Source organism: Cherax quadricarinatus, chromosome 51, assembly GCF_038502225.1.
Source record: "Cherax quadricarinatus isolate ZL_2023a chromosome 51, ASM3850222v1, whole genome shotgun sequence".
Taxonomy (NCBI): Eukaryota; Metazoa; Arthropoda; class Malacostraca; order Decapoda; family Parastacidae; genus Cherax; species Cherax quadricarinatus.
The window spans coordinates 1,982,162-2,121,432 of NC_091342.1; the positions used below are offsets into that span (position 1 = coordinate 1,982,162).

Below are 139,271 nucleotides of genomic sequence, written 5' to 3' on the forward strand. Positions count from 1 at the left end.
CAGGTGAAGAATGCTGCATCTGATGATGTATCGAGTGGGGTTATAGAGTCTAAAAACTTATCCAATCTCCTTTTCAAGCTACCCAAGTTTTTAGACTCTATAACCCCACTCGGTACATCATCAGATGCAGCATTCTTCACCTGACCTCAGCATTCTGAACCGGACTATAAATACTCGCGTTCCTTCCACCCCAGGTAGTTCTGTTTGTGACTTGAAAAAGCCCACTGTGTGGGTGAAACGTAGTCAATAAAGGATCACATTATACTGCATTTGTGTTTATATTTCCACTATTTTCAATGAATTCAAATATATAAATAGGCATTCCAGCCACTACAGGAACCTTTCCTCTGTTCACTAATTACATCCCCAGATCTCTCCTATAAAACACACCAAAAAATAGTTTTTGGATATTTCTCAGTTAATAAACCATAACCAAGAATGCTTGGTTATGGTTTATTTGGCTCACAGTAACCGAAGCAGACCTAATGAAAACCCATCAAACAGACTGGGGCAAAGTGTTCCCTATTCTTCTCTAGGAAAATCTTCAAAAGTTGATTGCTTCCTCCATATTAATGGCTATTTCAGGTCCCTTGCAGTCCTAAACCAACCAACACCTTTTCAGTTTCACTAACATGTCTTTTGTTCTATCTACTGGCACCAAGAAGCAGCCAACAAAGTCACAAAAATCGCCCTAAAAATTGCCTCAAATTCCTGTTTTAATATAAATACAGAGTTAGAGGTTAGCTGTTTCCATAATGCACTGCATAGGTCAGGATTTTTTAATGCAGCACACCCCCATTGCACACACTGATTCACTCATTTCAAGGCCAAAATTTGCTTCTCAGAAAATTCAAGGATATTATTATAAATTATGCATACTACTACCTCATAGACGGTATACATTTGTATACTCTTGCTTCACAGGCGATATGTGGGAAATAAAACTCTTTTCAATGAGATTTTGGCAGCAGCTGAAGCCGTACCTGGATCATACTCTGCCCTGGGGGGCAATGCTCCAGTGATGGCTTCAAGATTTGCTTTGGAAGGGGCCAAAGTGCTTCTTGCAGCCAAGCGTAGCTCTTATATAATGAATAAAGTTCATCCTAGTATAATTGGTGAGTTATTTTCATTGTTCATAATTAATAATACTGTAGTGTAAATTTCTTTACTACTTTTAATAACCTGCTACCTATTACATATACATGTATTTGCCACATTGCTCTTGTATACATCCTATCATATGTCTTATAAATCCATTAATGTGACAGAGTAGGTAGTAGGTTGGTAGACAGCAACCGCCCAGGGAGGTACTACCGTCCTGCCAAGTGAGTGTAAAACGGAAGCCTGGAATTTTTACATGATAGTAGGATTGCTGGTGTCTTTTCTCTGTCTCATAAACATGCAAGATTTCAGGTACGTCTTGCTATTTCTACTTACACTTAGGTCACACTACACATACATGTCTTCTTCTTCTCTCAACAAACCGGCTGTATCACACCGAGGCGGGGTGGCCCAAAAGGAAAAATGAAAGTTTCTCCTTTTAAATTTAGTAATATGTCCAGGAGAAGGGGTTACTAGCCTCTTGCTCCTGGCATTTTACTCGCCTCTTACGACACGCATGGCTTACAGAGGAAGAATTCTGTTCCACTTCCCCATGGAGGTAAGAGGAAATAAACAAGAACAAGAACTAGTAAGAAAAATAGAAGAAAATCCAGAGGGGTGTGTATATATATGCTTGTACATGTATGTGTAGTGTGACCTAAGTGTAAGTAGAAGTAGCAAAATGTACCTGAAACCTTGCATATTTATGAGACAGAAAAATGGACACCAGTAATCCTACCATCATGTAAAACAATTACAGGTTTTCGTTTTACACTCACTTGGCAAGATGGTAGTACTTCCCTGGGCGGTTGCTGTCTACCAACCTACTACGTAGGACACATACATGTACAAGCATATATATATACACACCCCTCTGTGTTTTCTTCAATTTTCTTACTAGTTCTTGTTCTTGTTTATTTCCTGTTATTTCCATGGGGAAGTAGAACAGAATTCTTCCTCCGTAAGCCATACTTGTTGTAAGAGGTGACTAAAATGCCGAGAGCAAGGGGCTAGTAACCCCTTCTTCTGTATAAATTACTAAATTTAAAAAGAGAAACTTTTGTCTTTCTTTTTGGACCACTCTACCTTGGTGGGATATGGCTGATTTGTTTAAAGAAGAAGGATTGCTAGTGTCATTTTTCTGTCTCACAAGCATGCAAGATTTCAGGTGCATCTTGCTACTTCTACTTACACTTAGGTCACACTACACATGCACGTACAAGCATGTACACACACACACACACACACACACACACACACACACACACACACACACACACACACACACACACACACACACACACACACACACACACACACACACTCACACTCTCTCTCACACTCTCTCTCTCTCTCTCTCACACACTCTCTCTCTCTCTCTCTCACACTCTCTCTCACACTCTCTCTCTCTCACACTCTCTCTCTCTCACACTCTCTCTCTCTCACACTCTCTCTCTCTCTCTCTCTCTCTCTCTCTCTCTCTCACTCTCTCTCTCTCACACTCTCTCTCTCTCTCTCACACTCTCTCTCTCTCTCTCTCTCTCTCACACTCTCACACTCTCTCTCTCTCTCTCACACTCTCACACTCTCTCTCTCTCTCTCACACTCTCTCTCACTCACTCTCTCTCTCTCTCTCTCTCTCTCTCTCTCTCTCTCTCTCTCTCTCTCTCTGTGTGTGTGTGTGTGTGTGTGTGTGTGTGTGTGTTTTCATCTATTTTCTTACTAGGTCTTGTTCTGGTTTATTTCCTCTTATCTCCATGGGGAAGTGGAATAAAATTTTTCCTCCGTAAGCCATGTGTATCATAAGAAGCGGCTAAAATGCTGGGAGCAAAGGGCTAGTAACCCCTTCTGTATATATTACTAAATTTAAAAGGGTAAACTTTTGTTTTTCCTCTTGGGCCACCCCGCCTCGGTAGGATACAGCCGGTGCGTTGAAAGAAAGAAAGAAAGAAATGTGACAGATTTCCTTATTTTCTTACCAGAATGAGATATCCAGATTTCTGTCATTCCAGAAATTGCTTGGAATTTCTAGAGGAAATCTCTCTGATCCTCAATAATACCCCTAGGGGATAACTTAGGTAAATATTGTAATTTGTTCTTTTTTTACATCAGTTAGAGGTGATGAAACAGAAAGTGATGAAGATATCCACCTCATCATAGAGTACAAGGCCGGGGAAAGCTGGGGCACCTACCAGGCTCCTCGAGCTAACAGGTTTGTTTGTTTAACATACACATGGATGCACTTTTATAACACTAGCCACTTTTTGCGAAGGCAAGGTAAGCCATAGAAGAAAAATATTCACAGTGACTTTGTTTAGTTGTCTGTCAATAAGTGTGTACTAACTATTTCAGAAAGAGAGATGCGAGTATAGTAATGCAAATAATACAACTTTAAGCTTTAGAACTAGAAAAAAATTTTGATTTTCACTGAAAAAGTTAAAAATTTGTATTTGTCTTACAGGTTAATCATACTCAGTGACAATTACAAATTACATTTTTATTGCAGGTTTATCATACATAGTGACGATAACAACCCCGTTTTAAGCACAGTGGAAGATTTTGGTGGGCAACTGGAAGCTTTTAAGCCAAACCTTTTTGTGGTTGGTGGACTACAAATGATGGATAATTTTCCTTTTCCTCCTGGTAGTTATGCCATTTATTGTAGTTTTATTTGTGTATTTTGTATTATCTTAATACTGTACTATACTACTTTGTGTATATGCTACATTTGAAGAATGATGATTACTTGGTATCTACAACCAACTTTGCATGTTAGTTATAGATACTGTACATTCCATTCTGGTCTGGACATTTATCAAGGAACAATTGAGACTTGATATTGATCCAAGACTGCCCTAAACTTTCGGTTTCCACTTATAATTGTGGGTTGTGAAATGTTCCATTCACAATATTATGATTGTATTTAATACCATACATACTCAAGTATATGTCAAGGTTTTAAGATCAAGTTTTTGAGCAAGCAAGTAGGAGGGGTTCAACCTATTCATGACTAATACTTTTGAGAAGTTGAAATCCTTATATATAGATATATATATATATAGATTCCTATTTCTTTTGTACATGAAAGGCAGAATACCTCAGTAAGCATGTTCCACCTTAAATACACAAATAAATTTGATATTATTAAGTACACAAAAAACCCACACATAGAGAGAAGCTTATGACAATGTTTTGGTCCAACTTGGACTGAGTGTGACTGTAAATGGTCTAAGACAGACTGAAACATCTTCTAAAGCTTGTCTCTCTCATGTGCAGGTTATTTATGTATTGTTCCAGTCATGATATTGTGCCTTTTTTGTTCATAATATTAAGTAGTTTCATTTGTGCTGGTCAGACATCAGAGATACTGGTCAGGCTCAAGGGATCCCTTGTCAGGCTCCAGGTAGCCCTAGATGGGCTTGAGGTATACCTGGTCAGACTCCATTGAGACCTGGTCAGACCAGCTAAAGTTCTAATCCTCCCTCATTTGGTTAAGTTGTTTTATGTTAGGTTCACTTAGGTTAAAGTTAGTTATCCTCAATATATGTAATATACTGCAGATAAATAAAAGAATAACAGATTTATGAATGTTGTGAAAAATGGCTTCTTCCTTCTACTTGTATTATAACCTGGGATATCTGTAGTGATTCTTTATTTTGATGTTTATCAAGTGTTCAGGCTAATGATTTTTTTGTTTTTGTTAAAAATGTTGTGAAGTTTTTGGGATTGGCACTATTTTCTTTGTTTTCAGTACTTTTGTACTTGTTTGGGCTAGAATATATTTTGTATTAGAGCCCTTTGAAGCCTTTAAAAGTCCCTCAAAACTAAGATAGTCTTATACATGAGATATGTGAAAAAGAAATAAAAGATTTTTTTGGCAAGAAAGCAAGAGTGGACACATGTACGCTATGAGGTTATACTTGGGTATATGTATAAGATGTGTAATTTACGTATATATATTAGTAGTGACTTTTAGTTTTTTAAATATTTTCATTCTAGGAAATATTAACTATGGTACTGTTTTAATAAATTCAAAGGTTACATGTCATGTAGCAAAGTTCATAAATGAAAGGAGTAAATATATTTAATTTCTCATTAAGTTTTTCAAATTTTTTTTTTTTTTTATTAACACATCGGTTGTTTCCCACCTAGGCAGGGTGGCCCAAAAAAGAAAATCTTCCATCATCATCCACTCCATCCTGTCTTGCCAGAGGCATGCTTACACTATAGTTATAAAACTGCAACATTAACACCCCCTCCTTAAGAGTACTGGCACTGTACTTCCCATCTCCAGGAATCATTGATAACTGAATATTTCCTTGATAGGGAAGCTGTGATTTCGTGTATAGGGCAAGGAGGAATAACATCTTGTAGGAGTGAGGAAGAGCCAGTTGTGAGTGTGGGGGAAGTTCGTGAGGCAGTAGGTAAAATGAAAGGGGGTAAGGCAGCCGGGATTGATGGGATAAAGATAGAAATGTTAAAAGCAGGTGGGGATATAGTTTTGGAGTGGTTGGTGCAATTATTTAATAAATGTATGGAAGAAGGTAAGGTACCTAGGGATTGGCAGAGAGCATGCATAGTTCCTTTGTATAAAGGCAAAGGGGATAAAAGAGAGTGCAAAAATTATAGGGGGATAAGTCTGTTGAGTGTACCTGGTAAAGTGTATGGTAGAGTTATAATTGAAAGAATTAAGAGTAAGACGGAGAATAGGATAGCAGATGAACAAGGAGGCTTTAGGAAAGGTAGGGGGTGTGTGGACCAGGTGTTTACAGTGAAACATATAAGTGAACAGTATTTAGATAAGGCTAAAGAGGTCTTTGTGGCATTTATGGATTTGGAAAAGGCGTATGACAGGGTGGATAGGGGGGCAATGTGGCAGATGTTGCAAGTGTATGGTGTAGGAGGTAGGTTACTGAAAGCAGTGAAGAGTTTTTACGAGGATAGTGAGGCTCAAGTTAGAGTATGTAGGAAAGAGGGAAATTTTTTCCCAGTAAAAGTAGGCCTTAGACAAGGATGTGTGATGTCACCGTGGTTGTTTAATATATTTATAGATGGGGTTGTAAGAGAAGTAAATGCGAGGGTCTTGGCAAGAGGCGTGGAGTTAAAAGATAAAGAATCACACACAAAGTGGGAGTTGTCACAGCTGCTCTTTGCTGATGACACTGTGCTCTTGGGAGATTCTGAAGAGAAGTTGCAGAGATTGGTGGATGAATTTGGTAGGGTGTGCAAAAGAAGAAAATTAAAGGTGAATACAGGAAAGAGTAAGGTTATGAGGATAACAAAAAGATTAGGTGATGAAAGATTGAATATCAGATTGGAGGGAGAGAGTATGGAGGAGGTGAACGTATTCAGATATTTGGGAGTGGACGTGTCAGCAGATGGGTCTATGAAAGATGAGGTGAATCATAGAATTGATGAGGGAAAAAGAGTGAGTGGTGCACTTAGGAGTCTGTGGAGACAAAGAACTTTGTCCTTGGAGGCAAAGAGGGGAATGTATGAGAGTATAGTTTTACCAACGCTCTTATATGGGTGTGAAGCGTGGGTGATGAATGTTGCAGCGAGGAGAAGGCTGGAGGCAGTGGAGATGTCATGTCTGAGGGCAATGTGTGGTGTGAATATAATGCAGAGAATTCGTAGTTTGGAAGTTAGGAGGAGGTGCGGGATTACCAAAACTGTTGTCCAGAGGGCTGAGGAAGGGTTGTTGAGGTGGTTCGGACATGTAGAGAGAATGGAGCGAAACAGAATGACTTCAAGAGTGTATCAGTCTGTAGTGGAAGGAAGGCGGGGTAGGGGTCGGCCTAGGAAGGGTTGGAGGGAGGGGGTAAAGGAGGTTTTGTGTGCGAGGGGCTTGGACTTCCAGCAGGCATGCGTGAGCGTGTTTGATAGGAGTGAATGGAGACAAATGGTTTTTAATACTTGACGTGCTGTTGGAGTGTGAGCAAAGTAACATTTATGAAGGGATTCAGGGAAACCGGCAGGCCGGACTTGAGTCCTGGAGATGGGAAGTACAGTGCCTGCACTCTGAAGGAGGGGTGTTAATGTTGCAGTTTAAAAACTGTAGTGTAAAGCACCCTTCTGGCAAGACAGTGATGGAGTGAATGATGGTGAAAGTTTTTCTTTTTCGGGCCACCCTGCCTTGGTGGGAATCGGCCGGTGTGATAATAATAATAAAAAAATGTATATTATTATTTTACAGTTCACTATATTGTACCTTTTGCAGTTGCTTATTACCCATTTTTTTTTCTTAAAAATTCTCATATATAAATGATGTAATACATACTTGAAACTATATTATTTCTCATCTCTCAGGCGTGCAGGAGGAACGTCTGCAAGCTGTAAGAGACCAAATGACATCACTTTCTACTAGTTCGCGAATCCATTTTGAAATGGCCTCATTTACAGACACAGATCTTCTGACTGGTCTCATCCAGCATGTTATTCCATATGCTGATTCTCTTGGAATGAATGAGCAGGTAAATGTTAATTTTGTTTACCAGTATTATTATATAGTGCCTTTCTATTTAGTAATTAATATTAGTTATCCTTGGAAATACTGTAATAGAAATATTAGAAGTACACCTACCATCTGACTTACGACCTGCTCGACTTACGACCACTCGACTTACGACCGTGTTTTTTATGCCAAATTTCTGGGAAATAAACAGCTATTTGTGTTGTACACAGTGTTTATCCTAAACCTTACAGTATAAAATACAATACTAACAACATAAAAAGTAAAGTAAAACATGAAATACCAAAATAAAACAATAAAATAGTCATTACAAAAATGTTTTGTTGATATTCAGTAGTAAAGTTCGACTTACGACCATTTCGACTTATGACCGGTTTCTCGGAACCGAACTCGGTCGTAAGTCAGATGGTAGGTGTATTTCTTTTGGCTTTCGTGAATTTTGAGGGAAAAGTCTTGTGCATTTGATTTTTTTTTTTTTTTTTTTTTCAACAAGTCGGCCGTCTCCCACCGAGGCAGGGTGACCCAAAAAAGAAAGAAAATCCCCAAAAAGAAAATACTTTCATCATCATTCAACACTTTCACCACACTCGCACATTATCACTGTTTTTGCAGAGGTGCTCAGAATACAACAGTCTAGAAGCATACACATATAAAGATACACAACATATCCCTCCAAACTGCCAATATCCCAAACCCCTCCTTTAAAGTGCAGGCATTGTACTTCCCATTTCCAGGACTCAAGTCCGACTATATGAAAATAACCGGTTTCCCTGAATCCCTTCACTAAATATTACCCTGCTCACACTCCAACAGATCGTCAGGTCCCAAGTACCATTCGTCTCCACTCACTCCTATCTAACACGCTCACGCACGCTTGCTGGAAGTCCAAGCCCCTTACCCACAAAACCTCCTTTACCCCCTCTCTCCAACCCTTTCGAGGACGACCCCTACCCCGCCTTCCTTCCCCTATAGATTTATATGCTTTCCATGTCATTCTACTTTGATCCATTCTCTCTAAATGACCAAACCACCTCAACAACCCCTCTTCTGCCCTCTGACTAATACTTTTATTAACTCCACACCTTCTCCTAATTTCCACACTCCGAATTTTCTGCATAATATTTACACCACACATTGCCCTTAAACAGGACATCTCCACTGCCTCCAACCGTCTCCTCGCTGCTGCATTTACCACCCAAGCTTCACACCCATATAAGAGTGTTGGTACTACTATACTTTCATACATTCCCTTCTTTGCCTCCATAGATAACGTTTTTTGACTCCACATATACCTCAACGCACCACTCACCTTTTTTCCCTCATCAATTCTATGATTAACCTCATCCTTCATAAATCCATCCGCCGACACGTCAACTCCCAAGTATCTGAAAACATTCACTTCTTCCATACTCCTCCTCCCCAATTTGATATCCAATTTTTCTTTATCTAAATCATTTGACACCCTCATCACCTTACTCTTTTCTATGTTCACTTTCAACTTTCTACCTTTACACACATTCCCAAACTCATCCACTAATCTTTGCAATTTTTCTTTAGAATCTCCCATAAGCACAGTATCATCAGCAAAAAGTAACTGTGTCAATTCCCATTTTGAATTTGATACCCCATAATTTAATCCCACCCCTCTCCCAAACACCCTAGCATTTACTTCCTTTACAACCCCATCTATAAATATATTAAACAACCATGGTGACATTACACATCCCTGTCTAAGACCTACTTTTACCGGGAAGTAGTCTCCCTCTCTTCTACACACCCTAACCTGAGCCTCACTATCCTCATAAAAACTCTTTACAGCATTTAATAACTTACCACCTATTCCATGTACTTGCAACATCTGCCACATTGCTCCTCTATCCACTCTATCATATGCCTTTTCTAAATCCATAAATGCAATAAAAACTTCCCTATCTTTATCTAAATACTGTTCACATATATGCTTCATTGTAAACACCTGATCTACACATCCCCTACCCACTCTAAAACCTCCTTGCTCATCCGCAATCCTACATTCTGTCTTACCTCTAATTCTTTCAATTATAACCCTACCGTACACTTTTCCTGGTATACTCAGTAAGCTTATTCCTCTATAATTTTTACAGTCTCTTTTGTCCCCTTTCCCTTTATATAAAGGGACTATACATGCTCTCTGCCAATCCCTAGGTACCTTCCCCTCTTTCATACATTTATTAAACAAAAGTACCAACCACTCCAACACTATATCCCCCCCTGCTTTTAACATTTCTGTCATGATCCCATCAGTTCCAGCTGCTTTACCCCCTTTCATTTTACGTAATGCCTCACGTACCTCACCCACACTTACATTCTGCTCTTCTCCACTCCTAAAAGATGGTATACCTCCCTGACCAGTGCATGAAATTACTGCCTCTGTTTCTTCCTTAACATTTAAAAGTTCCTCAAAATATTCTCGCCATCTACCCAATACCTCCATCTCCCCATCTACTAACTCCCCTACTCTGTTTTTAACTGACAAATCCATATTTTCCCTAGGCTTTCTTAACTTGTTTAGCTCACTCCAAAAATTTTTCTTATTTTCTTATTTTCATGTGCATTTGATGTCCCCTTTAAATTCCCAGCCTGAGGCCACCCTGATAGAATCTTTTTTTTTTTTTTTTCAACAAACCAGCCGTATCCCACCAAGGCAGGGTGGCCCAAAAAGAAAAACAAAGTTTCTCTTTTTAAATTTAGTAATTTATACGGGAGAAGGGGTTACTAGCCCCTTGCTCCCGGCATTTTAGTCGCCTCTTACAACACGCATGGCTTACGGAGGAAGAATTCTGTTCCACTTCCCCATGTCTTCAAAATGGTGCATAACATTGAATTTCATGGCTAAGATCTTCCTTTTTGCCTTTGTACCACTCCAGTCCTTGTCTCTCAGATAGGATTTAAAAAACTAGGCAGAAAAGAGCAAGATTGATTTATGTGACCAGCTCATGAATAATATTAATATTTCTTAACTAAGGGTTATTCAGTGTCTTCCAGATGCCAAGCACAGGACTCATATCTGAGCCCCTGGGTGAATTGGTGGAGGTAATGTTACCATATGGTAAATTGAAGTAGAGGAGGGCCCCATTTGTAAGGCTCTTAGGTTCTTAACCCATGTGATGAGTGAAAATTGCTGGAGGGTGGAAGAGAAAGTTTTTTCAGCACTGAATGTGTCTAAAATACCTGATAATGTGTTTACACTATCATATATTAAAGGCTCCATACAGCTAGGCATAGAAAACATAAAAAAAAGTAAAATAAATGCACAGTACATACAATACCTACCTTAAAATACGGCACCAGTCGTGCTTCCCTTATGCAACTGTTGTTCAAAAACGGAAAAAACAGTAAAAGCACCGAACATAATGAACAGTGACTCGGTTAAAAGCCAACGAAAAGTTGGAACACCAACAAGAGAGTGGCGAATAAGTGGGGTCCTCCTATACTGTATTGTCCTACAATGAATGATTTGAGCCCTAATGTATTGTCTATAGTAATTCTAATCTTTGCTTATCAATCTCTCCTCTCTTGTTATATATTTCTATGACTATGATGTTTGAAAGAACATCTACAGGAAATTAAGTAAAAGGATTTTTAACATAATTTGTTTATGGAAATCTCAGTAACTTTATTTATGGTGTTTTACATTTTTACTTTTGTAATAATTCCAGGAATTGCCAAACCTCTACAATATGATGAAATATGGAAATGTGAGCTTAGTGTCGGACTTCAATCCTCGAGTAGCTGTGGTGCTTGACCAGATGCGTGAAATTTTCCAGTAAGAGTTCCTGTTTTGTACATGGCACTAAAGCTATAGCAAGCAGATATTTCCATCTCATATTTTAATTTGACTTACTTGTAGACACTTTTGAACCTTATTCAACTTTTATTCTAAGAGTCTTAAAGTTGGATGAGTTACTCAGAAAGTGAACATCCACTATATATATTCTAAAAGGTGTAAAAAAAATGCTTATCATGTATATGGTATTGGGTATTGAGCTAGTGTCAGGGACCATATTCTATAATGCATTAATGGGTATTGAGATAGTACCATACATACTGGTGATTACTAGGTAACATTGCATGCATCCTGGAGCTGTCACTGATGAACCACATTGCACATTGTTAAAGTTTTTAATGGTTAGGATTTACAGTAAATCCTCTTAAAAGTGACACTACATAAATTGATTTTGTGGGAAGGGAGGTGCCTGAAATGTGGAAGGGTCGGTATGTTGCAGTCGGCTGATAATCTGAGTGTGATGTCAATACTTCAGGAAAAACAGTGTTTGAATGAAAGATGGTGAATGCATTTTCTTTTTTGGGTCACACTGCCTTGGCTGGAGATGGCCATTGAGTTTGAAACAAAAATTCTTAAGTGTAGTGTAAAATCTGTTTCCTTCTTTGACTGGTTTCTTGTTGGGAACCAGCCAGTGTGGCAAGAAAAATAAATTATACATTCCAACTAAGAAGTCACAGAAAAAATATTATACAAATACCGTAATATGAATGTGAAGCTTTAAAATAAAATATACAATATTAAATGGTTTCCAGATTTTTTTTTCTTATTTTTGAAGGGATAAAAATGGCTTAAGATGAGTGTAGGAATTCATTATATCCTGCCTAAGAAGTGAAATAGGCAATATGATTGTCCTCTTTTCTATAAATTCAGGGTAGGGATCATCCTAGGAAAGGTTGGAGGGAGGGGGTAAAGGAGGTTTTGTGTGTGAGGTGCTTAGACTTCCAGCAAGTGTGCGTAAGTATATTAGATAGGAGCGAGTGGAGGTAAATGATTTTTATGACAACATGCTGTTGGAGTGTAAGTAACGTAACATTTATGAAGGGATTCAGAGAAACAGGTTAGCCAAACTTGAGTCCTGGAGGTACAGTGCCTGCACTCTGAAGGAGGGGTAGGGACATTTGCAGTTTTGAACTGTTGTATCAATATCCCTCTGGCAAAATAGTGATGGAGTGAGTGATGATGAAAATGTTTCTCCTTTTTGGGTCACCCTGTCTCAGTAGGAGACAGTCAGTTTATTTAAAAAAAAAATAATCAAAGTGAATAATTGCAGGCAATTAAGAGCAGCACCAGAGGAGGGAGGACGGCGTCGGTTGACAAGGTTGCACCTGCACACATTAGCCTACCAAGTTATCATGGTGTGGAAGGACTCAGCCTGGACCAACACACTTGCTGCTGCTACTAAAGCTGCTCTCACAGCTAATCGACATGTTTGTGGTAAACCTGAGGTAAAGAAAATTATTTCCTGTCTATGATCAAATAACATTCTATATAGCACATATTTTTGGTAGATGAGATTGAAAAGTGCATCCAAAATTGAATAGTGCACAATAGTAAGGCTTTATGTATTTTCATTCGTATTTACAAAAAATTGCACCATATAGAGGAGTCTTTTTGATAAAATGGTCTTTTAGATAAAATATAGTCTTTTACATAAAATATGGTAAATATATAACTGTGATTACTGACACCTTCAAGGAAAAGTACGTGTGGGAGTGAGTTATATTGGCTATAAAAAAAAATTAGCAGTGTAAAGTAATAAAAAAATACTTTACAATAATTACTGTATGGGAATTTTTTAAATTAAAATTTCAAAGTACAAGAGCAGTATATAAATCATCTTTATTGGTATTACAGATAAATCTGGACAATGCTCGTATGCTGATGGATGAAGGTTTCACTTTATCAAAAGCTAATGGTGCTGGCAGAGTCATATTTAACACTCAACAGCCTGTGTCATGCTGGATTGAAGATGATGGGAAAGTTGAGGTATGTTTTAGTGACGGTATTATTATTATAATCAAAAAGAAGCGCTAAGCCACAAGGGCTATACAGCTTAGTGGCAGTAGAAGGTTGTATGTAGGTAGTAGGTTGGGAGACAGCAACCGCCCAGGGAGGTACTACTGTCCTGCCAAGTGAGTGTAAAACGAAAGCCTGTAATTGTTTTACATGATGGTAGGATTGCTGGTGTCTTTTGTCTGTCTCATAAATATGCAAGATTACAGGTACGTCTTGCTACTTCTACTTACACTTAGGTCACACTACACATACGTGTACAAGCATATATATACACACTCCTCTGGGTTTTCTTCTATTTTCTTTATAATTCTTGTTCTTGTTTATTTCCTCTCATTTCCATGGGGAAGTGGAACAGAATTTTTCCTCCATAAGCCATGCGTGCTGTAAGAGGCGACTAAAATGCCAGGAGCAAAGTGCTAGTAACCCCTTCTCCTGTATATATTACTAAATGTAAAAGGAGAAACTTTGGTTTTTCCTTTTGGGCCACCCCGCCTCGGTGGGATACAGCCGGTGTGTTGAAAGAAAGAAAGATTATTATTATAATCAAAAAGAAGCGCTAAGCCACAAGGGCTATACAGCTTAGTGGCAGTAGAAGGTTGTATGTAGGTAGTAGGTTGGGAGACAGCAACCGCCCAGGGAGGTACTACCGTCCTGCCAAGTGAGTGTAAAACGAAAGCCTGTAATTGTTTTACATGATGGTAGGATTGCTGGTGTCTTTTGTCTGTCTCATAAATATGCAAGATTACAGGTACATCTTGCTACTTCTACTTACACTTAGGTCACACTACACATACGTGTACAAGCATATATATACACACCCCTCTGGGTTTTCTTCTATTTTCTTTCTAATTCTTGTTCTTGTTTGTTTCCTCTTATCTCCATGGGGAAGTGGAACAGAATTCTTCCTCTATAAGCCATGTGTGTCGTAAGAGGCGACTAAAATGCCAGGAGCAAGGGGCTAGTAACCCCTTCTCCTGTATATATTACTAAATGTAAAAGGAGAAACTTTCGTTTTTCCTTTTGGGCCACCCCGCCTCGGTGGGATATGGCCAGTGTGTTGAAAGAAAGAAAGAAAAGGAGAAACTTGAGTTTTTTCTTTTGGGCCACCCCACCTCAGTGGGATACAGCTGGTACGTTGAAAGAAGAAGAAGAAGGTTGTATGAAAGATGAGGTGCCATTCCCAATACCATTCATCCTCTCTTCCCTATATAGTGAAACATTAGTTACTTCATCTTTATTTTCTTTTTTCAGTCGTCCTACTTCTACTTACACTTAGGTCACTCTACACATGTGTACATATATACACACCCATCTGAGTTGTCTTTTATTTCCTTAGTAGCTCTTGTTCTACTTTACTTTCTCTCATCTCCATGGGGAAATGGAAAAGAATCCTTCCTCCATAAGCCATGAGTGTTGCAAGATACGACTAAAATGCTGGGAGCAAGGGGCTAGTAACCCCTTCTTCTGCATAAATTACTACATGTACAGTGGACCCCCGCCTTATGATATTAATCCATTCCTGAGAGCTCATCGTAAGCCGAAATTATCGTTAGCCGAATTAATTTTCACCATAAGAAATAATGGAAATCAAATTAATCCGTTCCTGACACCCCAAAGTATGAAAAAATTTTTTTTTACCACATTAAATATTAATTTTAATACTCACAAACTGAAGAAGACATGCACAATTACTACTCTACTAAGAATAGAGTACATGACACTTACCTTTATTGAAGATCTGGTGATGATTGATGGGATGGGAGGAGGGGAGAGTGTGGAAGTTATTGTTTAGAAGGGGAATCCCCTTCCATTAGGACTTTAGGTAGCAAGTCTTTTTCTGGGGTTACTTCCCTTCTTAACAGAATTCTTCCTTCATAAGCCAAGCGTGTCGTAAGAGGCGACTAAAATGCCGGGAGCAAGGGGCTAGTAACCCCTTCTCCTGTATATACACCTTACCATCCGACTTACGACCTGCTCGACTTACGACCACTCGACTTACGACCGGGTTTTTTATGCCAAATTTCTGGGGAATAAACAACTATTTGTGTTGTACACAGTGTTTATCCTAAACCTTACAGTATAAAATACAGTACTAACAACATAAAAAGTAAAGAAAAACATGAAATACCAAAATAAAACAATAAAATAAAGTCTTTACAAAAATGTTTTGTTGATATTCAGTAGTAAAGTTCGACTTACGACCATTTCGACTTACGACCGGTTTCTCGGAACCGAACTCGGTCGTAAGTCAGATGGTAGGTGTATTACTAAATGTAAAAGGAGAAACTTTTCGTTTTTCCTTTTGGGCCACCCCGCCTTGGTGGGATACGGCCGGTGTGTTGAAAGAAAGAAGACTTTCCTTCTTTTAATGCCACTAGGACCAGCTTTAGAGTCATTGGACCTCTGTTGCACAAGAAATCTGTCCATAGAGCTCTGTACCTCCCATTCCTTTAAGACTTTCCTAAAATGGGCCATAACATTGTCATTGAACAGGTTGCCAACACGGCTTGCAGTAGCTGTGTCAGGGTGATTTTCATCCGTAAAGGTTTGCAGTTCAACCCACTTTCCACGCATTTCCTCACTCTCTTTTTTCAATTCCATACTAATTCTCGCCCTTTTTACCACAGGGATAGCACTAGAAGCTTTCTTGGGGTCCATGGTGACTTATTTTGCAGTTACAAAGACTAAAAACACTGGGATAATATATAATGTACCGAATGTATGCGTAGATGCGACCGCACTGGCTGGCTTGTAAACACTGGCGCTGAGGCCACACGTAGGACGCGTCCTGGATGAATCATGTAAGGCGAGTTTTTTTATCGTGATGCAAGGCAAAATTTTTGCTTTCAAATGCTTCATATGGCAGATTTAACGTAACCCAATGCGTTCGTAAGGCGGGGGTCCACTGTAAAAAGAAAAACTTTTGGTTCTCATTTTGGGTCACCTTGCCTTTGTGGGAGAGAGCTGGTGTGTTGAAATTTTCTTTATAGTGATCAGAATCAAGTTCAGTTGCTTTTTAAATGTAATTTTACACTAAGATTTGCTTGACCGTGACTTCCTCCACAGGTGTGCATTGCTCCCGTTCTGGTGTGTACATCAGTTCGTCACACAGCCGGTGGAGGTGACAATATATCTGCTGCTGGGTTAGTTCTTCAGGTATAAAATATTTTAATCATTATGGTGTGGAACAAGATATAGGAATTATAAATTCTCAGTTTAAAGGTATTTACCAGTATGTAAAATATTTTAAAAGATTAAAAATAAGTGGTTATAAAATATTTTATATATATTCTTTCTTTCAACACACCGGCCGTATCCCACCGAGGCGGGGTGGCCCAAAAGGAAAAACGAAAGTTTCTCCTTTTACATTTAGTAATATATACAGGAGAAGAGGTTACTAGCCCCTTGCTCCCGGCATTTTAGTTGCCTCTTACAACACGCATGGCTTACGGAGGAAGAATTCTGTTCCACTTCCCCATGGAGATAAGAGGAAATAAACAAGAATAAGAACTAGAAAGAAAATAGAAGAAAACCCAGAGGGGTGTGTATATATGTGCTTGTACATGTATGTGTAGTGTGACCTAAGTGTAAGTAGAAGTAGCAAGACGTACCTGAAATCTTGCATGTTCATGAGACAGAAAAAAGGACACCAGCAATCCTACCATCATGTAAAACAATTACAGGCTTTCGTTTTACAGTCACTTGGCAGGACGGTAGTACCTCCCTGGGCGGTTGCTGTCTACCAACCTACTACCATAATTTTATATATATATCATGTCATAATTTTATTTGGTTCAATTTATACTGCCAGTTTAATAACAACATATTTGTGACAGTTATACAGTACATATAAGTTACATCATACACAAAGCAATTAACCCTATCACAGTTGTGACTCCAAAATTAGGTGTAGACAGTGTCACGATTTAAAAAAAATTCTTTCAAAAAAAAAAAGACCACAGTTTTGCAATTGTAATAGATTAAAAAAAAGAAATTCCCATCTGTAATTGCCAAGATATGAAGGCGTGAAGTTGAAGGTCATTGACCCACTAACAGCAAGACTGGCCATTGCTACACGCTCCGTATTATTTTATTTATTTTCTACTTTTTTTTTTGGGGGGGGAGGGTCTAAATTTTTTACATTTTCCAGTAACTGTTGTGACCTAGGAGACCCAAATCATGTTCAATGTATGCATGGTTACCCCTCTGTATACAGTGCAATACCCACACTTGTATTTACAAACCATTTATACACAGCAACTTAAATACAATACACGTCCAAATGCCTCACGTTACTTACTGTCTCCAAAACACGGCACCATACACAGCGGTGTTTTGCATTCTTTACACATAAAGCATGTATTCCTGTGCTTTGCTGGGTGCCTCATTATGTGCACACAGTCATAACATCTCTTCTGAGTTCATTTCTTGTCTGTAGCAGGAATTATCAATAGAAAGTGATCAAACTTCATACAGGGATATTTGGTGATCAGTGTGGTGGCAAATGTGTTGTGTGGGTGCTATGACCTGGTTTTTTTTTTTTTTTTTTTTTTTTTAAACAAGTCGGCCGTCTCCCACCGAGGCAGGGTGACCTGGTATTTCTGTATTATTTGACTGATGACATACAAATAGAAGTTGGCATATGATGGTCTGTTGCTGGTCTTGATCTGGTACATACTGCATGCATTCAGCATTGGCATGTTCACAATATGCAAGAAAAGTTTCATGTGCCAGCAACTCTTGTGGACACAATCAACAAACCCAATCTGCATATGATGTTTATCCACTAAATCCATATTGATGGTGTACTCCATGACAGCAGCTGGTCTCACAGTGGGTTCATTGATCTGTCAGATCACCTTTCCAGTGTCTTTTATTTCATGCTGCTGGGTCAGTGTTAACACTGGCATTGCATTTGCCATACCACCAAATTGCCATGATGTCATTGGCATGAAATACCTGCAACTCACTCGCATCAATGCCTGTGTGAGCCTGGTCATATGTTCATGTGTTCATCCACTGTGCCACACATCTATCGTGTTCACATCCAGGAAACACTGAGTAAATGGCTTGTGTTCCGATTATCCATGCATAATGTATGCCTCTTATCAAGATATGGTTCCACCATTTTTCTCATCATATCACCTGAGATTTCCAATAACTTTCTGGTATCTTTTAATGTTTTGTTCCCCATGTGCATAATGAGATCCAATACTCGGCCAGTTTCACAATCATGCAACACTTAACAGTGTGATACCAGTGTTTCCTCTTGCTTGGTATATACTGCCTGAAGGACAGTCTACCTTTGAACAGGTTCTTAAAAGGATAAAAATACTCACTGAACTTCCGTTTGTGATACATTACAAAACCCCTACTCTTGTAAAACATGTAACTTCTGTTGGGCCTAGTCTTGTTTGAGAAGTGTAGCATGTAGCAGCAGGATAGATCTGTTGATGGGCATGAGGTCACTGAACATTTGGGTACATACAAGGTGGTCAGTCGATTAGTATGCTACAACATTGTGCTTCTACATATGTGACATAAACATTATTGTGTCAGAAAATAAAAAGATAAATCTTAGGCACATTTTGTCTTTCTGTACAGCTGTGATCATGGTGAAACCAGTATGTTTGCCACTGTACACTGGAAGTATCTTGTTTATTTTCCTCAAACTAAAGTGCAATGAATTGAAATTCAGTGGCGTTGTTCTCTGGGTATATTTAGACTGGATTGCACTGTGTATGCCATCAAACTGATGGGGATTGGGCACAAAATGTGTATCCTCCTGCCAATCTCAGATGTGGTCTGGTGGTAGTTGCTGGATATTTGCAGCTGGTTGTGAGTGTGGTGGTTGTGTAGGGGTGGTGGACATGGCCTAGGTTCCTAGGGGTATAGTGTATGGGGTATGGTTCCCAGCTGGGGCTGGCCCTGAAGCCACTCACCTCCCTCTCCCACCAGCTGCTGCATACCATGCTGGTATTACCCATGCCAGTTGGTGCACCATCATCCTCACTATCACTGTGTAGCCAATATTGGGTCCTATGATGCACTACATCCCCTTGGGATAGCAATGGACACTGCCAGACCACATGTGGCACTGTATACATTGACACTTCACAGGTGATTAATTTTCATCGCTACAGACTAGTCATTGATTATTAGGAAATCAAAGTCCACATCACTATTGTCATTACTATTCCCATCTGTATCCAAACCATAGGAGAATATGAGTTTTCACTTACAACATAGTGGATATGAAAAAAAAAATGAATGAACTAACCCCAGACATGGATAGCTGTGGGTCATCGAGGTTTTTTGGCATTATTTCCGACATCTTGACCATCAGTTTCAGTCACTAACTGTTCAAAACGAAAGAACTCATCCCCAGTTGGAACTGTCACTCGGGAATAATACATGCTGAATTTGTTTTACTAGGACTCTCCTGCCAAATTTAGGCTGCTAGAATTTATACGTGGGGTCTTTGTACATGATGTTGGCATAAGGAATATTGAACTACAGATGAGACAGTGAAGGGGTAAATAATACATTAACAAATTTAGAGGTTGATTTTTTTTTTTTCTATTTTGTGAAATTTTATTTTTTATAACTAATTCATGTTTTATCCATATTTGTTTATGAATTCTTTTAATTTGAGTTTGGAGCCTGAAAGTAATAATTATACCTAATTTGAATTTTACAATAGAAAAACGCCTGCATTTACTTTCTAGCAGGATTAACCCTTAAACTCGAGCATTTGCAGAACCTGGCCACTTGTATGTGACATTTTTTTCTACAAAAATTTTTCTCTTAGTATAAAAGTGTTATAAGTATAAAATACTAAGGTAGTAGGTTGGTAGACAGCAACCGCCCAGGGAGGTACTACCGTCCTGCCAAGTGAGTGTAAAACGAAAGCCTGTAATTGTTTTACATGATGGTAGGATTGCTGGTGTCTTTTGTCTGTCTAATAGACATGCAAGATTTCAGGTATGTCTTGCTACTTCTAGCATATATATACACACCCCTCTGGGTTTTCTACTGTTTTCTTTCTAGTTCTTGTTTATTTCCTCTTATCTCCATGGGGAAGTGGAACAGAATTCTTCCTCCGTAAGCCATGCGTGTCGTAAGAGGCGAGTGAAATGCCAGGAGCAAGGGGCTAGTAACCCCTTCTCCTGTATATATTACTAAATTTGAAAGGAGAAACTTTCCTTTTTCCTTTTGGGCCACCCCACCTCGGTGGGATACGGCCAGTGTATTGAAAGAAGTATAAAATACTGTAAGAGTGATTAATAGTAAAATTACCATTGATCAGGTGCTGGCCTATTCATGAGGCCTGGTAACACAGTGCTGACATCTTGCTTAACACTTAAATATTTAATGTACACCAAACTCTCAATTTCTACATGTTTTGTTTTTTAATATTTAATTCTGTGCACCGTTTAAGTCAAGACCAGTTATTTTATCATTTAATAAAAAATTAAAGTGTGTTTGCCACATTACTCACCACTGTAATGCTTTTTTTTTAAATGTTTAGGGCTTACAAAAAATACTAAATGTTATAATTAAGTCAGTGAGTATAATTAAGAGTTGTAAAACCCAGTGCCATAGGAGTAAGGATACATAGTAACTGTCACAGCCATGTACCTAGACCAAGTCAGTGATAGAATAAGTGGTGGTGAATGTTTATTCTTTATTTGGGTCATCTTACCTCTGTGGGAGATTGCTAGTGTGTTTAAAAATATATATACTTACTTTATTTATTTATTTATTTCATAATATTATACAGGTAGAATAACATAAATATTGTAAGGGTGAACAGAGATCATCTTCAGTAGATGGTGGAAGTCAGAGTGTAGTGATGGCAGCCAGACACTGGATACATCAGGGTGCCAGGGAGTGTAGTGATGGTAGCCAGACACTGGATACATCAGGGTGCCAGGGAGTGTAGTGATGGTAGCCAGACACTGGATACATCAGGGTGCCAGGGAGTGTAGTGATGGTAGCCAGACACTGGATACATCAGGGTGCCAGGGAGTGTGGTAATGGTAGCCAGACACTGCATACATCAGGGTGCCAGGGAGTGTAGTGATGGTAGCTAGACACCGGATACGTCAGGGTGCCAGGGAGTGTAGTGATGGTAGCCCCACACTGGATACATCACGGAGCCAGGGAGTGTAGTGATGGTAGCCACACACTGGATACATCAGGGTGCCAGGGAGTGTAGTGATGGTGGCTAGACACTGGATATGTCAGGGTGCCAGGGAGTGTAGTGATGGTAGCCAGACACTGGATACACCAGGGTGCCAGGGAGTGTGGTAATGGTAGCCAGACACTGCATACATCAGGGTGCCAGGGAGTGTAGTGATGGTAGCCAGACATCAGGGTGCCATTATTATTATTATTATAATAAAAAAGAAGCGATCAGGGTGCCAGGGAGTGTAGTGACGATAGTCAGACACTGGATACATCAGGGTGCCAGGGAGTGTAGTGATGGTAGCCTGACACTGGATACATCAGGGAGTGTAGTAATGGTAGCCAGACACTGGACACATCAGGGTGCCAGGGAGTGTGGTGATGGTAGCCAGACACTTGATACATCAGGGTGCCAGGGAGTGTAGTGATGGTAGCCAGACACTGGACACATCAGGATGCCAGGGAGTGTGGTGATGGTAGCCAGACACTGGACACATCAGGGTGTCAGGGAGTGTAGTGATGGTAGCCAGACACTGGACACATCAGGGTGCCAGGGAGTGTAGTGATGGTAGCCAGACACTGGACACATCAGGGTGCCAGGGAGTGTAGTGATGGTAGCCAGACACTGGACACATCAGGGTGCCAGGGAGTGTAATGATGGTAGCCAGACACTGGATACATCAGGGAGTGTAGTGATGGTAGCCGGACACTGGATACATCAGGGAGTGTAGCGATGGTAGCCGGACACTGGATACATCAGGGAGTGTAGTGATGGTAGCCAGACACTGGATACATCAGGGAGTGTAGTGATGGTAGCCGGACACTGGATACATCAGGGAGTGTAGTGATGGTAGCCAGACACTGAATACATCAGGGAGTGTAGTGATGGTAGCCAGACACTGGATACATCAGGGAGTGTAGTGATGGTAGCCAGACACTGGATACATCAGGGAGTGTAGTGATGGTAGCCGGACACTGGATACATCAGGGAGTGTAGTGATGGTAGCCGGACACTGGATACATCAGGGAGTGTAGTGATGGTAGCCGGACACTGGATACATCAGGGAGTGTGGCGAGGGTAGCCAGACACTGGACATGGGTGAGGGTAGCCAAATGGTGTGTTACCAGGAAGTATGAAGACAGAGTCATAAGTTGCAGAACAAACTTTTATTAAAACAATATTTTGCAACTGAGAACAGTTTTATTCTGCAACTTGTGTGTTTGTCCTCATATTTTAGTGTTGTGAAAGATGTTTATATTGTATTCACCTCCCAGAATTAGTATTACTTGTCCTTACTTTATTTGAAGTAAATATAGTGACTGCTTATGTGTATGTAATCAGTGGCTAATATTTTTATTTTTGAAATTTCATTTTTTTTTTTGTCAATCAACCAGCAAAATTTCAGATTATTATCAGTTAAAGAAAATTGAGTTACCTCATTTTACTTACCAGATTTTGGCATCAAGTTGTTAGAATTGTAAAGCATTTGTCAGAATGTGATTTGTGTTTTCACTTGCTACTAAAATTCCAGTATGGTATAGACAGTACAGTTGCAAACAGGCAATTTTAACAATGCAGAACAAGCCACATGGGAATGGAAATCTTTAGCTCTAGATCTTTTGCATCATCAGGAGCTACATATATGTTCCGTCTTTCAACATTGCATAGCTTCTGATGAGGCACAAAAGTGCAAAAGATCTAGAGCTAAAGATTTCCATCCGCATGTGGCATGTCCTGCATGGTATACTTAGAATTTTAAAAGTTAAATTATTTATAAACCAGATTAAAATACATGTTATCTTCCCTCTGCTAGTACAGCTTGGCTTTGAGTAGGCCATGTTATTTGCTTTTTGTTCCTCCACTATTAACCATTCCAGTTTATATTTTTCATGTTAAGATGAAGATATGTTTAATATAAAAGTTATAAGCTGCAAAATGTTACTCATTTAATAAAATCATAGGGCTGAAGCATTTTTGGTGACACATTTACAAAATATTACACATTGGATATGATTCAATGCTCATCTTCTCTGTTATGGTTATGCCAAGATTCCTGTGTTCACTTGAATATTTTTTATGTGCCTGTTATATGAGACCAGCATGTGTTTTCTATCCTCATGGAGGTATCAGTATATGTTTCTCCGAGCTCCGATAATGTGTGTTTGGTTTCTCGACAATAATTCTTATCTTTAGGTTAATTTGTCTTAAAATGTTATAGAAGTTCAAGTCAAAAATCAATATTTATCTTCAATGGCTACATTTCTCAAGCATTTACTTGAAGATGTTAATGGTTTTCATGCCCAGTCATGTTGCCAATTGAAAAATCTGTTATTGCTTTTCACCTAACATACTCAGATTTGCACGAGTCTTTATACTTGGAACATTTTCTGTTTACTGGATTTTCATTCAGAAGTAGAGTATTTGCACAAATTTGATGACTTCATATATTAGAGGGTAATTTAGTGTTGTAAGGAAGGGAATACAAGTCAGAAAATAAAACTGCAGGTATGAAAAGCAAAGGACAGTCATGGGGAAAGGGTATGGTAGTACTAGAGTGTGAAATTTAGGACAATATAACCAAGTTGACGTGTCGGCGGATGGATTTATGAAGGATGAGGTTAATCATAGAATTGATGAGGGAAAAAAGGTGAGTGGTGCGTTGAGGTATATGTGGAGTCAAAAAACGTTATCTATGGAGGCAAAGAAGGGAATGTATGAAAGTATAGTAGTACCAACACTCTTATATGGGTGTGAAGCTTGGGTGGTAAATGCAGCAGCGAGGAGACGGTTGGAGGCAGCGGAGATGTCCTGTTTAAGGGCAATGTGTGGTGTAAATATTATGCAGAAAATTCGGAGTGTGGAAATTAGGAGAAGGTGTGGAGTTAATAAAAGTATTAGTCAGAGGGCAGAAGAGGGGTTGTTGAGGTGGTTTGGTCATTTAGAGAGAATGGATCACAGTAGAATGACATGGAAAGCATATAAATCTATAGGGGAAGGAAGGCGGGGTAGGGGTCGTCCTCGAAAGGGTTGGAGAGAGGGGGTAAAGGAGGTTTTGTGGGTAAGGGGCTTGGACTTCCAGCAAGCGTGCGTGAGCGTGTTAGATAGGAGTGAATGGAGACGAATGGTACTTGGGACCTGACGATCTGTTGGAGTGTGAGCAGGGTAATATTTAGTGAAGGGATTCAGGGAAACCGGTTATTTTCATATAGTCGGACTTGAGTCCTGGAAATGGGAAGTACAATGCCTGCACTTTAAAGGAGGGGTTTGGGATATTGGCAGTTTGGAGGGATATGTTGTGTATCTTTATATGTTTATGCTTCTAGACTGTTGTATTCTGAGCACCTCTGCAAAAACAGTGATAATGTGCGAGTGTGGTGAAAGTGTTGAATGATGATGAAAGTATTTTCTTTTTGGGGATTTTCTTTCTTTTTTTGGGTCACCCTGCCTCGGTGGGAGACGGCCGACTTGTTGAAAAAAAAAAAAAAAAAAAAAAATAACCAAGTTGTCTCAAACAAAAATCTTAAGCATCCTCAGTGTTAAAGGTGGCACTTTTAGAGGAGGGCTGGTAGAGTGAGAGGATAGTAAGTTGTAAAAAAGACCTAAAAATAAAGATGCTACTCTTTAAAAAAAAAAATACACTAAGCAAGTGATCAAAATGTGCTGAATGGTTACCATGAATGTACACTCCCATGATGGGGAGTTAGTCAGCCGTTATGGTTCATATCCTAGGAGTGGATCTAAGGATCCCAATTGAAATAAGTCACATACTTGACATTTTTGGGTTACTAATGTGAAAAAAGTTGTCTTCGAGCCATGATGTGTCAGACTGGGTGTCTAGAGTTAGTGAGAGAAGGTACTTAATAACTTGCTCAATCTATATGGCTTAGAAATTAGTGACCAAAACATTTAACTTATATGTAAATATATAGAATATTTGTATAGTTTTGATTAACATTTTGTATGATTTAGAATTTACAAACAAAAATAGTCATGTCATATGTCATATCAAGTTATTACGTAATGTAAACAGAAATGAATATTTAGCCAATATGGAACATTTATAATTGCAAACTTTGTAATAACATATAGGATTGCATCACAGGGCTGTATAATGTGCAGTTTTTGTAAACCATGAAGGCCACATGCAATACTTTGTACTGTTAGGCTTGAAAGTCACTTTGTGTAAAATATTGATTGAGGCTGTGTTAATATATTAGCCGGGCTTGAGTCCTGGAAATGGGAAGTACAATGCCTGCACTTGAAAGGAGGAATTTGGGATATTGGCAGTTTGGAGGGACTTCTAATCTGTCGTATCTGAGTGCCTCTGCAAAGACAGTGATTATGTGTGATGGTGAAAGTGTTGGATGATGATGAATGTATTTTTTTCTTTCTTTTTGGGTCACCCTGCCTTGGTGGGAAACCTAAGATGAGACAAAAGTTGAAGTTATGACTTTATGCAGTATAATTTTCAGTTTGTCTAGTATATGTGGGTTCTCATGAGATATGTCTCATTGTGTCTATCAAAAGGCTCAAATCTGATGACTGGGAAGCGAACTAAGGCAGCTCTCTACATTCAGGAACTTTGGTGGCTTACATGTTCATGTTATAGCAACATGGTGAACCTGCTTACCGAAATTTAAGTTTGTACGTCCATTGTGTTCAAGCATTAATTGATAGAACATTTAAACATGTAGGGGTTATACAGAGCCTTGGAAAATGGGAGGCACTCTGACTTTAGTCATCTTTTATGACAAATCCAACTTCTTTTTATTATGCTGTACTTAACATAAATCATTTTTATGAGACATGCAGGTGGAGATGGATGGATATATATATATATATGCCGTGCCTAATAGGTAAAACTGGTCAATTAGCAAGAACTAATTTAAAATTAAGTCCTTTCTAAAATTTTCTCTTATACATTTAAAGGAACAAGGAGGCTTTAGGAAAGGTAGGGGGTGTGTGGACCAGGTGTTTACAGTGAAACATATAAGTGAACAGTATTTAGATAAGGCTAAAGAGGTCTTTGTGGCATTTATGGATTTGGAAAAGGCGTATGACAGGGTGGATAGGGGGGCAATGTGGCAGATGTTGCAAGTGTATGGTGTAGGAGGTAGGTTACTGAAAGCAGTGAAGAGTTTTTACGAGGACAGTGAGGCTCAAGTTAGAGTATGTAGGAAAGAGGGAAATTTTTTCCCAGTAAAAGTAGGCCTTAGACAAGGATGTGTGATGTCACCGTGGTTGTTTAATATATTTATAGATGGGGTTGTAAGAGAAGTAAATGCGAGGGTCTTGGCAAGAGGCGTGGAGTTAAAAGATAAAGAATCACACACAAAGTGGGAGTTGTCACAGCTGCTCTTTGCTGATGACACTGTGCTCTTGGGTGATTCTGAAGAGAAGCTGCAGAGATTGGTGGATGAATTTGGTAGGGTGTGCAAAAGAAGAAAATTAAAGGTGAATACAGGAAAGAGTAAGGTTATGAGGATAACAAAAAGATTAGGTGATGAAAGATTGAATATCAGATTGGAGGGAGAGAGTATGGAGGAGGTGAACGTATTCAGATATTTGGGAGTGGACGTGTCAGCGGATGGGTCTATGAAAGATGAGGTGAATCATAGAATTGATGAGGGAAAAAGAGTGAGTGGTGCACTTAGGAGTCTGTGGAGACAAAGAACTTTGTCCTTGGAGGCAAAGAGGGGAATGTATGAGAGTATAGTTTTACCAACGCTCTTATATGGGTGTGAAGCGTGGGTGATGAATGTTGCAGCGAGGAGAAGGCTGGAGGCAGTGGAGATGTCATGTCTGAGGGCAATGTGTGGTGTGAATATAATGCAGAGAATTCGTAGTTTGGAAGTTAGGAGGAGGTGCGGGATTACCAAAACTGTTGTCCAGAGGGCTGAGGAAGGGTTGTTGAGGTGGTTCGGACATGTAGAGAGAATGGAGCGAAACAGAATGACTTCAAGAGTGTATCAGTCTGTAGTGGAAGGAAGGCGGGGTAGGGGTCGGCCTAGGAAGGGTTGGAGGGAGGGGGTAAAGGAGGTTTTGTGTGCGAGGGGCTTGGACTTCCAGCAGGCATGCGTGAGCGTGTTTGATAGGAGTGAATGGAGACAAATGGTTTTTAATACTTGACGTGCTGTTGGAGTGTGAGCAAAGTAACATTTATGAAGGGATTCAGGGAAACCGGCAGGCCGGACTTGAGTCCTGGAGATGGGAAGTACAGTGCCTGCACTCTGAAGGAGGGGTGTTAATGTTGCAGTTTAAAAACTGTAGTGTAAAGCACCCCTCTGGCAAGACAGTGATGGAGTGAATGATGGTGAAAGTTTTTCTTTTTCGGGCCACCCTGCCTTGGTGGGAATCGGCCAGTGTGATAATAAATAAAAATAACATTTAAAGATATATTTTTTTCATTTATGTTAATGTACAAATTCATAACTTTGCACCAAAAGACTCTTAGAAAACTTACCTAACCTTATTATAACAAGCACAATTTATTTTAGCCTTATCCAACTAAATACATGAACATTTTAGATACGTTTACAGTAATTTAATAATAAACAAACACAGTGAAATATGTTTTTTTGTTAGGCTCAGAGTGATTTTCATGAAATTATTGCGCACACAAATTTTCGCTTGCCTTATATGGCAAGATCACAAGTTTTACATATTCGGCACGACGTGTACTGTAAGTATTGGGTACATGCACGTTTGTCATCGTGCTTTTATAACCTTAACCATCATTTTAATTTTTTTCTATCTCCACACGAGTCTCCTTGTCCTATAAAGTGGCATACAAAAAAATAATCTTTTTTGGAATTAATAGACTAACATTTAACTTTTTTTGTGCTTAGCTGATAGCAGATTATCAGAGATTTGTGTGTGACACATGGCAATCAGTGTCTAGTACTTACATCTCTATAAATTTGTATCATTACTATTTAACCCTTAAATTGTGCAAACATAGATCTACGTTGACGTGCATAGTGCTCTGACCTTGATTTTCTCCATTAGAAAGCATGTAAAAAAACGTAGATTACGTTTGGAGCGCTACACGAGTGAACGTAGATCTACGTTTGAACAGTTTAAGGGTTAATTCTATTTTCTATACACTTTTTATGGTAAGTACTTTTAGACAGTGCAGGTGCAATTATCATCATCATTTGGGGGGGGCAATGATTAAACCTGTAAGGGTCATACAGCATCTGGGGAATGGGAGGCACTTAGGCTTGATCCAAAAGTTTGGTTGACAAGTTAATCATTGAACTTGTAGAAAATGGATTACTATACAGATTGAAATTTTATTATAGTGAGACCCTTGTAGGTTTAGCACTTAATGATTATAGTAATATAGTAAGTGAATAAATTTAAATTCATTTACAGATTACTGAAAGTACCAATGAGTCTTTCATGTTCAAATCCACTTTTCCAGGCCAGTATTGGCTTCAGTTAATTCAAGATTTTATTAGGTGAATCATAACTATATCATAACAAAATTGTGTAAATTTTTATAACAATGTTATACAATATTATTTTCTTGTATCATTGTTAACTGAATTGTTAAACTGCATTAATGTGTACAAAATATTCAAATAAAATAGTGCCTTGTTTTTGGGAATACTTTTTAACCACATTATTACACTCATATAAAGTATTAAACAGGAGTCATTTAGCACTGCATGGAGGTGAGGCAGAAATATTAATTACAAAGGCAAAATGTACAGGTATAGTTGAATTCAAAAATTGGTGCAGCAGGAATTACATTGTTGTTACATTCACTGAAGGAGTGTTGAACCCATAGGGGTCATACAGTGCCTAGGGGTATGGAAAAAAATCCAATGTAACCCTTTGGATCAAGAGCCCCTTGTCACCATCAAGAATATACCTCATTCTCAGTGTGCTGAATCCTGTAACTATATCCCCAAAATATTGGACTTGTATGGGTCATTCAGCTTATATATTGAATTTATTTTTAAACAGTCCCTGGATGTTGACATTCAAAATCATCAATCAGGCTAGGTCAGTTTTAAGATATATATTGCTGTTGCAGCTACTCTTTCTGGATAATATTCTGAATAATATTCAGTTGGGAGGAAGGTTATATTATTGTATTCATGGGAAGCACTTAAATCCATACAGCATGGGGGTTAATCAAGTTTGGTCCAAGGAAAGAAAGGGAAGCTCCAATTCCTTGGATCATGAATACTTTAGCAACAAGGCACTCATCATTAGGAAGTTCACTCAGTGATGTCACAAAATATACTTTACACTAATGATATTGTCACAGGCTAAACAATATGAAATCAATTGATTACAATTTTATTTTACTACAGTATTTACAGAAATCTAACTTTATTATTTAAGTGCAAAAATCACCATACATTTACAAACCAGTGCAGATATAATCGCCAATGCCGACTTCCACAGTCCCGTTATACATAGTATGTATAGTGTACTTCATAAATCATCACGAACCTAAAAAATAAATTATAACATAACTAGTACCATATTTTTTTTTTTTTTTTTTAACAAGTTGGCTGTCTCCCACCAAGGCAGGATGACCCAAAAAGAAAGAAAATCCCCAAAAAGAAAATACTTTCATCATCATTCAACACTTTTACCTCACTCACACATAATCACTGTTTATGCAGAGGTGCTCAGAACACAACAGCTTAGAAGTATATATTTTTTTTTTTTTTTTTTCAACAAGTTGGTCGTCTCCCACCGAGGCAGGGTGAAGTATATACGTACGTATAAAGATACGCAACATATCCCTCCAAACTGCTAATATCCCAAACCCCTCCTTTAGAGTGCAGGCATTGTACTTCCCATTTCCAGGACTCAAGTCCGCCTATATAAAATAACCGGTTTCCCTGAATCCCTTCACTAAATGTTACCCTGCTCACACTCCAACAGCTTGTCAGGTCCCAAATACCTTTCGTCTCCATTCACTCCTATCCAACATGCTCACGCACGCTTGCTGGAAGTCCAAGCCCCTCGCCCACAAAACCTTTACCCCCTCCCCTCCAACCTTTTCGAGGACAACCCCTACCCCGCCTTCCTTCCCTTACAGATTTATATGCTCTCCATGTCATTCTACTTTGCTCCTTTCTCTCTAAATGGCCAAACCACCTCAACAAACCATCTTCAGCCCTCTGACTAATACTTTTATTAACACCACACTTTCTCCTAATTTCCACACTCCGAATTTTCTGCATAATATTTACACCACACATTGCCCTTAGACAGGACATCTCCACTGCCTCCAACCGCCTCCTCGATGCAGCATTTACAACCCAAGCTTCACACCCATATGAGAGTGTTGGTACTACTATACTTTCATACATTCCCTTCTTTGCCTCCACAGATAACGTTTTTTGCCTCCACGTATACCTCAATGCACCACTTGCCTTTTTTCCCCTCATCAATTCTATGATTAACCTCATCCTTCATAAATCCATCCGCTGACACGTCAACTCCCAAATATCTGAAAACATTCACATTTTTTCTTTATCTAAATCATTTGATACCCTCATCACCTTACTCTTTTCTATGTTCACTTTCAACTTTCTACCTTTACACACACTCCCAAATTCGTCCACTAACCTTTGCAATTTTTCTTTAGAATCTCCCATAAGCATAGTATCATCAGCAAAAAGTAACTGTGTCACTTCCCATTTTGTATTTAATTCCCCAATTTAATCCCACCCCTCTCCCAAACACCCTAGCATTTACTTCTTTTACAACCCCATCTATAAATACATTAAACAACCATGGTGACATTACACATCCCTGTCTAAGACCTACTTTTACCAGGAAGTAATCTCCCTCTCTTCTACACACCCTAACCTGAGCCTCACTATCCTCATAAAAACTCTTTACAGCATTTAGTAACTTACCACCTATTCCATATACTTGAAACATCTGCCACATTACTCCCCTATCCACTCTATCATATGCCTTTTCTAAATCCATAAATGCAATAAAAACTTCCCTTCCTTTATTTAAATACTGCTTACATATATGTTTCAATGTAAACATGATCTTCACATCCCCTACCCACTCTAAAACCTCCTTGCTCATCTGCAATTCTACATTCTGTCTTACCTCTAATTCTTTCAATAATAACCTTACCATACACTTTTCCTGGTATACTCAGTAAACTTATTCCTCTATAATTTTTACAATCTCTTTTGTCCTCCTTCCCTTTATATAAAGGGACTATACATGCTTTCTGCCAATCCCTAGGTACCTTCCCCTCTTTCATACATTTATTAAACAAAAATATCAACCACTCCAACACTATGTCCCCCCTGCTTTTAACATTTCTGTCATGATCCCGCCAGTTCCAGCTGCTTTACCCCCTTTCTTTCTATGTAATGCCTCATGCACCTCCCCCACACTTACATCCTGCTCTTCTTCACTCCTAAAAGATGGTATACCTCCCTGGCCAGTGCATGAAATTACCGCCTCCCTTTCTTCATCGACATTTAAAAGTTCCTCAAAATATTCTCACCATCTACCCAATACCTCCATCTCCCCATCTACTAACTCCCCTACTCTGTTTTTAACTGACAAATCCATTCATTCCCTAGGCTTTCTTAACTTGTTTAATTCGCTCCAAAATGGTTTAGCAATAAGAGTTCTGTATGACTGGTAGAGCATAATCGGCATAGCATGGGTCAGAAGGCCTTCTGCCATGCTATTATTTATGAAAGCAATGCTTCTAGGAGTGTAAAGGTCCCATTATATTTAGCAATACTAGGGCCTGTCTCAGAAATAATTAATGCCAATTTGATTGACTGGTCACTATCCTGTGCAGTTAGGACTAAAATACAATATTTCAATCATGATTTACTGAAAATTGAGATTCCTGGACATGAAATTCTAATTATTCATTTTTAATACAGGGGGGACAGAAATAATTCAGTTTTGTTAGCTCAAGAGGTAAGAGCCCCCTTCCCCACCCCCCCAAAAAAAAAAAAACTACTGTGGCTGTTCTAGAATAAAGATGAGTAAAGATGATTACACTGACGAGTACAAACCTTAAAACCTGGTCCTGGAGGGGGACCAGTGAGAGAGGTAAGGCCTCCAAGGGGTTCAGCAGCAAAGCGACCATTTCGGGGGCCAGCTTTAGGCTTCTTCCCAGCAGCCAAAGTATCTAAAATTTCTTGTGTATCTGATACCTGAAGATCTTCCTGTAAGAAAATAAATATGGACAAAAACAAACTTGAATGACAATGCATCATCATCACATACTTACATCAAGCAATCTAAGTGTCTTGCATACATAGGAACACCACTGGGTGAGCAAATTCTTCTTAGTGTTGATACAGATATTCCATTAGATCTTCAGTGACCCATCAAGAGTCCAATATTTTTTCTTGCATACCTTTCTGTACCTTCCAATAAATAAGATACAATGACTTTTATAACATTCCATTCCTCGTGGAATACCCAGCTAGTTTGGCCTTATATACAGTACCTCATATGCATAGTCTTCCATCCTTAAAAACAGCCATCATTTAGAAAACCTTATAATTGTCCCTACTGTATAAAACCTAACCATACAAACTTTAATTTTTTAATGTGAATAGGTAATGCATGCCACCACAATTTCATTTTAGCTGAATTTGTCAGCTACATCTATTAAGTATGCCTAATTAATTTTTCACTCAACATTAATGTTTTTAAAAGTTTTCCTGAAAACAATGAATTAATAATCAACATATCTACATACAATACATAATCAGGAATTCATCTTTACCTTCAGTGATCCACAACCAAATTTCTGACAAGTTTACTTGTGGAGGTTAAGCTTGGCCTTAGCTAAAAGCAACTTTCAGCCTAGCAAATGAAAAATTCTTTTCAATAATACTGAATTGCCCTTTTTTCCATGCAATTGTTTTATCACAGAAATTTAATTTTTTAATTGAATAATACACATAAACACTTGTGTATACAGTACAAGTAAATCTAAAACATATATGGCTCAGTAGACTACAGTCACTTACTTTTAAAAACAAAGGTAAACTTACATAATAGTCATCATTGATCTGAATCATGGGTGCATTAACACAGGCACCAAGGCACTCCATCTCGGAAAGTGTGAATAGGCCATCTTTTGTCGTCTCTCCAGTTTTAATACCAAGTTTTTCCTGGACTGCTGCCATAATGTCATCCGATCCCCGTAACCAGCATGGGGTGTTGGTACATACCTGGACATGGTATTTACCAACCGGGTCCCTGAAACAGTGTCCACATAGTCCATTAAAATACAGCACTAACAAGTGGCATTTTAAGTGTCAAACAGAAAGGATAAAGTGGCAAATACATAGGAAAAGTGCCAAGAAAGCATAGGGAAAACACACACAAAAAAAAAAGGTATAGATGATTCTGTTGAGTTTTGGCTGTTTGGGAACATTTCTAGAGGAATTGCATCAAAGTTATAAAAAACAAAGTTATATATTATCATTATTATTATATTCAGGGAGGAATGCTAAACTCATAAGAATCATGCAGTGCCTGTGGGAATGGGAGGTAATCGGGTTCAATCCAGGGAAGAGAGAGGTCAGGTCCACTTGGATCAAGAGTTCCTCACCGACATCAAGGAACCCGGGTAAATAAGATGCATACGCAACAGTTATAATTTTTAAACATTTTGCCTACACATTAGGCTTCATCAGTTGAATACAGAGGTTGCAAATACGGAGACAGCAGAAGCAGTAGAGAGGTAATGATGATGTTATCATGAAGTAGTAATATGAGGTGGTCAGTCCCTCAACCCAGAGATTAGTTCAACTTCAGTCTTGAAATAATGGTTCAAAACTATGAAGATGAACACATTTTCCAGGCCAAGGGACTAACCACTTCAAACTACTCCTTCCTTCAAGGTAGATGGATTGATCACATCATTTCCTTTTCCCTACTTCTCCTGTTCCCACATTTGCAATCTATGTATTCAACTGATGAAGCCTACTGTGTAGGACCCATGTTTCAGAATAAAGATACCTTAACTAATGCACATGTGTCTTACTTTTTCTACCTGTTGGTACTGTATACCATCATTATATTCAAACATCAAGGAATCTCCCATGAGGGGTTCAAAGTTGGAGATAAAATACAATATTTATATTTAAAAACTGTTAAATCACTCATTCATGCCATGTCAAAAATTTACTCAGTATACCCTCAATTTAACAAACTACTAAGGCAGGGCAGATGGTGATTGTGGTGGCTGGACATGGGATTATTTCGCCATCGTAACAATAATGGACAGTTTTGTAACCAACAGACTTTATCCATTGTTCTCAGATTTTGTCCTGTATTTCTGAAGTCCTTTAAATCAAGGGTTCATTGCACAGACCCAGCACCCTATACATACTTGACAAGTGAATTGTTATAGATTTTGAAGAAAATATTACCTCACAAACATAGTGTAGAAAGTTGCAACTTCATAAACTCTCATTCTTGGCATCTGCAACAAGCTTGCCACTGCATGCATAGCCGATATTGGGAGCCAATTGCCAACCTGACGTTGTGCCAGATCCAATAAAGGAATAACAGCCGCTTTTTTGTGACCATCTGGATAGATTGACATAATTGCCTTTGCCCGCTGTAAAAAAAAATCATAAAAAATTCATGTACACAGTACAGTACAGCACAGTACAGTACTACATGCAAACAAATAAAATTACATAAATGACCATAAACACATGTTTGCACAGATGGGTAACAAGGTTTATGGAGTAAAAAAAAATTAATTGCTGCATAGGTTATTTATTAGTCTGGAACTGGAATTGGCTTTAAATACAGTACATACAGCATTTCACCAATTATACGAAGTCAATGCATCTTAACCAGTACAAATTTGTCACTTAAGCAAGCCCAATGCTTATATTTGATGAGCAAAGCCAAAATCAAACAAAAATAATACAAACCTGAGCCATTTGGTTAGATATATCTGGCATAGTACTATTGATTTTTATTAAACAAAAAGTACAATTTTGTGTATCTAAGATCAAGTATTAAACCTGAAATCAATCATGTACTAAGTTAATGATTAAATCAACAGCATTTAATGCTATGCTAATCTTTAACCCTCAGACTGGACATTCTGTGCATACAGAAATATTTTGATTGTTAGTATGTAAGAAAGTTCATTTAGATACAGGTCCACATTAGTACAATTATCATACACAGTAACATGTGTGTAAATTACCAAGGATAACCCCCCAAAAAAGTCCGACCAAATTATGTACGAACCCAAAACCAACCAGTCACAAGCTTGAGATTTTACCACCTGTACACTATTAAGAGCATATACACTCACCTTTAAATTTTCTGGAGTAAACTCAAATGGAGTGTCAACATTGTTCTCGGGCGTATCTACATGCTGTAAGATTATACAACCAATTAGAAACAAGGCAAATATCAACCTAACTGAATCTCTCAATATAAAAGACTAACAGAGCAAGCAGGTAGTTGGTAGTGGAAATTCTGGTATGTAGAGAAGATTTGATTTGCTGTGAGCATAACAATAACAGACAATGGATTTTGCATAATACAGTGGACCCCCTGATATTTTTTCATTCCAGAAGTATGTTCAGGTGCCAGTACTGACCGAATTTGTTCCCATAAGGAATATTGTGAAGTAGATTAGTCCATTTCAGACCCCCAAACATACACGTACAAACGCACTTACATAAATACACTTACATAATTGGTCGCATTGGGAGGTGATCGTTAAGCGGGGGTCCACTGTATTTCCAAATAAATTCACCTAGTAGATTTTGTCCTGCATTTCAGAAGCCCGTTAAATTGAGGTCCATTATAATTTGAGTTTCTGGTAGTTCTGTTGGTATGTGGAAAATTATTCTATATAATAATAATTAATAATTATAATAATTAACAAGTGTAAAGTTACTGTAGTATGTACTTACAGAAAAGAGGGCGTCACTAGAAGCAGCAGCACTCCGGTGGATGTGGCGCACACCTCTCACCTGTGATTAAATAAAAAATTACCATGTCTCATGCAACTCATGATTTGTACTGTATATGCTTGTTAAGGGATGGAGGAGAACTTATTGCTATCAATGAAAAAATAAAGAATACCAGGATAATGTGTCTTTACAGGCAAACAAACTGCTACCAAGGAGGGCATGCAAGACCCTATGCCTGGCTCTTACACAATGTCATGTACAGTACTGCTCGTCCTCAAGAGAAATTCCTTGATGCCAGTGAGGGACTCATGATCCATCCAATTGGATCTGCCCTCCCCTTCCTTGGATCAAACCTGAATACTTCCCATTCCCCCAGGTTATGTATGACCCCTACAGGCTTAGCACTTTGAATGTATTATTATAATCATGGGGGAGCACTAAACCCGTAGGATTACACAGCACACGTGAAAGGGAGGGGGGCGAATGGAAGGCATTCAGGCTCAATTCAGGGAACCGGAGCAGAGATCCAATTCCCTATATCAAGAGCCCCTCACCAGCGTCAAGAAACCTCCCTTGAGGGGTCTTCCCTGAATGTAATAATTATCATGGTACTCTGCTCAAAGAGAAAAATTAAGTTATACAGACCAATTTATCTTCCGAGTTTGTCTCCATATGGGTTATCATTGAGCACTGACAAGTTTTTCTTACACTTTATTCAAATCATACTATGTATAAGAACTTTATGAGAGCTGACTGTACTAGCAAAAAGAGTACATTTATTTTTGTTGTGAAGCACATCTCAACCAATCAATAATGCACTCTGTAAAGTAGAATTAGGGAGGGTATGAAGCGTGCAAATGGAAAACGAGATTCAGGGAAACCGTTTAGCTGGACTTGAGTCCTGGAGGAAGGAAGTACAGTGCCTGCGATCTGAAGGAGGGGGTGTTGATATGTTACAGTTTTTTAAATGTAATGTACGCATGCTTCTGGCAAGACTGATGGAGTGAATAATGATGAAAGTGTTTCTTCCTTTATCAGGTCACCCTGCCTTGGTGGAAAACAGCTAGTGTGTTAATAAAAAAAAATGAATGCAAATGGAAAACAGGAATAAAGGGGATATAAACAATGATACCAACAAACTGGTTTAAAAAGATACATAAGCAAACACTAGGACATATTTATTAAAAAATGTTTCAGTCCTGGGTCCTTGATCACTAACATACTGAGGCTAAAATGACAGTACAGTATATATAGGAGGGGTGAGGTATGAGCAACACATGGTGACCTTAAGAATGCCATATTGGAATGAGGACAGGTAGGTAACGGGTCATGTAACTCGTGTGTTATAAGTGATCAAGGTCCCGGGACCAAAGTGTTTTCTAATAAATACGTCCTAGTGTTTGCTTACGTGTCTTTTTAAACCAACGTTCTGAAAATACCCAAGACAGGACTTGCAGAAATACCTTCAAGTTGGACAAATTTATATTTTGGAATATATCAGAGCAAAAGTTTGGTGAGAGTTGTGGATGAGTGGACGAAACTCCCAAGTTAACATTATTGAGACAGGAACTCTGGGTATTATTATTATAATTAAGAAGAAGCCCTAAAGGAACTCTGGGTAGCTTAAAATATGGGCTGGACCTACTGGCCAGTAGACCTACTCGTGTTCCTTCATGTTAGTCTTGTGTATAGTCATGTAACATGAATGGATGAATGTATAGAAAAAAAAGTAAAGAAAATAATTTGTGTCTTATTAGAAACTACACAAAATTTTCAAATGAGACACAAAGAATACACCAAGTCTCGTGCAATAAATGCATTTTTGTTTATAGGTTAATGGAGTTCTGACAATAGAACCTTAATAATTACTTAGGGATAAGAAAAATCCGAGCTGTGCCAACATCGATATTATAGAAAGGTTAAGAGGCACATAAATTCCTCCGTCTTCTAATACGTTCATTTTTCCACTATAATCTACCTTGTCCATAATTACTATTGCATTTACCTTGTTTCATAAAGTGAAGTCCAGGATCTTTCCTTAATTCATGGTATAACCTAACAAATCTTTGAGGATAATTGTCCCCTCAAGGGAGGTTCCGACGCTCATGAGGGGCCCTTGATCTAGGGAATTGGATTTGTGCTCCGGTTCCCTGAATTGAGCCTGAATACCTTCTATCCCCCCTACATGCGCTGTATAATCCTACGGGTTTAACGCTCCCCCATGATTATAATAATAATGAGGATAATTATATTGCAACTTTGCTCAGACACAACTGTCCTCAAATTATTATTATTATTATTATAATCAAGGGGGAAGCGCTAAACCCGGAGGATTATACAGCGCCTAGGGGGGGGGGGATGTGGAAGGCATTCAGGCTTAATTCGGGAAACTGGAGCACAGATCCAATTCCCTAAATCAAGAGCCCCTCACCAACATCAAGGAACCTTCCTTGAGGGGAACTGTCCTCAAACATTTGTGGAGTTATACCATGAATTAAGTAAAGATCCTGGACTTCACTTTACGAAAGAGACAAAATAAATGTTATAGTAATTATGGACAAGGTAGATTATAGTGGAAAAATTAACATATTATTAAACGGGGGAACTTAGGTGCCTCTTAACCCTGTCAGTTATATGAAGACTTTCTAGGTCTATGCTGCTGCCCTGGCTTCCCAATTAACTATAAATTCAGATAAGATAACTTAAATAATGATTCATGTCTGCCTCCCTGATGCCGGTGGGGGAGGGGGAGGAATTTTAATCCAAGGAATTGAATGTCTCCACCCTCGTAGCCACCATTATTGTTTCCCCTCCAAGATGCACTAATTAACACCTAATATCACTGCTCACACACCGAGGCGAGGGTCTTGGCCAGGGAAGACAACATTTTCACAAAATCCTCAAGTTTCCCCAACAGCTGATCTGCTGCCACTGTCTATCAGGCAACACAATACCATCTATCTATCCAGGGACTACCATGCTAATTCTTTTTGCTTGTGTGGCCCTTAATGTGTGTAATAATGTTGGTTTTTTATTAGTTTAGTTTAGTTTTCGTTTATAAGCATTCGGGAGGAAAATTAGCGATAGAGATGTTGTACTTGACTGATGCATTTAGCTGATTGTTGTAGTTCATTCAATACCAAAATTTACTCAAAGTATCATTAACAGTAGTTATACAATACTAAAAATAATACATTATTGATTATAATAATAATGGTACATATTATTTTCGTCAAGATGGATGTTATTAATTAAAAATATCCAAAATGAACAAAATTAACAGTAATACCAGCAATATTTTTAGAATAACAATGCATGTCTGATGTTATAATGATGATTGAATAATATAAATGCTAAGTAAAGTAAATTCTTATGTATTCATAACTATTAGTGACGTAAATAGGGTAATAAAATAAAAAATCATCAGTATCAACTACGGAAAAGACACTGGGGCTTATAACAAATAAAGCTGTAAAAATCTAGCCTATATTAGGTAATAGACGGGTTGAAATAATACATAAATTAAGTGTTAATTTCGTTAATTTCTTTTAACTATGGCAATTCCAGTCGAATTGCATGTGAACATTTCGCTAATGACTGAGGCTGACTTGGACCCCCTGACTTTTGGAAGTCACGAGTTCTTAGTCAATATTTTCTCAATTAAGACCACTAAGTCAGGTAACAGACTTTAAGCCTATTGAAGAACAAGGAGGCGATATTTTGGAAGGAGAGATAAGATCAAATTCACTCATTGCACTTCATGAAATGGCAGAGGTATGATATTTTGTGCTGCTTCATGCTCTTATTTTATACTTTGTTAACAGTAATGTAATTAAATTTTACTTCTGGTAGTAGATTTAATTAACACAGTAATGAAGTTGTGTTTGACCTTCATTTGATGCTATGAAATGATTTGTACATATGAATTTAGAGTATTGAATTGCCTGGATATCCTAGGTTAAGTCATCAAATTTTTTTTTTTTTTTTGTATATTTGATATAATTTTTGAGTCAAGGTTGTATCTCTTTGCTGGGGAATGTCTTGATCTGAGGAACTGGAGCTTTCCTTCCTCAGATTAACTTAATAACTCTGTACACTTCCAATATCCTGGGTTCTGTATGACCCTTACGAGTGTAGAGCTTCCCTGTTAATGTAATAATAATATATCTATATGCAGTTTGTAAGTATTAATGTTAAAATGTAAATATATCATATGGTTTAATTACTTATGTATACCTTATGACTTTTCTAAATCAAGTAAGAATCCCAATACCCGAAATGCACAGCATGTTAGTGGCCTTCCTTGTGATAAGATAAGATAAGATAAGATTTCGTTTGGATTTTTAACCCCGGAGGGTTAGCCACCCAGGATAACCCAAGAAAGTCAGTGCGTCATCGAGGACTGTCTAACTTATTTCCATTGGGGTCCTTAATCTTGTCCCCCAGGATGCGACCCACACCAGTCGACTAACACCCAGGTACCTATTTGCTGCTAGGTGAACAGGACAACAGGTGTAAGGAAACGTGTTGAATGTTTCCACCCGCCGGGAATCGAACCCGGGCCCTCCGTGTGTGAAGCGGGAGCTTTAGCCACCAGGCCACCGGGCCTTAATAATATTTTAAATAAAACTAATAATAATAATAATATATCTTTATTTCTACAAGTACATGACTGTATAGCCCTTGTGGTTTAGTGCTTCTTTTTTATAATAATAATAATAATAATAATAATAATAATAATAATACAAGTACATGTACAAGGTATACAGGCCTAGCTGACATCAATGACGTATTACTATATAGAAAACCGCATGTTATAAGAACATAAGTAAGTTTATTCAGGTATACACAAATACAGTTACATAGATTATCATACATAGCAGCATATGTGTAGAGAAATAAGGAACACTGTAGCAGGCCTACTGGCCCATGCGAGGCAGGTCCAAGTCTCCCACTGGCTTAAGCAAATGACCCAACCCAGTCAGGTCCGGTCATATTCACTTAAGGAAGGACACAACGTAAGACCTACTAGCACAAGCTAGTCAGAGCATTTTGGGCAAATTATGTCAGTTTTGCTTCAGGATGTGACCCACACCAGTCGATTTATACGCAGGTACCCATTATTACTGATGGGTGAACATAGACAACCGGTGTAAGGAAACACGCCCAATGTTTCAACCCTCGCCGGGAATCAAACTCGGACCCTCAGAGTGTGAAACAAGAGCTTTTGCCACCAGGCCTATATACCTACTACACAAATAAATGAAGTTCTTTATTGTAATGGAAATAAATCACTTTGGCTTTGTTATCTAGGTTATTTACGCTGATAATTATATTTCTGTGTACCTGTGCCTAAGTAAACTTACACCCCTCAAGAAGGTTCCTTGCTGCTAGTGAGGGGCTCTTTATCTAAGGAATAAGACATAAAATGCTGGTAAATATTTATAATGGGAAATTTTTGCATGTTTGTAGCATATAGTGTGTGTGGTAAAGTATAGGGCAAGTTTACCTGTATCTTTGCATTATTTAAACTTTAATTACATGTGTAATTCTATAATTTATTTAATCTTTTCAGGAGATGAAGAAATATCTACTTGATTTGATGAACAGGCAAGTTTTTAATTTTATTTTTATTTTGTAACAAAATACTGTACTGCAATGAAATACTGAGCAATACTGTAATAAATTTTAGATGGCATTTATACTTGTTAGACTTGTGAATCTATACTGCATATCATATTTTTACCATTATCCATCTTTAACCCGTAAACGGTCCAAGCAGATCTACGTTCACATGTGTAGTGCTACAAAAGTAGATCTACGTTTTTTTTTTACATATTTTCAAATATAACAAAAAAAAAGTAGATCAAAGTTTTTTTACACATTTTCAAATGTAAAAAACAAAAAGATCTACGTTTTTTTACATACTTTCAAATGTTGAAAAAACGTATACTGTATATTCGTTTGGACCGTTTACAGGTTAATTTCTGTACCACGATGATCATCTTCCACTAAGTCAGGATGACCCAAAAGAGGAAACTCATTCACCATTGTTCATTCAGTAGCTGTCTTTCCAGAAGTACACACGCACACAGTTCAAATAACTCTTTAAACTAAAACATACCCATCCCCTCTCCATATTGTAAGCGCTGTTCTTCCTACCTCTTACCATCCTATTCATTAAATAATTATTTTGTTAACTTATTTTTTGTTTTGTTTTATTTCTATTCTCACATACTTATAATCATAATTTAGTTTTAAGATTGCCCGAAATACCCTGCATCATAAGGGACTTTCTTTAAAGTACGTAGTTTATGCAAGTCAGTCACCCTAATTGCATAATATACTGTACTCCACTTTTTAGCAGTCAATCAAGTTTAAGTATAATGGGCAAGAATGTTAGATCTTGAGGCTAATATGTATAAATTTGAGGGAAGAATTACTATAAATTAAAAAATGCACATAAATGAAACATATCCATCATTGTGTATTATACTTTTATGAGGATACACTTTGCCCCACTTGTGATTTTATCCATCCAGCACAGAGATAAGGAATATGCATATGCTTTTTATAATGTACTTTTTTTTAATGAACTTAGTATGTGCATTTGACTGACTTTTGCAATATAGACTTTATTAAACTAACCTGTTATAACTGAATTTCTCTATTTTCAGTACTGAAGATGTTCTCGGTATTGTCGTAACAGATCGTGATGGAGTACCAATACTAAAAGGTAAGTAGTCTCAAACATAATGAAGTATAAATGATCTTATGCAATGTGCTCTTGTAATAATGTAGAATTACTGACAATATGTTAAGTAAAAGGACACAAGTGGAACTAATGTGACATTTTATGCAGCAATGTTTTGCTCTCCAAGAGTTTTGTCAAGTCATTATGTAACAGCTTGACAAAGCTCCTGGAGAGTGAAACGTTGCCACAATAAAATGTCACATTAGTTACACTTGTCCTTTTAACCAACATAAGGTGCTCTTGTTATTAAATTTTCATTAATCATTTTTATTTCAGAAATAGATATTTAGATATGAATATGTGTATTAAAAAAAATTCTAAATTGACGATTTTTAATTCCATTCTTTATACTGTATATACAAGTGATATAGAATTAGTTAACATGATTGGCATACTCAGTAGAAGGCCCTGGTTTTGCAGAGCATTTTAGGAAGCCTTAAAATTAACTTACAACCTAAGGCAATAATCTCTCATTTGTCTTGGTTTCTGAATGCCAGAAATCACATAGAGCATTTGTTTTTGTGTTCCCCTCTGGGACAGATGTAACTAATTTGCCAGACTTGTGTGTGTATGACTCAGCAGATCTGCACTTAAAGGGAAATTTGATATTTTATACAAAATTTATACAGCAAGCTATATATATTGAAAAATGAGAGTCATGGTTACACAAATTACAAGTTTTCTGTATACCTGGAGAAGGTTTCGGAGGTTGGACCCCCCACCGGCCCGGTCTGAGACCAGGCCAAATGGTGAAAATGGTTTTTCTTTTTTTTGTTTTGTAGGTCACATTTGCAATAACAATCAACTTCAATGACAGTGTTTCAAATAAAGTTTACCATTATCAGATATCCTGAATATCGAGGAAGGATTTTTCATATTTTCCTACTTTCAGTGACATATGCATATGTTGACTTGAATTAAAATTTGGTGAGATCTGAAATGGAGCAAAACAGTAAATGAATGTATTATTCACAAATAACCCACACACAGGGGAAATAAACTTATGACAACATTTTGGTGCAACTTGACTTGAGCCATTAACAGTGTGTGACTAGTTAATGGTCCAAGTCAGACCAAAATGTCATTATAAGTTTCTTTCTCTTTTGTTCAATTTTTTTGTGTATTGTTCCAATCATGGTATTCTGATTGTTCCTAAGGAATGTATTTTTTTTTACTTTGCTGAAAGTTATTAAAAATATTTTGCTTAGTTGCAGCAGATGAAGTGCCAGAACTAGCAATGCGACCAAACTTTATCTCGACATTTAGTATGGCGACAGACCAAGCTGGTAAACTGGGCATGGGCAAGAATCACAAGATGGTGTGTATATATGGAAACTACCAGGTAAGTATGCTATATAGTGCAAAATTATGTTCTTGCCAAGTTGATGAACATTTTATGCATGAATGTATTGAAATCCTCCTTATCAGACACTAAGCTGATACAGTTGGGTACTGAATACTGGTACAGTATACCCATCAAACCAACAAGTGGACAGCATAAGACACAGTACGCAAAGAAATCCTTAATGTGATTACCACTTTTTGCTTCTTTCAATAAATCGGCCATATCTCACCGAGGCAGGGTGGCCCAAAAAGAAAAACTGAAGTTTCTCTCTTTAAATTTAGTAAAACATACAGGAGTATGGGTTACTAGACCCTCGCTCCCAGCATTTTAATTGCCTCTTATGACACACATGGCATACGGAGGAAGAATTTTGTTCCACTTCCCCATGGAGAACAACTTTTTAGCAACATATTTATGGGCTTCCAAAAACTGGTTAACTCAATTCTGCATTCCTCTACTCCCAATCACCTCAGGTATTAGGCCCACCCCATGTCAACCTGGCCAAAGTTTCGGCTAAAAAACTGTCCAAAATGTTAGGTTCTGTCAGCCACTTTCACCATTGCCACTCAAGCTTCCTAGTGTATATTTTATTAATAGCCATGTTCATGCAAGTCAGAAATGTTTGTGCATAGACCTAAAAACACTTACTCGTAATCAGTTATTACTGTACAGCAGTACAGTAAGAACAGTAATGTATGAATTTAAATGGAATGTGCTGAGAAGTAAGTTTTTCTAAAGTCTTAGTTGAAAATATAGACAAAGTTAGGAAGAAAGATTAAACAAATTAGCCACATAAGCTGTTTAACCCTTAAACTGTCCAAACGTAGATATACATTGACGTGCGGCAGGCTCCGAACATAGATCTGCGTTTTTTTTACATGCTTTCAAATAGGGAAAATCAAGGTCGGAGCGCTACATACGTGAACGTAGATCTATGTTTGGACAGTTTAAGGGTTAATGGTAGCCTAATTGGCTAGCATTTTTGAAATGTCTGAAATTGTTTATTAGTTTGTCAAAAGCAAATGAAGCGTCAGAAAATTGTACTATTAATTTAGATTTGCTGTATACTAAAATAAATTTTTCCTCCTTCCACATCTGCAGGTTGTGCATTTCAACAAGTTACCGATGGTTGTGACAGTAATAGCAACTAATACTGCAAACACTGGTTTACTCATGGATATGGACAAGGATATTTCAGCTTTAGTATCCCAGCTTATGCATGTTGTTGATATTTAGAAGTTAAAATTTCATTTGATATATGCTCCCTAATAAATATGTATGTTCCCTTTATTAAACTATTATATTAATGCTCGTTTTAGTAGCTTTATGTATTTTCCTTCAGAAAAGGGATGGATAAATCAAATTGTCTGAGCAGTGACTGGCTAAGTGATCTGACCCACACAGGTTTAGCACTTTTTTTTCATGAATGCAGTAATTGACTAGCTGAGTTTGATAATCATGATTGCTAATGGACTGACTGCAAATCATAATGATGTTGAGCTGAAGATGAGGAATGTAACTTAATTCAATATTCAAGCATTTCATTACCTTGAGTAAAATTGTCTAGCATTTTAAATATGGTTGAGCCTAGCATCTTGGACAGGGATATAACCTTTATATTAAACAGAAAAATTCAAATCTTTTTGGAAAGGCAATCCTCCTGTTTTAGCCAGAGGAGCACTCTCAAGCCTTATACAAGCTAACATTTAAAGCAGAATATTCTTATAAAAAAATGAAATGTAGCATTTTATCGTCCATGTGAGGAAAAGTTTTGTGACTTTATTCCAACTGGCACTTCACTTTTAAGATTTTATTGTGAGATATGAGAGTAGGTAGTAGGTTGGTAGACAGCAACCGCCCAGGGAGGTACTACCATCCTGCCAAGTGAGTGTAAAACGAAAGCCTGTAATTGTTTTACATGATGGTAGGATTGCTGGTTTCTTTTGTCTGTCTCATAAATATGCAAAATTATAGGTACGTCTTGCTACTTCTACTTACACTTAGGTCACACTACACATACGTGGGTTTTCTTCTATTTTCTTTCTAATTCTTGTTCCTGTTTATTTCCTCTTATCTCCATGGGGAAGTGGAACAGAATTCTTCCTCTGTAAGCCACGCGTGTCGTTAGAGGCGACTAAAATGCCGGGAGCAAGGGGTTAGTAACCCCTTCTCCTGTATATATTACTAAATTTAAAAGGAGAAACCTTAGTTTTTTCTTTTGGGCCACCCCACCTCGGTGGGATATGGCTGGTATGTTGAAAGAAATTATTTATTTATTTTTATTATCACACTGGCCGATTCCCACCAAGGCAGGGTGGCCCGAAAAAGAAAAACTTTCACCATCATTCACTCCATCACTGTCTTGCCAGAAGGGTGCTTTACACTACAGTTTTTAAACTGCAACATTAACACCCCTCCTTCAGAGTGCAGGCACTGTACTTCCCATCTCCAGGACTGAAGTCCGGCCTGCCGGTTTCCCTGAACCCCTTCATAAATGTTACTTTGCTCACACTCCAACAGCACGTCAAGTATTAAAAACCATTTGTCTCCATTCACTCCTATCAAACACGCTCACGCATGCCTGCTGGAAGTCCAAGCCCCTCGCACACAAAACCTCCTTTACCCCCTCCCTCCAACCTTTCCTAGGCCGACCCCTACCCCGCCTTCCTTCCACTACAGACTGATACACTCTTGAAGTTATTCTGTTTCGCTCCATTCTCTCCACATGTCCGAACCACCTCAACAACCCTTCCTCAGCCCTCTGGACAACAGTTTTGGTAATCCCGCACCTCCTCCTAACTTCCAAACAACGAAATCTCTGCATTATATTCACACCACACATTGTTCTCAGACATGACATCTCCACTGCCTCCAGCTTCTCCTCGCTGCAACATTCATCACCCATGCTTCACACCCATATAAGAGTGTTGGTAAAACTATACTCTCATACATTCCCCTCTTTGCCTCCAAGGACAAAGTTCTTTGTCTCCACAGACTCCTAAGTGCACCACTCACCCTTTTCCCCTCATCAATTCTATGATTCGCCTCATCTTTCATAGACCCATCCGCTGACACGTCCACTCCCAAATATCTGAATACATTCACCTCCTCCATACTCTCTCCCTCCAATCTGATATCCAATCTTTCATCACCTAATCTTTTTGTTATCCTCATAACCTTACTCTTTCCTGTATTCACTTTCAATTTTCTTCTTTTGCACACCCTACCAAATTCATCCACCAATCTCTGCAACTTCTCTTCAGAATCTCCCAAGAGCACAGTGTCATCAGCAAAGAGCAACTGTGACAACTCCCACTTTATGTGTGATTCTTTATCCTTTAACTCCACGCCTCTTGCCAAGACCCTCGCATTTACTTCTCTTACAACCCCATCCACAAATATATTAAACAACCACGGTGACATCTCACATCCTTGTCTAAGGCCTACTTTTACTGGGAAATAATTTCCCTCTTTCCTACATACTCTAACTTGAGCCTCATTGTCCTCGTAAAAACTCTTCACTGCTTTCAGTAACCTACCTCCTACACCATACACCTGCAACATCTGCCACATTGCCCCCCTATCCACCCTGTCATACGCCTTTTCCAAATCCATAAATGCCACAAAGACCTCTTTAGCCTTATCTAAATACTGTTCACTTATATGTTTCTCTGTAAACACCTGGTCCACACACCCCTTACCTTTCCTAAAGCCTCCTTGTTCATCTGCTATCCTATTCTCCGTCTTACTCTTAATTCTTTCAATAATAACTCTACCATACACTTTGCCAGGTATACTCAACAGACTTATCCCCCTATAATTTTTGCACTCTCTTTTATCCCCTTTGCCTTTATACAAAGGAACTATGCATGCTCTCTGCCAATCCCTAGGTACCTTACCCTCTTCCATACATTTATTAAATAATTGCACCAACCACTCCAAAACTATATCCCCACCTGCTTTTAACATTTCTATCTTTATCCCATCAATCCCGGCTGCCTTACCCCCTTTCATTTTACCTACTGCCTCACGAACTTCCCCCACACTCACAACTGGCTCTTCCTCACTCCTACAAGATGTTGTTCCACCTTGCCCTATACACGAAATCACAGCTTCCCTATCTTCATCAACATTTAACAATTCCTCAAAATATTCCCTCCATCTTCCCAATACCTCTAACTCTCCATTTAATAGCTCTCCTCTCCTATTTTTAACTGACAAATCCATTTGTTCTCTAGGCTTTCTTAACTTGTTAATCTCACTCCAAAACTTTTTCTTATTTTCAACAAAATTTGTTGATAACATCTCACCCACTCTCTCATTTGCTCTCTTTTTACATTGCTTCACCACTCTCTTAAAAGATGTATACATACTGGATATGATTTCTGGGTAACGTTATAGTGCAGTCACCATCCAGATACTGAACACATAAGATGGAGTAATGAGAGTACTGTATGTGCATAATATTTTTAATGAGTTTGGTTGATTATTGAAAGTGTTGTAAATCATCCCCACCACAGTATTTTTGTTACTTAATGTGTAATCCAGTGACATACACTAGAAATAAGGCTTATGTAATTGATGTATTGTTTAATAAAACAAATAGGTAGCATTTTTATTTATTCCATAAATTAATTACATATGTAGTATATTAATGGGTATTGAATGAGGTAAGAATTATTTGCTCCTTTTCCAATACTGTAGTCATAGTAATAAAACTGTAGTTATGTATCATTTCAAGGTGGCTATTCATTCACCAAAGACCTGGGATTTTGTTGACTCCTGTATGGATCATGTGGATCAGATATCTGATGACAGGCATGTCTGAATAACTAGAGAAATAAGCTCTAGGACAGATACTGTAATGTCATTTATCCACAATTAGCACAGTTGTACTCTTGTATCTTTGATGCCTCATTCCATATGCAAGCATCTGCTGCTTGAGGGGGTGACCTTATGTAGAATCAAAAGACATTTCAACCTGATGTGATTATTGTGTTTGCATTGATATTTTTAAACCTTTAATCAAGATTTACACAATACTGTGCTGTAATGTGTACTGAGAATTGACACTTGGTGAACTGGAAATGAACAAGGATTAGTATGGTAAATATCTGAGAAATAAGAAAAGGACATGTGACTGAGTAAATGCAAGCCAAGAATGGGAAATGCCCTACACTTTACAAGAATGAGGATTTTTGAAAATTTAACATATGACAAAGAGCCAAGTGATCGCTATGGGTTTAGCAGTTCATTGAGAATATAATAATACGTAGTATTAATGTATAACTAAACTGTACTAGGGTTCAGCAGTGAAGTAAGTAAACCAGGTAACTTCTTTTGAGTGACTGAGGCCAAGTGGCACACATTACTTTCTGCATTTATACACATGTTTATTCAACCTTGATTTTAGATAACATTAAAGATATAAGAGCTTCATCCAAAATTTTATAGACATTTCAGTACTGAATTACCCACATGAATGGAATATATAAAACAATGTATCAGTATCAATTAGTAATAAAGCCGTGCAGTTAATATAGCATCAAGAATATTATAAAATTTTATCCCTGATTATGTGTTAGTAGATCAGATAACACCATAAAGCAAGAATGGGAAAGTTTTAATGTGGCATTGCTTGACATTCTCTTTAAGAGGGGTTCCAGGATTCTAATGCAGGGCTCTTGATACCAAGGGAATGGAGCTACTTTCCATTCCCTTGGATCAAACCTGATTACCTCCCATTTCCCCAGATGCTGTATGATCCCCACCCCTCAAGGAAGATTCCTTGATGTTGGTGAGGGGCTCTTGATTTAGGGAATTGGATCTGTGCTCCAATTCCCCGAATTAAGCCTGAATGCCTTCCACATCCCCCCCCCAGGCTCTGTATAATCCTCCAGGTTTAGCGCTTCCTCCTTGATTATAATAATAATAATGTATGATCCCCAACAGGTTTGGTATTCCTTCATATGGTAATGCACTTGTTTATGCTGTTATTTGCATTCATTACACAAAATGTACCTGTGTAATTGATCATTCCATGAGTGAAAGTATGATTAAATTACAAAATAAATTTAAGTCTTACTGTTTATACATGTAAATCAATAATCATCATTTAATTTTTTTTTTTTATAATTGAAGTCATGACTGGATACAATTTAAATTTGTATTTTAATCATATACACACGTGCATGAGTACCAGTGCACATGGACTCACGTACATGCATGAACACACTGCATGTGCATGAATAGCGCTGTATAGCCCTTGTGGTTTAGCGCTTCTCTTTTGTTATAATAATAATGCATGTGCATGCACATATATGCATCTCCACAGTAATATAAGAACTAGTTTAATGAGCACTTAAAATATAGAATTCATTTGAATACAATGCAATAGGTGACTAAATACAACATCAGGGCTGATTTGATACAGTGCAGGGACTGACTAGATACAATGCAGTAGCTGACTAGATACAGTGCAGTAGCTGACTAGATACAATGTAGTTTGACTAAATATAATGCAGCAATTGACTAGATATATCAGTTCAGAAACAACCTTACAATGAACAATTATAGTATTGGTGGTTTTATAGTAGTAGCTGAAGTTGTACAAGTAGTATGGTAAGGTAGTACAGTAATTACCATTCTGCTTCCACTTGTCTTATTAAATATCCATTCACATTTTTCATAGCTATGTCTTGACCACTGTTGCAGGCTGGCAGTGTGGCCATAGGATGGAAAGAGAGCTTTCTCTTAAACTATCAAAACAGAAATAGGAGCTAGATAATTATAGTTCTTTGCACATATCCTAGATATAAACTGTCAGATGTTTTCTACTTTCTCCATTTAGTGCTTAGTTTTTTATTGCACTAATAATAATATCTTTCCCATGTACTCCTAGGTATTCCCATATACAGAGTGATTTCAACTAGGCCACAGGAAGGTTTAGCAATACTGTACTAGTTTTAGGTGAGAAAATAAAGTGGAATTTACAAGAGAAATTGATGGAAACAGGCTCTCATACAGAGCTTCAAGAGTAAATATGAAGGGTACAGGAGAATCCAGCAAGCTAGACAAAACCTTTGTTAAAACTGCAAGGCCAGTAGTGGCTAAGGTTTGAATCCTTACCTCCCCAGCATAAATATACTCACTACATTACATTAAAATGAGAGGTGCACATTTTTTGAAATTAATACCCCTCAAGGAAGGTTCCTTGATGTTGGTGAGGGGCTCTTGATTTAGGGAATTGTATCTATGCTCCAGTTCCCCGAATTAAGCCTGAATGCCTTCCACATCCCCCCCCCCAGGTGCTGTATAATCCTATGGGTTTAGCACTTCCCCCCCTCAGGGAAGGTTCCTTGATGTTGGTGAGGGGCTCTTGATTTAGGGAATTGGATCTGTGCTCCAGTTCCCCAAATTAAGCCTGAATGCCTTCCACATCCCCCCCCCAGGCGCTGTATAATCCTCTGGGTTTAGCGCTTCCTCCTTGATTATAATAATAATAATAATAATTAGCACTTCCCCCTTGATTTTAATAATAATAATTGAAATTAATAATAAAAATGAAAGCTATAACAGAAAACCACACATCAAACTGAGTCCAAAGCATTACAAAGCATTTTGTGTATGTGGATTTAGCATTTTGTAACTAAAAGAATCACACTTTTGTGAGAATATTATAAACTTTGGTGTAAGAACAGTAAAGCTGTGGAATGAACTAGACACTGACACAGTATAACCTGACTCTCTGCAGAAGCTTTATGACTCATACGGGATTGGCGCTTGTTTTTAAATAAAACAAGGTCTATCTCTCTGAGGAGGTAACCCCTCAAGGAAGGTTCCTTGATGTTGGTGAGGGGCTCTTGATTTAGGGAATTGGATCTGTGCTCCAGTTCCCCGAATTAAGCCTGAATGCCTTCCACATCCCCCCCCCCCAGGCGCTGTATAATCCTCCGGGTTTAGCGCTTCCCCTTGATTATAATAATAATAATCTGAGGAGGTATGGCCCTTATGGGTTTAATGCCTAGCTATGATTGTAATGATTTAAGCAATATAGCCCTTGTGGTTTAGCGCTTCTTTTTTATTATAATAATGTAATGATCTAAGGAGAGGTTCCCTGATGCCCATGAGGGGCTCTTGATAAAGGAATAATAATAATGATAATTATGTCTTGGTGGGAGATGGTTGATGAGGTAAAAAGATAATACATTAGGACTAGGAGGAAAATGTGATTGGCAGTTAACCTCAGTCAGTCGAAAGTTGAGGCAGAGCCAAGAGCTAGAGTTCAACCTACTAACTTAAATAGGTAATTTGGCCCAAGTGATAACAACTTGGGAACACTGAAGGAATGACGACTGAGGAAAGTCTGCAGGTGTAAGGGTACCAAGACCTTTCAACACCCTCCATACATTTAGTGGATTACCAACCGATCTCTGATTGTTTAGATAAGAGAATGTGATAAGTTCCTCAAGCTGGTTCTTGACCAGCTAGGCTGGGGTGCTTACATGTACTTTATGCGGCTAGCACCAACATCCTGGTTGATCAGACATGGTATGGAGGGGGGGGGGGTGTTGACCCTTAGAACACTCCTCAGGTTGGAGTCTCACTTTAAAGGACATTTGGGACTGAGAGCCAAAATAGAGGCTTTCTTTGCATTGCAACCCACTATTGTAAATATAAAATCTCAATGTACTGTTTGCAAAGACATAAATAAATAAATAAATAAAATAAATAAATAATGGCAACTGGTGGTTAATTGCTGACATGAACTACAAGTGGAGGTCTGACTCCATACATGGTTTTAAAAATAGGGTTAGTATATCCCAAGGGGCTAGGAGCCCACTTTTCCAGTGTAGAAAAGGTTAAGAGGCAGGTGCATGAAGCTGACACTGAGATCAGCCACAAGGATGTTAGGAGATACTTGTTCAACCTCGAGCACAGGAGGATCAGGAAGTAAAATAAACTGGACAAGAATATGGTGAAAGTAAATATCTTGCACAGTGTTAGGGATAAGTACGATAGGGCTCATGAAGCAAGAGACTAGCTAAACCAGTCATATTCAGTTCAGTGGGGACAATGGTTAAGATTCGACCCCCAGCAACCATAGCTAGGCGAGTACCCACTTTAGAAGTAATAAAGCTAACGGCTGTATGAAATGAATAAGAGGGGATTATAGATGCTGTCAGATGCCAGAGATATTATACATAGCTGGTGGGTAAAGAATTAACTGGCCCGCAGATTTTAGGAAATATCTCTAACCTCAGGATAACTTATGACATTAACTAGATGAAGCAGTGAAAGAGGCAAACACCATATAAAGATTTGAGAGAAGTTATGATAGAGGCTCTCAGTCAGTAAAACTGCGCGTTAGTAGTTAATAATCCGGACCAGCAGCTATAATTCAACCCCTGCAAGCAAATGGATGGACAAAAAAAAAACATCATGAATTCTGACAAGAACTTATTAATAGCATGTTATTGAGGCATGACTGTCATTTCTATAACATCAACAAAAGTTAACTTGAATTACGTACTACCAGTTGGTCACTGAACTAACCACCTTAAAGACTGTGACTGCAGCTCCTACCCGCTGGCATAAGTAATCATGTTTTTATATTCCTCTTCTTTATGAGCCAGCAGCAGAGACAGCACACATTTATCAAACATCTCGTTCTGGAAGCAGTTCTCCCTGAGAAAGTTAGAAAATATATAAATTATACGTGTTTAAACCACATGTAATATGTAACAGTAAGTGCAAATGCAATATAGCCACAGTAGCATTCCAAGCGCTTTCGTGATTTCTCACATTATCAGTGCGAGAAATCGGCAAAACAGATGGAATTCTATTTTCATTGTGCTTATTTTGCATATTAAGATACCACCCATTTCTTATCGCATTATGTGTGTGTATGTATTAACTGAATGATTGTGATGTATCTTCGAGAATAAAATGTAGTTTGGGGCAGGCTGCAGTAATTGTAATTTGAATAATTCACAATTAACTCTACTCCACAATCGTGGATGATTGTGGAGTCGCGACTTTGTTGAATCCAAACCCCTCAAGGAAGGTTCCTTGATGTTGGTGAGGGGCTCTTGATTTAGGGAATTGGATCTGTGCTCCAGTTCCCGAATTAAGCCTGAATGCCTTCCACATCCCCCCCCCCCAGGCGCTGTATAATCCTCTGGGTTTAGCGCTTACCCCTTGATTATAATAATAATAATAATAATAATAATAATAATAATAATAATAATGTTGAATCCAAATGGCATATTGCTGGTAAAAAGAAAGACACACTTCATTTCAGCCTCCCCAGGTTTTTATCTAATCACGGACTTAATAAATATCTAAAAAAAAAATGAAAACATTGTCGCAATAAAAGCTTGACGTGCAGAGCATGTCTTTATTTGATCTTGATCGACATTTCAGGTCTCCAAGATGGACCAGAGCGTCAGACTGAAATGAAATATGGTTTCCAGTCTATGAATTAACTGTGAATTGGCTGTACTTACTTGCATTCCAGCGAGACAGTGTAGTCATTGCGGTAGAGGTTCTGACATTCCTCACAGATGCGGATTAACTTGGTGTAAGTGGACCTGTTGTAAGTTCCTTGGCAATTGATGTATTGGAACTCTTTGAAGGTGCCAGGCTGGATCTTGTAGAAATGGGCCGCACCTTGCTGGCTCTGACAACACCACCAGTAGATAGATTGTTAGATAGATGGACAGGTTACAGGATTATTACTATTTCTTTTGTTTTCGGTATTGAAGGGACTGGAGTTGAACTGGATCTGCCTAGGAACTGTTTTTAGGTCTACACAATATGCTCATAATATAACATTATTGTAATCTTTCGACCTGCTAATACTCTCATACTGTAACTTTAATTTAATTGTAAAGAGGTTACAACAAAACGCTAGTGCTTTCATTAATAATAATAATAATAATAATAATAATAATAATAATAATAATAATAATAATAATAATAATAATAATATCTTTATTTACTATATGTATACAGGTCTAGCTGACATCAATGACATACTACTATATAGAAAGCCGCTTGTTATGCTGAGCATTTCGGGCAAATTAGGTCAGTGTCCCAGGATGCGACCCACACCAGTCCACTAACACTCAGGTACCCATTTTACTGATGAGGAACATAGACAACAGGTGGAAAGAAACACGTCCAATATTCCTACCCTGGCTGGGAATCGAACCCAGGCCCTCGACGTGTGAAGGGAGAGCTTCAGCCACCAGTTTAATGACCCACACGGGTTTAGTAATTATGTACCAGTCTCGAATCCTCGGAAATGAGATGTCAACTGTGAATGACACCTCCCAGTTTAATTTTGTTCACTAATTATTAATAATAATGATGAAGAGATGTCATGTGTTCTGTTTAATGTGTTTTAGGTTTATTAATTAAGAGGATATATATTTAGAATTTCGCATACTAGTTAAGGGTGGGGAAAGAATAGGGTGTGATTAGTGAAACTGGTCGGATAAATACTTCAAATTTATCCGACATAAGCCGTGTCTAACCAATACAGGGATATCCTCCCAAAAATTACATTCACCAAGTGGTAAGGATTTCGGCTCACATCTGAGAGATCTGGGTTCGATCCTGGCAAAAGTGGAAATGGGCAGGTTTTACTGTATTTGCTTACCCTGCTCACCTAGCAGCAAACATTACAGATACCTGGGTGTTAGCCCACTATTATGGGACGTATCCATACCAACCCAATGGGAATAACCAGACTGAGTGGCTCTCTTGAATTATCCTGGGTTAGTAATCCGAATAAAATCTACCAGTTTAGATTAACATCATTCCTTCCAACATCTCCTGTCCACAAGTGTGAACATCACAACTCAGACATGACACACTGCAGCATCCCCGCCCATACTTCAGAAGTTTGGAAAATGAAATATAAGCTAGCCGGCAAAGATAATTTTGATATTTAAAGGTACATATACTCGCCTGGGAGAGAAGTCCTATGATAAGCAGGAACCACAAACACATCCTTCCCAGTGTGCAAACCTGTAACACAAGAAACACATCTTAATGCACTCTTTATATATATATATATATATATATATATATATATATATATATATATATATATATATGTATATATATATATATATATGATGTAGGGCGAAATGACAGTAGTTTGTTGGATTATGTATTGGTAGATAAAAGACTGTTGAGTAGACTTCAGGATGTACATGTTTATAGAGGGGCCACAGATATATCAGATCACTTTCTAGTTGTAGCTACACTGAGAGTAAAAGGTAGATGGGATACGAGGAGAATAGAAGCATCAGGGAAGAGAGAGGTGAAGGTTTATAAACTAAAAGAGGAGGCAGTTAGGGTAAGATATAAACAGCTATTGGAGGATAGATGGGCTAATGAGAGCATAGGCAATGGGGTCGAAGAGGTATGGGGTAGGTTTAAAAATGTAGTGTTAGAGTGTTCAGCAGAAGTTTGTGGTTACAGGAAAGTGGGTGCAGGAGGGAAGAGGAGCGATTGGTGGAATGATGATGTAAAGAGAGTAGTAAGGGAGAAAAAGTTAGCATATGAGAAGTTTTTACAAAGTAGAAGTGATGCAAGGAGGGAAGAGTATATGGAGAAAAAGAGAGAAGTTAAGAGAGTGGTGAAGCAATGTAAAAAGAGAGCAAATGAGAGAGTGGGTGAGATGTTATCAACAAATTTTGTTGAAAATAAGAAAAAGTTTTGGAGTGAGATTAACAAGTTAAGAAAGCCTAGAGAACAAATGGATTTGGCAGTTAAAAATAGGAGAGGAGAGTTATTAAATGGAGAGTTAGAGGTATTGGGAAGATGGAAGGAATATTTTGAGGAATTGTTAAATGTTGATGAAGATAGGGAAGCTGTGATTTCGTGTATAGGGCAAGGAGGAATAACATCTTGTAGGAGTGAGGAAGAGCCAGTTGTGAGTGTGGGGGAAGTTCGTGAGGCAGTAGGTAAAATGAAAGGGGGTAAGGCAGCCGGGATTGATGGGATAAAGATAGAAATGTTAAAAGCAGGTGGGGATATAGTTTTGGAGTGGTTGGTGCAATTATTTAATAAATGTATGGAAGAGGGTAAGGTACCTAGGGATTGGCAGAGAGCATGCATAGTTCCTTTGTATAAAGGCAAAGGGGATAAAAGAGAGTGCAAAAATTATAGGGGGATAAGTCTGTTGAGTGTACCTGGTAAAGTGTATGGTAGAGTTATAATTGAAAGAATTAAGAGTAAGACGGAGAATAGGATAGCAGATGAACAAGGAGGCTTTAGGAAAGGTAGGGGGTGTGTGGACCAGGTGTTTACAGTGAAACATATAAGTGAACAGTATTTAGATAAGGCTAAAGAGGTCTTTGTGGCATTTATGGATTTGGAAAAGGCGTATGACAGGGTGGATAGGGGGGCAATGTGGCAGATGTTGCAAGTGTATGGTGTAGGAGGTAGGTTACGGAAAGCAGTGAAGAGTTTTTACGAGGATAGTGAGGCTCAAGTTAGAGTATGTAGGAAAGAGGGAAATTTTTTCCCAGTAAAAGTAGGCCTTAGACAAGGATGTGTGATGTCACCGTGGTTGTTTAATATATTTATAGATGGGGTTGTAAGAGAAGTAAATGCGAGGGTCTTGGCAAGAGGCGTGGAGTTAAAAGATAAAGAATCACACACAAAGTGGGAGTTGTCACAGCTGCTCTTTGCTGATGACACTGTGCTCTTGGGAGATTCTGAAGAGAAGTTGCAGAGATTGGTGGATGAATTTGGTAGGGTGTGCAAAAGAAGAAAATTAAAGGTGATTACAGGAAAGAGTAAGGTTATGAGGATAACAAAAAGATTAGGTGATGAAAGATTGAATATCAGATTGGAGGGAGAGAGTATGGAGGAGGTGAACGTATTCAGATATTTGGGAGTGGACGTGTCAGCGGATGGGTCTATGAAAGATGAGGTGAATCATAGAATTGATGAGGGAAAAAGAGTGAGTGGTGCACTTAGGAGTCTGTGGAGACAAAGAACTTTGTCCTTGGAGGCAAAGAGGGGAATGTATGAGAGTATAGTTTTACCAACGCTCTTATATGGGTGTGAAGCGTGGGTGATGAATGTTGCAGCGAGGAGAAGGCTGGAGGCAGTGGAGATGTCATGTCTGAGGGCAATGTGTGGTGTGAATATAATGCAGAGAATTCGTAGTTTGGAAGTTAGGAGGAGGTGCAGGATTACCAAAACTGTTGTCCAGAGGGCTGAGGAAGGGTTGTTGAGGTGGTTCGGACATGTAGAGAGAATGGAGCGAAACAGAATGACTTCAAGAGTGTATCAGTCTGTAGTGGAAGGAAGGCGGGGTAGGGGTCGGCCTAGGAAGGGTTGGAGGGAGGGGGTAAAGGAGGTTTTGTGTGCGAGGGGCTTGGACTTCCAGCAGGCATGCGTGAGCGTGTTTGATAGGAGTGAATGGAGACAAATGGTTTTTAATACTTGACGTGCTGTTGGAGTGTGAGCAAAGTAACATTTATGAAGGGATTCAGGGAAACCGGCAGGCCGGACTTAAGTCCTGGAGATGGGAAGTACAGTGCCTGCACTCTGAAGGAGGGGTGTTAATGTTGCAGTTTAAAAACTGTAGTGTAAAGCACCCTTCTGGCAAGACAGTGATGGAGTGAATGATGGTGAAAGTTTTTCTTTTTCGGGCCACCCTGCCTTGGTGGGAATCGGCCGGTGTGATAATAAAAATAATAAAAATAATATATATATATATATATATATATATATATATATATATATATATATATATATATATATATATATATATATATACATATACATGCCCCAGAGTATTTTCAATGCTGTGATCATATCACTACTTGTTCGTTCTTCCATTAAGAAGACATATTCCTCGTGCAGTGTTTCCTGCGTGTGCACACACGTGTGTGTATACTCACCTAGTTGTGGTTGCAGGAGTCGAGTCATTGCTCCTGGCCCCGCCTCTTCACTGGTCGCTACTAGGTCACTCTCCCTGAACCATGAGCCTTATCATACCTCTGTTTAAAGCTATGTATGGATCCTGCCTCCACTACATCGCTTCCCAAACTATTCCACTTCCTGACTACTCTGTGACTGAAGAAATATTTCCTAACATCCTTGTGATTCATCTGTGTCTTCAACTTCCAACTGTGTCCCCTTGTTGCTGTGTCCCATCTCTGGAACATTCTGTCTCTGTCCACCTTGTCAATTTCTCTCAGTATTGTATATGTCGTTATCATGCCCCCCCCCTATCTCTCCTGTCCTCCAGTGTCGTCAGGTCGATTTTCCTTTACTTCTCCTCGTAGGACATACCCCTTAGCTCTGGGACTAGTCTCGTTGCAAACCTTTGCACTTACTCTAGTTTCTTTACGTGCTTGGCTAGATGTGGGTTCCAAACTGGTGCTACATACTCCAAAATGGGTCTAACGTACACGGTGTACAGGGTCCTGAACGATTCCTTATTAAGATATTGGAATGATGTCCTTAGGTTTGCTAGGCGCCCATATGCTGCAGCAGTTATTTGGTTGATGTGCGCCTCAGGAGATGTGCCTGGTGTTATACTCACCCCAAGATCTTTTTCCTTGAGTGAGGTTTGTAGTGTTAGTTGTGTGTGTGTGTGTGTGTGTGTGTGTGTATGTCCTGAAGACACTAGTCACAACCACCTGCACACATACCTGGAATATAGACATGTGGTACAGATCCTGGACAGAAGCTCGGGTAGCTGAATTGACGTTGATGGGCAACCTCTTCCGAGCGTCTTCGGCGTCTCACTGCCAAGATTCTGCAGTTCTCCGTTCTAATATATGGAAGGACCTCATTAAGAACCAATTTGCTCGGCAGGACAGACGGGACTCACGTGGAATCCTCCTACTTGATTACCCTCTCCTCCTCCTCCTCCTCTTCCACCGCCATTAAAATGCTGTATAAGTTCATTTCTACCCCACTGGGTCGTAAATGATAATTATTTGAAATACACCATACTTTTGGCCAATGCTTTTTTCCACAACTCGGTTCACTTATAATTTATGAATAAGATACGTGATTATTTCCATGTTTTTTTTCCATTCGCATGCTAGTTAGGTAATGTAGATATGATAAATGGCAAGACAGACTGCTAATTATTTTCAGCGGGAGATTTCTTGAAAGCAACATCCAACATGCAAGACACGATCCTTGGGACTCATCCCTTCTTGAATGTTGAACTCTCGACCCATCAGAGTAAAATCTTCTCGTCTGACAGTATGTTACTCAGCAGATTTTAAATTCAAGTTGACTTGATAAAGAAATCAATGTACGAAAGAGAATATTAAAAGGCTATCTCGTGAGCGTAAGAACTTGATATGCACTTCCAGCTCATGGATAGGGATTGTTTAAAAGGTTCAGAACACCGACAAGTGGAGGGAGGTGCTTACTACCCTACTCTTGATGATCGCTTATACAGGACTGAGGAAGCCACTAATTGGCGAAACGTTTCTACAGTAAAGATACCTATATGTTGCACAAGAATCTCGTTCATCAACTTATACAGGAGTCAGATGAAGTGCAGCAGTGGGAGACATCGTTTCCCTTGGCGGATCCACTACTGGAAGGAGAGGGAAGAAAATAAATGAATAAATATTTTATCAATACATCGGCCGTTTCCTAACGAGGCGGGTGACCCGAAAAAGAAGAAACACTTTATCATCATTCACTCCATCACTATCTTGGCAGAGGTGTGTTGATACCACAGTTCAAGAACTGCGCACGTCTCCACTCCTACTTCAGAGCGAAGGTACTGTACTTCCCACCTTCAGGACTCAAGTCCGATTAACCAGTTTCCCTAAATACCTTCATAAACGTTACCTTGCTCACACTGCGGCAGTACTTCTAGTCATAAAAATCATTTGCCTCCACTAACTCCTATCTATCACGCTGACGCACGCTTGCTGAAAGTCTAAGCACCTCGCACACAAAACTTACTTTGTCCCCTCCCTCCATCCTTTCCTAGAACGACCCCTACCCCACATTCCTTCCATTGTAGATTTATACGCCCTCCAAGTCATTCTATTTTGTTCCATCCTCTATAGATGTCCTCAACAACCCCTCCTGTACCTCTAGATAATACTTTTATAAACCCTGTTCCTCCTAACCTCCAAGTTACGGATTCTCTGCATATTCACACTCCACACTGCCCTCAGACAAGCTATTTCCACTGTCTCCCGCCTTCTTCTTGTTGCAACATTCACCACTCATGCTTCACACCCATAAAAGAGCGATGGACTGAACACATGGACTGAACACATCGATTCCAGGCTGAGGAACTCCTTCTCTCCTTGCTTCTCTTCTTTGTATTGGACTGAAAAAAACACTGTGTGGCGAAACGTTTCCTTAATAAAGATTCCCATATGTTGCATAAGTGTCTCAATCTTCAACTTGTCGGTTCTCTGAACCATTTATCACAACTATACTCTCATACATTCCCCTCTTTGCTTCCATGGATAACGTTCTTTGTCTCCACAGACTCGTCAGTGCACCATTCGCCTTTTACCCCCTCGTCATTCTATGCTTTACCTCGTCTTTCATAGACCCATCTGCTGTCATATCCACTTTCAGTTCCTCCATACTTCCTCTCTCCAATCTGCTATCCAGTCTTCCATTACCTAATATTTTTGTTCTCCTCATCACCTAGTTCTTTTCTATGTTCACCTTTAATTTCCTTCTTTCACGTACCCTCCCAAATCCATCCGAAAACCACTGCAACTACTCCCTAGAATTTCTCAAAAACACAATGTCATCAGTAAAAAGCAACTGTAAGCCATGCGTGTGGTAAGAGGCGACTAAAATGCCAGGAGCAAGGGGCTAGTAACCCCTTCTCCTGTACAAATAACTAAATGTAAAAACAAAAACTTTCGTTTATCTTTTTTAGGTCACCTTGCCTCGGTGGGAGACGGCCGTGTGTGTGTGTGTGTGTGTGTGTGTGTGTGTGTGTGTGTGTGTGTGTGTGGTGTGTGGTGTGTGGTGTGTGTGTGTGTGTGTGTGTGTGTGTGTGTGTGTGTGTGTGTGTGTGTATATATACACACCTAGTTGATAAATTAGACACATATGCAACTCTTGGGTATCTTTATTGAGGAAACGTTTCGCCACACAGTGGCTTCATCAGTCCATACAAAGGAGAATCTTGAAAAACAGGAGGAGAATGAGGTAATCAGTCCCTCAACCTTGAGTCGATGTGGTCAGTCCATCAATCTTGATGGACTGACCACATCGACTCAAGGTTGAGGGACTGATTACCTCATTCTCCTCCCGTTCTTCAAGATTATCCTTTGTATGGACTGATGAAGCCACTGTGTGGCGAAACGTTTCCTCAATAAAGATACCCAAGAGTTGCACATGTGTCTAATTTATCAACATGTAGGTTCTCTGAACCATTCATCTACACACCTAGTTGTTGTTGAAGGGGTCGATTCATAGCTCCCGGCCCCGCCTCTTCACTGGTTGTTACTAGGTCCACTCTCCCTGCTCCATGAGCTCTGTCGTACATTTTCTTAAAGCTATGTATGGATCCTGCCTCCACTACATCACTTCCCAGATTATTTCACTTCCTGGCAAATCTGTGACTGAAGAAATACATCCTAACATTCCTGTACTCACCTAGTTGTGGTTGCAGGGGTCAAGTTACAGCTCCTGGTCCCTGTGTGTGTGTGTGTTTAATCTTCACCCTCCCCAATAGGCGTGTGAAAGTCTAAGGTGAAAGCAATCCTTGTTTAGTTTACTAAATTTGTCCAGTCATAAGAACATAACATAAGAACATAAGAAAGGAGAAACACTGCAGCAGGCCTGTTGGCCCATACTAGGCAGGTCCTTTACAATTCATTCCACTAACAAAACATTTGCCCAACCCAATTTTCAATGCTACCCAAGAAATAAGCTCTGATCTGAAAGTCCCACTCAAATCCAACCCCTCCCACTCATGTACTTATCCAACCTAAATTTGAAACTACCCAAAGTCCCAGCCTCAATAACCCAACTAGGTAGACTGTTCCACTCATCAACTACCCTATTTCCAAACCAATACTTTCCTATGTCCTTTCTAAATCTAAACTTATCTAATTTAAATCCATTACTGCGGGTTCTCTCTTGGAGAGACATCCTCAAGACCTTATTAATATCCTATTTATTAATACCTATCTTCCGCTTATACACTTCAATCAGGTCTCCCCTCATTCTTCGTCTAACAAGTGAATGTAACTTAAGAGTCTTCAATCTTTCTTCATAAGGAAGATTTCTGATGCTATGTATTAATTTAGTCATCCTACGCTGAATGTTCTCTAACGAATTTATGTCCATTCTGTAATATGGAGACCAGAACTGAACTGCATAATCTAGGTGAGGCCTTACTAATGATGTATAAAGCTGCAGTATGACCTCTGGACTTCTGTTGCTCACACTTCTTGATATAAATACCAGTAATCTATTTGCCTTATTACGTACGCTTAGGCATTGCTGTCTTGGTTTAAGGTTGCTGCTCACCATAACCCCCAAGTCCTTTTCGCAATCTGTATGGCTAAGTTCTACATCATTTAACTTATAAGTACTAGGGTTATGGGCACTCCCAAGCTTCAGAACCTTGCACTTATCCACATTGAACTGCATCTGCCACTTTTCTGACCAAGAATAGAGTCTTACCTAAACAAGAATAGAGTTTGTTTAAATCCTACTGAAGTTCCATAGCATCTACGTTTGAATCAATTATCCTACCTATCTTTGTGTCATCGGCGAATTTGCTCATATCACTAGTAATTCCCTCACCAAGATCATTGATATATATTATAAACAACAACGGGCCCAAGACTGATCCCTGTGGAACGCCACTTGTTACAGATCCCCACTCGGATTTAACCCCATTTATGGACACTCTCTGCTTTCTGTCAGTGAGCCATGACTCGATCCACGAGAGCACTTTTCCCCCAATGCCATGAGCTGCCACTTTCTTTAACAGTCTATGGTGCGGAACTCTATCAAAAGCCTTACTAAAATCTAAGTAAATAATATCAAATTCTTTATCGTGGTCAACAGCCTCAAAAGCTTTACTGAAGAAAGTTAATAAATTACTTAGACAAGACCGGCCTCTTGTGAATCCATGCTGAGTATCCTTAATCAAGCTATGCTTATCGAGATGGCTTCTTATAATCTCAGCTATAATTGACTCTAGTAATTTGCCTACAATTGAGGTCAGGCTTATTGGGCGGTAATTTGACGGTAACAACTTGTCCCCTGTTTTAAAAATAGGAATTACATTAGCCATCTTCCACATATCAGACACTACACCTGTTTGAAGAGATAAATTAAAAATATTAGTTAATGGTTCACAGAATTCCATTTTGCATTCCTTAAGAACCCTTGAAAAAACCTCATCAGGACCCGGCGACTTATTTTGCTTCAGTCTGTCTATCTGCTTCACAACCATTTCACTAGTGACTGTGATGTTACATAATTTATCTTCTTCTAGCACACTATAAAAATTAATTACTGGAATATTGTTAGTGTCTTCCTGTGTAAAAACTGAGAGAAAATAATTATTTAAAATCGAGCACATTTCATTCTCTTTGTCAGTAAGGTGCCCATAGTTATTTTTAAGGGGACCTATCTTATCTCTAACTTTTGTTCTATAGACCTGGAAAAAACTTTTTGGGTTAGTTTTAGAATCCCTAGCAACTTTAATTTCATAGTCCCTTTTAGCTTTTCTTATCCCCTTTTTAATGTCCCTCTTAATGTCAATATACTGATTCATAAGATGGCCCTTACCTCTTTTGATACGCCTATAAATTCCTTTCTTATGCCCTAGTAGATATTTGAGCCTATTATTCATCCATTTTGGGTCATTTCTATTTGATCTAATTTCTTTATATGGGATAAACGTTCTTTGAGCAGCATGTATAGTGTTCAGAAAAACTGTCATATTGATAGCTCTCTTTGTTACCCCAGTCAACAGATGATAAGTGTTCTCTAAGCCCATCGTAATCTGCTAAGCGAAAATCTGGGACTGTTACTGAGTTATCGCTACTATCGTACTTCCATTCAATGCTAAATGTAATTGATTTGTGGTCGCTAGCACCCAGTTCCTCTGAAATTTCTAAATTATTAACAAGGGATTCATTGTTTTCCATAACTAAGTCAAGCAGGTTATTTCCCCTTGTAGGTTCTGTCACAAACTGCTTCAAAAAACAATCCTGAACTACTTCTAAGAAATCGTATGATTCTAAATTCCCAGTCAAGAAATTCCAATCAATATGACTAAAGTTAAAGTCTCCTAGAATTACTACATTATCGTGCCTTGTGGCCCTAATAATTTCCTCCCATAGTAGTCTCCCCTGGTCCCTATCTAAATTTGGGGGACAGTATATCACTCCTAAAATCAGTTTTTCATGCCCCTCTGAAAATTCTATCCAAACAGACTCTGTATGTTGTTAGGTAAGACACATATGCAACAGTTAGGTATCTTTATTATGAAACGTTTCGCCTACACAGTAGGCTTCTTCAGTCAAGTACAGAAAAGTTGATAGAAGCAGAAGATACTTGAAGACGATGTAATCAGTCCATCACCCTTAAAGTTTTATTGTTTCATACTATGGAACAATGCTCTTCTCCAGACTGAGGGACTGACCACCTCAAAACTTTAAGGGTGATGGACTGATTACATCGTCTTCAAGTATCTTCTGCTTCTATCAACTTTTCTGTACTTGACTGAAGAAGCCTACTGTGTAGGCGAAACGTTTCATAATAAAGATACCTAACTGTTGCATATGTGTCTTACCTAACAACCTGTCGGTATTTTATACCATTTTAAGACTCTGTATGTGTTACTTCAGACTTAATACCCGTTCAAGCGATCTCGGACATACAATGCCACCCCACCCCCCTTCCCGATACTTCTATCTACTTGGAACAATTTAAAACCCTGAATATGACATTCCGCAGGCATGTCCCGACTTTTTGAATTAAACCACGTCTCAGTTAAGGCAAATACATCAATGTTACCTGCACTAGCAACTAATCTCAACTCGTCCATCTTATTCCTAGCACTACGGCAATTAGCATAATAAACATTGAAAGACTCTCCTTTCTCTTTACCCTTCCTGCTCATTTTTGTTTTTCTACTAAACCTATTACTGTCCTTATCACCCAAAGTCACTGGCTTTTCAATATCTACCTCGTTCTGCTTATTACTAGTTCCCCTAGAACTCGTAATATTACTACACTGGGACTTCACTGTTTTCCTGCAAAAACCCATACCACTAACTATTCCTAGTTTAAAGTCCTAACTGCTCCCTCCACTGCAGTTGCCAGTGCTACCACCCCAGACCTAGATAAGTGAACCCCATCCCTGGCATACATGTCATTTCTGCCATAGAAGAGGTCCCAGTTGTCAATGAATGTTACCGCATTTTCCTTACAGTATTTGTCCAGCCAGCAATTGACACCAATTGCCCTGGACAACCATTCATTTCCAACTCCCCTCCTTGGCAAAACACCACATATGACAGGGTTCCCACCCTTACTCCTAATTATTTCTATTGCTGACCTATACCTGCTAATCAGGTCTTCACTCCTACGTCTGCCAACATCGTTGCCTCCAGCACTGAGACAGATAATAGGATTGCTCTCATTACCTCTCATGATGTCATCCAGACGGCTAACAATATCCTCCATCCCAGCCCCAGGAAAGCAAACTCTCTGTCTCCTACTCCTGTCCTTCAAACAGAACGCCCTATCCATATACCTAATCTGGCTATCCCCAACAACAACAATATTCTTACCTTCCTTAATGTCGTTCGTCGTGACGTTCCCAGTAGTCCCATTGCCAAACATGTTTCCAGCATCTTTGCCAAAACATCATTCCAAGTATCTACCTCCACAACCACGACCATCAAGGACATCACCAGTAGTAGGCAGGACAAGCCTCCATCCTCTGCAGGGGTATACATAATCCCTTGTAATGACTGCAACAAGTTATACGTGGGCGAAACATCAAGGGACCTCCAAACACGTATTTCAGAACACCAATACGCAAGCAGGTCTGACGACACAAGGAATGCATGCGTACAACACCGTAATTCACACAACCACTTGATAAACTACAGAAACTCAAGACTTATCGCCACAGAAGACAACACCCAATACCGAAGAATCCTGGAATCATCACTTATTTCTATATCCGACAACTTCAACCAGAATAGTGGCTTCTATAACATAGCTGAACCACTTGCCAAGAAACTTCTTCATCGCTATCCCACATAAGAACACTGTAGAAGGTCTGCTCACAAACTTGTCCAGTCTCCTTTCCAAGCTACCCAAGTTTTTAGACTCTACAACCCAACTCGGTACATCATCAGATGCAGCATTCTTCACCTGACCTCAGCCGGACTATAAATACTCGCTTTCCTTCCACCCCAGGTAGTTCTGTTTGTGACTTGAAAAAGCCCACTGTGTGGGCGAAACGTAGTCAATAAAGGATCACATTATACTGCATTTGTGTTTATATTGCCAGTCGACTCACATTCGTCGGGTAGCACTGAGAATGTATTAGATGTTTCCACAACAGTTTCCACGGCAGTCTCTTTCTTCTTCATCGTTTCTACCTTTCCATTCGTCCTCTTGATCGTCAACTTCGTTCCCTGTTGTCCAGCCACTGACCAGTTTCCCTTCTTGACCTGAGGACTCAAAACAGGAGGACTACTACGAATCTTCTTGTTTTCCTCGGTCAGTCGCCGAATCTCCAACTTTGCCATCCTCAATTCTTCCTTAAGCTGTTGGTAAAGTTGCTCGATGGAGGGCATCTTGCTTCAATTCGTAGAGAGCGCGCAAACAGGTCTTCACAGAGCTAAGTACACGTCACTACTGCGCAAAAGCCAACCCAATCAGGAGCTACTGTGCAGCACGTCCGCACGGCCCAACAGCGATGCGTACACGTGAGGGATGTAAGTTTTCCTTACCTAGGTTGAGGGACTGATTACCTCATCTTCTGTACATAGTTCTACTGTTTTCAGGTTATGTCTTGGAATTTGTATTGATAAAGCCACTGGATGGCGAAACGTCTACAATAAAGATACCTAGATGTTGCACATGTGTCTTAATTTCATCACATAAGCAGTATAATGTGATCCTTTATTAACAGAGTTTCGCTCTCCTGGAGAGCGAAACGTTGCCACAATAAAATGTCACATTCGTTGCACTTGTGTCCTTTTACTTGGCTTATATACTGTAGGCAGGAGAGAACATAAGAACATAAGAAAGGAGGAACACTGCAGCAGGCCTGTTGGCCCATACATGGCAGGTCCTTCACAAATCCAGCCTACTAACAGAATAAACGCTAGGCCATGTGGATGGTATCACATTCGACCAATGTGGAAGTAGGTCATGTCCAAGGGTTAGGCAAGTGAAGAATTGATAAATTAGACACATGTGCAACTCTTGGGAATCTTTATTGAGGAAACGTTACGGCACACAGTGGCTTCATCAGTCCATACGTAGGAGAAACTTGAAGAACAGGAGGAGAATTAGGAATTCTTCGCTTGCCTAATTCTTGGGCACGACCTACTTCCACACTGAACAAATGTGACACCACCTATGACTGCTGCACCTCTCCTGCCAAACGGTTTATAAGCTGCTTCTCAGCTCATATGCCGTATTCTATTCAAGATTGATGGACTGAACACATCGACTCAAGGTTGAGGGACTGATTACCTCATTCTCCTCCTGTTCTTCAAGTTTCTCCTACGTATGGACTAATGAAGCCACTGTGTGGCGAAACGTTTCCTCATTACAGATTCCCAAGAGTTGCACATGTGTCTAATTTATCAACATGTCGGTTCTCTTAACCATTCATCTACAAAGTGAAGAATTCTCTGTATTAAGATCCCAAAATTTTGATGTGTCAGACAAGAATGTAGATGAATGGTTCAGAGAACCGACAATTTGATAAATTAGACTCATGTGCAAGATTTGGGCATCATTAATGAGGAAACGATTCGTCACACAGTGACTTCATCAGTCCATTCAAAGGAGAATGGTGCAGAACAGGAGGAGTTTGAAGTAATCAGTCCCTCAGCCTTGAGTCAATGTGTTCAGTCCATCAATCTACAAGATTGATGGACTGAACACATCGACTCCAGGTTGAGGGACTGATTACCTCATTCTCCTCCTCTCCTTACGCCTTCCTCTTTGTATTGGACTGATGAAGCCACTGTGTGGCGAAACGTTTCCTGAATAAAGATTCCCATATGCTGCATAAGTGTCTCAATCTTCAATTTTATGTACAACAGGAGGCTGAGGACAGCAACAACTGGGTATCTTCACTATGTAGATAAATAAGAACATAAGAATGTAGGAACACTGCAGAAGGCCTACTGGCCCATGCGAGGCAGGTCCTTTTCAAAACAACCTCAACCTAAAGCTACCCAAGAAATATCTCCCGTACCTAATGACACCAATCAAACCCAGCCCCTCCCACTCATATACCGGTAAGTTGATAAATAAGACACATGTGCAACATCTGGATATCTTTGTTGTAGACGTTTCGCCATCCAGTGGCTTTATCAATACAGATTCTAGGACATAATTAGAAGACAGTAGAACTATATACAAAAGATGCGGTAATCAGTCCCTCAGCCTTGAGTCGATGTAATCAGTCCATCAGTCCTGAAAAGAATATAGCATATGTATGTATGTACAATGTTCGCCAAGACAGGAGTCCTGGTACGGGTCTCAATCTGCGATGACCCGTCTATACAGCATTTATGCGAAGTGGCTTATATACTGTAGGAGAGGTGCAGCAGTCGTAGGTGGTACAGTGGTTATATATCTTATGTTCTTATATATATTTCGAAGGGCGACCGTCACCAGCACAGACGGGTCATCGCAAGATTGGGACCCGTGCCAGGACTATGGTCTTGGCGAACATTATACATACATACCGTCACCAGCATTATTCTGATCAGACGAAATCGTACAATCCGTAGGGCAAGAGTTCCTTGGAGCAAGAGCCTCTCACCGGCATGAAAGAGCCTCTCTTGGAGGCATAAGTTGAAGATTGAGGCACCTATGCAACATATGGGAATCTTTATTCAGGAAACGTTTCGCCACACAGTGACTTCATCCTTTGTAGCAAGATCCCATGATGCTGCAGTGTCTGACAGTTGACATGAATGGTTTAAAAAACCAACAAGTTGAAAGGATAAAACCACTGTGTGGCGAAATGTTTCCTGTATAAAAATTCCCATATGTTGCATAAGTGTCTCAATCTTCAACTTGTCGGTTTTCTTAAACCATTCATCACGAGGCATAAGTTGGGCAAATGTTCAATTAGTGGGTTGGATTTGTAAAGGACCTGCCCAGTATGGGCCAACAGGCCTACTGTAGTGTTCCTCCTTTCTTATGTTCTTATGTGCAGACGACGCTTACGAAACACACCATAACAAACCATGATTTATGACGGTGGTTTATTTTTAGCGTCCCGAGCAGACTGTATTGGATCAAAAGGAGCATCATATTTTTTTTTGGTAACCGCTGAAGAGTGGACGATAATGGCGCCATGCTAAGATAATCTGCTGCACGACCCTTCCACTGCAGGGGTCCCCTGGCTGTCTCTCCCGAGACTTCAAAATAGCCTTTTTTTGGGGGGGGGGGGCAGCATTATCTCCTTATGTGGAAAAAGACTCATGTATAGTTCAGGACATTTATTAAAGGAAACGTTTCGCCACGAGTGGCTTCTTCAGTCCTAATATTATCTCATTATTATTTAGCTCTGGCAGTAAATATATCACATAGTTTAATTAGGTTACATTTGTTATATTATAAATAGCCAGTTTATTGCTTATTTTAAAGCTGAAATGTGATTCGGTGGATCTCTACTCTAAATATCTTGCATGTCGTAATCGTATCTCCTCTTGTTATGTTAGGTGATTAGGTTAAAGGACACAAGTACAACTAATACGACATTTTGTTGTGACAACGTTTCGCTCTCCAGGAGCTTTGTCAAGCCGTTACAACCAGTACAGGTACACAAAGGGTATATATAGGCTTAGAGTGAGGTGTAAGACACAATATAATCGTTATAGAAGTGGTAGTAGAAGTTGTAATACTAGTGGTGAGGTAAGACACATATGCAACAGTTAGGTATCTTTATTTCGAAACGTTTCGCCTACACAGTAGGCTTCTTCAGTCGAGTACAGAAAAGTTGATAGAAGCAGAAGAGACTTGAAGACGATGTAATCAGTCCATCACCCTTAAAGTTTTGAGGTGGTCAGTCCCTCAGCATTGTTCCGTAATCTGAAACAATATTGTTTCAGACTACGGAACAATGCTCTTCTCCAGACTGAGGGACTGACCACCTCAAAACTTTAAGGGTGATGGACTGATTACATCGTCTTCAAGTCTCTTCTGCTTCTATCAACTTTTCTGTACTCGACTGAAGAAGCCTACTGTGTAGGCGAAACGTTTCGAAATAAAGATACCTAACTGTTGCATATGTGTCTTACCTAACACACCTCATACTCCTCCTCTCCTTACGCCTTCCTCTTTGTATTGGACTTTGTAGATGAATGGTTCAGAGAACCGACATGTTGATAAATTAGACACATGTGCAACTCTTGGGTATCTTTATTGAGGAAACGTTTCGCCACACAGTGGCTTCATCAGTCCAAACGTAGGAGAAACTTGAAGAACAGGAGGAGAATTAGGTAATCAGTCCCTCAACCTTGAGTCGATGTGTTCAGTATTCAAGATTGATGGACTGAACACATCGACTCAAGGTTGAGGGACTGATTACCTCATTCTCCTCCTGTTCTTCAAGTTTCTCCTACGTTTGGACTGATGAAGCCACTGTGTGGCGAAACGTTTCCTCAATAAAGATACCCAAGAGTTGCACATGTGTCTAATTTATCATTGTATTGGACTGATGAAGCCACTGTGTGGCGAAACGTTTCCTGAATAAAGATTCCCATATGCTGCATAAGTGTCTCAATCTTCAACTTGTCGGTTTTTCAAACCATTCATCACAACTGTTGCATATGTGTCTTACCTAACAACCTGTCGGTATTTTATACCATTTTAATGGAAATAAATGGTATAAAATACCGACACAATGGTAATATAAACACAAATGCAGTATAATGTGATCCTTTATTGACTACGTTTCGCCCACACAGTGGGCTTTTTCAAGTCACAAACAAGTCACAGTTCTGTTTGTGACTTGAAAAAGCCCACTGTGTGGGCGAAACGTAGTCAATAAAGGATCACATTATACTGCATTTGTGTTTATATTGCCATACCATTTTAATGTTCAATACTAGTGGTAGTAGTAGTAGTAGTTGTAATACTAGTGGTAGTAAGTGGTACATGTGGTAGTAATAGTCGAAAACTCGTGTCTAGGTTGAGGAAGAAGAGCTTAAATTGGAAGTCCTGTCAGGTAAGAGCCAGTATCATCATTATTATCGTGCTGTACAGTACTCAGAAGTGGGTGAGTAAAACACTTGTGATTCGTTTTGATATCTTTATTGTCGACACATTTCGCATACTCTGTAGGCTTCTTTAGTCGAATCTCGTGATGAAAACTATGGTATATATGAACATCAAAATGGTATACAATACCGACAGGTTGTTAGGTATGGTATATAAGAACATAAGAACATAAGCTCAGTGGTGACGTGTACTTAGCTCAGTGAAGACCTGTTTGTGTGCTCTTGAGTGGTGACCTGTACTTTGAGTGCTGACCTGTACTTAACTCTGTGAAGAAGTGTCTTGTTTGCTCCCGTGGACTGAACCAAGATGCCCTCCATCGAGCAACTTTACCAGCAACTTAAGGAAGAATTGAGGGCAGCGAAGATGGAGATACGGCGATTGACCGAGGAAAACAAGAGGATTCGTAGTAGTCCTCCTGTTTCGAGTCCTCAGGTCAAGAAGGGATCGTGGTCAGTGGTTGGACAGCAGGGGACGACGAAGTTGACGATCAAGAAGACGAATGGAAAGCCAGAAACGATGAAGAAGAAAGAGACTGCTGTGGAAACTCCCGTGGAAACCTCCAACGCATTCTCGGTGCTACCCGACGAATGTGAGTCTACTACTGGGATCGTCACGACGAACGACAACAAGGAAGGTAAGAATATTGTTGTTGTTGGGGATAGCCAGGTTAGATACATGGATAGGGCATTCTGCTTGAAGGACAGGAGTAGGAGACAAAGGGTATGCTTTCCTGGGGCTGGGATGGAGGACATTGTTAGCCGGCTTGACAACATCATGAACGGTAATGGGATCAATCCTATTATTTGCCTCAGTGCTGGAGGCAATGATGTAGGCAAGCGTAGAAGTGAGGATTTAGTTAGAAAGTTCAGGACAGCTATAGACATGATTAGGAAGAAGGGGGGGCGCCCTGTTATATGTGGCATTTTGCCAAGAAGAGGTGTTGGTAATGAATGGTTGTCCAGAGCAATTGGTATTAATTGTTGGCTGGATAAACACTGTAAGGATAATGCAGTACCATTCATTGACAACTGGGACAACTTCTATGGCCGAAATGACATGTATGCCAGGGATGGGGTTCACTTATCCAGGGCAGGTGTGGGTTTTCTTGCTAACTCAGTTGAGGGGGTTGTTAGGACTTTAAACTAGGATTAGTTAGAGGTATGGGTTTTGAAATGATTAATAATGAATATGGATATATTGACTTATGCTCTGATATTAAGAATCTTAATAGTAACTGTCATGGAGTAACTCTGGGTAATGATAATTTCAGAAATTGTGTAAAAACAAAGATGAATAGGAAAAATGTGCAGAAGAAAAAACATATGATGGTATTTTATGCTAACAGTCGAAGTGCAAGAAATAAAATTAATGAACTACGTTTGGTAGCATGTGCTGGGAACTTTGATATCATTGCATTAACTGAAACGTGGTATGATTTAAAGAGTCGGGATATGACTGCTGAGTGTAATATTCAGGGATTTAAGTTATTCAATGTGGATAGATGTAATGGGAAGGGGGGAGGAGTTGCATTGTATGTTCGAGAAAATATTAATTGTTGCATAAAAAAAGGTATAAAAATAGATGGAGCAGTAACAGAGTCTGTTTGGGTAGAGTTCGTGGAGGGTCAAGAAAAACTAATTCTAGGTGTAATATACCGACCTCCAGGCTTGGATCACGATAGAGGGAGACTTCTTTGGGACGAAATTGTTAGGGCTTCTGGACACAGTAACGTAGTCATAGTAGGGGACTTTAACTTTAGCCAAATTGACTGGAATTCTTTGACAGGTAATCTAGAGTCCAGTGACTTCATGGAAACAGTTCAGGACTGTTTTCTGAAACAGAGTGTAACTGAACCTACCAGGGGTAATAATTTGCTAGACCTAGTCTTGTCAAATAAGGAAACACTCGTGAATAATCTGGAGATCACTGAAGAGCTTGGCGCAAGTGATCACAAATCCATCACCTTTAGCATTAATTGGGAATGCAAGAATAATGATAATACAGTAAAAATCCCCGATTTTCGTTCTGCCGATTATAATGGACTTAGGGAACATCTGTCTAATCTTGATTGGGGTTATCTAGCTAATGATTTTATTGACGATAATCATACTTATGAATATGAAGGGATCTGCTTTTATGATTGTTTTCTTAATAATGTACACAGTGCCCAGAGTATATACATTCCCCAGAGAGAAATTAGGTCTAATAATAACGATCCCAAATGGGTTAACAGGAGGCTAAAGCATCTATTAGGGGAGAAAAGGGGAATTTATAGGCGCATCAGAAGAGGAGAGGTTAACCTTACTGACCAATATGTTCAGCTTAAAAGAGAAGTAAAAAAGGCGATTAGAAAGGCTAAACGTGACTATGAAATTAGAGTTGCTAATGAATCAAAGACTAATCCAAAGGGGTTCTTTCAAGTGTATAGGACGAAGGTGAAGGAAAAAGTAGGACCTCTGAAATCTGGGAATGGACAGCTGACGGATAATGAACTGGAAATGTGTTCCTTATTTAATGACTATTTTTTGTCAGTTTTTACACAGGAAGATGTAAATGAGATTCCAGTAATTAACAATTATTTAGTTCCTGATGAATTTAAGTTAACTAATATTACTGTCACGAGGGACATGGTTATTAAACAGATAGACAAACTGAAACAAAATAAGTCCCCGGGACCCGATGAGTTGTTTTCAAGGGTACTTAAGGAATGCAAGATGGAGCTTAGTCAGCCATTAACGAGTGTATTCAATGCGTCCATCCTTACCAGTGTTGTGCCAGAGATGTGGAAGATGGCTAATGTGGTTCCTATATTCAAATCAGGGGATAAGTCCACTCCTTCAAATTACCGTCCAATAAGCCTGACATCTATAGTGGGCAAGTTATTAGAATCAATTATAGCTGACATTATCAGAAGTCACCTTGAAGAGCATAACTTGATAAATGAATCTCAGCATGGATTCACGAGAGGTCGTTCCTGCCTGACAAACTTACTGACGTTCTTCAATAGAACATTTGAGGCAGTTGACAGTGATAAGGAATATGATATTGTTTATTTGGATTTTAGTAAAGCCTTCGACAGAGTACCTCACAAGAGACTCTTAAGAAAAGTGGCAGCTCATGGTATAGGAGGTAAAGTTCTAGCATGGATTGAGGCATGGCTTACCAATAGAAAGCAGAGAGTTACCATTAATGGAGTGAAATCTGAATGGGGATTAGTCACTAGTGGCGTTCCACAAGGATCAGTTTTAGGCCCTCTCTTGTTCATAATTTACATTAATGACCTTGATGAAGGGATTACTAGTGACATGAGTAAGTTTGCTGATGATACAAAGATAGGCCGTATAATTCACTCTGAGGAGGATATCAATGAACTCCAGGACGATTTGAACAAATTAATGTCTTGGTCTGAGAAATGGCAGATGAAGTTTAATGTGGATAAGTGTAAGGTACTTGCCCTTGGTAATGAAAATAACCCTCGAAGCTATAATCTAGGTGAAGTAGAGCTTGGTCATACAGAATGTGAAAAAGACTTGGGAGTCATGGTAAGCAGAAATCTAAAGCCAAGACAGCAGTGCCTCAGTGTGCGCAACAAGGCCAACAGATTACTTGGATTTATCTCAAGAAGTATAAGTAACAGAAGTCCAAAAGTTATTTTACAGCTCTATACATCACTAGTGAGGCCTCATTTAGATTATGCTGCTCAGTTTTGGTCCCCTTACTACAGGATGGACATAGACTCATTAGAGAACATACAGAGAAGAATGACTAAAATGATTTACTGTGTAAGGAACCTCCCGTATGAAGATAGACTTAAAGCCTTAAATCTCCACTCTCTGGAGAGGCGTAGAATGAGGGGAGATATCATTGAAGTGTATAAGTGGATGACGGGCATAAACAAGGGAGACATTAATAAAGTACTGAGGGTGTCGAACCAGGTAAGAACCAGGAATAATGGATTTAAGTTGGATAAATTTAGATTTAGAAAGGACATAGGTAAGTACTGGTTTTCTAACAGAGTTGTAGATGCGTGGAACAGTCTTCCCAGTGGGGTGATAGAGGCTAGGACCTTGGGTAGCTTTAAGAAGAGACTGGACAAATATATGAGTGGGAGGGGCTGGGTTTGATTGGTGTTGGGGGGTGCAGGAGTTGTTTCTTGAGTAGCTTTAGGTAGATGTCGTTTTGATAAGGACCTGCCTCGTATGGGCCAGTAGGCCTTCTGCAGTGTTCCTACATTCTTATGTTCTTATGTTCTTATAAGAACATAAGAACGAAGGAACACTGCAGAAGGCCTACTGGCCCATGCGAGGCAGGTCCAAGTCTCCTACCGGCTTAAGCCAATGCACCCAACCTAGTCAGGTCAGGTCACATTGACTTAAGGGAGGAACACGGCAACCGACCTGGTAGCACAAGCTATCACGTCTAACTCACACCCACCCACATCTACTCATGTATTTATCCAACCTATTTTTAAAGCTACACAACGTTCTAGCCTCTATAACGGTACTTGGGAGTTTGTTCCACTCATCCACAACTCTATTACCAAACCAGTACTTTCCTATATCCTTCCTGAATCTGAATTTTTCCAACTTAAAACCATTGCTGCGAGTCCTGTCTAGGCTAGATATTTTCAGCACACTATTTACATCCCCTTTATTTATTCCTGTCTTCCATTTATACACCTCAATCATATCCCCCCTAATTCTACGTCTTTCTAGAGAGTGCAGTTTCAGGGCCCTTAGTCTATCCTCATAGGGAAGGTTTCTGATACATGGGATCAACTTTGTCATCCTCCTTTGTACATTTTCCAGAGAATTTATATCCATTCTGTAATACGGTGACCAAAACTGTGCGGCATAATCTAAATGAGGCCTAACCAAGGATGTATAGAGTTGAAGAACAACCTGAGGACTCCTATTATTTATGCTTCTTGATATGAAGCCAAGGATTCTATTAGCTTTATTGCGAACACTTATGCACTGTTGTCTTGGTTTCAGATTACTGCTAACCAGAACTCCTAAATCTTTTTCGCAATCCGTAATATTAAGATCTACATTATTTAGTTTATATGTGGCATGGTTATTGTCCTGTCCAACATTTAGAACTTTGCATTTGTCTATATTAAACTGCATCTGCCACTTCTCCGACCACTGCATCAGTCTATTCAAATCTTCCTGGAGTGCTCGAATGTCCTCGTCAGAATGAATTCGACGGCCTATTTTGGTGTCATCGGCAAACTTGCCGATGTCGCTCTTTATGCCCTCATCTATGTCGTTTATGTAGATTGTGAACAGCAGGGGGCCCAACACTGACCCCTGTGGAACACCGCTCGTGACACTTCCCCACTCTGATTTCTCCCCATTTATGCAAACTCTCTGCTGTCTATTTGTCAACCATGCCTCTATCCAGGAAAAAATTTCTCCTCCTATTCCATGTGCTTTAATTTTCCTCAACAGTCTCTGATGTGGGACCCTGTCAAAAGCCTTACTGAAGTCCATATACACAATATCATATTCATTACCATGATCTACCTCCTCAAATACCTTAGTGAAAAAAGTTAATAAATTCGTAAGGCAGGAACGCCCCTTTGTAAAACCATGCTGAGATTCGTTGATTAATTTATGCTTTTCAAGGTGGCTACGAACTGCCTCGGCAATTATTAATTCCATAAATTTTCCCACTATGGAGGTCAGGCTTATTGGTCTATAGTTCGAAGCTAAGGACCTGTCACCTGTTTTGAAAATAGGTATCACATTTGCCATTTTCCACTTATCTGGCACCATGCCAGTTTGTAGTGATATGTTGAAAAGATTAGCCAAAGGTGTGCTAAGCTCCTCTTTACATTCCTTTAGAACCCTTGCATACAGTTCATCAGGGCCTGGGGATTTGTTAGGTTTTAATTTATCTATTTGCCTAAGGACCATGTCACTTGTGACCCTAATAGTGCACAGTTTATTATCGTCCTGTTCTACATAATTTATCATTACTGGAATATCGCTGGTATCCTCCTGTGTAAAAACTGAGAGGAAGTATGTGTTAAAAATTCTACACATTTCCTTATCACTGTCAGTGAGCTGACCCGAGGAACTTTTGAGTGGGCCTATCTTGTCCCTGATCTTACTTCTGTATACCTGAAAGAATCCTTTTGGGTTAGTCTTCGATTCTCTTGCAACTTTAACCTCATAATCTCTTTTTGCTTTTCTAATTCCCTTTTTTATTTCTCTCTTTAACTGAATATATCGATTTCTTAATTGCCCCTCTCCTCTTTTGATTTGCCTATATATGCCTCTCTTTTGACCAATCAGATATTTTAATCTATTGTTCATCCATTTAGGATCATTTTTGTTTGATCTGATTTCCCTATTTGGAACATAATTTGACTGAGCAGCTAGAACTATGCCCTGGAAAGCATCATATCGGCAACCGTCACCACCTACCTGACCCTTAGTCAGGTCATTCCAGTTCAGCCCACCTAAGTAATTTTTCAGTCCTATGAAATCAGCCAAGCGAAAGTCAGGGACGGAGACTTGATTGCCATTATTAGGGGAATTCCATGATATATTAAAACTGAGTGATTTGTGATCACTTTTCCCAAGCTCATCATTAACCTCAAGATTATTAATTAGTGTTTCCCTACTGGCAAGAACCAAGTCAAGGAGGTTATTTCCCCTAGTTGGCTCTGTCACAAACTGTTTTAAAAAACAATCCTGGATCGTATCAAGAAAGTCACCTGACTCTAAATTTCCTGTCAAATTGCTCCAGTCAATCTGTCTATAGTTGAAATCTCCCATTAGCACAACATTTTCGTATGTAGATGCCTTACGAATTTCGTCCCATAGAAGTTTACTGCACTCCCTATCAAGATTTGGGGCCCTGTAAATCACACCCAAAATTAGTTTTTCTCGGCCCTCGAGAAGCTGTAACCAAACAGATTCAGTGGCTGACGCTTCTAATTTAATATCTTGTCTAACACAACAATTTAAATTGTCTCTGACATACATCGCTACTCCACCACCTTTCCTGTTGACCCTGTCAGTGTGGAATAATTTATAGCCTTGTATGTGACATTCAGAGGGCATCTCTCTATCTTTCAGATTGAGCCAGGTCTCTGTTATAGCAATAATATCTATGTTTCCTGCACTTGCAATTAATCTTAGCTCATCTATCTTATTTCTTACACTCCTGCTATTAGTATAGTAAACCTTAAGGGAGCTAGTCCCTTGCTGCCCTCTGCTGCCCCCCTTTGTTTGCTGACCTGATCTATTGTCTTTATTTATAACTTCATGCTGAATGCCTTTTATACATTTACTGTTTCCAACCCAAGTGTCGCAACCTGCTTGTTTCCCACACACACCCATACCTCTATCTTCCATCAGTTTAAAATCATAGGCATTTCACCAATGGCCTTCTCAATCGAGTCTGCAAGTGCTACCACCCCAGCCCCAGAGAGATGTACCCCATCCCTTGCATACATATCATGTTTGCCATAAAAGTTGTTCCAGTTGTCAATGAATGGGATTGCAAGTTCCTTGCAGTATCTGTCTAGCCAGCAATTTACACCAATTGCCCTAGACAACCATTCATTTCCTACTCCCCTTCTAGGCAAGATGCTACATATGATTGGGATCCCTCCCTTAGACTTAATGAAATCTATAGCTGACCTGTACTTATCTAGCAGCTCTTCTCTCCTACCCTTCCCAATATCATTTCCACCAGCACTGAGACAGATAATGGGCTTGTTCCCATTACCTGACATGATATTATCCAGCCTGTTGACAATGTCCCCAACACCAGCTCCAGGGAAGCACACTCTATCTCTCATCTTCTTATTCCTATTACAAAAAGCACGGTCAATATATCTTACCTGAGAGTCACCAACCACAAGAATGCGCTTACCTCCATTAGCAGGGGCAGTAGTACCCTTACCTTCACTGGCCACTGAAGTACATTCATCCTGAAGAACAGAGAAGCGATTTCCTACCTTCAGATCTTCACTCTTAACTTTCCTTACTCTGATGCGCCTTCCATTACTGTGAACCACTCGCCACTTGTAGCAGGTGCTGGACTGCACCTCACTGCTGGTAGCCGTTGCTACCTCCCCAACTACAGCCTCCTCACAGCGAGAGACAGATTGCACCTCACTTGAAGCCTCATTCCCCACAACTCCAGCCACCTCACACTCTTTCCCAGACCCATTGAAGTGGTCCTTCAGCCTCCTAATCTCCTCCTGGAGAAGCAAGACCTCCTCCTTCAACTCTCCAACCTCAATTTTTAAAACACTGCAGAAGCAAGCCATGCTTTGTAACCGTCCACACTAATCCCCAAAGCAGCTCAGGGTCTGTGACCTCACGTGACGACTGACCACTGACCATTTTGATATTCACATTGTAGACGGTAGAAAGAGTGGAACGGCGAAGATGATGTGAGTAGTCTGTCAGTCTTGAAGTAGTGTACAGGGGGGATCAGTCTTGAGAAATGTTAGATAAATGGACACAGATGTAACTAATGTGACATTTTATTGTTGCAACGTTTCGCTCTCTAGAAGCTTTGACGAGCCGTAACGGTTTGGTAAAGCTCCTGGAGAGCGAAACGTTGCCACAACAAAATGTCACATTAGTTGCACTTGTGGAAAAGGACACATGTACAGCTCAGGACATTTATTTAAGGAAACGTACTGCTACAAATGGCTTCTTCAGTCCTAATACAGAGATATGATAAATGGTTTGAAAACCGACAAGTTGAAGATTGTTAGGTAAGACACATATGCAACAGTTAGGTATGTTAGGTAATGAACATTAAAATGGTATAAAATACCGGTATTTTATACCATTTTAATGTTCAACAGTTAGGTATCTTTATTTCGAAACGTTTCGCCTACACAGTAGGCTTCTTCAGTCGAGTACAGAAAAGTTGATAGAAGCAGAAGAGACTTGAAGACGATGTAATCAGTCCATCACCCTTAAAGTTTTGAGGTGGTCAGTCCCTCAGTCTAGAGAAGAGCACTGTTTCATAGTGCTTCTATCAACTTTTCTGTACTCGACTGAAGAAGCCTACTGTGTAGGCGAAACGTTTCGAAATAAAGATACCTAACTGTTGCATATGTGTCTTACCTAACAACCTGTCGGTATTTTATACCATTTTAATGCTCAAGTTGAAGATTGAGACACTTATTCAACATATCCCATATGTTGCATAAGTGTCTCAATCTTCAATACAGAGATAACTGAAGAAGCTACTCGTAGTGAAACGTTTCCTTTAATAAATGTCCTGAATTGTACATGTGTCCTTTTCCACATCTTGTCGGTATCACCATACCATTTCTTTCATGATAACTGTACTTATGTGTACCTGTACCTAAATGACCTTATTAATAATCTCCGTATTGAGGGGTTACCGGGAGTAGAAAAAGGAAGAAGTGGTCGTTGGCGGAAATGGTCGGTGATAAGAATAGTCGGTAATAGGAATGCTTGGTAAATAAGACATGTGCAACAGTTAGGTATCTCTGCTCCGAAACGTTTCCCCTACACAGTAGGTTTCTTCAGACGAGTACAGATAAATTGGCAGCAGTAGAAATGTGAAGTTGTGCAAGAAAGGTATAAAATACCGACACTATGAAAGTGGCTTTATCAATGGCTTTATCAGTGGCTTTATCAATGCAGATTCTAGGACATAATTAGAAGACATTAGAACTATATACAAAAGATATGGTAATCAGTCCCTTAGTCTTGGAGTTAGTGTTCACAGTATCGTGGAGGAGAATCTGGAGCAAAGGCAAGTAGACTGGCGGTTATACAGGCGTCAGTGGATAAGGACGTGTAGCAGACGAGGACATGGTCACTGGTAGGCGGGATTCCCCAGTGGAAGTAGGTCCTACCCAAAGGGATGGGTTAGTTGCAGCAGCCGTGAAGAAGGTCTTGTAGATGTCCTCTGAACCAAGATTCCATGATGTTGCAGTGTCTGGCAAGTTGTGCAAGAAAGGTATAAAATACCGACAATATGAAAGTTAAGACACATGTGCAACATCTGGATATCTTTATTGTAGACGTTTCGCCATCCAGTGGCTTTATCAATACCCGCCAGTCTTCTTGTCTTTGCTCCAGATTCTCCTTCACCACGATGCTGTGAACACTAACTCCAAGACCGAGGGACTGATTACCTCATCTTTTGTATATAGTTCTTCTGTCTTCCAATTATGTCATAGAATCTGTATTGATAAAGCCACTGGATGGCGAAACGTCTACAATAAAGATATCCAGATGTTGCACATGTGTCTTAACTTTCCAACACCTGATGAAAGTTAAGACACTTGTATATATCTTGTATATCTGGAGAGTGTTCCGGGGGTCAACGCCCCCGAGGCCCGGTCTGTGACCAGGCCTCCTGGTAGATCAGAGCCTGATCAACCAGTCTGTTACTGCTGGCTGCACGCAAACCAACGTACGAGCCACAGCCCGGCTGGTCAGGAACCTACTTTAGGTGCTTGTCCAGTGCCAGCTTGAAGACTGCCAGGGGTCTATTGGTAATCCCCCTTATGTATGCTGGGAGGCAGTTGAACAATCTCGGGCCCCTGACACTTATTGTATGGTCTCTTAACGTGCTAGTGACACCCCTGCTTTTCATTGGGGGGATGTTGCATCGTCTGCCAAGTCTTTTGCTTTCGTAGTGAGTGATTTTCGTGTATAAGTCGGTACTAGTCCCTCTAGGATTTTCCAGGTGTATATAATCATGTATCTCTCCCGCCTGCATTCCAGGGAATACAGGTTTAGGAACCTCAAGCGCTCCCAGTAATTGAGGTGTTTTATCTCCGTTATGCGCGCCGTGAAGGTTCTCTGTACATTTTCTAGGTCAGCAATTTCACCTGCCTTGAAAGGTGCTGTTAGTGTGCAGCAATATTCCAACCTAGATAGAACAAGTGACCTGAAGAGTGTCATCATGGGCTTGGCATCCCTGTATACCACAACTCCATCACACTAGCCTATGCAGACGACATTACACAACTCATCACTCACGCCAATATAAATACACTCACACACAAAACACAAAATGAGGTCGACATGATAGCCATCTGGGAACAAAAATGGAGGATCAAAACCAATGCAGCTAAATCCAGCATTACATATTTTAACTACAGGAAACGTGATCCTCCAGTACCTGTCGAGCTCAAAGCAGCTGACACCCGCACTTACATCCCCATCACACAATCTGTCACTGTCCTTGGCGTTAATCTTAACTTCGCTTACACGGTCATATTCACTCGAGGCATGCAACAGCTAGTAAGGCTCTTGTGGACCTCTACAAGCTGAAACATGCCTCCCAACGCACCAAACTACACCTCTACAAATCCCTATTACGTCCTCTGATAACTTACTCTCCTCTAGCCCTCTCTCTTGCAGCTAAAACAAACTTACTTAAACTGCAGAGTGTCCAGAACAAGGCGCTGCGCTGGGTGCTTGATGTCAGATGGGGGGACTTCCCCACAAGCGAGTCTCTCCATGCCCAATTAGACATCCCTGCGCTGAAGCTGTACTGGAAGACGCTCAGTGACAGACAGACAGACAGACAAACTTGAGACACGACATGACTACTGGACCTCTCTCCTTGACCAAGACATTCGCAGACCCACAAACCAACAGATAAGATTTCGTTCGGATTTTTAACCCCGGAGGATTAGCCACCCAGGATAACCCAAGAAAGTCAGTGCGTCATCGAGGACTGTCTAACTTATTTCCATTGGGGTCCTTAATCTTGTCCCCCAGGATGCGACCCACACCAGTCGACTAACACCCAGGTACCTATTTGCTGCTAGGTGAACAGGACAACAGGTGTAAGGAAACGTGTCGAAATGTTTCCACCCGCCGGGAATCGAACCCGGGCCCTCCGTGTGTGAAGCGGGAGCTTTAGCCACCAGGCCACCGGGCCACAACCTTTTCTACTTCTTGCATGATCCTGCTCCTAACCCTATTTACAGATAACCTTGGATTCTCTGACAGGTACCTTGAGCTGTTCATTCTCTGACCTACGTTCGCCTTAGCTTTTGATTTAAGACATGGCTCAGTTCTACACTCCTCTCTAGCGCTAATCATCGCCTCTCCCGTCCTCCCCGCTCAACCCACCGGAGTCCCAACAGAAGAGCCTGAATTTCTCTTCTCAATATCCGTCCCACGATCGCCTTCGCTGCTGGGCTAAGCCCTGGCTCTATTTCTACGACTAAGAACACTCCTCTCCAGTGCTATTCTTCGTCTGTCCCGTCTTCCCCGCTCATCCCATTTGGGATCTTACCTGAACTTTTTCGTTCGCCTTTGCTCCAGATTCTCCTCCACCACGATGCTGTGAACACTAACTCTAAGACTGAGGGACTGATTACCTCATCTTTTGTATATAGTTCTACTGTCTTCTAATTATGTCCTAGAATCTATATTGATAAAGCCACTGGATGGCGAAACGTCTACAATAAAGATATCCAGATGTTGCACATGTGTGATCAAGGTCCCAAGACCGAAACGTTTTCTAATAAATATGTCATAGTGTTTGCTTACGTGTCTTTCTAAACCAACTTGTCGGTATTTATTACCAAGGTTTATACCAACAAGTGGCGTACTACAGGAATCAGTCTTGGGCCCGTTGTTGTTTATAATATATATCAATGATCTTGGTGAGGGAATTACTAGTGATATGAGCAAATTCGCCGATGACACAAAGATAGGTAGGATAATTGATTCAAACTTAGATGTCACGGAACTTCAGGAGGATTTAGACAAACTCAGTTCGTGGTCAGAAAAATGACAGATGCAGTTCAGTGTAGATAAGTGCAAGGTTCTGAAGTTCGGGAGTGTCCATAACCCTAGCACTTATAAGTTAAATAACGTAAAACTTAGCCATACAAATTGCGAAAAGGATTTGGGGGTTATGGTGAGCAGCAACCTTAAAGACAGCAGTGTCTAAGTGTACGTAACAAAGCAAACAGATTTATATCAAGAAGTGTAAGCAACAGAAGTCCAGCAGTTATATTACAGCTTTATACATCATTAGTAAGGCCTCACCTAGATTACGCAGCTCAGTTCTGGTCTCCGTATTACAGAATGGATATAAATTCGCTAGAAAACATCCAGCGTAGAATGACTAAATTAATACATAGCATTAGAAATCTTCCGTACGAAGAACGATTGAAGACTCTTAAACTACATTCACTTGTAAGACGAAGAATGAGGGGGGGGGACATGATCGAGGTGTATAAGTGGAAGATGGGTATTAACAAAGGGGATATAAAAAAGGTTTTGAGGATATCACTTCAAGAAAGAACGGGAACGATCACTGGCGGGAATGATCACTGACGGGAACGATCGCTGGCGGGAACGATCACTGACGGGAATGATCGTTGGCGGGAATGATCACTGACGGGAACGATCGCTGGCGGGAACGATCACTGGCGGGAATGGTTTCTGGCGGGAATGATTGCTAGCTGGAATGATCACTGAAGAAAATGTTAACCAACAGTGTTCGCTGACACAACATATCATCAGCTGGTTCATCAAAACAATTGCAGATGTTATCGCTGTGCAAGGCAATTTAGCTTTTTTAAATGCTGGCCGCGGCTTGCAGTGTTGCAACAGTCACGTTCATAAGTGGCGTCGATGCTCCAGTCTGAGACACTCTAAACTTCTGCAGGTACTGCAATCTTTTTCCTTCATGCAGTTGCAACATGGTGAAATATCTTACGTAGTATCACTGCATCGGAAAGAACAATATTAAGAAAATATTTTTTTGTGTAGATAAGTCACTGACTTTTTTTTTTTTTGGGGGGGGGGGGGAGAGGTTTATCCCAGGTAATTTACACATGTTACTATGTATGATAATTTGTGTAATTGTATTTGTGTACCTGTACCTAAATGAACTTAATTATTTGGGTGTAAATTTTGTTGTAACTCGTTCGGTTCACAACTGAATGGACCAAAGTTCGATTCCCGGGTTCCTAGGTAATTTACACAATATATGATAATTATACTTACGTGTACTTATATCTAAATTACCATACTAAAGTAAAGTCATTTAGGTACAGGTACACATAAGTACAATTATCATACGTAGTAACATGTGCTCCAGCTCCCTGAATTAACATAAGAACATAAAAAAGGGACACTGCAGCAGGCCTACTGGCCCATGCGAGGCAGGTCCAAGTCTCCTACCGGCTTAAGCCAATACCCTAACCTAGTTAGGTCAGGTCACATTCACTTAAGGAAGGAGCACGGCATCTGACCTAGTAACACAAGCTAGTCAGGTCCAACTCACACCCACCCACACCCACTCATGTATTTATCTAACCTATTATTTAAAACTATACAACGTTTTAGCCTCTATAACTACTGGGGAGTTTGTTCCACTCATCCACAACTCTATTACCAAACCTGAATATCTTCCACATCCCCCCACAGGCACTGTATAATCCTACAGGTTTAGCGCTTCCCCAATAATAATAATAATAATAATAATAATAATAATAATAATAAACAATAATAATAATAATAATAATATAGACCTTAAAAGTTTAGACAGCTAAGTAACTCGACTGTGTGGGTGTGCAATAGGCCTATTAGACAAAGTTACGTATAGAAAGGATATATCAAAGCACTGGTGTCCCTTTAGAGTTGTGGATCAGAAGAACAAATTACCAGTTAGTATCATTGAGGCAAGAACTCTGGGTAGCTTTAATAATTAAGTTGGACACGTGTAAGAGTGGGCGAGTTTGACCTGCCTAGCAAGGGCCATTAGGCCTACAGCAGTGCTGCACTGCTGATCAGTCCATCAGTCTTTTCAAGATTGATGGACTGATCACATCGACTCAAGGCTGAGGGACTGATTACCTCAAACTCCTGTTCTTCACCATTCTTTGTATGGACTGATGAAGCCACTGTGTGGCAAAACATTTCCTCATTAAAGATACCCAAGTGTTGCATATGTGTAATTTATCAACTTGTCAGTTCTCTGAACCATTCATCTACACTTTTTTTTTTGTTTGTATCAGAGAATTTCCTTTAAGAAGTGCTAACTTGTAGGAGTCATATAGCACCAGTGGAATGGCAGGCAATTATACATAAAATACTGTTAGACAAAAGAATGCCATTAGCATGCAGTGCATGTATGTGCCTTTCACCAGGATCAAGGCATATTATCATTAATATTATTATAAGAACATAAGAACGAAGGAACACTGCAGAAGGCCTACTGGCCCATGCGAGGCAGGTCCAAGTCTCCTACCGGCTTAAGCCAATGCACCCAACCTAGTCAGGTCAGGTCACATTGACTTAAGGGAGGAACACGGCAACCGACCTGTTAGCACAAGCTATCAGGTCTAACTCACACCCACCCACATCTACTCATGTATTTATCCAACCTATTTTTAAAGCTACACAACGTTCTGGCCTCTATAACGGTACTTGGGAGTTTGTTCCACTCATCCACAACTCTATTACCAAACCAGTACCTTCCTATATCCTTCCTGAATCTGAATTTTTCCAACTTAAAACCATTGCTGCGAGTCCTGTCTAGGCTAGATATTTTCAGCACACTATTTACATCCCCTTTATTTATTCCTGTCTTCCATTTATACACCTCAATCATAGATTTAGATTTTGCCACCGAAGTGGCTAGTTTATTGTGCACCCCATATCCATCCTGTGGACGGTAGCGCGAGAGCATATGGATACACAAAAGGCCTAGGAACTAGGCCCCAAAGGGTTAACAGGAATACATATGGATTTATATCTACATATCTATAGTTCACTTATCTGTTACAAGCAAATTTAGGAAATTTGCTTAGTATATCTGGTATCTTATTTTCATTAATAAGATATCTTGACATGTCACATAGGTTATTATACTGTCTGTCTCTGTATTCCTCAATAAGTGGACAATTAAGCACATAGTGTTCAAGAGAGTGACCATATGCCTGATCACATAATTTACATTTAGTTTGATCATCATCTGTGTGTCTCCCAAACTGCCAGAAGTACTTGTAACCAAGCCTAAGCCTGGCCACTACAACATCAGTCAGTCTGTTCACATTACAAGTTGCTCCATAAACATACTTATCTACGTTCATGTTATCATAGTGGGTTATAGATCTACTCAGGCTTCTAACTGCATTCCTATAACAATCATTTTCATTATTTACTTCTCTCCTAATATTATTCCTAATGCTAGACACAGTTATACCAAAGTTATATTCTACATTCTCCTTCTCGATACTCTTCTTGGCTAACATATCAACTTTATCATGAAGGAGTAATCCAATGTGTGATGGGATCCATTGCAATTGTACATTAATTCCTTTGTCCCTAATTTTTGAGTATCTATACCTGGCTTCCCCAATGAGCATGTTGTTGGAGTCATTATATGAGTCAAGAGCCTTCAGTGATGACATAGAATCAGTAATGATGATAGAGTCAAGCTCAGTGTCATAGGTTAGCTTTAGCGCCATTAGGATTGCAAACAATTCAGTTTGCAGTGTAGACGCCCAGTTGTTAATTCTTATGCCTAACTCAACAAATTTATTATCGTTCTTAACTAGGGAGGTGGCAACAAGAGCAGATGCAGCCCTAATTCTACGTCTTTCTAGAGAGTGCAGTTTCAGGGCCCTTAGTCTATCCTCATAGGGAAGGTTTCTGATACATGGGATCATCTTTGTCATCCTCCTTTGTACATTTTCCAGAGAATTTATATCCATTCTGTAATACGGTGACCAAAACTGTGCAGCATAATCTAAATGAGGCCTAACCAAGGATGTATAGAGTTGAAGAACAACCTGAGGACTCCTATTATTTATGCTTCTTGATATGAAGCCAAGGATTCTATTAGCTTTATTGCAAACACTTATGCACTGTTGTCTTGGTTTCAGATTACTGCTAACCAGAACTCCTAAATCTTTTTCGCAATCCGTAATATTAAGATCTACATTATTTAGTTTATATGTGGCATGGTTATTGTCCTGTCCAACATTTAGAACTTTGCATTTGTCTATATTAAACTGCATCTGCCACTTCTCCGACCACTGCATCAGTCTATTCAAATCTTCCTGGAGTGCTCGAATGTCCTCGTCAGAATGAATTCGATGGCCTATTTTGGTGTCATCGGCAAACTTGCCGATGTCGCTCTTTATGCCCTCATCTATGTCGTTTATGTAGATTGTGAACAGCAGGGGGCCCAACACTGACCCCTGTGGAACACCGCTCGTGACGCTTCCCCACTCTGATTTCTCCCCATTTATGCAAACTCTCTGCTGCCTATTTGTCAACCATGCCTCTATCCAGGAAAAAATTTCTCCTCCTATTCCATGTGCTTTAATTTTCCTCAATAGTCTCTGATGTGGGACCCTGTCAAAAGCCTTACTGAAGTCCATATACACAATATCATATTCATTACCATGATCTACCTCCTCAAATACCTTAGTGAAAAAAGTTAATAAATTCGTAAGGCAGGAACGCCCCTTTGTAAAACCATGCTGAGATTCGTTGATTAATTTATGCTTTTCAAGATGGCTACGAACTGCCTCGGCAATTATTGATTCCATAAATTTTCCCACTATGGAGGTTAGGCTTATTGGTCTATAGTTCGAAGCTAAGGACCTGTCACCTGTTTTGAAAATAGGTATCACATTTGCCATTTTCCACTTATCTGGCACCATGCCAGTTTGTAGTGATATGTTGAAAAGATTAGCCAAAGGTGTGCTAAGCTCCTCTTTACATTCCTTTAGAACCCTTGCATACAGTTCATCAGGGCCTGGGGATTTGTTAGGTTTTAATTTATCTATTTGCCTAAGGACCATGTCACTTGTGACCCTAATAGTGCACAGTTTATTATCGTCCTGTTCTACATAATTTATCATTACTGGAATATCGCTGGTATCCTCCTGTGTAAAAACTGAGAGGAAGTATGTGTTAAAAATTCTACACATTTCCTTATCACTGTCAGTGAGCTGACCCGAGGAACTTTTGAGTGGGCCTATCTTGTCCCTGATCTTACTTCTGTATACCTGAAAGAATCCTTTTGGGTTAGTCTTCGATTCTTTTGCAACTTTAACCTCATAATCTCTTTTTGCTTTTCTAATTCCCTTTTTTATTTCTCTCTTTAGCTGAATATATCGATTTCTTAATTGCCCCTCTCCTCTTTTGATTTGCCTATATATGCCTCTCTTTTGACCAATCAGATATTTTAATCTATTGTTCATCCATTTAGGATCATTTTTGTTTGATCTGATTTCCCTATTTGGAACATAATTTGACTGAGCAGCTAGAACTATGCCCTGGAAAGCATCATATCGGCAACCATCACCACCTACCTGACCCTTAGTCAGGTCATTCCAGTTCAGCTCACCTAAGTAATTTTTCAGTCCTATGAAATCAGCCAAGCGAAAGTCAGGGACGGAGACTTGATTGCCATTATTAGGGGAATTCCATGATATATTAAAACTGAGTGATTTGTGATCACTCTCCCCAAGCTCATCATTAACCTCAAGATTATTAATTAGTGTTTCCCTACTGGCAAGAACCAAGTCAAGGAGGTTATTTCCCCTAGTTGGCTCTGTCACAAACTGTTTTAAAAAACAATCCTGGATCGTATCAAGAAAGTCACCCGACTCTAAATTTCCTGTCAAATTGCTCCAGTCAATCTGTCTATAGTTGAAATCTCCCATTAGCACAACATTTTCGTATGTAGATGCCTTACGAATTTCGTCCCATAGAAGTTTACTGCACTCCCTATCAAGATTTGGGGCCCTGTAAATCACACCCAAAATTAGTTTTTCTCGGCCCTCGAGAAGCTGTAACCAAATAGATTCAGTGGCTGACGCTTCTAATTTAATATCTTGTCTAACACAACAATTTAAATTGTCTCTGACATACATCGCTACTCCACCACCTTTCCTGTTGACCCTGTCAGTGTGGAATAATTTATAGCCTTGTATGTGACATTCAGAGGGCATCTCTCTATCTTTCAGATTGAGCCAGGTCTCTGTTATAGCAATAATATCTATGTTTCCTGCACTTGCAATTAATCTTAGCTCATCTATCTTATTTCTAACACTCCTGCTATTAGTATAGTAAACCTTAAGGGAGCTAGTCCCTTGCTGCCCTCTGCTGTCCCCCTTTGTTTGCTGACCTGTTCTATTGTCTTTATTTATAACTTCATGCTGAATGCCTTTTATACATTTACTGTTTCCAACCCTAGTGTTGCAACCTGCTTGTTTCCCATACACACCCATACCTCTATCTTCCATCAGTTTAAAATCATAGGCATTTCACCAATGGCCTTCTCAATCGAGTCTGCAAGTGCTACCACCCCTGACCCAGAGAGATGTACCCCATCCCTTGCATACATATCATGTTTGCCATAAAAGTTGTTCCAGTTGTCAATGAATGGGATTGCAAGTTCCTTGCAATATCTGTCTAGCCAGCAATTTACACCAATTGCCCTAGACAACCATTCATTTCCTACTCCCCTTCTAGGCAAGATGCTACATATGATTGGGATCCCTCCCTTAGACTTAATGAAATCTATAGCTGACCTGTACTTATCTAGCAGCTCTTCTCTCCTACCCTTCCCAATATCATTTCCACCAGCACTGAGACAGATAATGGGCTTGTTCCCATTACCTGACATGATATTATCCAGCCTGTTGACAATGTCCCCAACACCAGCTCCAGGGAAGCACACTCTATCTCTCATCTTCTTATTCCTATTACAAAAAGCACGGTCAATATATCTTACCTGAGAGTCACCAACCACAAGAATGCGCTTACCTTCATTAGCAGGGGCAGTAGTACCCTTACCTTCACTGGCCACTGAAGTACATTCATCCTGGAGAACAGAGAAGCGATTTCCTACCTTCAGATCTTCACTCTTAACTTTCCTTATTCTGATGCGCCTCCCATTACTGTGAACAACTCGCCACTTGTAGCAGGTGCTGGGCTGCACCTCACTGCTGGTAGCCGTTGCTACCTCCCCAACTACAGCCTCCTTACAGCGAGAGACAGACTGCACCTCACTGCTAGAAGTCTCATTCCCCACAACTCCAGCCACCTCACACTCTCTCCCAGACCCATTGAGGTGGACCTTCAGCCTCCTAATCTCCTCCTGGAGAAGCCAGACCTCCTCCTTCAACTCTCCAACCTCAGTTTTTAAAACACTGCAGAAGCAAGCCATGCTGTTGTATTCATGGGAATGTGCTAAAACTTAGTGGTTATACACGGTACCCTGTGGCTTGGTGGCTAAAGCTCTCGCTTCATACGGTGAGGGTCTGGGTTCGATTCCCGGCGAGGGTAGAAACATTGGGTGTGTTTCCGTACACCGGTTGTCTATGTTCTCCGTCAGTAAAAATGGGTACCTGGGTGTTAGTCGACTGGTGTGGGATGCATCCTGGGACAAAACTGACTTAATTTGCCAAAAATGCTCTGCATAACAAGCGACTTTCTATGTAGTAGTATGTCATTGATGCCAGCTAGGCCTGTATACGTTTTACATGCACTTGTGGTATAAACCTTGGTAATGAATACCGACAAGTTGGTTTAGATAGACACGTAAGCAAACACTATGACATATTTATTAGAAAACGTTTCGGTCCTGGGACCTTGATCAAGGTCCCAGGACCGAAACGTTTTCTAATAAATATGTCATAGTGTTTGCTTACGTGTTTTTCTAAACCAACATGCACTTGTAGAAATAAAGATATTATTATTATCTCCTGGAGTAACATTACCTGGGAAATGAATGGTTAACTTAATTTCCTTAAAGGGCATTAAGTTGATACTGGATATATTAGAAATGTGTTGCACATACATTATATAAACAGTTTATTTTGATACTTATTTGAATATAGATGTATCTTATTATAATACAGTTATTTTTCATTATTATTTGGACAGGAGGAAGCATTTTTAAGATGACTTCAGAAGAGAATCTTTTGTGGACAGAATGGGTGCCACTCAACAACTTATTGGATCAGTTGCCACAACAGTTCCAGCGAGGCCTCGGGGCTGCGGACCTTCAACTTACCTGCCTAGCTACTCTACCACAGCATTTAGTCCTGGGCACCAATGTAGGGCTTGTGTACTTGGCTCATCTACCCTCAGCCAACCTCATGAGACTCAAGTGTGAGGTAGGTTTTCAATAGGAACTATTTTTTTTACCTCTTTCAGCATATTATTGTATTCACAAAAATAAACTGTGCCTTTGTTTGTCATACCTTTGACAGTATATACAGTATCAATATACTTATTCATAAAATATACACCAAACCCATTTGAGTCAATTGTCTCAGTGGGATATCAATGCTATTTTTTGTCATTAGACAAAAATATCTTTTTAGTTTATTAAAAATCACAATCCTTGTAATTAGTTAACATGGGCGAAATTGAAATTTAATGATGTATTTGCTCATTTTAATCCTCCGTGTTTAGGTTGTGGATTTATTGAGTTGGTTTATATGTATTTTTTTCTTCCCTGTTTTGCTCTCATGGAATTAATTAATGCCTGCAATTGTTTAAAATATCTTTTGCATTGTTGTCTTACAAAATATTAAATACACTTTGAAACAATATACACGTGTCAATGTTTTCTAAAAGTCGGTGATATCTTGCAGAATCCTCTGTCAGCAATATCAAGTGTAGCGAGTGTTCGAACTGTTGATGACATGATTGCCTCAGGAGCTATAGATGGTACTCTGACACTTTTCCAGCTTCCTAGAGTAGCCAATTTTCAGGAAGCAAACCCATCATCATCACCAGGTATGCTGCTTGCTCTCTTTCGTAGCAATGAGTAACAAGTATGATTTTAATTCTTTCAGTGTCAGGACCCAAGAAATAAAAAAAAAATACTTCCGAAATGGTAGAGAATGATTTATTGAAGGTAATGACACCAAAAATATGAAATTCGATGAAATTATGCATGCACAAGGTTATTTCATGGGGGAGTGCTAAACCTTTAGGGGCCATACAGTATATTGGGGAATGGGAGGTAATCAGATTTGATCCAAGGAGAGGGAGGGTTGCCTTCACTGGTGTTGAGGCACCTCCTTGTATAGTATGGTATTCATATTTACAGGCTCATATAACCTAACCTAAACGAACCTAAAATTTTTTATTTTTTTTTTTCAACAAGTCGGCCGTCTCCCACCGAGGCAGGGTGGAAAGGAAAATACTTTCATCATCATTCAACACTTTCACCACACTCACACATTATCACTGCTTTTGCAGAGGTGCTCAGAATACAACAGTTTAGAAGCATATACGTATAAAGTCCAAACTGCCAATATCCCAAACCCCTCCTTTAAAGTGCAGGCATTGTACTTCCCAATATATATATATATATATATATATATATATATATATATATATATATATATATATACATATAGAATATATATATATATATATATATATATATATATATATATATATATATATACATACATATATATATACATACATATACATATATATACATATATATATATACATACATATATATACATATATATATATACATACATATTTATACATATACATATATATATATATATATATATATATATATATATATATATATATATACATACATATACATATATATATACATACATATACATACATATACATATATATAGATACATATACATAAATATATATATATACATACATGTATATATATATACATGTATATATATATACATGTATATATATATATGTATATATATATATATACATACTCATATAATGTTGTCCAGAGGGCTGAGGAAGGGTTGTTGAGGTGGTTCGGACATGTAGAGAGAATGGAGCGAAACAGAATGACTTCAAGAAATCATGTAGAAAAGGCGGGGTAGGGGTCGGCCTAAGGGTTATAGGTTTTGTGTGCGAGCGCTCTGTCGTGTTTGATTTACATATGAAGTGTTAACATTTATTTGACTTGTAGAAAAGTACTCTCTATGTAGATACTTAATAGACTAAATGAGAAATATGGTGGGAACCGGTGTGATTTCTAGTGTAGCGCTCTGACATAATTTGTGGCTATAGATACCATAGCAGACCAAATAGGGGTAGACCAACAGGGGTGTCATTATTTTACCAATTGTTGCAGCATTCAAAAATAACTCGACAAATTTCCTTCTTGACATCATGCTGTATCTCAGTGCATTCAGTTTCTCCAGACTCTCTCTAGTCTCGTGTAATTTTTTATTCTCCGCATTTTATTCTCTCCTCTGAATATTCTGGATTATGAGAGCTATTGAGTTTTATTTCAAAAGCTCAGAGTTACCATAGCCAGTAATAGAGTACATGTAGTTTAGTATAGGTATAGAAAACCCTCAGTTTAGCAGACTTTGATGTAACGCTGGGTTATTTGTTTCGGAATTAATGGATATACATAGTACATTTGTTAAAGAGGTGACTGTTTCTGGTTTTCTTCTTTCAACAAACTGGCCATACATAATAATATTTAGTGTTTTAGCAGTCCAATAATCATGTTTTCCTTATATGCTTTAGCATTATTTGTAATGCAAGTAAATGCCAATCACTTTGATTCATATTTTCCAAGAATACTATAATTACAGTTATCAGATTCTTTGCAATACATTATTGTATGTGCTGTTTTCTGAAACCTTCTAGTGTTATAACTACATTACACTTCCTTAGATAAGGTCAGTTTTATGTTGTACTTCATTTTCCGTTTTCTCATTTTCAGATATTAGTGCCCCTAAGCTGAAAGGCATTATGCCAATGCAGCCAGTAGTAAAACGTTTCACAGTGGCAAATGTTCATAGTGCTAGAATTACTAGTTTAACTTGGAGTCGAAATGGGATGCTACTCTTCTCTGGGGATGCAAATGGTGTAGTTTCAGTAGTAGAAATTAATTACCAGACAAGTGAATGCACAGCCAAAAAACTTTTCCTAGAGACTAGTAGTATAACACAACTCTCATACAACTCTCAGCATCTTGCAGTATCCACACTAGAAAGAGCTCTTGTGTATAGTTTTATTCATGGTAGAATCCAGCAGATTGGTCAGAAACCTCGCAAACACTTTGGATTATTTGGGTGTGTGTGGTTTCCTTCAGCCACCTCTTCTGATGCTGTACTTTATACGTCCCGACCTGGACTGAGACTCTGGTCATCAACAAAAGAGGGGGAAGTTTTGCACACTCACATAATAAAAGAATTGCCAGAAAGAGGCGCAGCACGCTTGTTAAATCCCAGTTTTGAGAAGCCAAGAGAAGGCGAAAGGTTTTCATTTGGACTACTTCAGATTCTTGGCACATCTTATATAGTTTCACATAATTCAAACTGGATCTTCGTCATAGATGTAAATAGCTTGAAAGTGCTAACTTTTAGTGGGCATTTCCGACATATAACTGGAGTAGCTGTATCAGAGAACGAAATATTTGTACTAGAAGGATCCAGATATGTTGCTTGTCTGAGCATTGAACCTATTAAAATAGGAGAGAAAGTGACTTCCTCATCTACATGGCTTTCTTCTTTGCCTGAAACTCAAAATCTGCGTGATATTGGCGCCCGTCTTGTGTCTAAAGGGTCTGGACTTTTTGAACAAATTGCTCGTGTGAGTGGCTCTGTTGCAGCCAAGGTCTCCGAACATGCTAACTCTGCTGGTATAACGGATATTAAAAGTAATAAACAGCAGCAGGTGGGTTATCTTGCATCGTCTGCTAACACTAATGTGAAGAGAGAGAAACAAGGCCATCACCGATCGTCATCATCTGGAACAATAAAAGAAAGTGAACAGTTTTCGTGTACATCTGCTTCACCACATCCCAGAATGGTGCAGTCTGCCAGCAGCTTTTTTCCTACGCTGTTCTCATCTCCATTACTCATTACAGCTTTGGGAAAAACACCTCCTTTGCAAGATATACATGTCACGGTAAGTATAATGCTAATATTTTAATATTTAACTTGCATTTAAGTATTAGGTGAATGAATTGTGCTCAAGCTTGTACGTGTAGTTGGGGATTTAATTTGTCGAACAGTTCTGGAAGCATGTCTGACAAATAGTCATTACACAAGGCAGGTGCTGGAGAATGCAGTGTTTTTTGGGCACATAAGTGATAAACTATAATTGAGAAATGACTATGAAAAAATCCACGACATTTTGTCAAAATCAAGAGAATGAGAGAAAGGAATGATTTTTAAAGGATAATTGAGGAATTCCAAGTAATACCATTGGATTGCACTAAGCCTGGCCTTAGGATATTCTCAAAGCACAGGGAAACCAAAAATCCTTTTTTTTTTTTTTACACACTGGCTGTCTCCCACTGAGGCACGGTGACCTGAAAAAGAAACACTTTTGCCATCATTCACACTTTCACTGTCTTGCCAGAGGTGGCTCAGATGTCTCTAAACAGCAAATATCCTAAACCCTTCCTTTACAGTGAAGGCACTGTTTTTCCCACCTTCAGGATTCAAGTCCAGCTGTACAGATACACGTATAAAAATACTGTGCATGTATTTCTCCAGAATATTTGTAACTAGGGGAAATCATCTTGTGCCCATAGCCATCATAACTCTCTCTGGCAGTACAATGAACCACCCTTTGATAATTATCATTATCACTTTTTTTTTAATACTTGCTCAAGATGAAAGATACTCAATTGTTTTCATAGTGATTTGTATGCAAAGGTTTGCGCAGTTTGAGGTATTTCCTGATACGTATTTTAAATGTTAAGTACTGTAGTAGGCAATATTTATGAATGAATTAACAAATCAAAGCTGAAATGTGGAAAACAGATGAGTACAAATGTCATTAAAAAAAAAGTGAAAAATTTACCAAAACATTAGTTGATTGACACTATAGTTTCCTGTTCAGATTGTTTAGTTGAAATGCATTACAGCCTCCCCTCACTTAACGACGTATACTTGTTTACTGACGCCTCAAACTACGATGGGCTCTCTGACCAGTTTGCATGCCTAAATAATGTATACTAGAGCTGATTTCCTCAATTCTGTTTATACGATATACAGTACACTACTGTATAAACATTTAAAAATATACCAGAAATGTTATAAATGATGCCAAATTGACATTAAAACAATATCAAAGATAGTTGACACAAACCCACTACCATTATAGTATGCTCCTCACTTAGTGACTAATTTGTTTACCGATGTGGTCTTAGGAATGGAACTTCGTTGTTAAGTAAGGAGAGGCTGTACTATATTTTCCCAATCAACCTTTTTTTTTTTAGGTATTATGTATACTCTTACTATGTATGCTAAATTTTAGATATAATATTTTTGGAGTTTAGCATATCCTGTAGGTGGATTATGTCCTCAGTCACTTTTGCACATTAGTTATGTTTTATCTCTCTTATTATTATTATTGCATTCATAGGGAGCTCTAATTCCATAGGGATCATGCAATGCCAGGGGGAATGAGAAACATTCAGGTTTTGATACAAGGAAGGGGAGGGCAGATCCAGTTCCTTGAATCAAGAGCCTCTCACTGACATCACTGAATCTCCCTTGAGGGAACTACGTACTTTCATCTGATACCCTAAACATACACCCTTTCCATATTTTTTTTTCTCTGAATATTTATTTCTAAATATGTATTCTTATTTATTTTGTTCAATTCATATTTCACTTTCTCAGGGAGAACTGGAAGTTGTTGGAGACTTGGAAGAAATTGTAACAAGTTCACAGATTGTAGCTGCAGAAAGTGCAGACTCTGAACCATTGGTTTTGAGAGACAAGCCAAAGAAGAAAAAGAAAAAATCTGGTGAGTTCTGTTTTTTCGGTGATAGCATTCCCATTATTGTTATTATGGTTGTATTTATAAGGAAGTGCTAAACCTGTAGAGGTCATGCAATGGCTGGCTGGGAAATAGGTGGCAATCTGATTTCATCAGAGTAAAAGGTAGTTCCAATTCCCTGGATCAAGACCCCTTCACTAACATTGAAGGAATGGTCTAGATTAGTTTTTAGTGTTTTAAGGCAGTCTTACCAAGTGCAGCAAGAAATCAAGTTAACTTTGTTATTTTGTACAGTAGATGATGGCTTTATAATTTTTGTATTGGTAATGGCAGTGCCATGTGCTATTTGTTTTTGTTTTTTTCATTATCACAGGATAATGAACTGCCATATCTGCGTGTCTTTGTCAAGACACTGATAGTGAAAGTGTTTCTTTTTTTGGGTCACCCTGCCTTGGAAGATGATCTGCATGTTAAAAAAAATAGAAAGTTTCTCCAAATTTTATTTGTTACAATCTTGTTATTTGGCTAGTGCATTCTTTAGGAACAAATGGTTTTCTTTTGTTGGGATCTGATATTATCCACAACATGTAACTATTATAAATATTTAAATTTATCAAATGACACACCTGATGACCCACTGATCAGTCATCTTTTGTAGGAACTTGCTCAGTTTTCTTTTAAAGACCTGTCTTTATACTACACCTCCTTCTATCTTACTTGAAAAGTCATTTTAGTAGTCAGAGTAGGGACCCGATTCTTAAGCATTTTCTAGCCATAACTAATTTACTTATTTACTATTTCTTTCCAGATGCTGTCCCTTCACCTGACAATCTGAGTGTAAACAGCTTTAGATCTACATCAGACACAAGTGATACACTTAGCTGTGAGACACCATCACACTTACCTGTCTGTCCTCAAGATGTGTCAGTATCACTAAGTACAAAGTCTTCTCAGAACAATCAGCCTCAAGATAAGACTTGTGGGATGTTGGCAAATGAGAGAAATTTAGAAAATTTTGAAATAGTTTGCGAGAACCCTGCAGAATGCCATTATGAGAGAGCTGGTACTGAAGACACTGAGGAAAGTCATTCTACAGCCAAGTTAGATTTAAAGTGTGTTGATACCAGAACATATGATGATTTTAAAAGTGACATTCAAGAAAAGGAGAGCCTTTTGGCAGATATCCTTGACCTTAATTGCTTAAGGTTGGATCATGAAATGAGAAAAAGTAAAGATAATGCAGTTGAATGTACTTTGAACCCTGAAGAATGCTCATATTTACACAGAGAACATAGTGTTGAGAGTACTGATTGTTCCACGCCAAGCACACTTAAGGAGGCAAGTCCTGCTCTTGATAATTCAGATAGCATCGATTTCTATGCACAGTTTTACGCTGGCAACAGTACCGTCAGTTCCTTTGATGGGAGCATTGAACTTCACAATCAGCAAAGCAGTAAAGACTGCACTGACTTCAGTGATCCTTTCCTGGTAAGAGATAGAGATGAACATATAGCAAGTAACATAAGTGAAGACAGACTTAGCTGCCTGAGTTATGGTCCACCTTCTGGAAGCAGCATCTTATCTCTTGGAAACAAACCACAAGCTGAGGGACAAGACCAACTCACAGCTGAATCAAGAGAGAGATTCACTGTTACAGATTCATCAGAGGTAGCAGATATTAGTTGGTCATACTCTACCTCAGATGTACAAGAATGTTTTGAGTACGAAGAGGAAGAAATGACTGGAGGATGGATTAGACACAAATTCCCCAGTAGTGTTATTAGTTTGACTGTTTCAGAAAGTAATGTGTCATTTATTGATGATCACAACAACCTCTTCTTTAAAGATAATATTTTAGAAAGCAAAGCTTGGAGAAAAGTTAAGTTGCCTAAAAAGGCTACCCATATTTCTAGTTCACCAAGTGGTCACATAATGTGGCTACAGTTTGTCTCTAATGCATATGCCATCTGCAATCCAAGATTGGAAATGTTACCATCATCCAAGATGATGCCTGTAGCCGAGAATGTTTTACAAATGTGTGTGGATGAGGATCTTACATGGTACATCAATAAACAAAATCAGGTAAGAACAGTAGTAATTTTACACATTTTTAACATTTTAATATCTGAAAAATGTTTGGAACCAGTCTTATTGTTGATGATAATAATAATAATAATAATGATTCTCCATGGGGATGTGGAACAGAATCCTTCCTCTGAAGCCATGCATGTCAAAAGAGACTATTAAAATGCTTGGAAGCAAGGGTCTAGTAAATCCTGTATAAATTACTAAATTTAAAAAGAGACTTTCTTTTTAGGTCACCCTGCCTTGGTGGGATACAGCCAGTTTGTTAAAAAAAAAAAATTATGAATATGATGTGTACACACCAGGGTCTTATCAATCTAATACAGACATGAGAGAAGACTTATATAGTTGAATCAGTTACTTGGAAGTGGTGGAATAATGAAGCCATAATAATAATCACATCAGTGTGGTTAGGGCTTGCTAGTGGGGCCTGAGGAAGGGGTAAGGTGGTTTGGACACTTAGGGAGGACGGAGCAAAATAGGATGATGTGGTTGGAGGAAGGGGATAAAGTAGGTTTTGTATGTGGGGGGCCTAGACATCCAGCAGGTGTGTGCATGCATGTGCGTGTGTTTGTTTTAGATAAGACTGAGTGGAGGCAAGTGGTTTTTATGACTATGTGCTGTTGGAGTGTGATCAAGGTAACATTTATGAAAGGATTCAGGTAAACCAGTTAGTCAGACTTTGGAGGTGGGACAGTGATCTAGTGAGTGATGGCGAAAAGTTTTTTTTTCTTTTTTAGATCACCCTACCTCTGTGAGTGATGCCTGGTGCATTTAAAATAGGGGATGTGTAGATCAGGTGTTTACATTGAAGCATATATGTGAACAGTATTTAGATAAAGATAGGGAAGTTTTTATTGCATTTATGGATTTAGAAAAGGCATATGATAGAGTGGATAGAGGAGCAATGTGGCAGATGTTGCAAGTATATGGAATAGGTGGTAAGTTATTAAATGCTGTAAAGAGTTTTTTATGAGGATAGTGAGGCTCAGGTTAGGGTGTGTAGAAGAGAGGGAGACTACTTCCCGGTAAAAGTAGGTCTTAGACAGGGATGTGTAATGTCACCATGGTTGTTTAATATATTTATAGATGGGGTTGTAAAGGAAGTAAATGCTAGGGTGTTTGGGAGAGGGGTGGGATTAAATTATGGGGAATCAAATTCAAAATGGGAATTGACACAGTTACTTTTTGCTGATGATACTGTGCTTATGGGAGATTCTAAAGAAAAATTGCAAAGGTTAGTGGATGAGTTTGGGAATGTGTGTAAAGGTAGAAAGTTGAAAGTGAACATAGAAAAGAGTAAGGTGATGAGGGTGTCAAATGATTTAGATAAAGAAAAATTGGATATCAAATTGGGGAGGAGGAGTATGGAAGAAGTGAATGTTTTCAGATACTTGGGAGTTGACGTGTCGGCGGATGGATTTATGAAGGATGAGGTTAATCATAGAATTGATGAGGGAAAAAAGGTGAGTGGTGCGTTGAGGTATATGTGGAGTCAAAAAACGTTATCTATGGAGGCAAAGAAGGGAATGTATGAAAGTATAGTAGTACCAACACTCTTATATGGGTGTGAAGCTTGGGTGGTAAATGCAGCAGCGAGGAGACGGTTGGAGGCAGCGGAGATGTCCTGTTTAAGGGCAATGTGTGGTGTAAATATTATGCAGAAAATTCGGAGTGTGGAAATTAGGAGAAGGTGTGGAGTTAATAAAAGTATTAGTCAGAGGGCAGAAGAGGGGTTGTTGAGGTGGTTTGGTCATTTAGAGAGAATGGATCACAGTAAAATGACATGGAAAGCATATAAATCTATAGGGGAAGGAAGGCGGGGTAGGGGTCGTCCTCGAAAGGGTTGGAGAGAGGGGGTAAAGGAGGTTTTGTGGGTAAGGGGCTTGGACTTCCAGCAAGCGTGCGTGAGCGTGTTAGATAGGAGTGAATGGAGACGAATGGTACTTGGGACCTGACGATCTGTTGGAGTGTGAGCAGGGTAATATTTAGTGAAGGGATTCAGGGAAACCGGTTATTTTCATATAGTCGGACTTGAGTCCTGGAAATGGGAAGTACAATGCCTGCACTTTAAAGGAGGGGTTTGGGATATTGGCAGTTTGGAGGGATATGTTGTGTATCTTTATATGTTTATGCTTCTAGACTGTTGTATTCTGAGCACCTCTGCAAAAACAGTGATAATGTGCGAGTGTGGTGAAAGTGTTGAATGATGATGAAAGTATTTTCTTTTTGGGGATTTTCTTTCTTTTTTGGGTCACCCTGCCTCGGTGGGAGACGGCCGACTTGTTGAAAAAAAAAAAAAAAAAAAAAAAAAAAAAAATATATATATATATATATATATATATATATATATATATATAACAATAATAATTTCAGAGTTATTGTTTTTAGACATAAAATTTTGGGGACATTATTTTAATATTTTATAGTTTTCAGTGGTTACAATTCCTTTCAAAATATTTTTAACAGATGTGTGTACAGCCAAGTTTGAGTGATCGGAGTCCACAAATTGTGCAGTGTGAGGAGTTTAAAATGGCGAGAGTTATATGCCGTAGCCAAGTAGTATGGGGCCTTACCGACCAAGGAAAGTTGTTGTTTAGGTTAGTATGAACTTTGTAACTGAGCTTAAAAAGACCAGTATTGTACTGATATTAATGATGTGCAGTATAGTTTTTTTTTTCCTCCTAAATTTCAGAATTTATAGCACGAGTATTTCCTTTTCAGGATAGGAGTGACTTCTCGCTCACCTCTAGGTCACGAATGGGGAGTAATGGAGACCAGTGCAGTACCTGTAATGGCTATGGCACTGGGACCAGGGCAGAAAGGATGGATTGTAGATGGCAAGGGCCAAGTGTACTTTCGTCTTGGAGTCTGTGCCAAATATCCACAGGGCAGGGATTCAAAGTGGTGGCAAGTGAGTACATTTTTTTGTTATTATATGACAGAAGGTTAATTATGCCCCTAGTTGTTTGCCAAGTATCATTTAAAAGAACCATAACAAAAAAATAGATGTGCAGAGGATGTATGCTTTAATCTCCACGGGGAAGTAGAGAAGAATCCTATCTCCATAAGCCATGTGTGTTGTAAGAGGCAACTAAAATGCCAGGAGCAAGGGGCTAGTAACCCCTTCTGTATAAATTACTAAATGTAAAAAGAAAATATTTTTCTTTTTGGGTCACCCTACCCCGGTGGGAGATGGCTGGTGTGGTAAAAAAAAAATCCATTATAATATCCAGTGATCCCTACTAATTTCTGTGTTAGGTGTGTTAGTTTTCTTTACACATGGTATTAATACGTGAAACAAAAATGGACTGAATTTAGGAAAGTTAATGCTATAAAATAAGATTTCACAAAATCATAAAACTTCAGGCCACGCCTGGAGTTTTACGACTCGTTTGCCACGCGTTCAGTCCCTGGCCGTGGTATTTTTTTTATGGCATTAAAGCGGTGACAGTAAATCACCAGGGAAGCTTTGATCTTCAGTGTTCACTGTGATGCTGTGTCTATTCAGATAATCTTTGTATCAATGTTATGTTCAAGTTTATTTCACATTTTTTCTAATATCCAAATAGAAAATTCACATGCTTATTTTGATTGTGCTATCTACTCTTGTCATTTTCTTAACCTAAATAATTATCACAATAACAAACTGTATTTTAGGTTGTAACTAGTGATTACATGATGGACAGCATTGGAGAGTATGGTAGCATCATGATTGATGCATCATCACGAGGGCTCTGGGTAGCAGAACACAACTCCAACTGGTACTCTGTACATGATCCAAATTGTACAGGTTAGGCATTTAATCATTTTTTTGTTATATATTGGTTAATTCATTGAAACAGTTTTTAATTTAAAGTTTGAGTAATGCATACATAATAGACTTGAGGAAAACAAAGGAGGTTTTTCAGGCCAGAGTAGACAAACAAGTGGTTGATATGGCTTAATGTGCTGTTTGAGTGCAAGATAACATTTATGAAGGGGATTAGGGAAATCAGTTGGCCAGACTGAGTCCTGGAGATGAGGAAGTACAGTGCCTGCATTCTAAAGGGGGCAGTGGGGATGTAGTTCAGAGGGCCATTTGTGATGTCTGCACACTTTTAAGCGATGGTGAATGTGTTTCCTTTTCTTGCGTCACCCTACTTTGGTGGGACACAGCTGATGTGCCAAAAAAAATTGTTGATAATATTGTTTATAAAAGATTGCCCACTTTAAACAAATATTCTGCAGTTATTTTTTTCTTATTCAGGTCATGTTTGGTCGGTGTTTAGTGAAGATGTCTGGTCTACTGTTTGTGCCGAGGGTTTATACATGGATCAGGGTGCCATTTGTTGTCTCTCTCCTCTTGGACAACTGTTTGTTGTTAACCCCAACACTGCCTGTTCTGTGGTAAGAATAAAATAGTTTTGGAGTGAAGTGATCAGGATAAAGTGCAGTCTGGGATTTTTACCAGCTTGTTACTTTAGTCCACTGCACCACAAAAGGTCATAAGATTTCACCAGTGATCATCCAGGGCAGGCTGGTGAATCTTACTGGGACCTGGATGCAGAAACCTCATAACATCTGTAGTGTAGTGGAATAAAGCAACATCCTGGTAATCCCAGATCACTCCAGTGAATTGTTACGTTCATTTATTAAAAAATTCCGGCATGTAAAGCTGTGTTTATTTAAATTTCTGGTTTATACTTATACAGTGGTACCCTGAGTTTTGGCCATAATTCTTTCCTGAAGGCTGTTCGAGTGCCATTACCGAACAAATTTGTTCCCATAAGGAATAATGTAAATTAGACTAGTCTGCTTCAGACCCCCAAAAATACTTGCAAAAGCACTTACAATAATACACTTGCATAATTGTTCGACTTGGGAGCTGTACGAAACTCCGGGTACCACTATATATATATAAAAGTAGTTTTGAAATAATATCAACAGTTACCGCAAGATGCAGGTCGTGGCTTTTTCTTGTAATGCATTGTAATTTTTAGTCTTCCTACTTAGCTTTCAAGAGGCAGCCTGACTATATATATTATAATCAGAAAGTTAAAGCTAAGTCTAAGGGGTAAATGTTGGTAATTTTCTAGTAAAGGCTTTTTTAAGTTTGTAATATTGTACATATATGAAACTTTTTCAAGGTTAAGAAGTGTCGTTCTTCATGGGAGAGGGGGGGGGGGATCTTTGATGCTGGTGAAGAGTTATTGATCCAAGGAATTAGAGGTATTATCCCCTTCGTTGGATCAACCCTAATTACCTCATTGTGCATTGACTTATACACATTTAGTTATTTTTTTTTTTTTATTATCACACCGGCCGATTCCCACCAAGGCAGGGTGGCCCGAAAAAGAAAAACTTTCACCATCATTCACTCCATCACTGTCTTGCCAGAAGGGTGCTTTACACTACAGTTTTTAAACTGCAACATTAACACCCCTCCTTCAGAGTGCAGGCACTGTACTTCCCATCTCCAGGACTCAAGTCCGGCCTGCCGGTTTCCCTGAATCCCTTCATAAATGTTACTTTGCTCACACTCCAACAGCACGTCAAGTATTAAAAACCATTTGTCTCCATTCACTCCTATCAAACACGCTCACGCATGCCTGCTGGAAGTCCAAGCCCCTCGCACACAAAACCTCCTTTACCCCCTCCCTCCAACCCTTCCTAGGCCGACCCCTACCCCGCCTTCCTTCCACTACAGACTGATACACTCTTGAAGTCATTCTGTTTCGCTCCATTCTCTCTACATGTCCGAACCACCTCAACAACCCTTCCTCAGCCCTCTGGACAACAGTTTTGGTAATCCCGCACCTCCTCCTAACTTCCAAACTACGAATTCTCTGCATTATATTCACACCACACATTGCCCTCAGACATGACATCTCCACTGCCTCCAGCCTTCTCCTCGCTGCAACATTCATCACCCACGCTTCACACCCATATAAGAGCGTTGGTAAAACTATACTCTCATACATTCCCCTCTTTGCCTCCAAGGACAAAGTTCTTTGTCTCCACAGACTCCTAAGTGCACCACTCACTCTTTTTCCCTCATCAATTCTATGATTCACCTCATCTTTCATAGACCCATCCGCTGACACGTCCACTCCCAAATATCTGAATACGTTCACCTCCTCCATACTCTCTCCCTCCAATCTGATATTCAATCTTTCATCACCTAATCTTTTTGTTATCCTCATAACCTTACTCTTTCCTGTATTCACCTTTAATTTTCTTCTTTTGCACACCCTACCAAATTCATCCACCAATCTCTGCAACTTCTCTTCAGAATCTCCCAAGAGCACAGTGTCATCAGCAAAGAGCAGCTGTGACAACTCCCACTTTGTGTGTGATTCTTTATCTTTTAACTCCACGCCTCTTGCCAAGACCCTCGCATTTACTTCTCTTACAACCCCATCTATAAATATATTAAACAACCACGGTGACATCACACATCCTTGTCTAAGGCCTACTTTTACTGGGAAAAAATTTCCCTCTTTCCTACATACTCTAACTTGAGCCTCACTATCCTCGTAAAAACTCTTCACTGCTTTCAGTAACCTACCTCCTACACCATACACTTGCAACATCTGCCACATTGCCCCCCTATCCACCCTGTCATACGCCTTTTCCAAATCCATAAATGCCACAAAGACCTCTTTAGCCTTATCTAAATACTGTTCACTTATATGTTTCACTGTAAACACCTGGTCCACACACCCCCTACCTTTCCTAAAGCCTCCTTGTTCATCTGCTATCCTATTCTCCGTCTTACTCTTAATTCTTTCAATTATAACTCTACCATACACTTTACCAGGTACACTCAACAGACTTATCCCCCTATAATTTTTGCACTCTCTTTTATCCCCTTTGCCTTTATACAAAGGAACTATGCATGCTCTCTGCCAATCCCTAGGTACCTTACCCTCTTCCATACATTTATTAAATAATTGCACCAACCACTCCAAAACTATATCCCCACCTGCTTTTAACATTTCTATCTTTATCCCATCAATCCCGGCTGCCTTACCCCCTTTCATTTTACCTACTGCCTCACGAACTTCCCCCACACTCACAACTGGCTCTTCCTCACTCCTACAAGATGTTATTCCTCCTTGCCCTATACACGAAATCACAGCTTCCCTATCTTCATCAACATTTAACAATTCCTCAAAATATTCCTTCCATCTTCCCAATACCTCTAACTCTCCATTTAATAACTCTCCTCTCCTATTTTTAACTGACAAATCAATTTGTTCTCTAGGCTTTCTTAACTTGTTAATCTCACTCCAAAACTTTTTCTTATTTTCAACAAAATTTGTTGATAACATCTCACCCACTCTCTCATTTGCTCTCTTTTTACATTGCTTCACCACTCTCTTAACCTCTCTCTTTTTCTCCATATACTCTTCCCTCCTTGCATCACTTCTACTTTGTAAAAACTTCTCATATGCTAACTTTTTCTCCCTTACTACTCTCTTTACATCATCATTCCACCAATCGCTCCTCTTCCCTCCTGCACCCACTTTCCTGTAACCACAAACTTCTGCTGAACACTCTAACACTACATTTTTAAACCTACCCCATACCTCTTCGACCCCATTGCCTATGCTCTCATTAGCCCATCTATCCTCCAATAGCTGTTTATATCTTACCCTAACTGCCTCCTCTTTTAGTTTATAAACCTTCACCTCTCTCTTCCCTGATGCTTCTATTCTCCTTGTATCCCATCTACCTTTTACTCCCAGTGTAGCTACAACTAGAAAGTGATCTGATATATCTGTGGCCCCTCTATAAACATGTACATCCTGAAGTCTACTCAACAGTCTTTTATCTACCAATACATAATCCAACAAACTACTGTCATTTCGCCCTACATCATATCGTGTATACTTATTTATCCTCTTTTTCTTAAAATATGTATTACCTATAACTAAACCCCTTTCTATACAAAGTTCAATCAAAGGGCTCCCATTATCATTTACACCTGGCACCCCAAACTTACCTACCACACCCTCTCTAAAAGTTTCTCCTACTTTAGCATTCAAGTCCCCTACCACAATTACTCTCTCACTTGGTTCAAAGGCTCCTATACATTCACTTAACATCTCCCAAAATCTCTCTCTCTCCTCTGCATTCCTCTCTTCTCCAGGTGCATACACGCTTATTATGACCCACTTCTCGCATCCAACCTTTACTTTAATCCACATAATTCTTGAGTTTACACATTCATATTCTCTTTTCTCCTTCCATAACTGATCATTTAACATTACTGCTACCCCTTCCTTTGCTCTAACTCTCTCAGATACTCCAGATTTAATCCCATTTATTTCCCCCCACTGAAACTCTCCTACCCCCTTCAGCTTTGTTTCGCTTAGGGCCAGGACATCCAACTTCTTTTCATTCATAACATCAGCAATCATCTGTTTCTTGTCATCCGCACTACATCCACGCACATTTAAGCAACCCAGTTTTATAAAGTTTTTCTTCTTCTCTTTTTTAGTAATTGTATACAGGAGAAGGGGTTACTAGCCCATTGCTCCCGGCATTTTAGTCGCCTCATACGACACGCATGGCTTACGGAGGAAAGATTCTTTTCCACTTCCCCATGGACAATAGAAGAAATAAAAAGGACAAGAGCTATTTAGAAAAAGGAGAAAAACCTAGATGTATGTATATATATATATATGCATGTGCGTGTCTGTGAAGTGTGACCAAAGTGTAAGTAGGAGTAGCAAGATATCCCTGTTATCTTAGCGTGTTTATGAGACAGAAAAAGAAACCAGCAATCCTACCATCATGCAAAACAGTTACAGGTTTTTGTTTCACAGTCATCTGGCAGGACGGTAGTACTTCCCTGGGTGGTTGCTGTCTACCAACCTACTACCTACTACACATTTAGTACTTCCTATAAATATAATAATGCAGTTGATAAAAACATACACTCAGTAGTTAGAACCTTTATTTAGACACCTGTACAACAGGCCTTTTCAAATCTAATAGATTATACTTGTCGGTAGCACATTTTAAAGGCAGGAGAGAGCAACAAATCAAGTGTTAACTTGAGAAAATATTAGAGAAGCTCTGCAATAGGCCTCCTGGCCACTGCTAAGCAGGCTTTCATATCTATGGTAGTTCTTGGTGGTATACCTGGTTTAGTATTTGTTTTGCAAAAGGCTTTCAAATGGCAAAGTTACTTTGTTTTGATTGTAGCCATGAAGAAAGCAATTTCTTAACATTTCCTTTTGTATCTCTTCCAGTCTTTAATGAAGAATTTTGATTCTGGTGTCTATGTCAATTCCTATTTTAACCCGTAAACAGTCCAAATTTATACTGTATATATGTTTTTTCAACATTTGAAAGTATGTATGTAAAAAAAGTAGATTTTTTTGTTATATTTGAAAATATGTAAAAATAACGTAGATCTGCTTGGACAGTTTAAGGGTTAAACACATGCATTATTACAGTATGTTATGTATATTTATGAGTGACACATTTAAACTTCTAGCATTGCTGTTTTCAGCCTTTTGACTTACCAAAAAATGAGTGCATTGTGAGTGTGAGTCAGCGTCCAGAAGCTATGTGGGTTTTAACAGCAGCTGGAGATATCTTTATCAGGCTGGGACTCTCTGCAAAATCACTCCACGGATCACATTGGCAACAGCTCGACCTGAATCAAATTGGTATGTATTATTTTTTTTTATTATCACACTGGCCGATTCCCACCAAGGCAGGGTGGCCCGAAAAAGAAAAACTTTCACCATCATTTACTCCATCACTGTCTTGCCAGAAGGGTGCTTTACACTACAGTTTTTAAACTGCAACATTAACACCCCTCTTTCAGAGTGCAGGCACTGTACGTCCCATCTCCAGGACTCAAGTCCGGCCTGCCGGTTTCCCTGAACCCCTTCATAAATGTTACTTTGCTCACACTCCAACAGCACGTCAAGTATTAAAAACCATTTGTCTCCATTCACTCCTATCAAACACGCTCACTCATGCCTGCTGGAAGTCCAAGCCCCTCGCACACAAAACCTCCTTTACCCCCTCTCTCCAACCTTTCCTAGGCTGACCCCTACCCCGCCTTCCTTCCACTACAGACTGATACACTCTTGAAGTCATTCTGTTTCGCTTCATTCTCTCTACATGTCCGAACCACCTCAACAACCCTTCCTCAGCCCTCTGGACAACAGTTTTGGTAATCCCGCACCTCCTCCTAACTTCCAAACTACGAATTCTCTGCATTATATTCACATCACACATTGCCCTCAGACATGACATCTCCACTGCCTCCAGCCTTCTCCTCGCTGCAACATTCATCACCCATGCTTCACACCCATATAAAAGCGTTGGTAAAACTATACTCTCATACATTCCCCTCTTTGCCTCCAAGGACAAAGTTCTTTGTCTCCACAGACTCCTAAGTGCACCACTCACTCTTTTCCCCTCATCAGTTCTATGATTCACCTCATCTTTCATAGACCCATCCGCTGACACGTCCACTCCCAAATATCTGAATACATTCACCTCCTCCATACTCTCTCCCTCCAATCTGATATTCAATCTTTCATCACCTAATCTTTTTGTTATCCTCATAACCTTACTCTTTCCTGTATTCACCTTTAATTTTCTTCTTTTGCACACCCTACCAAATTCATCCACCAATCTCTGCAACTTCTCTTCAGAATCTCCCAAGAGCACAGTGTCATCAGCAAAGAGCAGCTGTGACAACTCCCACTTTGTGTGTGATTCTTTATCTTTTAACTCCACGCCTCTTGCCAAGACCCTCGCATTTACTTCTCTTACAACCCCATCTATAAATATATTAAACAACCACGGTGACATCACACATCCTTGTCTAAAGCCTACTTTTACTGGGAAATAATTTCCCTCTTTCCTACATACTCTAACTTGAGCCTCACTATCCTCGTAAAAACTCTTCACTGCTTTCAGTAACCTACCTCCTACACCATACACTTGCAACATCTGCCACACTGCCCCCCTATCCACCCTGTCATACGCCTTTTCCAAATCCATAAATGCCACAAAGTACAATATATATGGCATTTAAATTTGATTGAAGGGCCATCCCCCGTCACCACGGAAAACACATGTGTTGTGACTTTGTTTTTAGTTCACACCAAAACTAATGTTGTAATCTAACTTGGCCTTGTTAAATTTACACATTGTAAAATATCTTAATTTTCCTGAATTATATAAGAATTTGCATAACTGATTTTTCTCTGGGAAAAAAAAATTATGATCTTTAAGTGAAACTTCTGGACTTTATGAAGTACTGAAAGATTAGTTTTAGGCATGACAAATGTGTTTTATGTACATCTTGTGCCTTTATGTACAGTATGTCTGTTGTCATTTTCTTTACAGGACATTTATTTATTTTAATCAAAGGAGTGCAAAACTTCACCAGCATCATATCACCTCCCATTAAAGTTTTTACAGGAAGAATTTTTTGTGTGAAATAGTACACTCATTTATTTATTTTTTTTTGGTGGAGAAAGTTGCCTTTAATTCTTCCTGGTGTGGTTGTACAGGTCTACATACATTTAAATACAGCATTGGATAATTTTTTTTTTTTTCATGTAGGAGATATTCATTTATGCCATATATCATGTGGTATGGACGTCGTCTGGGGAGTAGACACTCGTGGAGGCGTATATATGCGACAAGGTCCCCTTACTCCTACAAGTGGAAGTCTTCCACCAGCATGGATCCAGGTTGATCCAGTAACTCTTAAAGGAAATGCCGTGTTCACTAAGGTACAGTATAGTGTTATTCCTTGTTACATAATTATTATTAGAGAACATTGTTTTATCTAAACAAGATGTGTATGAATGTTGCAGTTCAAGGGATCATTTCATTGTGATGTCTATGCTTTTCTGGAAAGCATTGTTTCCTATAGGTCACCCTACCTTAATATGGAGCATTTATACCTATTTAGGTTCAGAAAAGTGTAGTATTCTTTAGTTACATAAATGGCATATGCATTCTAAATGGCAAAAATAATTTTTTTAACATGTCGGCTGTTTCCCACCAAGGCAGGGTGACCCCCCAAAAAAATTAAAACATGAAGTAAATTAAGTAAATAATTTGTTCTATAACCCTAACATAAAATTACAACCAGGTTTTTGTGGGTATGAAGCTGCACATGGTCTGGGCTGTGGACTCAAGTCGCAGAGTGTATGTGAGAGAAGCCATCTTCCCAGAACTACCCATTGGCCTCTCATGGGTTCCTGTTGCTGGCCTTTTGGCTCTGAATCTGTCTATTAGGTAAGGGAGTTGTAAATGGATGACTTTTACATGTTATTTAGGGTTGAAAATGCACTAACATTGAATTATATTGGTTCTGTTTCTTAACCCTTTCATTGTCAGGACTTTCCCTTCAGGAAAATTGTCAAATATTTAATATTTCTGGTATTGAAACTGACAAAAATTCATCTCTACCTCAGTAGTATGTCTTCCATACTGTCAGATGATACCAGTGCTTCAAAATCACAAGGTCAGGTTTGCCTTTCCCATTATGCACCATGTGAAGCAGGTTTTTTTTTTATACTGTGCACACAGGCCCAAATTTACCACTCAACATATTTGAGGGTGCTGCGCTTAAAACTGTAGATCAACGAATCGCACCGGTGTCAATAACCTAGACCAGCGGTGGGCAAACTACGGCCCGCCAGTATCAAGTCATATACTACTTTAAAAAATTAATTGCTTTTTTCTTTAAAAGCCTTTTAATTTGGCTATTTTAAATATTAATTATTTTACTTAATATACTATGCGGCCTTTTATAATTGTGAATGTGGCCCCTGCACTGAAGATTTTGCCCACCCATGACCTAGACCTACACAAGAGACAGCAAAAAGGTTATAAACTTGGATGAATGAAGATCAAAGGACATTTCTTTAGGCTAATACCTTGGGTAGGTACAAAAATACGAGTAGGTTCTGCAGTGTTCCTCCATTCATATAGAATTTCACATATAGTATATACGTACTTTGCTTAAGTGTAGTTATAACTAGGTATTACATGAGAACCACTATTACTGGAAAGCATTTCCCCCTTTTTTACATCCTAACTTGTTTCCTAAACATGGTTTCAAAATACCTTGCTGACAGTTTTGATTTTTTTTTTTCAGTGACAATGAAGTTTTTGCCCTTACTCCTAGTGGTGAAGTTTTCAAGCGTATTGGAGTGACCAACACAAATTACATTGGTGATGCATGGCAGAAAATTCCAGGAAATCTTGCTAAAATTTCAGGTAAAGATTCAATTGTTTTGCTATGTGATATATGTAGTGGCAATTATGTGTTAATTTTAATGGTGCTGTATAGTTTTATACTTATATCCCTCACTTTTGATGTTAATGCATTCCTGAAAATTATTCCTTAATCTACTATGAGATTTCATTTATTTTTATACACTGTTTTATGCAACTGTTCTTTGCCCTTACCTAAGTACAGTGCCTGCACTCTGGAGGGGGTGGGGATATTTGCAGATGTTAACTATTGTAGTGGCACACCTCTGGGAAGATAGTGATTGTGAAAATGTTTCTTCTTTTTTTTTTTTTTGGCTCACCCTGCCTTGGTGGGAGATGGCCTGTTGAAAAAAAAAAATTAAAAAAAAAAAAAAAACCAAGCACCCCAAAACTACAGTATACCCCCACCTGCTTTCAGCATGTTACCCTTGATCCTTGAATTCCTTTCACTGTACTCATTTCTGACCCTTTCCTCATAAAAAATCCTGTGCCACTATGTTACAAGTTCATTTCCACCATTTACACTTAGTAATCCAAAATATTTTCTCCATCTCTAATAATTTCGTGCAGAAAAACAGAAAATGAGCCTCTCGCTCCCTGCATTGCACATGCATAATATGTATTTTTCTGTTTTTTCCAGCAACAGTAGATAACTTCTTGTGGGGCCTAGATAATGATGGACACCTCTGCCAGCATGAAAAATTCCAGATATCAGAGGAACTTCCAAAATCAGCATTGACGGCAAACCTGACACTCTGTGAAGGTTCTGAACCTTTAGACTGGGAAGTTCTGTGATACAGTATATGCCATAAATATGGCACTGTTAAACAAAATGGTTTTAGAAATAGTAGTGGATTTTTATTGCACCACTGTTTTAATATACTAAACTACATATAAATATATAACATACCTATATTTATTTTTTATAATTCTATAATAAATTTTATCTCGTGATTTTGTTTTATTTAAACCCTCAATAAATATTTAGGGAATACAGTGGACCCCCGCATAACGATCACCTCCGAATGCGACCAATTATGTAAGTGTATTTATGTAAGTGCGTTTGTACGTGTATGTTTGGGGGAATGGAATGGACTAATCTACTTCACAATATTCCTTATGGGAACAAATTCGGTCAGTACTGGCACCTGAACATACTTCTGGAGTGAAAAAATATCGTTAACCGGGGGTCCACTGTATTTGTTTGCATCCTTTACTATCAAAACCTTAATGAAAATTATCACAATTGGAGCTGTCTACATATCACAGTTTGCCAACATAGCCAACTTTAATGATAATTGGAAAGGCCTAAACAGTAAACTAATTAATCTTCACTTACAGTAACATCAGTTTTATTCAATCAGAAGGTCACAAGCACCTGGTGTCCTTTTCATGTATAATTCCTTATTAACGAGTGACTAAACCTAAAAGAATTACCAAAAAGTGGATCCTTGCATGACTACATTTGGACAGATTTTGGCAATGGCTCCTCTAACATCAAGATTTATCATAATGCTCTCCTTCCTTGGAGTGAACCCAAGTGTTTCCCATTTCCCCAGGTGCTGTATCATAACTGATACATTACCCCACCATAATCACAGGCAAAAATTACCAATTGAAACTAATAAAATCTTTAAAAAACATAAGCGCTTGGGTATCTTTATTGATGAAATGTTTCACCTGCACAGCACGCTTTCTAAGATCAAAAAAGTCATCAATGTTAGACAATGGAAGTGGAATGGTACTATTAAGGTGTTCTCAGGGCCTTGATAAGTGACCAATCCCTCAGCATTAGTAGGTGTTCAATAACCTAGCCTTGACTGAAGGACTGAGGGATTGAACACTTTCAATGAAGGTTAAGGGATGGAAACCACCTTCAATTAACTAAGTTGTATTAAACAATAGTCGATAAATGAAAAGAAGGGTGGATGAGGGGTTTGAATCGCTGTCTGTAAATAGACAGTTCGATGTTCTACCATTCTAGACTTGTACTGTGACAAATTAACTGAAGTGTTGTTGATAGACATTGATGTGTATGGATAAATGTTTGTTTTCGCCTCTAAATGTTAAGGGAGGTACCTGATAGGGTTACTTGACCAGTAAAGACGCATGGACCAGTAAAGAAGCATTTTTGGTAAAAATACTATAAAGAAAAACCTAAAAACGCAAACTGACTTCCGTTTGTAAGTTTTAAAAGCACTTTATCCTGTCTAAGCCTTTATCATTTCATTAACAGATCTCAATTGATTGATGTTCTAAATCACTTCCGTCGCAAATGCTTAGTTTTCAAGTTGCGACGGAAGTGATGTAGAACATCAATTAATTTACTACATATTTCCCCAGAAACACATAAGCCACATCAGAAAATCGTTTGTTGGGTGAAACTGAAAATTGTCCCTGCATTCTTTAATTCTTATGTCCTTATCTATGGTGGTAGGCCATATATCATGCAAAGCATAATGATTAGTTTAGTTATGAAAATGGTAATATAAATACCATTGTGCATTGTTCTTGGACTCGGTATGATTTCTGTTTAAGTAAATTGGAGATCAAGGAGGATGAATTAGTAAAATATTCGTAGCCCAAATCACTAACCTAATCTATGGTAAAAGTTCTGTATATGACTCCTTTCTGGTAACGTTTTGAATTTTTAGATGCGCAGCCAGAGGAAAGGGGGCTACAAGGGCCATATCCCCCCAACTGACAGAAAAAAAAATTGAATAATAATTAAAAAATTAATAATAATTGATAATGAAAAATTTGTATTTGCATGATTACAGACAGTGATACATCCTCACTATGGCATCTCGTGAACGTGATGTTGGACGTTCTTACGCGAGTGCGTCACAGAAAAGAAAAGAAAATTCAAGAACAGAAAAAGAAAGATGTAGGAAGCTGCAGAAAGATCACAGACATGCTCACGAAAACAGTTTCTGATGTTACCAGTACAGTTGAATCTGCAGATACGTCAGATCATACAGGAAGCCCTCCCTCCATCATTTCTCAGCTAGCATCTACTTCTTTTGTGTCTCCTCTCAATGTCTCAACGGACATTTCATCCACAGGATGTTTACCTGGAGTTTACCTGGAGAGAGTTCCGGGGGGTCAACGCCCCCGCGGCCCGGTCTGTGACCAGGCCTCCTGGTGGATCAGAGCCTGATCAACCAGGCTGTTGCTGCTGGCTGCACGCAAACCAACGTACGAGCCACAGCCCAGCTGATCCGGAACTGACTTTAGGTGCTTGTCCAGTGCCAGCTTGAAGACTGCCAGGGGTCTGTTGGTAATCCCCCTTATGTGTGCTGGGAGGCAGTTGAACAGTCTCGGGCCCCTGACACTTATTGTATGGTCTCTTAACGTGCTAGTGACACCCCTGCTTTTCATTGGGGGGATGGTGCATCGTCTGCCAAGTCTTTTGCTTTCGTAGTGAGAGATTTTCGTGTGCAAGTTCGGTACTAGTCCCTCTAGGATTTTCCAGGTGTATACAGTGGACCCCCGCATAACGATGGCATCGCATAGCGATTTTTCCGCATAACGATTACTTTTATCGCAAAATTTTTGCCCCGCATACCGATTAAAAACCCGCATACCGATTTTCGTCCGAGACGCGTCCAATGTGCCCTCACATGTGCCGGCCGTCCCATTGTTTACCAGCCAGCCTCCGCGGTAACATCCAAGCATACACTCGGAATATTTCGTATTATTACAGTGTTTTCGGTGGTGTTTCTGGAAAATAAGTGACCATGGGCCCCAAGAAAGCTTCTAGTGCCAACCCTGTGGTAAAAAGGGTGAGAATTAGTATGGAAATTAAGAAAGATTTTGAAGGGTTTGGGGCTAACCCTGAGAAGCCTATGCCAGTTGTGGAATCCATTGTGCCTACTTCAAAGATTAAGGAAATGTGTGCAGAGTGGTTTGAACTGCAAACCTTTATAGATGAAAATCACCCTGACACAGCTGTTGCAAGCCGTGCTTGTGACTATTTCAATGACAATGTTATGGCCCATTTTAGGAAAGTCTTGAAGAAACGGGAGGTACAGAGCTCTATGGACAGATTTGTTGTGCGACAGAGGTCCAGTGACTCTGAAGCTGGTCCTAGTGGCATTAAAAGAAGAAGGGAAGTAACCCCAGAAAAGGACTTGCTACCTCAAGTCCTAATGGAAGGGGATTCCCCTTCTAAACAGTAAGAAGATAATGCTCTCCCCTCCTCCCATCCCATCAATCATCACCAGATCTTCAATAAAAGTAAGTGTCATGTAATTGTGCATGCCTTTTTCAGTTTGTGTGTATTAAAATTAACATTTCATGTGGTAAAAAAAATTTTTTTTCATACTTTTGGGCGTCTTGCACGGATTAATTTTATTTCCATTATTTCTTATGGGGAAAATTAATTCGCATAACGATTATTTCGCATAACGATGAGCCCTCTTGCACGGATTAAAATCGTTAACCGGGGGTCCACTGTATAATCATGTATCTCTCCCTCCTGCATTCCAGGGAATACAGGTTTAGGAACCTCAAGCGCTCCCAATAATTGAGGTGTTTTATCTCCGTTATGCGCGCCGTGAAAGTTCTCTGTACATTTTCTAGGTCGGCAATTTCACCTGCCTTGAAAGGTGCTGTTAGTGTGCAGCAATATTCCAGCCTAGATAGAACAAGTGACCTGAAGAGTGTCATCATGGGCTTGACCTCCCTAGTTTTGAAGGTTCTCATTATCCATCCTGTCATTTTTCTAGCAGATGCGATTGATACAATGTTATGGTCCTTGAAGGTGAGATCCTCCGACATGATCACTCCCAGGTCTTTGACGTTGGTGTTTCGCTCTATTTTGTGGCCAGAATTTGTTTTGTACTCTGATGAAGATTTAATTTCCTCATGTTTACCATATCTGAGTAATTGAAATTTCTCATCGTTGAACTTCATATTGTTTTCTGCAGCCCACTGAAAGATTTGGTTGATGTCCGCCTGGAGCTTTGCAGTGTCTGCAATGGAAGACACTGTCATGCAGATTCGGGTGTCATCTGCAAAGGAAGACACGGTGCTGTGGCTGACATCCTTGTCTATGTCGGATATGAGGATGAGGAACAAGATGGGAGCGAGTACTGTGCCTTGTGGAACAGAGCTTTTCACCGTAGCTGCCTCGGACTTTACTCTGTTGACGAGTAAAGATCCTGCCTCATGGCCAAATGTAATCCCAGATTCTCTACGTAATGCTTTCATTGCAGAAAACTTCAGTCAAACTCTGAACATTGACTTCAGGAAATCAGCAAGGATTTATGATGATGGAAGTCGTCGTTGTTTAAAATCATCTATGTTTTATAGGAAGCTTGCAAATTCAGAAACTGTGAAAAGATCATGGATGGTATACTTTGAAAGCTCAGGAAAAGTGTACTGTTCAGCATGCAAGCTATTTTCTACCAAAGAAAATACCTTCTCACAGGGGTTCAATGACTGGAAAAATTCCAAGCATTTCGAGGAACATGAAAACAGCACCACTCACAGAAGCTACATTTTAGCCAGTGTATTTCGTGCACAGAAAAAAGGCTTATTGGATTCTCATTTGGAAAATCAAACTGAAAAAGAGCGCACTTATTGGAGAAAAGTTCTAGAAAGAGTTGTTGCTGTTGTAAAATTCTTAGCTCTAAGAGGACTTGCTTTCCGTGGAGAAAATGAGGTTTTTGGTTCGGAAAACAATGGCAATTTCCTAGGGATCATAGAACTGTTAGCACAATTCGATCTATTCTTAGCAAATCATGTGTCACGCCATGGGAATGCAGGAAGAGGCACTGTATCTTACATGTCATCTACTATATGCAATGAATTTATTGAACTGATGACTAAGAAGGTCCTCAATAACATCATAGCAGCTGTGAAAACTGCAAAATACTTTGCAATAAGTGTAGATTCAACACCAGATATTTCACATACAGATCAATTGACATTCATTGTTCGCTTTGTCGACTCCAGTGGTAAGCCTGTAGAGCGCTTCATAAAATTCATTCCTCTTTCAGGCCATGATGGAGAAACAATGATGAATGTAGTACTGGATACTCTGCTTGAACATGATCTCTCTATTATGGATTGCCGTGGCCAGAGCTACGACAATGGAAGTAACATGTTGGGTAAATATAATGGATTGCAAGCCCGTATCAAGCAAATTAACCCACTTGCTGAATATGTGCCCTGCTCAGCACTTTCTCTTAATCTTGTTGGGTCATGTGCTGCGGAGTGTTGTGTCGCTGCAGTTTCATTTTTTGGACTTTTACAAGCACTCTTTAATTTTTTCTCTGCTTCAACGCATCGGTGGAGTATACTCAAGTCAACCATTCATGGAGATGTCATCAAATCATTATCAACAACAAGGTGGTCAGCGCAGCATGATGCAACACATGCGGGTGTGTCCAGGGGACATACCCGTGTGTTAATCCTCGCTCATCGGCCTCAGATCTTAATGGAGTGACCTCTAATTTGTATAATAGTTACGAGACGTTAAATCATCTTGTGAATGGTAATGTAATCAGTGATAATAACATTGAGTTAAGAGAATGCGGGATGTGAAATAGAGCGCCCTGCTCCGAGTAAACGTGTGACTCTCGTACCGGGGATAATGAAGATTTATGGAATCACGACTTCTAAACCGGGACAAACCGACGGATACCTCGTCCTGCCGGAATGAGAACCGTGTCGGTGTAGCAGGACATCGAAATGAGATGGTGAATGGAGGAAATAAGGAGTACCAATCACCCACAGTTAAGTAACCCTTCTAGTTATAACAGACTCATGCTGGCCAGTTATGTTATGTTGTAATTGGATAGGTTATGAGTGATCCAGCTACATCAAGTGACCACCAGAGAACAGCTGGTAAGTGGTGGGATTATGTACAAATGTTTTTCCTTGATGGATGTATCCATGTGTATCCTACCCCCCCCCCCTTCATTCAGCTAAACTAATATAATAGATACAGTCCACAATTAATTAGTAGCACCGTACTTGTGGGTGCTATCCAATCCATACTGGTCTCGGATAGATATGGATAAGATTGTGAGGTCGAAGGGGCCACCTGTAGTGACCAGAGGTGGTAAAGTTTTCTCACATGTCTACACGGAGTGACTACGGTAAACAATATGGTTGTCTCCCAATGAGATTACTTGTATGTATATAATGTTGAGTTACATACAGATAAGCACCCTAGAAAATTTTCCATACCCATAATTTAATCCCACCCTTCTCCCGAACACCCTAGCATTTACTTCTTTTACAACCCCATCTATAAATATATTAAACAACCATGGTGACATTACACATCCCTGTCTAAGACCGACTTTTATTGGGAAGTATTCTCCCTCTCTTCTACACACCCTAACATGAGCCTCACTATCCTCATAAAAACTCTTTACAGCATTTAGTAACTTTCCACCTGGAGTTTACCTGGAGTTTCCGGGGTCAACGCCCCCGCGGCCCGGTCTGTGACCAGGCCTCCTGGTGGATCAGAGCCTGATCAACCAGGCTGTTGCTGCTGGCTGCACGTAAACCAACGTACGAGCCACAGCCCGGCTGGTCAGGAACCGACTTTAGGTGCATGTCCAGTGCCAGCTTGACTGCCAGGGGTCTGTTGGTAATCCCCCTTATGTATGCTGGGAAGCAGTTGAACAGTCTCGGGCCCCTGACACTTATTGTATGGTCTCTTAACGTGCTAGTGACACCCCTGCTTTTCATTGGGGGGATGTTGCATCGTCTGCCAAGTCTTTTGCTTTCGTAGTGAGTGATTTTCGTGTGCAAGTTCGGTACTAGTCCCTCTAGGATTTTCCAGGTGTATATAATCATGTATCTCTCCCGCCTGCATTCCAGGGAATACAGGTTCAGGAACCTCAAGCGCTCCCAGTAATTGAGGTGTTTTATCTCCGTTATGCGCGCCGTGAAGGTTCTCTGTACATTTTCTAGGTCAGCAATTTCACCTGCCTTGAAAGGTGCTGTTAGTGTGCAACAATATTCCAGCCTAGATAGAACAAGTGACCTGAAGAGTGTCATCATGGGCTTGGCCTCCCTAGTTTTGAAGGTTCCCATTATCCATCCTGTCATTTTTCTAGCAGATGCGATTGATACAATGTTATGGTCCTTGAAGGTGAGATCCTCCGACATGATCACTCCCAGGTCTTTGACGTTGGTGTTTCGCTCTATTTTGTGGCCAGAATTTGTTTTGTACTCTGATGAAGATTTAATTTCCTCGTGTTTACCATATCTGAGTAATTGAAATTTCTCATCGTTGAACTTCATATTGTTTTCTGCAGCCCACTGAAAGATTCGGTTGATGTCCGCCTGGAGCCTTGCAGTGTCTGCAATGGAAGACACTGTCATGCAGATTCGGGTGTCATCTGCAAAGGAAGACACGGGGCTGTGGCTGACATCCTTGTCTATGTCGGATATGAGGATGAGGAACAAGATGGGAGCGAGTACTGTGCCTTGTGGAACAGAGCTTTTCACCGTAGCTGCCTCGGACTTTACTCTGTTGACAACTACTCTCTGTGTTCTGTTAGTGAGGAAATTATAGATCCATCGACCGACTTTTCCTGTTATTCCTTTAGCACGCATTTTGTGCGCTATTACGCCATGGTCACACTTGTCAAAGGCTTTTGCAAAGTCTGTATATATTACATCTGCATTCTTTTTATCTTCTAGTGCATTTAGGACCTTGTCGTAGTGATCCAATAGTTGAGACAGACAGACCTATTCCATATACCTGCAACATCTGCCACATTGCTCCCCTATCCACTCTATTATACCTTTTCTAAATCCATAAATGCAGTAAAAACTTCCCTACCTTTATCTAAATACTGTTCAATATATGCTTCAATGTAAACACTTGATCTACACATCCCCTACCCACTCTGAACCCTCCCTGCTCATCCGCAATTGTACATTCTGTCTTACCTCTAATTCTTTCAATTATAACCCTACCGTACACTTTTCCTGGTATACTCTGTAAAAATGATAGAGGAATAAGTTTACTATCTTTTTTGTCCCCCTTTCCTTTACCTGACCAGCCGGGCTGTGGCTCGTACGTTGATTTGCGTTAACCCAGCAGTTACAGCCTGGTTGATCAGGCTCTGATCCACCAGGAGGCCTGGTCACAGACCGGGCTGCGGGGGCGTTGACCCCCGGAACTCTCTCCAGGTAAACTCCAGGTAAATATAAAGGGACTATACATGCTTTCTGCCAATCCCTAGGTACCTTCCCCTCTTTCATACATTTATTAAACAAAAATACCAACCACTCCAACACTATATCCCCCCCTGCTTTTAACATTTCTGTCATGATCCCGTCAGTTCCAGCTGCTTTACCCCCTTTCATTCTAAGTAATGCCTCACGCACCTCCCCCACACTCACATCCTGCTCTTCTTCACTCCTAAAAGATGGTATACCTCCCTGGCCAGTGCATAAAATTACCACTTCCCTTTCTTCGTCGACATTTAAAAGTTCCTCAAAATATTCTCGCCATCTACTAACTCCCCTACTCTGTTTTTAACTGACAAATCCATTCGTTCTCTAGGCTTTCTTAACTTGGTTAAGTCATTCCAAATTTTTTTCTTATTTTCATTAAAATTTCTTGACAGTACCTCTCCCACTCTATCATCCGCTCTCTTTTTGCACTCTCTCACCACTCTCTTTACCTTTCTTTTACTCTCCATATACTCTACTCTTCTTATAACACTTCTGCTTTGTAAAAACCTCATAAGCTAACTTTTTCTCTTTTATCACACCCTTTACCTCATCATTCCACCAATCACTCCTCTTTCCTCCTGCCCTCACCCTCCTATAACCACAAACTTCTGCCCCACATTCTAATACTGCATTTTTAAAACCATTTCCAACCCTCTTCAACCCCCCCCCCCCAGCTGCTCATACTTGCACCAACCCACCTTTCTGCCAATAGTTGCTTATATCTCACCCGAACTTCCTCCTCCCTTAGTTTATACACTCACCTCCCTCTTGCTTGTTGTTGCCATTTTCCTCTTGTCCCATCTACCTCTTACTCTAACTGTAGCTACAATTAAATAATGATCCGATATATCAGTTGCCCCTCTATAAACATGTACATCCTGGAGCCTACCCATCAACCTTTTATCCACCAATACATAATTTAACAAACTACTTTCATTACGTGCTACATCATACCTTGTATATTTATTTATCCTCTTCTTCATAAAATATGTATTACTTATTACAAAACCTCTTTCTACACATAGCTCAATTAAAGGCTCCCCATTTTCATTTACCCCTGGCACCCCAAATTTACCCACTACTCCCTCCACAACATTTTTGTCCAATTTAACATTGAAATCCCCAATCACAAATACTCTTACACTTGGTTCAACACTCCCCATGCATTCACTCAACATTTCCCAAAATCTCTCTCTCTCTCTCATCTGCACTTCTCTCTTCTTCATATATATATATATATATATATATATTATATATAGTGAAATAAAAGTGTAATTCCAAGCATTTTTGTAATTTCACACATTATCAAAGAAATTTTACTTGACACGTGACCCAACTAAATTCCACTACACTTCTACGTCCAGCGTGCTAGGTCGTGTGTGAGGTCATATCTCATGACTCACGAAATCGTAATGACACGATTGCAAACAAACCATACCAAGGGCGGGATTTGAACCCGCGGTCTAGAGTTTTGAGACACTGACCGCGGGTTCAAATCCCGCCCGTGGTATGGTCATACCTCATACTAGTCTTCCACTGTCCTACCACTACATTACCTCAACAAAGCTAGAAATCACGGAAGCGCTTGAAACCTCTCTCTTTTACTGTAGCTATCTTGCACACACATATAGGTAACCACAGTGAAACTGTATTATAACAATACACAGTACTGTACCATTTATTATGTCCTAATTTTTTCATATATGAATTATATTTCTGCGTTACCTCTGATTTCCTCAGTTACACTCACCATTCCCCAGACCAAAGAAAAGGATTTTCAGAAATTGGTTTCCTGGTTCGAGTACCAATACACCGCCTGTGCAGGTCTGGACGTCACTCCAGCATTATAGGTCTCATGACCATGTGAACCACCTTACATGGTTTCTGGGTCTCAAATAACCTTCATGATGTATCCTATCATCTCACAACTGCATCTGTATGGCTTCCCCATCCCAGTATGTGCCATGGTTAAATTTCTAGGACTTATCGAGTGCCAAATGTCATTGGTGACCACAAATGCAAACTTGCATTTGTGGTCACAGTGGTGCCTGTGCTAACCTTCCTATGGTGTAGAAATATACCTAGTTGGACGAATCTTATTGTGGCTAGCTGGTCTAGTGGCTAACGCGACGGGCTGGAGTTTTGAGACTCTCTGACCGCGGGTTCAATCCCGGCCGGGGTATGGTTTCAGTCGACTAACATCCACGTACCTGTTTCACTGACAGGTGAACAGGGACAGTAGGTGTCTCAAGGAAACACGTCCTAATGTTTCCACCCGTTGGTTCTAGCCTTTAATTTAGCACCCACAAGGACCCCAATGAAAATAAGTCTGACCTTTTTATTTGGTCATTCTAGTGGTGATTTACACACACGTTGCAATTCCTGTAGGTGTTCTTACTGGGATACCAAATGAATTAGTTTCACCTAGTATGGCTAATTCAATAGCATCTTGAATTTTCAAAGAAAACGTAATATTTAACGTGTAACTTTAAGCATAAACTAATTTCTACAGTATAAGTAAGTAAGTAAGTAAGTTTATTCAGGTATACACAAATACAGTTACATAGAATTATCATACATAGCAGCATATGTGTAGAGAACCTGGGATAACCCAAAAAAGTCAGACAGAGTGACTTATTTCCATTGGGGTCCTTTTACCTTATTATTATAATATAAAGGTTATAATATTTTCTTATTATTCTACAATGAAGATAACATCTTATTATCATACTAAAAAGACTATCTACTACACCAAGGTCATTAAGACTATCTACAATACGAGGGTCATTACTAGGAATATGGTAAAATTTACACGTATGTTAGCTAAAAAATAGAAAATCATTCCCCTCCCTTTCTGTAGCTACATTCATCAGACACCTTTTGGCACTCTTCTTGAACTGGTTCATGCTATGACTGTCTTTGACATGTGCGGGCAGTCTGTTCCATTTCTTTATTGCTGTACAATAAAAGGTGTTTGAAGCCTGGCCACTGACTGTGGGTACTACAAAGTTGTGCTCTCTCCCCCTAGTACTATGATTGCTTTGGTTCCCAACCTTGACAAAATTGACAGCAAGATATTCTGGACATTGTTTGTGAGCAATTTTATAAACATGATTTAGCTTCAGTTGTTTTACTCTGTCTTCAACATTCAGCATATCCAACAAGTGATGAGTGGTGCTAACAGGCTGTTAATGGGGTGACTACCACTCAAGAGAAAAATAATCGAATCAGCAAACCTGCAAAACTAAGGGTACCAAGCCAGTGATTTAAGCCACTTATTCTAGTCTGGAATACTGCTGTACACTAACGGCCCCTTTCAAGGCAGGCAAAACTGCAGACCTGGAGAATATTCAGAGAACTTCCACTGAACGTATAAGTACAATAAATCACATCAATTATGGAAACGTTTGAATTCCCTTGACCTGTACTCCTTGGAATGCAGGCAAGAAAGATACATCTCTTAATTTACATCTGGAAAACTCTACGAGGGACTAGTCCGAAATCTGCACACGGAAATCATTCCCTATGACAGCAAAACAGACTGCAAACGATGGAACATCCCACCAAAGAAAAGCAGGGGAGCTATGAGTACACTAAGAGAACACAATAAGTGTCAGGGACCCCAGACTGTTCAACTGCCTCCCAGCTTACATAAGGGAGATTACCAATGGACCCCTGGCCGCCTTCAAGAGGGAGGTAGAAAGGCACTTAACGTCAATGCCTGACCAGCCGGGCTGTGGCTCGTACGTCGGTTTGCATGCGGCCAGCAGCAACAGCCTAGCTGATCAGGCCTCGATCCACCGCGAGGTCTGGTCATGGACCGGGCCGCGGGGGGCGTTGACCCCCGGAACACCCTCCAGGTATACTCCGGCACTCTTAAAATCCAATGATCCCAATGGAAATAGGTCACCGACTTTTTCAGGGAGTTATCCTAGGTAATTTACACACATTACTAGGTATGATATTTGTACTTTTGTGTACCTGTACTTACAAAAAACTTACTAAAAGTAGACGGAAGCCAGGTACGAGTGCCAAGTTCACAATGAAAAAAGAAAAATATTCCGGTGCTCTACCTGACCAAAATTAATTAGGTACCCCCCAGTTTACACATTAGTTGACCCAACATCTGATGATTCAATTACCACTATCAGTAATGACATACAACATGACAATACACTATAATAGCTTCCTAAACTGTATTTTGGGTTTTTATACATTTAACACGAGTAAAATTTTGTTAATAAAATGTTAATATCTATATTTTCAGGTAACCTCATGTTGTGTGTAACCTCTGGAGGTCGTAATATGCGGACAAAATCAATTCGAGTGTATTCTAAGTGTGTGCGTGTCGAATACAGACTTAGAATACAATGAATAAACAATACTGGACGGGGACTCGAACGGTGGTCCACATAACAGGCCCAACGCTATACCACTGAGCCACGATACTGAAAGGCTGATTTTACGACTTCAAATAGTATATTTATCATTTTGTTATATATTATTATGCTACAAATATGTGCAACTATAATGCCTCTTAATTGAAATGTTCAAATTTCATTATTTAAAATACTCATTTGTACTTCATGTTGCAATTTGTTTACTGTAATTTTTACCACTGAATATATCATTGCTTAGCTAATCTTAGGTTAATTTTAAGCTGCCCATAATGCTCTGCATACATGGGGCTTTTGTCACGTACACCCAACTATAATTCCTTGTGCAACTATGTATCATGTCCAAATAAAGTATTGTATTAAACACAACTTCAACGTTGTTGCAGCAGCATCATTCGTGTCTCCTACCGTCTCATCTCACATCCTCGGAAGCTTGCATGGTACTTTTATTCTCATAACCGTCAAAGACGTATATACCACTGACAGTCGTTTATTAAGACTTGACTTTATAGACAGTCTGACTGAGTGGTGTTACAACCAAGTCACAGTTGTGCTGGCTGCTACATGCAAGCATCATGGTTCAAGTTCCTGTCCAGTATTGCTACGGAAGAGGATCCCAGAAAGGGGTCGAAATATACAGATCAGCCAATCTCCTGAGTTTGTCTCCATGTGGGTTATTACCGAGCATTGAAAAGAGACCACCTCACCCTCAACCCCCCCCTCTCCCCCCACGCCCCCACCCACGACCCCCACCCCGCGCCCCCCCGCCCTCGCGCCCCGCCTGCGCCTTCTGCAGCGTCGTCCGGATCCCCCCCGCGCCCCGAATTTTTTTCCGATTTTTTCAATTTTTTTTTGAATTTCATTTTCTTATGATCTCCATCTCCTCAGATCAAATTTTTGAGTTTCCCCCTCCCACTTTCACCCCCATCCCAATTTTTTTCGAATTTCGTTTTCTTAGGATCTCCTCGGATCAAGTTTTTGAGGTTCCCCCCTCCCACTTTCACCCCCCATCCCAATTTTTTATCGATAATACAAAGACTCCATCTCCTCGGATCAAGTTTTTTTGGATTCCCCCCTCTGGGTATAAGCATTCAAAATGGACTCCCATTTGCATCCCAATTTTTTTTCTCGATAATACAAAGACTCCAATTCCTCGGATCAAGCTTTTGGATTCCCCCTATGGGGTTTCGAAATTCTTATGATCTCCACACACACAGGCTGAATCTTGTCGACTTCCCCAATCTCAGTATTACACATTTCATATACAACATAGGGAAAACATTTTCACTCTTAACCCAGGATAATCCAAATAATTTCACATTTTTTTCGTTAATACCCACAACAATCCACAATTTCTTTACAAAATACAACACAAGTCTAGACATTTTTCTCGTTTTAACTATTTCATCTCAGGTCACTCCCCACGAAGTAACCTTCTCTCTCTCTCCTCCTCCCCACCCTCCCGAACCCTCACACTCCAACCAACACCTCACAATTTTCACTCATAACTCCCAATTTTTCTCGTTTTAACTATTTCATCAGAAACTCACCACAACACTTATAACCACTTTTCGATAAATTCACTAGTCACAACTTTACATATTACGAAGTTAATACGCACACACACCTCACTTTACTTTGAACACCTTCAAAACACTCTCATAAATCATTTGAATACTCACAAAAATACCTTTGAACATTTCCAAACACTGAAACACTTCCAAAATATCATTTTGAAAACTCCCAAATAAGATTTGACAGCTCTAATTTATCTACACTTACACATTTCATTAAATTACAACTCATCCCCCCAAACTCCTCCCTCATTCTCCAGATTTTTACATTATCACAAAAACTAACTCAAACACTTTACTTTGAACATCACCAAAAAACACCATCAATTACCTTTAAATACTCCAAAAACATCACTCGAACACCTCCAAATCACCTCTGAATACTCCCAGAACACCTTCATAAGTACTCTTGCACATCATTTGAACACCTTCAAAAACACCTTTGAATAACCTCAAAACACCATTAGAGTACTCCCAAATACACCACTGAATACTACTAAAACACCACTGAATACACTCAAAACACCACCAAAATCACCATAAACTAAGATCAACACCCACATCCCACAACACCCACAACCCACAACACCCACATCCCACATCTCCCACATCACCCACACCCCACAACACCCACAACCCACATCACCCACACCCCACAACACCCACAACCCACAACACCCACACCCCACAATTTTTTCTCGTTTTAACTAATTTCATCAGAAAAAGTCACATCAACAACCCACAACTTATAACCACTTTTTTGGTATCTCTAGTTCGACTACATTACCCACAACCCTCATCACTTACCAATTTATTCACATTTTATTCGATACAATTTTTTCCTTCTTTTTACTGAATCTTAAATGTAATACACATTCCTCCCTACATTACTAAAATTCTAATAAAATCCTCTTCATACCCATCTCCTTGTATCCACATAAATTGATATTATACTCACATCAACTAATCTCACTACCCAACTACTGCGACATGTTTCAACACCCTCCATTCTTTTCCAATATATCATAACTTTTCAATTCTATAATTTCTTTTTAAAATATTCACACATTACCTGTATTTTCAGTAAAATCCCCCCCCCATATTTCATTAAATTTCTAATACAACCCTCCCTATACCCCTCTCCATCTCACCCCCATCTCCCAACACACCTCTTCTGAACACACACAAAAATCACATTTCACATCCACAAATTGCATCTCATCACCCATCTCAAATCCACTAAAATCACTGTATCCAAGATATTCACAAAACTCTATGACCACCTAACAAACACACACACGCCCACACACACACACACACATACACACACACACACACACACACACATCACTTTGAAGATAAGATAAGATAAGATAAGATTTCGTTCGGATTTTTAACCCCGGCGGGTTAGCCACCCAGGATAACCCAAGAAAGTCAGTGCGTCATCGAGGACTAACTTATTTCCATTGGGGTCCTTAATCTTGTCCCCCAGGATGCGACCCACACCAGTCGACTAACACCCAGGTACCTATTTGCTGCTAGGTGAACAGGACAATAGGTGTAAGGAAACGTGTCGGAATTTCCACCCGCCGGGAATCGAACCCGGGCCCTCCGTGTGTGAAGCGGGAGCTTTAGCCACCAGACCACCGGGCCACCAAAACACACCTTCAAAACACTCTCATACATCATTTGAGACCACCTTTTCTCAATATCTCTTAAGAAATATTCTCTCTTCCACAACCTTTATCATCTCACTACAGAACAGCCCCAAGATTACTTCGAACATTCTCATAAATCATTTGAATACTCACATAAACACCTTTGAACATTTCCAAACACTGAAGCAATTCCAAAATAACATTTTGAATACTCCCAAATAAGATTTATCGTGTCTAATTTATCTACACTTACACATTTCATTAACTGAAATTACAACTCATCCACCATACTACTCCCTCAGTCTCCAGACTTTACAACATTATCACAAAAACTAACTCATACATTTATGACATGAGACATTTTACCAAAACTAACAAAAACGCATCCACACACACCACATTTTACTTTGTACAACACAAAAAAAACAACATGAATTACCTTTGATTACTCCAAAAACATCATTTGAACACATTCAAAAACATCATCAAACTCCTTTGAATACTCCCGAAACACCACTGAATACTACCAAAACAGCACCGAATACTGCCCAAACACTAAAAATCACCAGAAACTAAGATCAACACCACCAACTAACCCCCATTTTATAGAAATCCCCTCAAATCACTATAACCAAGACGATCCCACTCACCTCAAAACCACTAAGATCGCAGAAAACACTCATTTTTATAAACATTCACACAAAAAATCACAATCACCATCTCCATACAATATCTAATACACTCCTCTCACTACCACCAACACATACCAGCACAGATAGGAATACCTCCCATGACATCACACTCCATCCTACGTTTACTCGGCGATCAGCGACGTCACACCCCACTTTTACTTCATTTAACTTAACGAGAGGAAGTTACTTGTTTCAACCTGTTATATCTCCAATATCTAAGATCACCACAATCAAGACGTTTACCAAATTCTATAAACCCTCCACTAAGATCACACATTTTTGTACACATTCTCTTAAAACATCATCATAACGAAGATCACTAAAACTATATATACTTTTACTAAGATCACATAACATTTTATCTTCTTTAACTCACCCACCAATTTACATTCTCATTCACACTTACACATTTCATTAGCCGAAATTACATCTCATCCACCAAACTCCTCCCTCATTCTCCAGAATTTACAACATTAGCACAAAAATAAACTAACTCATACACTTATGACATGAGACATTACCATATCTAACACACTGACTAACTTTGAACCAACTCTGAACATCACCAAAACACCACTGAACATCTTCAAAAAATACTCTACACATCATTTGAACACCTCCAAAAAACACCATCAAGCACCTCCGATTACTCCCAAGGAGATGGAGTCTTTGTATTATCGATAAAACCTTGATCCAAGGAGATGGAGGAGAAATTTTGGGGGTGGAAGGAGGGGTACCCAAAAACTTGATCCAAGGAGATGGAGTCTTTGTATTATCGAGAAAAAATTGGGATGGGGGGTGAAAGTGGGAGAGGGGAACCTCAAAAACTTGATCCGAGGAGATCATAAGAAAATGAAATTCGAAAAAAAATGGGATGGGGGTGAAAGTGGGAGGGGAAAACTCAAAAATTTGATCCGAGGAGATGGAGATCATAAGAAAATGAAATTCAAAAAAAAATTGAAAAAATCGGAAAAAAATTCGGGGCGCGGGGGGATCCGGACGACGCTGCAGAAGGCGCAGCAGAAGGCGCGAGGGGCGCGAGGGGGCGGCGGGTCGGCGCTAGGGCGGGTGGGGGTCGTTTGTGGGGGCGTGGTGGGGAGGGGGGGGTTGAGGGTGAGGTGGTCTCGAGGGTGAGATGATCTCGAGGGCGAGGTCAAGGTCATTAGCATATAGGTGTGAGAAAGGAGCCACTCAGAAGAGACCATTCCATTGAGACCGTACCGTGGGAGACCGCTGAGAGGAGGAGACCGTACAGAAGAAACCAGTACCACTTTATATATATATATGTATGTATATATATATATATATATATATATATATATATATATGCGCAACAGGATCACAGTAAACAGGTGATTTCAGAATATGCAAAACAACCACTCTGAAAGAATAGAGAAATTCCAAGCGCTTTCGTGACTACTCACATTATCAAGGAACAAAAAAAGTCACGAAAGCGCTTGGAATTTCTCTATTCTTTCACAGTGGTTGTTTTGCATATATATATATATATATATATATATATATATATATATATATATATATTTTTTTTTTTTCCAACAAGTCGGCCGTCTCCCACCGAGGCAGGGTGACCCAAAAAGATAGAAAATACCCAAAAAGAAAATACTTTCATCATCATTCAACACTTTCACCACACTCACACATTATCACTGTTTTTGCAGAGGTGCTCAGAATACAACAGTTTAGAAGCATATACGTATAAAGATACACAACATATCCCTCCAAACTGCCAATATCCCAAACCCCTCTTTTAAAGTGCAGGCATTGTACTTCCCATTTCCAGGACTCAAGTCCGACTATATGAAAATAACCGGTTTCCCTGAATCCCTTCACTAAATATTGCCCTGCTCACACTCCAACAGATCGTCAGGTCCCAAGTATCATTCGTCTCCATTCACTCCTATCTAACACGCTCACGCACGCTTGCTGGAAGTCCAAGCCCCTCGCCCACAAAACCTCCTTTACCCCCTCTCTCCAACCCTTTCGAGGACGACCCCTACCCCTCCTTCCTTCCCCTATAGATTTATATGCTTTCCATGTCATTCTACTTTGATCCATTCGCTCTAAGTGACCAAACCACCTCAACCTCCCTCACTCTCTCTCTCTCTCTCTCTCTCTCTCTCTCTCTCTCTCTCTCTCTCTATAATATATATATATATATATATATATATATATATATATATATATATATATATATATATATATATATATATATATATATATATATATATATATATATATATCACACTGGCCGATTCCCACCAAGGCAGTGTGGCCCGAAAAATAAAAACTTTCACCATCATTCACTCCATCACTGTCTTGCCAGAAGGGTGCTTTACACTACAGTTTTTAAACTGCAACATTAACACCCCTCCTTCAGAGTGCAGGCACTGTACTTCCCATCTCCAGGACTCAAGTCCGGTCTGCCGGTTTCCCTGAATCCCTTCATAAATGTTACTTTGCTCACACTCCAACAGCACGTCAAGTATTAAAAAGCATTTGTCTCCATTCACTCCTATCAAACACGCTCACGCATGCCTGCTGGAAGTCCAAGCCCCTCGCACACAAAACCTTTACCCCCTCCCTCCAACCTTTCCTAGGCCGATCCCTACCCCGCCTTCCTTCCACTATAGACTGATACACTCTTGAAGTCACTCTCTTTCGCTCCATTCTCTCTACATGTCCGAACCGCCTCAACAACCCTTCCTCAGCCCTCTGGACAACAGTTTTGGTAATCCCGCACCTCCTCCTAACTTCCAAACTACAAATTCTCTGCATTATATTCACACCACACATTGCCCTCAGACATGACATCTCCACTGCCTCCAGCCTTCTCCTCGCTGCAACATTCATCACCCATGCTTCACACCCATATAAGAACGTTATATATATATATATATATATATATATATATATATATATATATATATATATATATATATATATATATATATATAAAACGTTGAAGAGCTACACCAGTATGGGTCATTTAGGGCAAAGAGTGGAGGCTCGATCCTCCCGCTAATCAGAAGTGAATCAATAACAATCAGCATAAACAGCCGATACCGAAACATTAGAGCAATTTTAATTTGCGAGGTTGAGAAAACACAACAACAAAACTGGAGCTTGTTCAAACAGGACTCTATCAGGCAGACAATACGCAGAGATTCACCCGTAATTCAATACTGAATGGTCAAATGATTCTGGCTGTTCCAACATGGATCGCTGAAATTTTGCGAGGATGATCAATTGACTTTTTCTCTGATTTTGCCCGCGTGTGTACGTATGATTAGGATTTTCTCTTTTTTTTTTTTTTTTTTTTTTTTTTAGGTATGGGTAAATGCTAGTTTTATAAATCACTTGAATTTAAAGTAGATGTAGTAAAAGCGTTAAAAAATGAATAATGCATTATATGAACAAAATGAAAATTCAAACCATAAATAATGAACATGCTAACGTGTATTATTTTTTTTCCCGTATATGGAGATACGGGAATAATTTCTGTGTCGTCATATTTATTGTTAAGTCCAGGTGATGATGTCATTATGGTCATTGAATACAATATTCGCATCTCTACTGAGGTCATAATACAGTGGCCAGAACAACACACAATTAGCTCTTTAATGGTCCTTATCGGACTGAAACGTCGTTAAAGTTTAAGTCCCTTAAGTATGGGTTGGATAAGTGGTTGCTTGAATTTAACTCCAGTAAATGAAATGTCATGACGACTGGGGAACGAGCAAGAAGACTGGAAACAGGGTATAGAACAAAGACGCAGATACAGGCACACAGACACAGGGACACACAGACAAGTTGGAAGCTGAAGAGACAGATGAATCACAGGGATGTTAGGAATTATTTCTTCAGTCACAGAGTAGTCAGGAAGTGGAATAGTTTGGGAAGCGATGTAGTGGAGGCAGGAGCCATACATAGCTTTAAGAAGAGGTGTGATAAAGCTCCTGGTGCAGGGAGTGAGACCCAGTAGCGGCCAGTGAAGAGGCGGGGGCCAGGAACTATGAATCGACCCCTGCAACCACAACTAGGCGAGTACAACTAGGTGAGTACAGGGACACAGACTTCACCCAGAGAGAAAGACCTAGGGGTCAGCATAGCGCCCAGTATAACGCCAGAGGCTCTCAGTCGAACAGTCTCTGCAGCCAACGTTAATCTGGGAAGTCTAAACATAGCCTTCAGGAATTTCGACTAGTTCGGGTCCAGTATACAACATACATTAGGCCTATCTTGGAGCATGCAGCACCAACATGGAACCCACACATGTAAAAATATGTTAAGAAACTGGAGAAAGTCCATGTTAAGGTGCCATCACTACGAGGAAAGGCTGATGGAATTGGACCTAACATTGGAGGGCAGAAGAACCAGGAAAGGACATGGTAACATGTAAAATACTCGGAAAAATTTATAAGGTAGACAGGGTAAGGCTGTCTGACAGGCGAGCAACGGGACCTCAGGGACAGTGTTGGAAGTTAAACGAGCCACATGGGTGTTAGGAAGTGTTTCTTCAGTCTTAGAGTGGTCGGGAAGTGGAATGATCTTGGTGAGGGAGGGGTGAAGACAGGCTTCATACATAGTTTTAAGAGCAGGTACAACAGGGCCCACGAGGCTAAGAGGGAGTGAACCTAAAGAGTGGAAAGTTAAGAGGCAGCGCCAAGATCTAAGAATCGACTCCTGTAACCACAAACAGGAGAGTTCACCCCATCCGCTGCTACAGTCACCCTCCCCATGCAAGCTTCATCCGCTGCTACAGTCACCCTCCCCATGCAAGCTTCATCCGCTGCTACAGTCACCCTCCCCATGCAAGCTTCATCCGCTGCTACAGTCACCCTCCCCATGCAAGCTTCATCCGCTGCTACAGTCACCCTCCCCATGCAAGCTTCATCCGCTGCTACAGTCACCCTCCCCATGCAAGCTTCATCCACTGCTACAGTCACCCTCCCCATGCAAGCTTCATCCACTGCTACAGTCACCCTCCCCATGCAAGCTTCATCCACTGCTACAGTCACCCTCCCCATGCAAGCTTCATCCGCTGCTACAGTCACCCTCCCCATGCAAGCTTCATCCGCTGCTACAGTCACCCTCCCCATGCAAGCTTCATTCGCTGCTACAGTCACCCTCCCCATGCAAGCTTCATCCGCTGCTACAGTCACCCTCCCCATGCAAGCTTCATCCGCTGCTACAGTCACCCTCCCCATGCAAGCTTCATCCACTGCTACAGTCACCCTCCCCATGCAAGCTTCATCCGCTGCTACAGTCACCCTCCCCATGCAAGCTTCATCCGCTGCTACAGTCACCCTCCCCATGCAAGCTTCATCCGCTGCTACAGTCACCCTCCCCATGCAAGCTTCATCCACTGCTACAGTCACCCTCCCCATGCAAGCTTCATCCACTGCTACAGTCACCCTCCCCATGCAAGCTTCATCCACTGCTACAGTCACCCTCCCCATGCAAGCTTCATCCGCTGCTACAGTCACCCTCCCCATGCAAGCTTCATCCGCTGCTACAGTCACCCTCCCCATGCAAGCTTCATCCGCTGCTACAGTCACCCTCCCCATGCAAGCTTCATCCGCTGCTACAGTCACCCTCCCCATGCAAGCTTCATCCACTGCTACAGTCACCCTCCCCATGCAAGCTTCATCCGCTGCTACAGTCACCCTCCCCATGCAAGCTTCATCTGCTGCTACAGTCACCCTCCTCATGCAAGCTTCATCCACTGCTACAGTCACCCTCCCCATGCAAGCTTCATCCGCTGCTACAGTCACCCTCCCCATGCAAGCTTCATCCGCTGCTACAGTCACCCTCCCCATGCAAGCTTCATCCACTGCTACAGTCACCCTCCCCATGCAAGCTTCATCCGCTGCTACAGTCACCCTCCCCATGCAAGCTTCATCCGCTGCTACAGTCACCCTCCCCATGCAAGCTTCATCCGCTGCTACAGTCACCCTCCTCATGCAAGCTTCATCCACTGCTACAGTCACCCTCCCCATGCAAGCTTCATCCACTGCTACAGTCACCCTCCCCATGCAAGCTTCATCCGCTGCTACAGTCACCCTCCCCATGCAAGCTTCATCCACTGCTACAGTCACCCTCCCCATGCAAGCTTCATCCACTGCTACAGTCACCCTCCCCATGCAAGCTTCATCCACTGCTACAGTCACCCTCCCCATGCAAGCTTCATCCACTGCTACAGTCACCCTCCCCATGCAAGCTTCATCCGCTGCTACAGTCACCCTCCCCATGCAAGCTTCATCCGCTGCTACAGTCACCCTCCCCATGCAAGCTTCATCCACTGCTACAGTCACCCTCCCCATGCAAGCTTCATCCGCTGCTACAGTCACCCTCCCCATGCAAGCTTCATCCGCTGCTACAGTCACCCTCCCCATGCAAGCTTCATCCGCTGCTACAGTCACCCTCCTCATGCAAGCTTCATCCACTGCTACAGTCACCCTCCCCATGCAAGCTTCATCCACT

At 39.7% G+C, this 139,271-nt stretch overlaps 5 protein-coding genes across 7 annotated transcripts in view; 3 read left to right on the top strand and 2 right to left on the bottom strand.

Annotated features, from left to right (window-relative positions):
- LOC128694756 (ADP-dependent glucokinase) overlaps positions 1-16,719 on the top strand; it is a 22,091-nt gene extending 5,372 nt beyond the window's left edge. The window contains exons 3-10 of the mRNA XM_070095672.1: positions 925-1,115; positions 3,214-3,313; positions 3,608-3,744; positions 7,411-7,574; positions 11,272-11,378; positions 12,670-12,844; positions 13,254-13,385; positions 16,482-16,719. Of these exons, the coding sequence (XP_069951773.1) occupies positions 925-1,115; positions 3,214-3,313; positions 3,608-3,744; positions 7,411-7,574; positions 11,272-11,378; positions 12,670-12,844; positions 13,254-13,385; positions 16,482-16,577 (1,102 nt within the window). The 3' untranslated portion in view covers positions 16,578-16,719. The remainder of the gene's footprint in view (positions 1-924; positions 1,116-3,213; positions 3,314-3,607; positions 3,745-7,410; positions 7,575-11,271; positions 11,379-12,669; positions 12,845-13,253; positions 13,386-16,481) is intronic.
- Positions 16,720-29,905: 13,186 nt separating this feature from the next.
- ND-24 (NADH dehydrogenase ubiquinone) lies at positions 29,906-39,546 on the bottom strand. The gene is made up of 7 exons (XM_053785038.2): positions 39,397-39,546; positions 36,543-36,602; positions 35,933-35,995; positions 35,025-35,215; positions 33,639-33,846; positions 32,646-32,798; positions 29,906-30,075 (listed from the first exon to the last, which is right to left on the bottom strand). Exons 1-7 carry the CDS (start codon positions 39,427-39,429, stop codon positions 30,058-30,060), a joined length of 726 nt encoding a protein of 241 aa, XP_053641013.1. The 5' UTR covers positions 39,430-39,546; the 3' UTR covers positions 29,906-30,057.
- A 464-nt stretch (positions 39,547-40,010) lies between these two features.
- Positions 40,011-45,948, top strand: Lamtor3 (Late endosomal/lysosomal adaptor, MAPK and MTOR activator 3). The gene is made up of 5 exons (XM_053785039.2): positions 40,011-40,316; positions 42,118-42,152; positions 43,220-43,278; positions 44,505-44,638; positions 45,743-45,948. The coding sequence occupies exons 1-5, from the start codon at positions 40,308-40,310 to the stop codon at positions 45,875-45,877; spliced, it is 372 nt and encodes a 123-aa protein (XP_053641014.1). The 5' UTR covers positions 40,011-40,307; the 3' UTR covers positions 45,878-45,948.
- Positions 45,949-49,332: 3,384 nt separating this feature from the next.
- LOC128694752 (crustacean hyperglycemic hormone) lies at positions 49,333-111,620 on the bottom strand. Of its 2 annotated transcripts, none has more exons than XM_070095676.1 (4): positions 111,498-111,620; positions 56,618-56,677; positions 55,150-55,322; positions 49,333-54,328 (listed from the first exon to the last, which is right to left on the bottom strand). In XM_070095676.1, the coding sequence occupies exons 2-4, from the start codon at positions 56,657-56,659 to the stop codon at positions 54,223-54,225; spliced, it is 321 nt and encodes a 106-aa protein (XP_069951777.1). In that variant the 5' UTR covers positions 56,660-56,677; positions 111,498-111,620; the 3' UTR covers positions 49,333-54,222. The 2 variants fall into 2 exon arrangements, with proteins under 2 accessions (XP_069951777.1, XP_053641012.1); XM_053785037.2 differs by lacking the exon at positions 111,498-111,620 and adding an exon at positions 60,331-60,450.
- Positions 86,615-116,187, top strand: LOC128694749 (tectonin beta-propeller repeat-containing protein 2). Of its 2 annotated transcripts, none has more exons than XM_070095674.1 (15): positions 86,615-86,815; positions 94,063-94,295; positions 94,779-94,923; positions 96,875-98,064; positions 99,792-99,918; positions 100,700-101,973; positions 104,446-104,576; positions 104,701-104,890; positions 105,637-105,769; positions 106,226-106,365; positions 111,485-111,644; positions 113,620-113,738; positions 114,104-114,249; positions 115,115-115,236; positions 115,874-116,187. In XM_070095674.1, exons 2-15 carry the CDS (start codon positions 94,080-94,082, stop codon positions 116,026-116,028), a joined length of 4,248 nt encoding a protein of 1,415 aa, XP_069951775.1. In that variant the 5' UTR covers positions 86,615-86,815; positions 94,063-94,079; the 3' UTR covers positions 116,029-116,187. The 2 variants fall into 2 exon arrangements, with proteins under 2 accessions (XP_069951775.1, XP_069951774.1); XM_070095673.1 differs by having other exon boundaries at positions 86,616-86,815; positions 113,566-113,738.
- Positions 116,188-139,271: the final 23,084 nt, after the last annotated feature.

What these genes read in the sequence shown, in the direction of transcription:
- LOC128694749 (XM_070095673.1), top strand. Translation starts at nt 94,080, where the DNA reads ATGACTTCAGAAGAGAATCTTTTGTGGACAGAATGGGTGCCACTCAAC. An exon ending in GAAGAAAAAGAAAAAATCTG is followed by an intron (nt 99,919 to 100,699) that starts GTGAGTTCTGTT and finishes ATTTCTTTCCAG; the next exon opens with ATGCTGTCCCTTCACCTGAC. An exon ending in GCTCGACCTGAATCAAATTG is followed by an intron (nt 111,645 to 113,565) that starts GTATGTATTATT and finishes TTTTTCATGTAG; the next exon opens with GAGATATTCATTTATGCCAT.
- LOC128694752 (XM_053785037.2), bottom strand. An exon ending in TCATAGGACTTCTCTCCCAG is followed by an intron (nt 55,323 to 56,617) that starts GCGAGTATATGT and finishes TGGTGTTGTCAG; the next exon opens with AGCCAGCAAGGTGCGGCCCA. An exon ending in ACTGTCTCGCTGGAATGCAA is followed by an intron (nt 54,329 to 55,149) that starts GTAAGTACAGCC and finishes TAACTTTCTCAG; the next exon opens with GGAGAACTGCTTCCAGAACG.
- ND-24 (XM_053785038.2), bottom strand. Translation starts at nt 39,429, where the DNA reads ATGTTGTCTTCCCTGGCCAAGACCCTCGCCTCG. An exon ending in CTAGTGACGCCCTCTTTTCT is followed by an intron (nt 35,996 to 36,542) that starts GTAAGTACATAC and finishes ATAATCTTACAG; the next exon opens with CATGTAGATACGCCCGAGAA. An exon ending in TTCTACACTATGTTTGTGAG is followed by an intron (nt 33,847 to 35,024) that starts GTAATATTTTCT and finishes ACACTGTTTCAG; the next exon opens with GGACCCGGTTGGTAAATACC.
- Lamtor3 (XM_053785039.2), top strand. An exon ending in TGGAGTACCAATACTAAAAG is followed by an intron (nt 43,279 to 44,504) that starts GTAAGTAGTCTC and finishes TATTTTGCTTAG; the next exon opens with TTGCAGCAGATGAAGTGCCA. An exon ending in GTATATATGGAAACTACCAG is followed by an intron (nt 44,639 to 45,742) that starts GTAAGTATGCTA and finishes CCACATCTGCAG; the next exon opens with GTTGTGCATTTCAACAAGTT.